Below are 144179 nucleotides of genomic sequence, written 5' to 3' on the forward strand. Positions count from 1 at the left end.
TTCATCCAAAGGTTTGTTTTTTAGCATTTGGATCCAAAATGTTTGAAATCCTGTCATTTTCATCCGGCTCGTTTACTCCACCATTTTTCTCCGTTAAATCAGGGGTATTTTCATCTTTTTTGCTAACTTAACGGGCAATTCGGTCTTTTTCAGTTTATGTAAAAAGACCGAATACCCCTGAAAAAGACCGAATTGCCCTTTAAATTAACAAAAAAGACGGAAATACCCCTGAGTTAACGAAGAAAAATGGATGGAGTTAACGAGCCGGATGAAAATAGCAATATTTCAAACCTTTTGGATCCAGATGCGAAAAAACAAACCTTTGGACGAAAGTCGCAAAAGTAGCCAAACCTCAGGGACAAAAATGGCCTTTTACTCAAAAAAAAAAGCAGTATAAGGATTGCACACCCGTTCTCCTGGTTAGGAAGGTCTGTAACATATTCTTGCTGCCAAGAACTAACATCAATGTCTTCCCCGTTCTTATCTTTGAACTCATCTACAACGTATCTGGCCTGGAGAATATTAGCCAACAGTAAGCTACACGTATCATGTATGGTACTATGGTTGGGGAATGCATACGCATATAAACAACTAACTGTAAGTAATGATCTATACTATGCAGTTATAGCGGTCCAAAATCAAATAGCGGTCAAGGTCCGCTATATGACATATAGGTTATAGCGGTGGTATAGCGGTGTTATAGCGGTACTTTTTATATCATGCATGTTTTATGTATTTATATGTATATAAATATATATATATTGAAAAATATTAATAATAATATCAAAATTTATAGTAATATTAGTAGTAATATCAAAATCCAAAACATTAAATGGGGAAGTCCAGCGATTTCGAAATTTAGGTTTAATTTTGTTGAATAAAGAACCAGCGAATGAAGACTTTTGGTCTCGATTTAGGTTTGATTTTGGGTTTGGGCCTTTACTTTTGGGTTTATTTATAAACAAAAAGTTAATTAATGTGGGCTTTACCTTATTTTTGGGCTGGAATAAGAAAAACCGCTAAAAGCAGTGCTACGACCGCTATACGGGTTCAAAATAGCGGTCCAATAGCGGGATTTAGCACCGCTAATAGCGGGACCGCTATGGGTTCGTATGTCCGCTAAGCGCTATAGCTATAGCACGCTATTGACTGCATAGGATCTATATTTATACAAATTAAAATAGATAAAATGTGTTTGTGGGTCAACCCAACCCATTTCAACCTGCACTAAATTTGCTAGGTTTCACATTGAACTGTTTTTGACCCATCAACTGACCATCTTGACACTACTTAAACCTAAAAAAGCCGGTAATTGATGTGATGACACTTATACGCATACGTGCCAAACAAGAAGTCACTGTGATACATACCAATACTCTCATTACTTGTTTATCAACTCCTCCAAGTGAGTCGAGATACTGGAACTTTTCTTCTTTTTTGTTGATGACAGCCAAACACCAATGTATTTCTTTATGAACAGGGACAAATATCTGCTTATAAGATATGATCAAGATACCGTACTTAAGCGAGATTAGTACGATAATTAAGAAATACACAAAAACAAATTAGTTAATATTACCTTGTCACATTCAAGGAGACTGTATCCCAACTTCCTCTGAGTAGTCCATCTTTTAACTGACTTGTAATCATAGCCCGTCCTTCCACTTATCAACTATAGTAGCAACAAATATATAAAATAAGAATCATGAACGATCCCAAATTTTATCTGAATTAAGTTGTATAAAGTATAAACCAAGGTGACAAAGAAACGGTAAAAAAAGGAAGGTCATTAATTAAGAAGGGAGGTATGACAAAAAACCGTTCGATTTGGATGCATGCATTTAAAATTTTAAAAACCGGACATTTAATATTTTGGACCGATTTGTAAATTTTAGAAAAAAAAATATTTACTAATCCTAGTTATCCGTTATGCAATTTTTCTACAACTAATTTTGAATTGTGCTTACCTATTCTATCAAGCATTTCCTATTACCTTGATCCTTCACTTTTTGTTCATGTTTGCAATTTATACATAAATGGTTCCAAAATCAAAGAATCCACTCATAGTAGTCAGCACTAAGCACATTTATAAAAGGCGATAACTTGCTTTCATATCCTCCATATAAACCAACATAAAAGTTGCAGACCAAAATTAACTCTCAAATTTCCCAAAGAAAGAAAAAAATCTTGAGAACGAGAATACTCCAAAATATGCGTCGATGCAAATAACGCCAACAAGGAGGCGGAAAGAGATGAATTTAACTAACCTTCTTGTAGAAAAACGTGTTGAAGAAATGGCATTTTAGAAACTTTTTCGGTTCCTTCTTTTCCCTCTCTTTCAGCAACTCAAGATAAAGATTAATAACCTATAGTATGAAAAAAACTCAACGCTAAAGATCTTGCTTAACAAGTTATGTTGCTACCAAATATTACCCGTGAAATCAATAACTACCTCGTCATTTAACCATGCACCAGGTCTTAAACACCTTAGAACTTCTCCGGAAATTGTAATATTTGAATTCTCATGAGTGACCAAAACCTTCCTTCTACAAATTTCAAGCAACATTTTATTTCCAAAAACATATAGCAAAACACACAAAGAATTCATTAATCATTAATATACGTCTAACACACACAAACTGCACACGCATACACACACTTATACTTCATACCTGCTAGAATTAGAAAATGCATTAGCCACCATTTCCAGGTCATCATCGGCAAGTGGTCGAAAGGGCTCAATCAACATGTCCTAAAACACAAATCACATTAACACGAGACAAACAACAATAACAACTAATATAAGTATAAATTTCAAAGATACATAGCATAAACAGCTCACCTCATCTTCCTTCGCCTCATCTTTCTTCGCAAGAAACAATTGTTTATAAAAATCTCTCTTTTCCTCCACTAAACTGATATCAAACTTCAACCTACTTAACTGCACGTCCCGCTCAGACGAATCATACAACAACTTTTTATAATAAGGCAAACCATCCACCTCCAACCTACGGTTCAACGATAAAGATAACGAATCCAACGGCTTCCCATCTATCAACTCTGACACCACTAATAAATCATTCGAAACCTGAAACCGACGATTTTCTTCCGCCTTCACATCTAACTCCCTGTATTTATCTCTAATAGCCTGCACCTCCACTAACTTATTAACCTCTTCTTTCTCACTCTCCACCATTGCAATCTCCTCAACACCTGAATCCCCTGAAGCATCATTGCCATTATTAACCACATCAATAACCTCTACAACATCATCCTCCATCTCAGAATCAACAAACTTACACTCTGAAACAACACAATTCCCATAAAGATCCGATCTTTTTCCACTTTTTCCACTATTTTCACTACAACTACCGTTAAATCTTTTCAAACTTGCGGTAAATCCTCTAACAACTACACAAGGAGCTTGAATTTCTCTGACAATTGGGGATACATGCTGCGGATATAAACGGAGGCGTGAGACGGCGCTTGAAGCGATGGAATTGGGTACCGGATGAGATGATTTGAGCTTTTTTGAAACGTGTGGATGATCATAATCGAAGGTAGAGGGTGATGAGGATTGAAATTGTGCGTTGCGCTTGAAGCGATTGTTCGCCATAGCGCCCATTTACGATTGGGGAACAATTTAGGGTTTTTCAAAACCCTAGAAGGTGAAATTTGGTATGAAGATTGAATGTTGGGGGAACGAATGAATCACTTGAGCATTAAATCCCTAGATTCAAAGAGGGAATTAATTACCTATGAAGGGTTCAGTGGGTCTTCAAGCAGGTATGTTTGTTTTTTTCGTTTAAGGTTGCACTCATATTATAACATATATAATCTAGGGTTGTGAATTTCTTACACGAAACTTGTGGATTTGGTTTAGTTTAAACAGGTTGAACTCACGAAACCGTATAGTTAAATTGGTCGGGTTCGGGCCAACAGGTTCAGATTCTGGTCAGGTTCAGATTCATATATATGACACGATTTTCAGGTCAGCTTTGGGTTCGTCTAAAATTTTCGGGTTGGATTAAACCTGTCAACCCACATACACGACCTGTTTAGCACTCCTAATATAATCATTGGGTTGCGTTATTACAGCCTTCTAAATTTGCAAAACGGTATAAAAACACAATAGATCGCACAATATAACACAATGCCAAACAAAATATAACATGATGCTGAAGAAAAAAAGATAATGAATCGCAAAAACACACAATAACGAAAATAGAATAAAACAATACCAAATAAAAAACACAATGATCTCAAATAAATATTCTAAAATCTACAAGCTAAAATCCAAAAGCGAAAAACTAAAATCTAATATCGTAGAGTTCGATGAGACGGTTCCAATGCCGCTATAATCAGTGGCGAAGTATTGTGGGTGCCCGGGGGTGCACCCGCCCACCCCAATGTTTTGGTTATAAGTGTATAAGTTCCGATTTTTCGTCCGAAAATTTTAAAATTATATAGGATCGCACCCCCAATTATTTTTCCTAAATTGTATATCATAAATATTTATAAACTTTGTATATAAATGATGGGTAGTTTGGTAAATATACACTTTGTTTTATTTGGAACTATTATTATTTGACTCGACTTAAATCGAATAGCCAACCCGACCTGACTCAAAACATAAGGATAGGAAAGAAAATTTTGGGTCTCATCACTTTACGCCCCCTCGAAACTTTTGGTCAAGCTCCGTCACTGGCTATAATGAGTTCAATTGGATTCCGTTTAGCACCCTTCCTACGACTTCCTAGTTTTATGAGACTATGTATTTGAGCTCAACCCATATATTGTATTATTTATATTTATATTTATATTCTCATAGTTTGGTTTAGCTACAAAGTGTGTTTTAATAATCTTCACTTTGTTATATGTGCTTTTGGGGTGTTTTATGGTGGTGTTTTACCTACTCATATTATAACTTCTCACACTTTTTATGAGTTTTGCACTTTGTAGTAGTGGTGTGCACGGTTCGGTTCGGTTATTAGCTTTAACCGAAACCGTAACCAAAGTTATCGGTTTATCGATTTGGTTCATTCGGTTAATTTGTCAGTTTTCGGTTCAGTTCAGTTCAATTAATAACCAGACCAAACTTGGGCTAAAACTTTTACGTACAAATACATGGAATGGATGTGTGTGTGTATATATATATATATATATATATAATGTAGATAAAATACATAAAAACCAAGGTATAAAAACAAGAATTTGATGTATAAATATATGAAATGGATGTATAATACATGAAATGAAGATATAAAGTTATATATATAAAAAAGATGAATGCTTTGGTTAACCGAGGGTACAAAAGATAACCGATAACCGATCTTCGAGTTTTCGTTTAATTTCGGTACAGTTTTATCAATTTTCAATTGAGTTTCGATTAACAGTTCAGTTTTTACTCACCCCTACTTTGTAGCCAATTTCTAACCGATATTTTATCTATCACATTGTGTTATATGATAGTGTGAATAGGTTTTCGAATCATGATAATTTAATTCTTACCGTTTATGGTATTATGTGGCTGATAAAAATAATGGTGCATTAATAATTTCCCTTAAAATCGTGTCTTAAATGAAATTTTAAAAACATTAAACAAATAATGTAAAAAACAAACTTATAAAAACGTACAACAAATTACCCATAACAACAAATGACATCGCAGGGAATAATGTTTCCCTACCATAAGAGGAAATGGGTGGTCAGCTGTCAGATACTTTTTCTGTTGGTCAAACCAAAATACGATTTTGCACCGTTTAAATTTACAGTTTTGTCATTGTTTTATTTTTTGTTTTTTGTTTTTTTTTTTTTTGCAAAACTACAGTAGTGTTTTGTTTTAACTGGTTGAGTCGATGTAATTTTTTTGAGATTGTGTTACAAGTAGTATGTACAAGTAACCGAAACACACACGTACATGTTATGATAGAGAAATATTCGGCTTAGTGCCCTACAACGCGAACGGGGCAAAAACCAGTGATTTAAAAAACACACTAAAGATAAAAACATACAACATTTAACACAAAAGCACACCTAAAATTAAAAATAAGAAACATGCAAAACCATAAATAATAACTATTGTAAGGCATGGCGTTTTTGATATCTTCACAAAGCTTTTCGTGCATTTAGCGTGCTACTTGATACATTGTCAAGTGGTCCAAAAATAGAATGTTGAGGTCTTGATTAAGCAGAAACAGAGGCATTTGACCCTGAATATATCAATTGTTTGCTCTCGTTTGTCCATTTATTGATGTATCTAGCTTGACGTGGTCCATCGGTGTTGGCTCTGGTGTCTCCTTCGTTTTTGGTTTCCCTCTTACCCTCGCCCTCGCCTCCTACGCCTTCTTTTGCCCGATTGGACTAGGTAATTCTTCAAACACAGTCGGAGTTTCATTGTCCACGAGATTGATATTGAAATCCCTAATCTCGTTCAGAGTATCATTGTTATCGATGCCAACGGTATCGGAAGTAGATGTGGAATACTTCTTTGACATTAATGGCACCGGGTTGTGCCATACTGGCTTGTTTTTCACAATGTGAAAAACATGATGAGACTTGAATTGTTGACCGGTTTTTTTATACTCTTTTTGTACAGGTTGATGACAAGGTCATTAGACCACCCATGTGCCAATGGGACTTCAAATGCTTGGTGCTTGTAGGTACGACTGTCACACCCCGACCCGTAGCGGAAATAGGTGATCGGGGCATGATCGGGTTAACTCGAGAGCTTATGACTTGCTATTGCATGTTTTAAATAATAATTTATTCATAACAAATGTTTCACGAAACAATTTATTCAAATAAACAATTACAAACGCGAGACATAAATAAACTACACTAATCCGTTTCTTGTTAACTAAGGCACATCCTATGTCCAATCTTCTCTTCGTTCTTGTTCACCTGTATCATGTGTATAAATGGTTTTTTGGTCAACAAAAGTTGGCGAGTAGATCTTTATTTGTTTTTATTTAACCTTAATGAAACATAATCCGTGAAACAAATGATGCGATTCAAACCCCAAGAGGCGAAAAGCGAAACCATGAAACAATGATGGTGATACCGAGTTCGCCCCATGGCCGTGGGGGAACCGGTCAACCGGTGGTGGATCCACGCGAAACAGAGAAACCGCGACACAAAGCAGTAAACACGTAATACATGTATATGAAACAGATAGCGAAACAATGCGATACCAATTATGAACATATATGACATTTAAGTTTGCATGTTGGGAAAATAATATAAAAAACTTATGAACACGTGACACATGATACACCCCAAAAAGTTAAAGTGACAAAAAGGGGAAGAAGTAAAGATCTACTCACAATTTTGCGTATAAAGATTTCTTGCAAATTAAGCGCGCGAATAGGATCAACGAAGAGTATCCTATAAAGAGAATGTGGAATTCCACTTAAAACGTAGGAACTTAATATTAATTTAGTAATTGATTTTAAAATGACTAATTTGATTGTTTTTAGATAATTAATTTTGTTATTATAAAAAAAAATAATTTAAATAAATAGGTTTTAAAAATATATATAATTTGTTTTCAAAATTAATAAATAAATAAATAAAACCTATGAACTTATATACATCCAAAGCTACTTGATTGTATTAAAACAGGTATGTATTTTTTTTTCTTATAACCAAATTTATATTGAACTTTTAAATCCACCAGATCTTAAACGAAGACCAACAATTGTTTTAGGTTGAACGTAGTGGGGCGCGAAGTGGGGCTATAGCGCCCACATACCACCGCCCACACCACCCCCCTGGGCGCTATGCTCAAAAAAAAAAAAACAAATGGCGTGATATTTTTCGCGGCGTGAGAAGGTGTTTATTTGTTCTGCATTTTCCACTTTGGTCCCTGCATTTTACACTTTGGTCCCTGCATTAAAACACTTTGGTCCCTGCATTTTACACTTTGGTCCCTGCATTTTACACTTTGGTTATGATGAGGTAGGGGCTTTATGACTACGGGCTCTAGTGACATAACGCCCCATAAAGCCCCTGACGTGGCACGACACGTGTCGCATAACGCCCACAAAAGGGCTTTATGACTACACATGGCCTTAGTGATGTATAAATAACAATATAAGAGAGGACGGGGTGGTGCGTGAAACTATCACGGCCACCATCCATCACTCGTTATATCCACCGCCGGTATAAATATTAACGCGTTAATGTTCAACGAAATCAAATTTTCGTTATTTTCTTTACGCGTGATGGTTTGATTTTGTGAGTGGATTTGTTGGTTAGGGGGAAATTGTTGGGTGTGGTGATACATGGTTCAAATTTTCAAATTTAGGTGGGGGACACATGGGTGAAGACTTCAAAATTTTGAATACTAATTAAATATGGTGGGGTTTCTGTTCCATCATCTTTGTGAAATATCAGGTCGTCGGAACAAAACTAGAGTTCGTATAAATATTTTTAAATCAAAGGATGGATCACTTTGCTAACCTGAATCAGAATTCGCATTAATCAGATGACGTGGAGCTATTGGTACGATGCAAGTAGAAACGGGTCAGGGCGGCGGCGATGAACGCTGGTTCGTGGCGCCAGACGGTGGCGCTGTAGCAGTCGGGGTGTGGCGGTGACTGGGGTCTGGTGAGTATCTCTGGTGGCGTCTGGGTACTCCGAAGATACTCCGGTGTCGTCTTCGCGTTCAGGCGACGAATTCGTGTTCCAGCAACGTACAAAAGGTTCGAAATGATTTTGTGAGTGTGTGAGGGGTATCGAACAGAAGAAAAGAGTTCCGTCGGATTTCGTACGGCTCGGGCGAGCTTCAAGTTCTTCAGGCGACGACCCGACTTTTCCGACAAGGTGCAAAGGCAATGGAAAGCGTTGTGTTTTTGCGAGAGAATGTGGTATTGAAACCGCTTTATAAGTTCACGGTTCGGAATTTGTTTTGGAAATCTATGAAAACTTCCGAATTTGATTGATGTAGTTTGCTTGGAAAACGTCTAGGTTCTTGATTTCGCATAATCGATGTCTATTACGATCAATCAGTAGAACTAGAGAAAAGGAAACAATTGTCTTTGGTCAATTTGTTTTTGGCGGCAAACTTGATAATGCACATGTTGCAGTTAGTCAAACTAAAATGAAGGAACTGTGTATATTTCTTTTTTTTTTTTTTCTGATAGATTATATTTTCAATGAAATGAACAATGGTCCTTGAAAATAGGGATGGCAGTCAAACCCGAACCCGTTGGGTAAACTCGAAACCCGACACATTTGGGACGGGTTTGGGGTCGGTTAATCGGGTTTGGGACGGGTTTGGGAATAGTCTTTTATTTTTTTCGCGGGTTTGGGACGGGTTTGGGATTTAGTGATATACCCGTTTACCCGACTCAATTACCCGATAAAGTGTACCCGTTTACCCGATATAATTTCTTTTATATTATTAAATATGTATATATATGATACATCCAGCATATAGGTATTCTATTCCGTATATATTGTAGTTATTTGATATACATTTTTATAATAATAATACAAAATGTAACCGGTTAGTAGATACCCGATAAATACCCAATGGGTTTTGAGATAAGTATAGCCAACGAGTAATCTTTTTAAATTAATGGGTTTACCCAAAACCCGCGGGTATACCCGATACCTGATGGGTATTTACCCGCTAGAAACCCGACGGGTTTTGGAACAGGTTTGGGACAAGCTTATCTAACCGGGTTTGGATTTGGGATTACCTAAACCCGTCCCAAACCCGATCCATTGTCATCCCTACTTGAAAATAACAATTCACCCTTTTTCAAAAAGAAAACCTTTGGATTTAGAGTTTCAAAGTTAAAGCCCCTTAAATTTAAAAAAAAAAAACTTACTAGGTGAACTCGGTTAAATATATAATCCTTAAAACTCATACTATAAACTAACGGAACTAATTAGATTAATAAAGGAAAAATTACAATTTTCGTCCTTTATGATTGTATCAGATTGCAATGGATAGCCTTTAAGTTCAATAATTACAGTCACAATCCTTTATTTGGAAAAATCATTACATCTTTCGTCCTTTAACACTAACCAAGTTAAAATTTTCAATTAAATATAATCAATTAAGGATAGTTTTGTAATTTTACCTATTTACTTAAAAAATATATTTAAAAAGAATAGAAGAAACAAAAAAAATATATTTTTTTATATTTATATAAATCAAACACTCACCCCCAAATGTGCACTCTCTGATCACACACTCCACCATGACCGACGGTGATACTAAATCCGTTATCGGAAGATGGGTCGACGAACCCGACGACGTTCCGGAGGAGTCCACCGCATCCTCTTCCTCCGGCGGCTACCACCACAACCACCATCTCCGCAACCACTTCACAGCCACCGCACTCCTCCACCAAAATTAGGAAACGCAAAATCACCACCACCCTCTGGAACAAAGGTAAACAGCAGCCAGTCGGTATTCCGGCGGCCTCCCCATTCATTTCCAGATCTAATCACCGTGGCGGCGGATGAGATCCAATCTGAGCACCCATCTCAAAATCATGTGGCGGACAACAAAACCCAGATCTTCTTCGCCAAAGATGGATCTGGAATGAATCTGTTGAAATAAATTGATCGGAAAACGTGAATTAGAGCGAAAGAGATGGAGGACATGGTGGTGAGATGACCGGAGAGTTGATGAACGGTGGTTAATTGGAGTTTATGATGGTGAGATCACCAGACGAGCATAAGCAATTTATTATATTTAATCACTAATGAGCTTGATTGTTGAATGATTGTTGCAAAATCTTGAGGGGAGAAGATGAGAGATGCAGAGGTTACAATCGGAGCCGATTTTTGCAGAATCTTGTGAGATTAGTTGGGGCTTGAGTGGTGGCCGTAGAGTGGCTGGGGTGGTGGCTTTAGGTTACAAGGACAGGGAGAAAGAGGGTAAGGGTTGAGATTGGGAATATTTTTTTGTTGAAAACAATTTTTAACTAAGGTGGTGAAATGACTAAATTACCCTTAACTGAATATATTTAACTAAAAAATTTAACTTGGTTAGTGTCAAAGGACCTATGGTGTAATGCTTTTAACAAAATAAGGACTGTGACTGTAATTATTGAAGTTAAAGGACGTCTATTGCAATCTGGTACATACATAAAGGATGAAAAATGTAATTTATCCATTAATAAATTTTAGACTTTTTAAATTGCGAAAGATTATTTAGTTAATTACTAAATAAAAAAAATAACCATATCGATTATTAAATTCGAAAGTAAGGAATATGTCAGCGGTTAATTAACTGGCAAAATTTTTCGAGATTTCTAAAGTGAGAATTCAAAATTCAAAGCGAGTCGGATTTTGGAAACCCATTTTGACGGATGTTACAATGACCCTGGTACTCGTCCCTTTTTTTATTCTTGCCTTTGATCAAGCAAGTTGTGACATGAATGTCAGTTCTTGTCGACAAGTCTTCACCCTAAAGAAATGGTTTAATCCTATATCCAACCATAACTATTTTTTGGTTAAAAAAACTAATTCAATTTCTTAACATCTCGTTAACATGTTAACAATTAACACACAAGTAGGGTTGGCAATAGATATCTGTATAAGACACGATTATATCTGTTTACTGAAAAAGTACACAATGTGATTTTTTACCTTTTAAAAAATAAATAAAATTATGAGGTTATGATCTATCGTTTCTTTTTCTTGGTACATAAAACATAAAACTGTGTTATAGACATGAGATATCAAGTAGTTAAACGAGTTGTATTCCTATTTAATATCAGTGTTATACGCGTCGTCAGAGATCTGTTAAACCCGATAAGACACGATTTAACAGCCCTACACACAAGTAACACAAGTAGGAGTAGGGTTGTAAACGAACCGAACGAACACGAACAAGACATTATTCATGTTCGTTCGTTAAGGAACAAGCTTGTTCATGAACTGTTCACGAACGCTTACCGAATGAGATTTCTTGTTCGTGTTCGTTCATTAAGGAAATGAACATGTTCGTGAACTGTTCACGAACACTTACCATATGCGAATGAACTCTATCAAATGTTGATGAACATAAATGAACTCAAACGACTTTTATGAACACAAATGAATACAATATTCATTTTAGAATAAAATCTTCATTTTCATCACAAACATTACGAAGAATCCACAAAAAATAAATAAACGCTTAACATAATTATCCGAACACAGTTAATAAGATTAACAGAAAATTAAGAGTTTGTCAACACAAACTAAAATTGAAATACAGTGAAATAAGGGATGTGTGAGAGACATATAAGATAAGTAGGGTTTCAAAATTTAAAAAACTAGAAATAGTAAAACAAAATACAACATATCAAAGCCTTTAAACAAATGAACACAAATAAACATTAACAAGCGGACATAAAAACTTATTACCGAACGCTCACGAACATAAACGAACACATTACTGGACGTTCACGAACATAAACGAACGAACGCAACCTCTGTTCATGTTCGTTCGTTTAACTTAACGAACAAAATTTCTTGTTCATGTTCGTTCATTTATTAAACGAATAAACATAAACGAACTTTCCGCCGAACAGTTCACAAATTGTTCGCTGAACGATCGTTTCGTTTACCGCCGGAGTGGTACAACACCTATTAAATGATATGTCATCACCCCAATCACATGATCATTAAATTAAACTCCAACTAAATCACCTGCAAATTGCAATCACACCACCACATTTCCATCACCTCCACCGCCGTATATTCTCTCCGATCCGATCAAACTCATGGCATCCGAAGACTCCATCGAAATCCCACCGGAGATCATCACCAACATCCTCCACCGTCTTCCATCAAAACCTCTAACCCGCTTCAAAACCGTTTCAAAAAACTGGCAATCTCTAATCTCCGACCCCCAATTCATCAAACACCATCAAAAAACCCTCAACCGCCGCCACCTCATCTGCGACATCTACAACACCCCACTCTACTCATTCCCCATCAACCCACACCACCAAACCCCACAAAACCTCACCCGCCATTTACCCCACACCGATAAATTCACCTTTCACGGCTCCTGCAACGGCCTCGTGTTAGCTTCCGCTGACGACTTCGATGGCGCACATTCCCTAATCGTCATCAACCCCACAACTAGAGAATGCATACAGGTACCAGAATCCGGTTATGATGTTGTAGATAAGTTGTTACAAGTTGATATCAAGTACGGATTCGGTTATGATCCGTTGACTGATGATTACAAGGTTGTTACAGTTTCCTACTTTCATAATAATTATATTATGTTTCCTCGTACAATGTCTGTGCATGTTTATAGTCTTAGGGATAATGATTGGAGGCGGGTGGGTGATTCGGTTTATAATCATTCTCGTGGGTGGAATTTGCCGGGTGTTTTTGTTAATAGCGTTCTTCATTGGGTTGTTGGTAAAGGTTTGGACGGTTTACGGGTGATTGTCGGTTTTAGTTTAGCGGATGAGACGTTTAGTGAAGTGCCATCGCCCGAGTTTGGTGATCGGGGTGATGTTTTGTCGAAGAGGGAATGTAGGCTTGTTGTTGTGGGTGAAAAGCTTGGTGTGTTTTTTGAAGATAAGGTGTGGGTGATGAATGAGTATGGGGTGAGGGAATCTTGGGTTAAGATTGTAATAAATGGGATTAATAAGATTCGGGTGGTTGATCCGGAGATTCTGTATGAAGATGGAAAGATTTTGATGCTGTGTGGTGGTTTAATGTGGGTGTATGATGTTGAAGAAAAATGTTTTCGTGAACATATTGATATTTGCGGGGGTGTTGGCGGGGTGATGGTTAGAGGTAGTTATGTCGAAAGCCTTGTATCGCCGAAATTCAGATGAAACGGTTAGAAATCATCAGTTGAAGTGAATGGGAGTAAGTTTGATGTTTGTTTTCAAACATTTTATTACTTAAAGCTTGCATTTTTATATATTTCCGGTGAAATGATTGTCGATCTTTTTCAGTATCAGTCTTAATAAGTTGTTTATGAATATTTTAGATCGTTAGTAGCAATAGCGTTGATTATGTATCTTGAATATGAGTCTTTCATGATGTTGTGTTGTGATTTATTATGCTTTTCTTGATCCCTTGTTGAGTTCTTGTACATTGTTTTGACATGATCGGGTGAGTGTTTTGAGACTTACGTAGAGAATTATATGTTCGTGTATGTGTTGATTCTCTCAAACCTATTTTTCCACGTCTTTATATAAGGTAAAGATTCTTAATCAACATAATGGGGATGCTATTGAATGTTATATGAATCTATTTCAAACAAAATGGTAACTGGCATTAGAGCGAAGTTAATGAACTTTCTGCGTATTCTTGTTGAAGTTTAAAACTTGTATGCAGCAGCAACAAGACTTGTATTTCAGTTATGGTTCTAAATAGTGTTTTTTTTTTTGTGTGTAGGATGGTGATGTTGCTTACAAAAGAAGACTGAAAGTGGTGGCAAAGTGGGCGGTTTGGATCAAGTATGATACCCGGTGGGTTGGATGGATAGGGTATCGGGTCAGAGTTGTATTCGACTTGTTGAAATTGGTTAGCCTTTTAAACGGGTCAACAGCTCAGAGTGTTGGGCGGTTGACTCATTGGGAGTACCCTTTTCTGTTTTACCTTCTGGTCACTTGCATAATAGATATGTATCGTTTATATTCAATGCTTTTAATATGGTATGTTTAAGATAAAATGCAACCGAAATTAAGACTTAAGTAGTGTTTAACATTATTGTAACCGAGTATTGAACATAGTAACCTTGCATTCAATTATAACATTTGCTTTCATATACTTTGTGAATTTGGTACAAATATAATGGAAGGAAATATACTAGACTTATGTTAAAAACACAAGCGAACTGATACCGCTTTAAATGCATATATGATTAGAATTTACAGTAACCTGCATAAATCCCAGGGTTAATATGTGTCGTCATCACCTAGAAACTCAGATTTGAACTTCGTTAGTAGTCGCCCTAAGTAATCGATGCATTCACCATCACGCTCCGTCCCCAAAAGAGATCATTAGAAGCTTCAATTAGCATACAATCTACTCTTGATAAAAGCAATGACTACATGTATGGAAAAAAATCAGTAATAACTTAGAAGTAAACATGAGCTTTAATTGTACTTATAGTACATAAACCTTTCGAAACAGATTTATACAAGATATTTCGTTATCACTTCATGTTTAAAGCACTAAATATTTATAAAATATTAATAAGTGTTTTCTGTCAATCCGACCCGTTTTAGATCCACACAAAATACTCATTTGATCCAAACCCATTTTGACATTTTATCCGATTCATTCGATCCTGCCCATAATCATAATGGGTATTTATACTTATCTTTGGTGTTGAAGTGACATTTCTAGCATTTATGATACAATTGTCATGCCACGTCATCAACTACCATTACCGTAACACGTTGTGAGACGTTTGGAGCAAGCCACATCTTAGCAAACAGTAGCAGGATGAGCTCGTACCGTATTAGTCCAAACCAAAAGTACTGATCCCCAAAAACACAAAAGTGGGGTATTGGTACCGAAAGTAGCTACTATAGTACGGTACCAAACCGACCCGAAAGTACCGAGCCGGAAAAACACAAAAAGTGGATACCAATACCGAAAGTGGCTCGTACGGTACGGTACTGGTATTCGAAAGGTAAATTAACCTAAAATACCGTACCGTACCGAACCAAAACTACCAATCCCAAAAAAATGTAAAAAGTGAGTACCCAATTGTTACCAAAAATGACTCGATACGATACACTACCGATAACCCAGATACCAAATTCTCATCCCTAAACAATAGGAACCATATCTGTAGTTTTTCAAAAGTTAAGAACCAAACTTGCAATAGAAGTATACCACAAACACCATCCACACGTGGCAGGCCTTTGGTCGCATATTGTTATAAACGGTTACACTCACACCAAACCTCTGATATCTTCAACTGTAATTTACTAATTTCTCTCAAATCAAACTTCTCGCCGGCGGCATGGAGATCCCACCGGAGATCATCACCGACATCCTCTACCGTCTTCCCGCCAAATCCCTCGGTCGCTTCAAATCCGTTTCAAAAAACTGGCAATCTCAAATCTCCGACCCCCAATTCATCAAACACCACCAAAACACCCTCAACCACCACCATCTCATCTGCAATTCCCACAACACTTCACTCTACTCACTCCCGATCAACCCAGATAACCAATCAGACCAAACCCCAGAAAACATCACCTGTCTTTCACCTCACACCGACATATTCATCTTCCATGGTTCTTGCAACGGTCTTGTTTTATGCTCTACCGATGACTGTATAAACTGTCACTCGCTCGTTGTGTTTAACCCAACAACTAGAGAGCTTGTAACAATACCGGAATCGGGTTATGATGTGATTAGTAACTTGTTAGAGATTGATATCATGTATGGGTTTGGTTATGATTCGGTTACTGATGATTATAAGGTTGTTACGGTTTCCTACTTTCATTATAATTATTTGGTTCCTCCGGGTGATATGTGTGTGTGTGTTTATAGCCTTGGAGAGGGTAATTGGAGGCGGGTGGATGATTCGGTTTATGATCATTCTCATGGGAGGAGTTTGCCTGGTGTGTTGGTTAATGGGGTGCTTCATTGGGTTGCTTGTAGAGGTTCGGATGGTTTACGGGTGATTGTTGGTTTTAGTTTAGCGGATGAGACGTTTAGTGAAGTGGCATCGCCCGAGTTTGGTGATCGGGGTGATGTTTTGTCGAAGAGGGGATGTAGGATTGTTGTTGTGGGTGAAAAGCTTGGTGTGTTTTTTGGAGATGTGGTGTGGGTGATGAATGAGTATGGGGTGAGGGAATCTTGGGTTGAGATTGTAATGTGTGGGATTAATGAGATTCCGGTGGTTGATCCGGAGATTTTTTATGAAGATGGAAGAATTCTGTTGGTGAGTGGTGGTGTAATGTGGATATATGATGTTGAAGGAAAGGCTTTTTGTGAAAGTATTGATATTTCTAGGAAGGTTAAAGGTTTGAAGGTCAAAGGTAGTTATGTCGAAAGCCTTGTATCGCCAAAATTCATTTGAGTCAGTTGGAAATCGACATGTTCGAGTGATGGTTCGTGCGTGGAAGTAAGGTTCGGATTTTTTTTTAAGCAAGTTTATTTTGCTTTTAAGTTTCTATCTTACAATTTGTTTGAGTTGCATACATAGACCATGAGATGATTGTTAGCTTTTTTCGGTATTGTTCCTAGTAAGCCGCCGCCTTAGAATATTTTAGATTGTTAGTAGCAGTGGCGTCTCTGAGAATCAGGTACCCTGTTCGAGCTTGTGAAAATGTGGCCTGCCGTAATGTTTTATCATGATTATTATTATTTGTAACAAAATGGAAATTGGCATTGAAGTGAAACTAATGAACTTTGGTTTTTAGTCTGTTTGTGGGATTATTCTCTAACGTGGGATTATTCTCTAACCTAGGATATTTTTGGCAAAAGTAGCTAGTGGCTGGTAGCTGTAAGCTGGTAGCTGTAGCTGGTAGCTAGTAGCTGTAACTTTTTAGATACATTTGGTGTTTGGTAGATTAGCTGGAGTTTTAAATAAAATGTATAAAATGACCAAAATGGACATAACTAAAAATTTAGAAAGTTGGTGCATTAAAAAGTTCCTTATTTTTAGTGGTTAAAATAGTCATTTTTCCCTAAAAGCTTGTAGCTCCTTCTAAACGCTACTAGTAGTAGCGTTCAACCAAAAGCTTCAAGCTTCTAACCTAAAAGCTTAAAGCTCCTTCAACCAAACAATACTTTTTATTGAGTAAGAGCTTTTTCTTAAAAGCTTAAAGCTAGAAGCTCCTAAAAGCTCCATGCCAAACATACCCCTAGTATGATTACGTTGCTGCTTATGTTGCAAGTTTATGATTTATGCTTTCTGTGTATTCTTGTTGAAGTTTAAAACTTGTATGCAGCAGCAGTAAGACTTGCTTAACTGGTTGGATGTGATCTTCATGATTACATTTATTATATGACGTTCTAATCGTCTTTTTTGTGCAATCAGTTCAAAGAATGGTGGCAACGCTTAAAAAGAAGACTGTATAGAGGTGGCAAAGTGGGTGGTTTGGATCAAGTATGTGTTCGACAGATAGGGTTGAAATGGACGTGTTGAACTTGGTTAGCGTTTTCGAATGGGTCAGCAGCTCAGAGTGTCGGGTGGTTGACCCGATGGGATTTCCCTTGTTTGTTTTACCTTTTAGTAACTTGCAAAATCGATATATTGAACTTTGACTATCATTTCGTTTGTCTGAACTTAAGAGGTTCATATTTTCTAATAGTTGGCGGTTCAATGCATGATGGGGTGTGGCTCGTGGTGATGGTCAACACGATCACGTCCAAAGTTGACCATCGAGTATTGAACATTGTATGCACATTATTAACTGGTACAAATATAGCGCAAGAAAATGCACTTACGTTAAAAAGACAAGCTACACCCACATTACAATTGATACACATATGATTAGGATTCACGGTAACCTGCAGAAACCTCAGCGTAATATGTGTCATCATCACCTAGAAACTCAGACCTTAACTTCATTAGTAGCCGCCCTAAATAATTTAAACCTTCACCATCGCGACCCCCGCCCCAAAAGAGATCATGAGGAGAAGCTTCAACTAGTACACAACCCGCCGTTGATAAAAGCATTGAATTCAAGTGTGGGTAAATTGAGAACTTGCATTTTAACGCTTTATACATCACCTCTGTCTTAACACTTTCCCAATCGCCCCTTACCTGCATACCAAACTTGTTCTATTAACTTGTTGACCACCTTTATTTTTCGTCAGAAACTAAAACTGTTTTGAAACGCGTACCATATCGGGGTGTTCCCTTTGTAGTTTCCTTCCCATAATTGCTGCTTCTTCAGGACTTTTTGCTGAATGTATTGCTTCAACGTAGCTTCTTGCATCCGGATTGCTTGAGCCCACAAACTTGTGTGCCTGCATTTGAATAAAATAAAAAAGGAAAAACTTTATTGGCATCATATGCATTATAATGGTTGATTCAAGTTATGTTTCAACTCGATTGGGTAAAATAAATGCAAAAAGAATAGTAATAACTTCGGAGGAAACGGTCAAATCATAGTTGTCAATAGCGGTCGCTATAGCGAATAGCGTAGCGTATAGGTCGAAGGTCGCTACAGGGGTCAGGGTATGTAGCGATTCATAGCGGGATATCAGCTTTTTTTTTTTTAAATTTAAATAGCGATTAAATATAGCTGGATTTTAAGTTTTTTGTTATATATACATGTAAACTAGCGTATATAACAGGGTATTTTGATATAATATACATATAATAAAATTTTCATTTTTCTAGTGTTATCCCTATTTATAAAATAGCGGTGCTATTTATAAAATAGTGCCCACTATCTACGCTATTCGCTATGTAGCATATAGGTACCTTATCGCTATTTGTAGCTATTCGCCATTAACAACTATGGGTCAAAAGTTGGCCAAATTATATTTCTAATTCATACACCCTATGGGTTAAAATGGGTCAAAAGTTGGCCAAATTATATTTTTTACTCATACACCCTATGGGTCAAAACTATGGATCATATACGTACCTTATCGCTATTTGTAGCTATTCGCCGTTAACAAATATGGGTCAAACGAAAAAGTGTCAAATACCAAGATTTTGAAAGTATTTTTAATTCATACACCCTTTCAAACTAATTTATTTAAGATACTAGATTATAATTGAAACAATATACAATATAAGGGTCAAGTTATTCTACAAAGGCTTCTAATTGTAAGAAGGATTTATAGAGTGACAAGTGTCCAATAACCTAAAACTAAACCCACTACATCACCACCAAAAACCTAAACACCCACCCCCACCCCATCCCCCCCCTCCCCCCCCCCCCCCCACGGCAAAAAAAAAAAAAAAAAAAAAAAAAAACTATACCTCACCAAAAAAACCTAACCCCCCCCCCCACCCCCCAAAAACCTAAAAAAACCTAAACCCCCACCCCCTCAGCAAAATATATATATATATATACATATATAGAGAAAGTATAATGTACAAAACTGCTTAACCTACATTAACCTACGCGACCCAAAACATAACGTGCGTGATTATTTTTTTGTACATTATAACGTGCGTGATTATCACCAAATAACTGCTCCCATGCGTGATTAACTGATCCATGCGTGATTATGGCCCTGATCTGATGGTTCTGCTTGTCGCGTACGTGAAGTATGATAAGGCTTTTTGTATGTTAACCTTCCTCTATATATATATATATATATATATATATATATATATATATATATATTTTGGGGTGGGTGATGTGGAGGGGGGGTGGGGGGTGGGGGTTTAGGTTTTTGGTGGTGGTGGATGTTTAAGGTTTTTTTTTTTTTTTTGTAGTGGGGTTTTTTTGGTTTTTTTTAGGTTGTTGGACACTTGTCACTCTATAAATCCTTCTTACACTTTTTACAATTAGGATCCTTTGTATTTGATCCTAATCCTACAATATAATTCTTATATTCGTATTTGACACTGTTCCACCTCTAATTATAAACGTAAGCTGCTAAAACAGGTTTAGAATATAACCTGATAATAATGCTCTACACTTGACCAAGTGACATAATGACCATTTTCATCAGGCAGTCTAATAGGATGATGTGAAAAGTTAGAAAAACTGCCGTATGAGTCCCATGTCTTATAGAAGAATATGATCGGTGAATCATAAGGAGATAAAGATGGATCAATGGCTGAGGTTTCATCAACCGAAGGAATAACAGGCCTCATATCAGGAATGGGTTGCAAATATCCACTAATAAGCATATCACGTTCTATCTGCCATTTTAGTCAACACTTAACATTTAGTGTTCAGAATTTACGGTTTATAGTTTATACTTTATACCAACCTGCTCATAAGAAACATCATTTAACTCCAAAGCTTGTGTCATTTCAACCATTCCAAGCTCCCCTACTGGCGAAGGCGCGTTCTTTCCGCCGATTATTTTAGGAGCAACAAAAGCATGCACCTGCATAAGTAATACGTGTGCATTTAGGTGGCGTTTGGTTTGCAGTCGGAAATCACAATGGGTATGGGTTTGAATTTAGGGTTGTAAACGAACCGAACGTTCAATGAACAGTTCGTGAACCGTTCGACGGGAAGTTCGTTTATGTTCGTTCGTTTAGTTAATGAATGAACACGAACAAGTTATTCCGTTCAATTAACTAAATGAACGAACACAAACAAAGGTCTCGTTCGTTCAACTGCGTTTGTGAACGTTCAGTAATATGTTCGTTTACGTTAGTTCATCATCGTTCGTTTACGTTCGTTCGTGTTCGTTTGTTTATGTTTATTAAAAGTTTTTAATTTATCATTTCATGGTTGTACTTGACTACTTGCGTCGGATGTTTAAGGTTAATGGTGTGTTTTTTTGATTTCAAGTTTAATGTTCGTTTGTGTTCGTGAGCAGTGTTCACAAACCGTTCGCGAACAATTGAAATTCCTTAACAAACGAACACGAACATAAACTTTTGTCCGACGTGTGTTCGCGAACAATTCACGAACACCTGCATTCCTTAACGAACAAACACGAACATGGCCTCGTTCGTGTTCGTATACAGCCCTAGGTTTGAAAGCAATCTGGTACTCCGGTATGAGAATCAATTCCTAAATAACATTGGGTATGGCGCCTAGGGGTGTAAACAAGCCCGGAGGCTCGAGAGCTACTCGTGATCGGCTCGGTTAAAAGCTCGAACGAGTCGAGCCTTAACGAGCCCGAGCCTAAGCTCGAGCCTGAAATAGAGCTTGTTTAGTTATCGAGCGCGAGCCCAAACGAGCCTAAACAAAATTTTAGTTTTTTTATATATAATATAATAATGATGATGATAACATTGGTGAGCCGAGCTCGAGCCGAGATTTGGCTCGCTTAACCGCTGTTGAAACGAGCTCGAGCCGAGCTTTTAGCTCATTTGAGGTTGTTCTCGAAATAGCTCGAGCCGAGTCGAGGCGAGCTCGAGCTCGCGAGCTCAGAGAAGTAGGCTCGAACCGAACCGAGCCGAGCTCGAGCTCGAGCTTTATAAAAACATAACGAGCCGAGCTCGAGCCTAGTCGGGCTCGGCTCGTTTACACCCCTCTACATAAGCAAAGCACTAAAACATGTACCTTATGTATGACACCAGAGGAAATAGCGGATGCGGATAATGTCCCGCCACATTCCCACAAAATTGACAGATAGCCACGGTCAAAAAGGTAATTCACGACATCTTTGGGATTCAAGATATCAAACTCCACTACTTCAACTCCTTTCGATGCAAGAAGCTTCTGGAAACTTCTTCTTGCACCTCTTTGAGTGGCAACTATTGTCGGTACTTCTCTGACATCCCAAAGATTTGCAACCTCGGGAAGATCAAGCGTTTGTGACATAACAATTCTCGTAGGTAAATGTCCACCCCCATGTCTTGGAGTTAAACGTGGATCTATATTTAAAAACGAAACGAGATTCAGTAAAAGAAGTCCAGATTCCAGCATCGGTAGAAATAAAAAAGTAGCTGACTATAAAGTTGCATACTATCTTTGCGTACAGTATTTCCTCCTACGATAACCGCATCACTTCTACCACGTAATTCAAAAACACGAGATCTTGACTTTTTGCTGCTTATCCATGATGCATGACCGCTACTTGCAGCAATTTTTCCTGTCGGAATATAGAGATTCAATGAATATGTTTAGTTTAAGGTCAAGTTTATATCTATACAAGTGCATGATACTAACCATCAAGGGTCATTGCGTATTTCAGAACTGAGAATGGAACTTGAGAGGCTGATCTATATAGCAAAGGAGCATTGACAACGCGACAGGCTTTCAAAGCATCCTAAATAACATAGAAATATAAATAATAGATGTATGAACGAGTCGATTTGGGTTGTGTTCTCTATTAAACGATTAAAATGGGAACAAGTTGAAAATTAGCCAAAATCACATTTTATGCATACAACATCCTAAATGATTTTCTTCAACCAGTTAGATAATCACTAGTTCACTATAACAACAATGTTTTTGTAATCCAAACTCGACCAGTCGATTTTGACCCATGCTATAATCACACACATTTCAACCATAGTTGTTAAAAGCCATCGCCTCTTGCGCCTAGGCCCATTTTTCAGGCGAGGCGAGACAAGTGCGCTTTAAGTCGAGGCAAATTCGCTTTAAATCTCTAGGTGATGGTTCAGTCGCAGATTCTGGCAAGATTCCTAGATTCCGGAGAATTTCCGCCCAAATTTTCTAATTTCCGGCAAGATTCCATCTAGATTTCTACTTTTATCTAAGGGAAACTACTTTTCTACACCATTACTAATGTTTTAGAACTTTCCGAACTAAAGATGATATTAAATGTTATATAATAGCTTTTATCTATTGTATTTGAAGAATATTATTATTTTTCTAATACATAATATATATTTAGTTTCTTTTTTTCCTCAAGCACTCAAGTTTTTTGCGCCTAGGCCCCAAGCAAGGCCTATGCACCTTGAATGCGCCTGGCGCCTTTATTTCAACCCGAACCCATCTTCACCTGTTACTCAACCTGCCCATAGTGCCACATCTAATCAAACCATACCTCGATGGAGCCGCTTCGTATATCTTCCCCAAGAACATCAACTTGCAGCCCTTCATTTTTCAAAGTATGTATAGCTTTCCCCCTAAGATGCTGTAATGGATGCCTCATCCCAATAACAACTCTACTGATTCCTGCCTAAGGATTAAACCTCAATTGCATATTAAAAAAAAATAATAATAACCGAAATAAAAATTTTAAGTAATACCTTCCATCAATTTAAGTATAATCACAGTTTCAAACCATAAGATTCTATGTAAAGTGAAAAAAATAATAAAATAAAAATAAAAATTAAACCTTTATAAGAGCAGATACAGCAGTGTAATCACCATGGCAGTCTCCAGGCTCCATGTTGACGTAAGCAGTGGCGCCACGGCAGTACTCTCCGGCGGCCTCCACCGCCTGAACCTCTGCCGGCTTTGCTCCTTCTGCATAAAGGTAGCCTTCTCCGAAAACCTTGCCGGAGGTGGTAGTTGTGGCGATCACGCAACCAAAATTAGGGTGTGGTGCGGTGAAACAGGCGGACTTATCGGATAACTCGGCGGCGCGTTGGATATAAGATGCGTCAAGCGCGTGGTGATGGTCATTGGTGGAATTGAAGATTGTAGGGGATGTGTAGCATTTGATTGGAGTAGCGAACCGCATTGGTATTGCCATTGCAGATCGGAGATAAACAGCGGTCGGAGAGATTAGCCCAGTTCTGTTCTGTTCCAGTGTTTACTTTTTACCATATGGTCCCCAATTTATTATCCTTAGGCCATGTGTAGTCATAACGCCCTTTTGGGGGCGTTATGCGACACGTGTCGTGCCACGTCACACGGGGGCTTTATGGGGCGTTATATCACTAGAGCCCGTAGTCATAAAGCCCTTACCAATCATTACCTATTTAATAATTTTCAACTTTATTAATTAATATAAAAAAAATTGCTTGTTTCTGATTGGTGGAATATTGGAAAGGAGCCAGAATAACGGCGCCATCACCATCGCGCCTCCTACAATTTTTCGATCGATCGCGCCCTCCGTGGCGGTGTGCCGGCGCTATGCCGGCGCGAAGAGGCATACCGCCCCATGCCATGCCGCCCACTACACATCCCCTTACTAACAAAAGAAAATAATAATTCCCATGTGTTCTAGAGCTACAGATTAGATTCCTGCTCGTTAGTATACTTAGTTAAAAAAATAGCGATAAAGGTGCTCCGTCCACCCTAATAAATATATGTAAAACTCGAATACCACAAACTAACTATTGACTTTTTGGTTTTAACTTTCAAAAGTTGAGTGTTTATGTGGTATGGTGATGGTTCTTTCTTGGAGGATGGTTTATCACGTAAACGTCACGTAAGATGGGCATGAGGATGGAACAAAGAGGATGAAGGTATGGAAATAAGGGGATGAACCTAATAACGTAAACGCTACGTAGGATGGGCATGAGGATGGGGCAAAGAGGATGGAGGTATGGAAATGGGGGGATGAACCTAAAAAGTATATGTATATACTGTATGTATAGGTGTGTGAGAGAGGGGGAGGGATGATTTTTGTCCTTTTGTGGACCGGCACCAACGTCTTGAGAAGGACGGCGAGGACGAAGCTGGGAGGGGGCGGCGCGGTGTTTGGCCCGGCGCCGAACCAGAACGAACCGGGGACTAACCCCATACCGTCCAGCCTAAGCGAGAACTTAGACTATGTTTTGTCCGTTGTGTGGATCTGTGCTCCACATGAGCATGCTAGACACACAACACATGACATTTTTTAACGAGAACGTCTATCACATGATGTTCAATGTGTAGGTAGGTTTGTATGACATTTTTTTGTCTTATATATACAATTCGTAATCTCGTATGATGGGATAGGAAAGTTGTAATCTCGTATGACTTGTAATCTCTAGGATGTTTGTATGACAACACATTTTCATTTATATTATACTATTCAATATTTTGAGCACATACTCTTAATCCCTTTTGGGTATGTATAATATTAATTATGTAATTGATTATAAAATTGTGTTTCATATACCTGATCTTGTACTCATTGGGTATCCATTACTTAACACCCATCAAGTACATGAGTAAAATATCTTTATAATTTTATGTGGTTAAAAAACATACCATTTGGAGCATATATTAGCTGATAAACTAATTATGGATTCTCCTCAACAACAAACTTGAAAAGTTATATACTCAACTACCTTTTTTAACACTATAATTATTTGAATAATTCTATACTAATTGTATATTTTATAATCTATATAACATTTTAATATATCCGGGACAAATATGCCCATGTCATCATAGCATAGTGACATTTTAGGATGTGATAAGATTTATGGACCAATAGATTCTGGGTTCTATTCACACAAGGGGATTTTCTCAGAATTATTGGGTTTCATTCTGAATTGGTGTATAAGCATTATTGTCTAGTGAAGATGAATATGATTGGGTGGTTCCGCTGGTGGCACGATACGCCAATGGCCCGTCAGTGATCCAAAATTGCCGTTTAAAAAAAATTCAGGACAACCATGTAATCTCAAATCTTCGTAAAAATTTCTAAAACTAATCAAATACCCCATCTCATATTCTAATACACGTTACCCCATGATGATAATTAATCATATACCCCATCTCATATTCGAATACATGTTACCCCATCATGATACTTTTAGTTTTGATTTACAATCAACATCTTAAATCTCTTTCTAATTTTAACGATGGAAACTTTAAAGTCTTAAGTTTCCTTAGTCAAATCAAATGAAAGTGATTTTCTACCTCTTTAAAAGCTGGACTGTGATTAGGCTAATGAAAAGTATTAAGTTTCCTTAGTTAAATCAAATGAAAATGATTTTCTATTTCTTTAAAAGTTGGATAGTGATTTCGCTAAACTGGCAAAATATTATGCTACTCGGTGTGGAGATCCAAGATCTTGGAGGATGCCCCTTTATGTTAGCATCACGTCAACATCTAAAAAGAATGCCCCTCCAAAAATAGACCAAGGCAAACATATATGTATTATGTATGTCTATATGTGTGAGAAGGGAGAGGCCCGACACAAACGTCCTGCCCCAAGACGTTGAGGACGACGATGGGGGTAAGGAAATGGTGTTGGAGACCGGCGCCGAGGGTCGACGGGCCAGGCCGTCCCTCACACCGACTACCCTTACATCACAAGGGGTCCTTATGCCACGTGTTCCATAATTTTGTAACTCTCAACAGCAGCCACGTACACGTTTCCGATCACACAGATTCATTCGCTTGCAAACTACTCATCCAAATCCAAACCCACCACTGATTTCTCCGCACTTTTGCAATCACTCCCTATCTATGGCGACCTCAAACCTACACATCTTCCTTCTTCTTTCCCTCTTTTTTGCCCTAATTTTCACAACAACTCAAGCTGATAGCCCCGTTGAAGAACCTGCACTTCGATCCGACAACTCAGACACTCTCCGATCCGAATTGGATAAACTCAGTTCGAAGATCCATTCACTCGGTTTGTCATATTCTTTTACATCTATAATTTCGTGTTAAGCTAGTTTACTTGTTGCGTACGTTAGTTTGTTAACCCTAGTTTCGTACTTGTGGTCACTGATACCCGAATTATGAGGAATTATGAGTTTATGACATAGTGATTAACAAATCATCGGTTAGGTTTAGCGTTTTGCGTTGCTTCATTTGTTAAAGAGGTTATGGTTATTAACTTATTAATTATAATTATTATCATTTATCAGTTTTAAAGTGATCTCGTAACGTATTTAATTTTGTAGAATTACTTGTTGAGGAGAAGAATCACGAGTTGAAAAGCAAAGATGAGACGATTGCTTGGACGGAGAAGGAAACTGCGGAGAAAGAGAAGATTATTTTAGAAAAGTCGGATAGTATTACATCGTTGAAAAACGAAGTAGCTTCACTTGAGGGTGAAGCGTCATTGCATGCTAATGAGCAGGTTAAAAAGGCGCATATGCGCGTTCATGAATTGGAGAAGGAGGTTTGTCATTTGTGTGATATATTAATCTAGTTTAGTTTGTTGAAATGAGTTTTGTTAAGGAAGTGTAAAATTATTGTAGTTGGAAAAACTTCAAACGGAGATAAAGTTGAAGAATGACTTAAGGGGGACCTTGGAAACTCGCACAAAAGAGTTGGAGAAGAAAACGGTTGATCTAAACTCAAAGCTTAACGATGTAAGTTGTTTGGTGATTTAAACTTTTGAATTTGGAGATCTGCATTAATGTTTCTGATATGGGTATTATTCGAAAACGAAAGTGTAGTCTTCTTGGACGTGAGTTTTAAACACGTGATGGCTTCTGGTTGTTAAAATCTATATGGGTATTATTTGAAAACGAAAGTATAGTCTTCTTGGACGTGAGTTTTAAACACGTGATGGCTTCTAGTTGTTAAAATCTATATACCATAATTGAAAGTCAGTTTCCAGTTTCCACTCAACTTCAAGAAGAATACAAGACTTACCAGCATATATATATGGTAGCTGCTATACCTATGCAGTTTAGAAGAATTGTAAAATCGAAACCCAATTTTTGAAAATCTTTACATAAACCGATAAACGAGCCCCGCGCAAGGCGCGGGTGAGTAAAACCACAGTTTTCAAAGGCGAGCGCTTTCTGCGCCTAGGCGCGATTTCCAAGCGAAGCGCATTAAATGCGCCTTTAGTTCCTAGGTATTTAAGGCGCTGCTTAATTAATGATAATTATCCAGCTTTTTTTATTTAATGCTAAATTCGTCATAGGCATTAAATGTTCAATTTATTACTTGCTTTTCAGGCGACCAGATTAAGTTAACGTAAAATTTCATCTTCATATGCATATCAATTAATCCAGATTTTTTTGCGCTTTGCGCCTAGGCCCCAGGCGAAGCCTTTGCGCCTAGGCCCCAGGCGAAGCCTTTGCGCCTTGAGTGCGCCTAGCGTCTTTGATAACTATGGGTAAAACCTAGTTTGGACCATCTGTGGTTGCATTGCGCATTAATTCGTTACAATTATATGCCTTAGTTTGTGGCAATTAATGCAAATTTATCATGAACAACTTATGTTTTTTTTTGTTAATTATTTCTAATGCTTAAGAATTAACTATTCAATATTGTTTGCTTAAAGCATCTTGTGATGGTCTTCTTGCCAAACCATCTTTTTTCTGTTAATGGTCCTTTTAGTCCTGAATTTGTAAACATTCTTTTTTTTTTGTGATTAAGACATAATTAGTTTGGTGGGTTGTGTTAAGTTGAAGCCTTATACATTTTTGTTTTGTTATTCTATCGTTTGTTTCAGCTTCAACAAGTCGCTGACGAACAGAAGAGAAAACTTCATAAAACTGAGCGTGCTCTAAAAATTGCTGAGGTTTGTCCACATCAATGGGATTTAATAAATTTACGTGAATATGAAAAGATGCATTATCTTTACATGTATACTCATACGCAGGAAGAACTTAAGAAGGCTAAATTTGAAGCGACATCGAAAATTAAAGAACTGACTGAGGTAAAACCTGAAACTTAGCTATACCACAATGTCATTAGCTATTTCAAATGTACATGTTCTTTTACTAAGTTTCCTAAACAGATTTAAGTGATTTTACTTGCATTTTAGAAACCTTATTCTGCGTTCTGTAAACTGTATTCAGGTCCATAGTGCATGGCTGCCACCTTGGCTTGCAGCCCGTTTGGCTGGTTTTCAGGTAGTTTTTTATTTATTTATTTATTTATTTTTTTTTAATTTGCCATTTGTGGCTAAACAATCAGGTCTGATTACATTAGTATCATGCAGTCTTATGCGGATAACCACTGGAAAGAACATGGAAAACCTGCTTTTGAGTCACTTAAGCAAAAGGTAATATTTGTATATGTAGCAGGCACTATTGCATGTGCCCGTTATTAAAACATGCTACACATATTTTGGATAACTGTTCTTATGCCTTATGAGAAACTTGTAACGTACGAACGTCTCATTTTTCTTGTGGCAGGCCTTTGAGAAAAAGGCACAAGCTGACAAATGGGCTGAACCTCATGTTCAGACAATCAAAACTGTAAGTGACTTTCAAAATATGAATATCATATTGTTCGATCAGTTAATTTTATTTATTTTTTCACTCGATTTGATTTTCTAATTCTGAATATACGCAGAAATGGATCCCAGCTGCCAGGGAACAATGGGTGTTGGTGGTAACTAACGTCGAACCGCAACTACAATCATTAACCAAGAAGACCAAAGAGGTTTATATTCAGTCTAAGGATGCTATAACTCCACATGTGATCAAAATTAAGGAAGTTGTAGACCCTCACTTTCAGGTATTTATTTATATGTTCGCATGACTGTAGATATTGTTCTAATTATTAAACTATGCGGTGACAGACTGTCAAGAAGGTCTCCAAGCCGTACATTGACCAGATTGCCACTGCAACAAAGCCTCATCTTGATAAAGCTCGGGAAACAGTGGCACCTTACACAAAGGAGGCGGTTATTGCTTATGGGAAGTTTCTTGAATCAGCTACTAAATATCATCATCAGGTATATAATACAAGGGTCTGGTATTTGCTGCTTGTTTAGTTTTTTTTTTTGTTTGAATTTTGGCAGTCTTGACCCGTTTATTTACAAATGGGTCGGTTTATGTTATGCTCTATCTCATTGGGTCAAATGAGTTGAGCTAAATTATTTATAAATAAAGGAAACGTGCTAAATGGGATGGGTGGGTCAAACGGGTGAAAACCCTTTGAAATATAACCAAATGCATAAATCCTTTTGAATCCTTTGAAATATAACCACATGCATAAATCCTTTTGTAAGTATACAATTTTTTATTATAATCAACACATTAACTTATGTATATATATCTTTAAAAGAAGTAAAGATGTTTATGCATTTTTTATATCTGTATAGTGATACATAAGTTGCTTATTGTTTTAATCCTGTTCAATATCTACTGTAATACTGAAGGTTCAAGTTGCGGTTGAAGAATCACTGAAAAAGCATGATATTAGCAGTGCTCTTGCAACTAAGGAGTTGGTTTGGTTTACTGTACGTCTCTCTCTCTCTCTCTACCTATAGAACCACACACACACACACATATATGTGTGCGTGCGCGTGGATAATAGAAAGAACTAAAGAAGTAAAAGTTGAATGACTGTATCTTTGTTGCAGGCCTCTGCATTGTTGGTGCTGCCTATTTTAATCCTATTCAAAACTTTGTCAGCAATCTTTTTGTAAGTCCCATTTTTTTAACATCCTTACTAAAAGTTGATGGAATAAAGAACTTATATTAATATCTTCCGACTTAAGAATATAAATCATTTTTCAATTCTCTTGAAACGACAGCAAAAAGGCTAAAAGACCAACTCGCAATCCCAACCAACCACGTCGCAAGGCCAAACGTGCACATCCCGACAAGTAATAGTAATACACAGAAAGACCAATGCTTTTCTTCACACGTGAATTTAAGGTATGAGCTCCTAAACTTGAAAACGAGGCTACATTGTCGGCAAATAGCACATCTGTTTTACCGGTTGATTACTGACGGACGGATTGTTGTCGAATTGGCAGATAGAAGTGATAGTTTCTGCATGGAGTGTCTGTAAAGGCTGTTGTTGTATGTTTGTAATGCATAGAGAAATCCAGAAAGTAAGGAAGAATAGCGAGTATAATAGAGGTGTGTATCATAGTCATTGTGGTTGGTGTTAGTAACTTATTAATTTGCTTCAAATGTGGGTTTAGGTAATTTATTGAGACTACTAGAATGACTTTTTATTTTATTTTTACTTGAAGCTTTATCCAGTTATAGCCCAATATTCCAATAGTACTTGTCAATCCTTCTGCTTCATCTTTAGAAAAGTTCCCAATCTTTTAACTGCATAAGAGGTTCACTGATTTTCTTCGGGTACACGTAATCTTCTATCTTCATCATCCCGAAACCAAAATCATGGCCGTCAAACTTCTTGATCTTTACTTCGGGTACCGGTACCGAACCGTACCGTACCGGGTATATTCGGTACCGGTACCGGTACCCACTTTTGAGGATTTTCGGTACCGGTACTTTCGGTTCCGGTACCGAGCTCATCCCTAGGTAGAACCAACCCATACCCGGTTCCAGTTCCAACATGATGTATAGAAGAACCGGTTCCGGGTTCAAAATACCCGGCGGTCCTTACCCGGTTCCATATTTCTTGATAATACGGGTCGTACCCGGTTCCTACCCGTACGTGGTTAGTACCCGTACCCGGTTCTTCCAGTACCCGGTAATAAGTTACCGTTAGAACCATATATTTATTTCAAACGGTTACATCATAACTAAACAAACATAACACACCAAACATAACTAGAGTAGGAGTTGGGTAGAAAGCCTTATTTTCCTAGAAAGTCTAGGAAGCAATCAGAATGTAACATGGCATTGAAGGATTTTAACTAAAAGGGCAATTATGTAATTTGACATTTTATTTTAATTTTGGAATTTATATCTCATTAACTAACTATGCACGATTTTATGGTAACTGATTCTCCATGATTTGCGAATTATTACCAGATGTAAATATCAATCAAATTCTCATTCGTTCCTTTCACAATCTTGATCAACTTTATTTGTAAATCATTTTTTACATGAGAGATAGTTATGGCTTCAAACACAATTCTTGATTGCGGATATGGCAAATACACTTCTTTTTCTGTTTACTATTATCTGGTCTGTATCGATTTTTAATTTTGTCTGGAAACCACCAGAATGTTCTTGACGCTGTGTTTTAACAACAAGCAGATTCATACAGTTGTGTTTTACCATTTAGATTCATACAGTTGTGTTTTAATAACAAGCAGATTCATACAGTTGTGTTTTAGCATTTAGATTCATACAGTTGTGTTTTAACAGCAAGCAGATTCAAATAGTTGTGTTTTAGCATTCAGATTCATACAGTTGTGTTTTACCATCAAGCAGATTCATACAGTTGTGTTTTAGCATTCAGATTCATACAATTGTGTTTTAACAGCAAACAGATTCATACAGTTGTGTTTTAACAGCAAGCAGATTCATACAGTTTTGTTTTAATAGCAAGCAGATTCATACATTTGTGTTTTAGCATTCAGATTCATATAGTTGTGTTTTAACAACAAGCAGATTCATACAATTGTGTTTTAGCATTCAGATTCATACAGTTGTGTTTTAACAACAAGCAGATTCATACGCTGTGTTTTACCATCCACGCTGGTAATGCTGGAGGATTTCTTGCCACTATGTTTTAACAGCAAGCAGATTAATACGATGTGTTTTCTTGATGTGTTTCTTCATGAAGGATAGAAGGAAGAGAGAGAGAGGGGGAGAGAGAGAGGGAGAAAGAGAGAGAAAAAAAAATCGCAAGAAATGTAGGGTGGTTATGGAATAACAATTATTTCCATATTTAAAACAAGCTAAATGACATATCTACCCCTGATTAATTAAATAATCCTATTTTTAAGAAACACATATTACCAAAATGCCACCAAGATGATCTCAACCATTAAACACACCCATTGGATGACCCAGATCGCTTCCTAAACTTTCTAGGAAAAGCACACTTTCCGTAGGATCCCCACTCTACCGGTTCTTCCAGTACCCGGTTCCATTGTACCCGGTAATAAGTTACCGTTAGAACCATATATTTATTTCAAACGGTTACATCATAACTAAACAAACATAACACACCAAACATAACTAAACACACCATATATTTATTTCAAACCGGTCCCGGATCCTTCACCCTTTTCATTTTTCGCCTTGGTCACGGGGCAATGGCGGTCGATGTGTTTCTTTAGCGTCGAGTTGGCGGCCGCTTTCATGAACTTTCCGCAACCTTTGCACCTAGCCATCTCTCATGGTTATCGGTCATCAAACACAAATCGAAATGCTTCCAAATTGACGGGTTTCATTTGGTTTCCAAAACCATAACAACCTCGTCATTGCATGCCATTGTATCTTCGAAAATATGAAATCAAATGTTGAAGTGTTGAATATTTGTAGTAGTAAGGAAATGAAATGGAGAAGATAGGGTATATATACGAAAAAACCCAATTTTTATATATATATAATCGGTTTCCAACGGTATTATATACGTTGGGACCGGTTCCAACAGTAAGTGGCAACTTTTTGGTTTGAAAAACCCGACAGAACCGGTTCCAAACAGTACCAGGTTCCGGGTCCAGAGTACCTGTAACCGGTTACATCGGTTCTAGTTTTATTGACGACTACCCGGGTTCAACCCGAAACCGGTTCTTCAGAGAACCCGGTTCCCCTTAACTAGTATCAGTACCCGGGTAAGGGTAGGAACCGGTTTCGGATATTAATAATACCCGATTATGCCCATCTCTGTTCGAGGTAACTACAAAAAAATACACCGTTATCCTTGCCACGGAGGACCCCCCGGGTAGGGGTTTCCGACCAAGCTCCGGCATGAGAATAAGAAAACTTGTCGGGTGGTAAATAGGGTTCTGACTCAATGGATCAGTCGGAGTGAATGGTGTTGATTCCTGATTAACGTATTGTCACACCCTGGCTTTGCGGAAGCGTGGGTTTATTTGGTGTGACTTCTTAATACCATAGCTTAATCACAACAAAGCTATATGAAAGTAAAACCATGCAGATCATCCATTGGTTCATGTTTTAAAATAAAAGTACCATAGTTTTAAAATGTCGACACATGCAACGGAATTATAACATAACAATATAAAAACATTGTTCAGAAGACATAACCACAAGCATGAAACAGACGTAGTTTAAGAACTGTGACTCGTCCAGGTAAAAGCCACAACCCCTAAACTTGGATGACCCCCTAACTCTTACGCAGCGTGAAAACGTAGCATACTGTGCCAGATCCTTAATTCCCTGAAATACATGTAAGTTGGAAAAATCAACAAAAATGTTGAGCGAGTTCATGTGTAAATGAGTATGTAAAACCTTTGTAATATGAAAATCCCTGGTATGTAGCAAATAAGGAAATAAAGAGATCACCAATGGTTTGCAAGGCCATTCATCGAACTCGAATCTCGAATTATGCGAACTTTGGTATTGTTATACGTGTGCGTGTGCCTTATGTGTTACCTGTGCGTGTTTACTTTATGTTGTTATGTGTGGTGAATCAATCAAATCGAATCGAAACTCGAGAAGCAATCGAACTCAATCGAAATCGAACCGAATTGGGAAATAAGGATGCTTATATGATAGATATAGTAGTTGGGATTAAAAGTAATTTGATTAGGAACTCTATCATACTCAAATCATCGTTCATCGGAATCGAAATATCAAAAACGTCGCAAAACGCTCAAAAGGTTGTGCCAATCGAACAGGACATCCTGATCGAACAGGCCAACCGATCGAACATGCTGTTCGATCGGCCAGCCCATCCGATCAGTGAGTCCTGGCCGATCGGTTACACCTTTCCTCTTTTGGAAGCCTATAAATAGGGCTGTCATTGTCTTCATTTCCACTTTTGGAAAGTTCTGACCGACCAGCTCCTATTCTTCACTATTTCTCAGATTTCTCTTCAATCCGGTAAGTTTTCACTCTAAATCTTGTACGTTCTTGTTCATTACATGATTCTACACCTTTCTATCTTTCAAAACTTGGATTCTAACCGTGAAATCACCAAGATCTAGGTGTTCTTGGGTGATGTCATCATGGTGTTCTTCAAGAACATCAAGTTTTGGCATCATTCAACCATGAATGGCTTAGATCTAGCCGATTTCCACATAAACAAACTAAAATCTGTTATAGATCTAGACATTTCACGGTGTGAAGTGTTGAAAGACGGACTTTCCGACATTCTTTCAACTCTTTTACACCCAACACACTGAAAACCGGTAGAAACGGAGCTTGAACCAGCTCACAAATCATTCTAACTATCACATGGTTCAAGGTTCGGATTCTAACCACGAGGTTCACCGATTTCGGGTTAAACGTTAAACCGACGCTCCGAACAGTTCACTGGCCGGACTTGGGTGATTCCTGCCCAAACCAGCGAACCAAGTAAGAACCCATGTTTTATGGTTTAACTCGCTGTCAAAATATCTCAAAATCATATCAAAGTAATCAAAACAGCCAAGTGTTAGACGATAGGCCAACCAGGTCAGAAATGCTGGCCGAACGGTTAGGCTGTTCGAACGAACAGCCCAACCGAACGGACTCCCCAGCCGATCGACCGGGCCAGCCGATCGGCTAGCACATGGACCCACACATTACAAATTTCATGAAGCATAGTATTGACGAGGTGATGCTCGATCGAATATGCTACTCGATTGGTAACATTACTGTTCGAATCATGAGATACTACACTTCAACACTTAGTCGTTTTCAAACTAGCCAAGCCTTAGAATGCTGTTCGATCGGATACACCGCCCGATCGAGTGACATTCCCTGAGGACTTGCAACTGAAGTTGACTAACCGATCGGTTGGGCCGACCGATCGAACTAACCGTTCGATCGATCGATCGACCTGAAAGGTAAGAACACTTCAATGTTTTCAAATGCTGCAACTAAAACTTCAAAAGTTCAAACCATCATACACAAACACATCCTTCCCTAAAGGAAGAAACAATCCACTCGAAAGGACCAGCCGATCGAGCCTACCGGCCGATCGAATTGGACTGTTCAAACGGACTTTCAAACCGAACGAACGGCCTGTTCGATCGAACCTGTTGTCCGATCGACCGGACTGATCGACCTAATATCACTCGTTTGCATTTCCGCATTACTCATCGTTATACTATCGAACTATTCAGGCTAACCTACTCTCACCGCTCCCTTCAATCCATAACCAATCACTGAGAGTATACTCGAACCCTTTTTGCTTTTAGCACTTTTGGGTGTTACATACGTTATCTATCAAATCACAATCAAACACAAACTATTTGAACGCTAACCGATTGCATGTGCTACTTGACTAAATGAATGCTGTTTATTATGTTTACACGTGGAGTGCTATCTACCTGCCTTAGCAACATAGTACTATAGTTTGGACTCAGCACCCGTTCACACGGGGGTTGTTAAGGACAATTACTTGCATGGATTACGATGGTATTCATGTATTGCGAACTGTCTCGGACAGTCAAACCGCAGTCGTTGGTACCGATGGTCCCATGTCGATAATTAACATGCATCGTTTTCCTCTGTGTACGTGCCTGGTTATGCGTAAACTATTCGAACTCTATATGCTATTATCAAACTTGTGTGCTCACCTTTACATTTTATGTATTGACTTTATTTTAACGTATGTGACAGGTGTTTAAGGTGTTAACTTGCTAGGGAAGCGAGGCAATAATAAAGCTTTAGAGCCCAGCAATTAGTTGTAGGTAGTGGTCTACCTAGGGGTCTCTAGAAGCAGATAAACAATTGCCATGGAGCCGTTGGAGTTGTCTGATCAAGTATCTATGGCATTAGCTGTCTGTAGATCTTGTCCAGATGAGTCTTAATGACTCTGGGCAGTATTTAAAAACATTCGGTTTGTAATAAATTAAATCTGAGTTGTCGAAACAGTATTATTTGTTTGGTTGTTGATCTATGATAACTTGTTTATTTATTTGGGATACGGTATGGGACGTATCATTTAACTGAATTTGTAATAATAGTTGTTGTGGAACCTTCTGGACAATCTGTTTCGCTCAGTGTCGCGCCCCGATGATTCCGCCATCGGTTGGGGTGTGACAGATTGGTATCAGAGCCATAACTATAGGGAATTAGGTTAGACATGACCTAGTCCGGGTCGCTGTCTTAGAGACCTAGACTATAGTTAGGAACCATCAGACCAAGTTTATGTGCTTATTTATGCTATTCTTCGCTATCACTGCACTCGGATTTTAAATAAGAGTCAAGTGATTTAGTCAGGATTAGGTGTGAAGGCCTCGAACTCCCGACTATGTTATTTGTCAACCCTGCAATTTATTTACAAAAGGGAGGAGATTATTCATCGAGAATAGGTGTGAAAACCGCAAACTCTCGACAGAATTTTCGTCCAAACTCCTCGATTTTCTTAAACACAAGGAAGAAATTGCTAAGCCAGGGTTGAAACCCTAACCTTGGCAACTTGTCCCGGACTTTATTTCATCTCACCAAGGCATTCGATGGACTCCAACGACCTGAACTCACAAGTATGACCTAGGGAATGTGTGGAACGCCCAAGAATCAAGGCAGGAACACGACTCCTAGAGCCGAAAGTGACGACAAGTCCACTGTGAATAGTTGAATTGCCTTGGCTAGTCGATGTCTAATAGCCGCAGACCATCTATCTCTCGATTTTATGTATTCCGACTCTTGGTGACTCGTTGGTTTTCATGTTATTTTATGTGCTTTATCTGTTTACGTGTTTATAATTTGGGATGTATTCGATTTTGCCATCATTTCAATCCACACGACTCGTAATGCTATTCTATCCTCATTTGATCCTTCGGACGATGCAATCTAAACGATATTATGCTATGTTATACGACCAAGTTAGGCTATACTATACTACGTTAACTCGATATACTATACGCGACCGCTATATAAACGACATGCGAGCTTGGAAGGATAGGTTTCTGTTTTCTGACTGCTTCTGTGCTAAGAATGTGTATGCGTCTATGTGCTTCTGTGGTTATGTGGATTCTGTGTTTTTGTGCCTATATGTTTATGTGATATGCATTCAATGTGCTCCTGAGCTTTAGTAATCTAGACGTGTGAGGTGAGAATCGATTACGTTGTGTTGAGTCCTGTGACGATGTCTATTGCAGACCATGTCGTCGTCTGGATCACGTCAACGTCTGACCCGTCAAGAGAAAAGAGACAGGCGTCTCGCTGCCATCATCTCCAAATCCGTAGCGAAAGCTGTGAGTGAGGTGTATGAGAACGCCAGCAAGTCATCAGAGGGATCTCATGCTGATACCCCTAAGGATTCCAGCAAGACTGCTTTTAGCTTCAAGCAGTTTAAAGCGTGTGGACCGAAGGAGTTCACCGGTGAGGATGGCCCTACTGCCATGTTTCATTGGTTCGACTCGGTCGAAGTCACCCTCCGACAAAGCGGATGCCCCGAAAATCTCCGCACTCTCAATGCTACTGGCGTCTTCCAGTCGCGTGCTTTAGACTGGTGGACTGCTGAACGAAACAAACGTGGGAGTGATGCAGCTTACGAGCTGACATGGGAGGAACTGAAGGCAATTATGATCGATGAATTATGCCCTCCTCATGAACGCCAGAAGCTAGAGGATGAATTTTGGGTCATTAAGCAGAAGGACGGAGACAACGCTGCTCTCACTGCTCGCTTCAAGCAGCTCAGTATCATCTGTCCCGATCAGGTTAAAACCCCAGATCAAACCATCAAGAAGTACATCCGAGCCCTGCCCGACTGTGTGGCCGATTTTGTTCAAGCCGTCAGGCCAGTAACGATTGAAGAGACTTACCTACTTGCCGCTGAGATCAACGACAAGCGGGTTAAGTCCGGTTTTTGGGATAAGCAAGCCAAGTCTCTGCATCAAGCCACAACAGCATCCACCGACACCGCCACTGCTCAAGCCTCCAAGTCTTCGAGAAGAAGGAAGAAGAACAACAGCTCCAGCAACAAGAGCTGTGCTGCCGCAACCACTGCTGCTCCTCTCCAATCCGTACCAGCTCAACAGCAGCAGCACCAGCGCTCAGCTCCAGTGATCAATGCACCGCGTGCATACACAGGCCCTCACCCCCTCTGCCCGACATGCTCTTATCATCATCTAGTGGGTCTGGCTTGTCGTTTCTGCGCTCACTGCAACCTCTACGGGCATTTCACTGTGAACTGTCGCTATGGTCCCCGTCAAGCCCCAGTTCAAGCCGTTGCCAACCAAGCTCTACTTCCTGCCCCTCAAGGTCAACCAGCAGCTCAAGCACCAGCAGTCAATGCTCGAGTCTGCTTTGCATGTGGTGATCCCAACCACTTTGCAAACAGGTGCCCGAACAGGGTGGTCAAGCAAGAGCCCCAGCAACCCCAGCAGCAGCAACAACAGCAGCCTCAGCAACAGCAGCAAGCAGCCCATGCCAGAACCTTCAACCTCAACGTCCGTCAGGCTCAAGCTGACAACAACGTGGTCAATGGTACGTTCCTTGTGAATGGTATATATGCATCATGTTTGTTTGATACTGGAGCCGATAACTGCTTTGTGTCGTTTGAATTCGAGAAGCTCCTAAGTCGTAAGCGCTCTTATCTTTCGTCGTCATTCGAAGTCGAGGTCGCTACTGGAAGAACTGTCGCCATTAATTCTATACTCCGTGATTGTACTCTCGAGCTCAACAATCATATCTTCCCAATCGACCTTATTCCAATGCAACTCGGAAGTTTTGACGTCATAGTAGGCATGGACTTTCTTCGTGAAAACCATGCTGAAGTTGTGTGCTTCGATAAGATGATTCGATTCTCGCTCGCGAATGGTGATCATCTATGTGTGTACGGTGAAACTGCTTCGAAAGGTCTCAAGCTTATGTCATGCATTCAAGCCAGCAAGTATCTCCGCAAGGAATACCGAGCCTTCTTGGCAAACATTGTAGTAGCGGAGAAGGAAAAGAAAAAGAAAGTTGAAGTCAAAGATGTTCCAGTGGTCCGTGAGTTTCCTCAGGTGTTCCCTGATGATCTTCCTGGACTACCGCCAAGTCGTGATATCGACTTTCGCATCGACCTCATTCCTGGAGCTAACCCCGTTGCCAAAGCCCCTTATCGTCTCGCTCCATCCGAAATGCGGGAACTATCGAACCAACTCCAGGAGTTACTTGAAAAAGGCTTTATTCGCCCAAGCACTTCTCCTTGGGGCGCGCCAGTCCTTTTCGTCAAAAAGAAGGATGGGTCGTTCCGGATGTGCATCGATTATCGGGAATTGAATAAGCTGACTATCAAGAACCGATACCCTTTACCCCGAATCGACGACTTATTTGATCAGCTGCAAGGTGCCCAGTGTTTCTCGAAGATCGATCTACGTTCAGGCTATCATCAATTGCGGATTCAAGAGGAAGACATCCCCAAAACCTCTTTTCGAACTCGATACGGCCACTATGAGTTCGTTGTCATGCCTTTTGGTTTAACTAACGCACCCGCGGTTTTCATGGATCTGATGAATTGCGTGTGTAAGCCCTTCTTAGACCGTTTCGTCATCGTGTTCATTGACGATGTCTTGATCTATTCCAAGTCGAAGACCGAACACGCGCAACATCTACGTTTGGTTCTCGACTTACTCCAGGGGAATCAACTCTACGCCAAGTTCTCCAAGTGTGAATTTTGGCTAGAGGAGGTTCAGTTTCTGGGTCACATTGTGAATAGTCAGGGTATACACGTCAATCCCGCGAAGATTGAAGCCGTTAAAAGTTGGATTACGCCTAAGAACCCGTCTGAAGTTCGTTCTTTTCTCAGACTAGCGGGCTATTATCGACGATTTATCGAAGGATTCTCCAAGATCGCTGTGCCGCTTACCGCTCTTACTCATAAGGACAAGCCTTTTGTGTGGGGAACCGCGCAAGAGACTGCCTTTCAAACTCTCAAGCATATGCTGTGCAATGCACCGATTCTTACGCTACCTGACAGAAGCGACGACTTCGTTGTCTATTGTGATGCTTCGAACCTTGGTCTTGGCTGTGTTCTTATGCAACGAGACAAGGTTATAGCCTACGCATCTCGACAGCTCAAAATCCACGAGAAGAACTATACAACCCATGACCTCGAGCTAGGCGCAGTTGTCTTTGCATTAAAGATTTGGCGACACTACCTGTATGGTACCAAGTGTACGATCTTCACCGATCACAGGAGTTTACAACATATCTTCGATCAAAGGGAACTCAATATGCGTCAACGCCGATGGGTAGAACTCCTCAACGATTACGACTGTGAGATTCGTTATCTCCCAGGCAAGGCGAATGTTGTTGGCGACGCACTCAGCAGAAAGAATTACGTGCTCAGTGTTCGAAACGTTCAAGCCCAGCATAATCTCGAAACCCTCATCCGCGAAGCTCAACATGCTTGCTTTAACGAGCGTACATTGAAGAAAGAGAGGATTCATCACGATGGAGCTCAGCTAGTAAGCAAATCCGATGGGATCTTCTACTATCTGGACCGAATTTGGATCCCCAAGAGAACCAAATTGCGAAAGATTATCATGAACGAAGCCCACAAATCCCGATACTGCATTCATCCCGGTGCTGACAAAATGTACCAGGATCTTCGTTATAAGTACTGGTGGCCGGGAATGAAACGGGATATCGCTCTCTATGTTGGAAGCTGTCTAACCTGTGCAAGAGTCAAGGCTGAACATCAAAGACCTTCTGGCTTACTCGAACAACCGCCGATACCTATATGGAAGTGGGAGAGCATAGCTATGGATTTCGTAACTAAGCTCCCGACCACGCCATCAGGTCACGATAGTATTTGGGTTATAGTTGATCGTCTAACCAAGTCAGCCCACTTTTTGCCGATACGAGGAGACTATAAGGTGGCCAAACTAGCCCAAATCTACACCGACGAGATCATCCGTAATCATGGTACGCCTTGCGACATCATCTCTGACCGTGATGCTCGGTTTACTTCGAGATTGTGGGAAACGTTTCAAGCGGCTCTTGGTACGTCGCTAAATCTAAGTACTGCATTCCATCCACAAACCGACGGACAGACTGAGAGAACGATCCGTACTCTTGAAGACATGCTCCGTGCGTGTGTTATTGATTTTGGGGGTAGTTGGAGCAAACACCTGCCATTGGTCGAATTCTCGTACAATAATAGTTATCATGCCAGCATCCAAATGGCACCATTCGAGGCTCTATATGGTAGAAGATGTCGTTCGCCTATTGTGTGGCACGAGATCGGTCATTCCCAATTAACCAGTCCCGAGATTCTACAAGAAATAACTAACAAAATCCACCAAATTCGAGACAACTTGGTGAAAGCTCGAAACAGACAGAAAAGTTACGCTGATAAAAGACGCAAGCCCCTTGAATTTGAAGTTGGTGACTACGTACTCCTAAAGGTATCACCTTGGAAGGGTGTAGTCCGATTCGGCAAGAGAGGGAAACTCGCGCCTCGATATGTAGGACCTTTTAGGATTCTGGAAAGGATCGGAAAAGTCGCCTACAGACTCGATTTACCGGAGGAACTTAGTAACGTCCACCCGAATTTCCATGTGTCAAACCTCCGAAAGTGCTTAGCTGATCATGATTCAATCATACCGCTCGACGATCTTTAGGTTAACGAAACGTTACACTTCGTGGAAAAGCCTGTCGAAATCATGGATCGCCAAACCAAGCAACTCAGACGCTCTCGCATCCCGATCGTGAAGGTCCGATGGAAAGGCAAACGAGGCGAAGAGTTCACTTGGGAACTCGAAAGCGACATGAAGGCCAAGTACCCGCAGTTGTTCAGATAGATCTGAAGCATCAAATTGGTAAAAATCACGGTGATGTACGGCTTTCAGCTTAATTTCGGGACGAAATTCCCTAAACAAGGGGAGGCTGTAACACCCCGTGTTCTTGAATGTCAAAGTCAAAGTCAAATGTTGACTTTATTGTAATTAACCTATTTTAAATTTTGTATTATGTGGAGTAAGTGTTGTCTAATCAAAATGAATCGAATGCTAATTGAATGCGAACCGATAATCGACCTTGAATAGTAGGAAGTAACAATACGATGAAGTTTATCAATCAATAATCAAGCTAATCAACCAATCATCGAACTCGAATCTCGAATTATGCGAACTTTGGTATTGTTATACGTGTGCGTGTGTCTTATGTGTTACCTGTGCGTGTTTACTTTATGTTGTTATGTGTGGTGAATCAATCAAATCGAATCGAAACTCGAGAAGCAATCGAACTTAATCGAAATCAAACCGAATTGGGAAATAAGGATGCTTATATGATAGATATAGTAGTTGGGATTAAAAGTAATTTGATTAGGAACTCTATCATACTCAAATCATCGTTCATCGGAATCGAAATATCAAAAATCGTCGCAAAACGCTCAAAAGGTTGTGCCAATCGAACAGGACATCCTGATCGAACAGGCCAACCGATCGAACATGCTGTTCGATCGGCCAGCCCATCCGATCAGTGAGTCCTGGCCGATCGGTTACACCTTTCCTCTTTTGGAAGCCTATAAATAGGGCTGTCATTGTCTTCATTTCCACTTTTGGAAAATTCTGACCGACCAGCTTCTATTCTTCACTATTTCTCAGATTTCTCTTCAATCCGGTAAGTTTTCACTCTAAATCTTGTACGTTCTTGTTCATTACATGATTCTACACCTTTCTATCTTTCAAAACTTGGATTCTAACCGTGAAATCACCAAGATCTAGGTGTTCTTGGGTGATGTCATCATGGTGTTCTTCAAGAACATCAAGTTTTGGCATCATTCAACCATGAATGGCTTAGATCTAGCCGATTTCCTCATAAACAAACTAAAATCTGTTATAGATCTAGACATTTCACGGTGTGAAGTGTTGAAAGAAGGATTTTCCGACATTCTTTCAACTCTTTTACACCCAACACACTGAAAACCGATAGAAACAGAGCTTGAACCAACTCACAAATCATTCTAACTATCACATGGTTCAAGGTTCGGATTCTAACCACGAGGTTCACCGATTTCGGGTTAAAAGTTAAACCGACGCTCCGAACAGTTCACTGGCCGGACTTCGGTGATTCCTGCCCGAACCAGCGAACCAAGTAATAACCCATGTTCTATGGTTTAACTCACTGTCAAAATATCTCAAAATCATATCAAAGTAATCAAAACAGCCAAGTGTTAGACGATAGGCCAACCAGGTCAGAAATGCTGGCCGAACGGTTAGGCTGTTCGAACGAACAGCCCAACCGAACGGACTCCCCAGCCGATCGACCGGGCCAGCCGATCGGCTAGCACATGGACCCACACATTACAAATTTCATGAAGCATAGTATTGACGAGGTGATGCTCGATCGAATATGCTACTCGATTGGTAACAATACTGTTCGAATCATGAGATACTACACTTCAACACTTAGTCGTTTTCAAACTAGCCAAGCCTTAGAATGCTGTTCGATCGGATACACTGCCCGATCGAGTGACATTCCCTGAGGACTTGCAACTGAAGTTGACTAACCGATCGGTTGGGCCGACCGATCGAACTACCCGTTCGATCGAACTACCCGTTCGATCGATCGACCTGAAAGGTAAGAACACTTCAATGTTTTCAAATGCTGCAACTAAAACTTCAAAAGTTCAAACCATCATACACAAACACATCCTTCCCTAAAGGAAGAAACAATCCACTCGAAAGGACCAGCCGATCGAGCCTACCGGCCGATCGAATTGGACTGTTCAAACGGACTTTCAAACCGAACGAACGGCCTGTTCGATCGAACCTGTTGTCCGATCGACCGGACTGATCGACCTAATATCACTCGTTTGCATTTCCGCATTACTCATCGTTATACTATCGAACTATTCAGGCTAACCTACTCTCAACGCTCCCTTCAATCCATAACCAATCACTGTGAGTATACTCGAACCCTTTTTGCTTTTAGCACTTTTGGGTGTTACATACGTTATCTATCAAATCACAATCAAACACAAACTATTTAAACGCTAACCGATTGCATGTGCTACTTGACTAAATGAATGCTGTTTATTATGTTTACACGTGGAGTGCTATCTACCTGCCTTAGCAACATAGTACTATAGTTTGGACTCAGCACCCGTTCACAAGGGGGTTGTTAAGGACAATTACTTGCATGGATTACGGTGGTATTCATGTATTGCGAACTATCTCGGACAGTCAAACCGCAGTCGTTGGTACCGATGGTCCCATGTCGATAATTAACATGCATGTTTTCCTCTGTGTACGTGCCTGGTTATGAGTAAACTATTCGAACTCTATATGCTATTATCAAACTTGTGTGCTCACCTTTACATTTTATGTATTGACTTTATTTTAACGTATGTGACAGGTGTTTAAGGTGTTAACTTGCTAGGGAAGCGAGACAATAATAAAGCTTTAGAGCCCAGCAATTAGTTGTAGGTAGTGGTCTACCTAGGGGTCTCTAGAAGCAGATAAACAATTGCCATGGAGCCGTTGGAGTTGTCTGATCAAGCATCTATGGCATTAGCTGTCTGTAGATCTTGTCCAGATGAGTCTTAATGACTCTGGGCAGCATTTAAAAACATTCGGTTTGTAATAAATTAAATCTGAGTTGTCGAAACAGTATTATTTGTTTGGTTGTTGATCTATGATAACTTGTTTATTTATTTGGGATACGGTATGGGACGTATCATTTAACTGAATTTGTAATAATAGTTGTTGTGGAACCTTCTGGACAATTTGTTTCGCTCAGTGCCGCGCCCCGATGATTCCGCCATCGGTTGGGGTGTGACACCCTCCTTACGCTAACCATACCATGTAAAAAGTATTCGTAATCATAGTAACATGTATTTCACCCCCGAAGTATAAAAACTGAAAACAGTTAAGAGAAAAGGGGGACATGAACTCACAGAAGTGCGTCTCGAAATAGTAATCTCCCAGTCAACCTGCTGAGTGACGACCTACACGTACTAACTTCTATTAGACGGACGGCCGCGCCTTGGCTTAAGGTTTAAGTCTTTGGGAAATAGTTAGACAACTATTTCGTATTTACACTTCTTAATTATTTAAAATTTTATTCCTTCCCAAGGATGGGGGTTTTAATACATGTGCGTTTATACAATTTCAAAATATATTATTAAGTCTCACTTAATAAAATATATTTTAATTCATTTGTCTAAAATATTCCACTTCCAAAATATACATATTTTTCCCAAAAAATATTATATTTTATTCCATACAATTTTCCAAAATAATACTTTTATCAAAATACGTATTTAAGAGTATTTTCTGAAAATACATAAGTTACATTTTTAAAGTTTGCGTGGTAATAATAATACCGGTGTAACTTAAATTTTTATTGTGAGGGCGTTAGTATTATTTTGGAGTCGTTACTGTTCAGTGTATTCCAGTAATATTATTTTTAGCCTAAAAATAATATTTATGTAGTTCACAAAATAATCATAAAATTCTCACAAGTGTTACTATGAAAAATATATATTCTTAACATATATTTAACAAGTTTCATTTATGAAAATTCCACCTCCGACACTTGGAAGTTTTGTAATAAAAATCATGGCGAATTTTATTTTGGAAAACAAGTTAAAAATATATTCACAACACTTGTTACAAAAATATTTCCAAGTGTTATATTTCTAGAAAAATTTCGCCAGAGTTTCCTCTGTAACTGGAGGTGGCCACGCTTACTAGCATATCATTTTCTTTTCAAAATTCAATCAATAATTTTCCCATCATCAACAAACAATATTCAAACATTAAACTAGTCAAAACAAGTATAAATCACAAACATATGAACTTGTAAGTTATGTGAAAATACGTAGTAACCTTCCAACATTTTTAGTAGATCTTTCTATCTTTAAAAATAAGATCGGTTTTTTGAAAACTTTATTTTCAAAGAACATGTAACTTTACAACTTCTTAGTCAAAAATTACGAAAATACTTCTTTGTTAAAACCTTTTGTCACACAAGTGTTTACACACTTGTTTGTTCACAAAATGCTTTTGTTTCAAGAAAGATCCGGCTTTTAAACATGATTTGCATCTTACACTTGGTTCTTTGGAAATACCACTTGTAGATCTTTAGATCTACTAGTTTAGAATTCCATCTTACAAGAAAAACTATTTTTACACAAGTTCATGTTTATGTATGAAAGGGTTCGTCATCTTGTATCTTTCCAACATAACATATTGCTAGTTCATGTTCTATGAACATGATCTAGCGTGGTTAGGTGACGATCCGTTCCACTACTAGCAACCAACAACATAAAATAACCATAACTAAACAAGATTCATAAGTTTTACACCATTATTTTCTCTTTAACCATCTTGTTCATCATTCTTACAAGACTTTTAGATTTGATCTTTAGTGTTCATGATTTTTATCCGTTAAATCTCTTATTAACCACTTTAAACATGAACAAGAGAGTATTTAGAAGCACTTGCAACTAGCTCAAGGCTAGGGAAGAATCAAAGCGAAAACTAGGTGGATAAAAGCGAGGTAGAGAGGTCCTTGTGATTCCGTAAGCACCGGGTCTCCTCGTATGATCTCTTGCACCTTAGATTGTATGTGGTTTAGCAAGATCAAAATTGGAAGGTGATGGTGGGTTTCGGCCGATTGCAAGGAGAGGAGAGGGAGAGTGAAATTTTTGTTAAGTGTTGATGTGAATGAAAGGATTAACCTCTATGCATTCTTATAAATCATCATCTACTAATACCCATTGTATATAATGTCTTTGAGATATTAGACATAGATTAATAAAATAATCAAAAGTGTAAGGGTGTCCCACATGGGGGAAACCGATCGGTTGGGGGGTTAAGGGGTTTATGGTTTGTTTTGAACTAGCTAGTTAGTGTTTAGTTAAGATAGTTAGGAACTTAAATAAGTTACTAGTGTGTAGTGTTTTGTAACGGGTGTTCGGGGACCCTAGCTAGCTCAGAAAAGGAAAAAACAATGTCATTGTCAATATTTTTATGTTCCGGGTAAAGTCCGGTTGTTCGGTTGGATACTGATCCGTTAAGGTGCTTAATAAGCATTTAAAGTGTCTTTAATATTATTTTTAGTGACACAATGAATCCCCGACACTTTGGAAAGTGTGTAGTATTATTTTCCCATGTTTTTGCACTTTACTAGTCATATTAAATGCTGAATTGTGCAATTAGAACATGTTTTAGGCACATCCGGTCACTATAACTATCACCTAGTGACGCAGTTCTACAATCCTCACCTCCCTACACTCACTACTAGTGTAGTAAACTATTCCCGGCTCATATTGGCCTTAGAGACAGTGTCTGTCTGGTGCTGGCTATGTCAGCACGTTTACTGGGTTATCCGTTCATTGTGCTACTGTGCTATTGTGCATCAAGTTTGTCACTATAGTTTGTATGTAAATAATGGAGTGACGGTTAATAAAGTATGATGCATGTATATGTATGTATCAGAATTCAAGTAGCAGTTTAACCACAATTGTAAGCAAGCACAGTAATTAAGCATTAATTAAATATTAATTAATTCGTACGGATACCTGATTTGGTGAGGGTTGTCACACGTATTCAATAAGTTTTCAGAAAATGTTGTGTTAAGAGTAAATGCTTGTGATGTGTATCAGGGTTTTTTGGATGCTTCCGTTTTCTTGATCTCCTTCTTGACTTATATGGAGCTCTCTGCTTATCAGGCGGGTCTAGGGTTGTTCACGAGCCGAACCGAACCGATCAGACCTTTGCTCGTGCTCGGTTCGTTTACAAACCGAACTGAACCGAGCATTTTTTAACCAAGCTGAAGTCGAGTGAGCGTCTTTCGATCCGAGCATTTTTCGAACGAACGTCGAGCGAGTATCGAGCGTCGCAGAATACTCAAGGAAAGTGACGATGGGGGTGCTAGTTATTAGAATAAAGTGCGGTTTTCGTCCCTGATGTTTCGTCCAATAGAACACAAGTAAAAATATAACAAACAATAAGGAATACAAAAACACTCAACTAGTTCTATCGAGATTAACTAAGCGGGAAGATAAATCGTCGACCGACCGAAACATACCCTTTTTTTATCGAAAGTTTGAAATTGAATGAACCGATTGAAGCAAAACCCTCACGAGTTGGCGTCTTGGCGAGTGGCGATGGAGAAATCGAATAATGATTGCCAATGGGGGGTTTTGATTAGGTTTTGTACTTCTGAATCGAATGGTGGGTTGAGACTTGAGTACTGATCGACGCTTCACATTTTAGTATTTGAAATTTTGACTCAATTACTTAAATGGTCATTTAAGTATTGAACAATGGACTACTGGTATTGGACTTCAATTCTAATTACTTAAATGAGCTCTATTTGGATTTTGAACCAAACATTGTTAATGTGTGTTTTCTAGTCATTTCATTAAAAATGATACACACACACATATATATTAAAAAATAAATCGAGCCAACCAAGCCGAACCGAACTGAGCGGACCTTTGATCATGCTCGGTTCGTTTACAAACCAAACCGATCCGAACTGAGCGTTTTTTCAATCTTGCTGAATCGAACAAGCAAATTCCAAGCATTTTTAAAGCGAGTAACGAACGAGCGTCGAGCGTCGAGCAATTTGAATAGCCCTAGTAAGGTGGAAATCAGGGATATACATAGATGGATAAGTGTCGTGTTCTATACCTTTGTTTTTCTTCTTCGATATGTATATCTTCTAGTTTTTAAGTTAACATGTTTTATTTTTTAGTGGAATTTTATGTTAAATCTTATTGTATTAAAGTCGGTTAATCTAATAAAAATAATTAAAGTCGGTTAATCTAATAAAAATACAATTAGTTATAAAAAAGATTAACATGCTAAAAAGTAATAAAAATGTTTTTACAAACTATAATAAAGATTTATAACGACAAATTTCTTTTTAATCTCTCTCGTCTGTATGACAAACCCAACACATCCACTCATATCTAGGTGTTTACCATTGGTTAAAGGTTTATGATGTAATATATGGTTTTGGAAAAGGTTCATTGTTTTTGAATGAAGCTAAGGTGTTGTGTGCGTATATTTCCTCCAAACATCAATTGATAACATAGCAAGAATCAGTAATAAAATACCAAATCCAATACGTTTATTTGGATTATTTGCTGTTATTATTTGTGAAGCACAGATTCTATCCATTGAAAAGGTGGAGTGTTGTAAGGTGGGGTGAATTGATCTGGTTATTTACAAGGTCTTTATGACCGCTACCTCCATCATCAACATCATTCTCCTCTGCTGAAGTAACCTGTAAGTCAAAGATGTACCAAATTTGGTTACTTACGTTTTCCTATTTCATTCCAGCTTCAGATTTAACCATACTTTTAACATATAAAAAGCAAGAAAATAGCAAATATATGAGCTTTTGGTAATCTTCATATAAAAAACTACAAAATACAGAAAAGGGAACTTGTAAGAAATATATAGGCAAACAAGATCAGGAAAATGATCCTACTTTTTCTATATATATATTAGAACATAGTTGAACAAGGATATTAATTCCCTGGCTTGGATATAACAAGTATATTGTTTCGGCTTAAGATCTTTTTAAAAAAATAACTTGGGAGGTGCTTACCAACGGGGTGGTAGTCCATTGGCAAAGGCAAAGCCTTTAAACACCTTGGCAGGGGAGGTCTTGGGTTCAAGTCCCACAGACGACATGAATAAAGAAATTTGCCGTTCAAAAAAAAAAAAAAAAAAAAAAAAAAACTTGGGAGGTGCTTAGGATTGCTTGTCTAATCATTTATGAGTGAAATAAGCGAATACTGATAAGCAACCTTAACAAGAATCCTCCATAGACTTGGAAGCGAAGCGCCAAGTGCAAAAGCGCACACCGCTTTTCATACCCGAGGCGCAACCAATTATATTATTTTTTCAAAATATGTCATATAGCTAGGTTTCCAGCATCATTCACCCAATATTTACACACAAATAAGCTTTATGTGTTTTCATATTGAGATTACATACTTGTACAACCTGAAAAGGATGTACGAAGCGTTGAAAATAATGAGGCGCCTCAAGAGTCAAGTTTTTGCCAAAAAGGCGCGCCTCAGCTGCGCTTCATGTAAAACTCACGCCTTGTGTAGTCCAAAGCGTTGAGGTCCGCGCTTAGGCACGCTTTTTAAAACCAAGCCTATAGATAGATGCCTAATAGCTAAATATTGTTTGCAATTTTCAAAGGGCACAGGAGTAAGAAACTTACCTGTTTTTTCAATTCTTCTATTTCTTCACTAAGCTTGTTTTCCTGTTCTCACAAATATAAAACTAGATTAGCTTCGTATGACTATACTTTGTCATGCTCTAATCGTTCTTATGCTTTCAAACAAGATAAAGGAATATGGTCTCACGTGTTGGAATAAAAAAACTTTAAAAAGAAAATTGTGGCACCAAAGTGAAATATTCTTTTAATGACCTTGCAAACTTTTTTTTTTTTTGAAGACGCTTTATTTAATAAAAAAAAGTTTTGTTCGGATGGTAATTTTGGCTTTTGATTTTTAGAAAAATAGGCATCAAAAAAGTAAGCTACTCAAACTAGCATTATATAAGCACAAAATATGAAGAGCAAAATTACTGAAATCACTCTCACAATTATCAGGTACCTAGAGCCAATCAAGAAATCCACCTGAAGGGCGGTACTGAAGGGCGAGGCCAGGCGAGTGTTTTTTATTCTAATTTTCATTTTAAATGTAACAATTGGGTAAAAACAACAAAAAAATGTAATGTTTTAATACTAAAAGAACTGATATATATATTGTTTTCTACACTGTTTAATTTCTTTCATATAGACTTTATATTATATAGATTATTTTACTGACAATAATAATAATTAATAATAAGCTAAAGCATTTTTTTATAAATGAATTGATTTGGTATTAAAAAACAAAATGATGAAAAATAGAAGTTAAAAGTAGTAATGATGTATAACAATTTGTGAGGATATTTGTAGGGTTGAAGAGAAAAAGGGTGTTGAAGAACTTGTGAAAACATGATGTGACAAATGCATTAGGAGCTTTGGGAGTGTTTTTAACCTTTTGCATTGGAGATGGTCTAATATATTTTCATGGATATGCTTTTTTTATAGGGGTAATCACGAGAATAGCCATTGAATGGTCAACTTTTAAAAAATGGCCAACTGAAACGGCTCCACGAGCCTTTTCATGAGTTCCAACACGACTTAAAAGAGCTTTCCTCAGCAACCACTCACCTTTTGACACGTGTGCAACTGCAACTGTATATGCTTCAAGAATTCAAGACACGTTTGACATGACACCTCTGTTCAGTCCCTCTCTCTCTCTTCACCTGTCTCTGCTTCCATCATCACATCATATCTTGTTTTTCTTCTTGAATTGAACCTGCAGGTCTTTCTTCTGTGTGTATGTATATACATATATACATATCTTCTTCTTCTTCCCCAAGCACCACCACCACCCTCACCGAGCACAACCACCCTGCAACCAACCACCACCCTCACCGAGCACCACCACCCTCCACCCACCACAACCACCACCGTAAACCACCACCACCCTCACCGTAAACCACCCTGCAACCAACCACCACCCTCACCGAGCACCACCACCCACCACAACCACCACCGTAAACCACCACCACCCTCATCGAGCACCACCACCCTGCAACCAACCACCACCCTCACTGAGCACCTCCACCCTCCACCCACCACAACCACCACCGTAAAAATGGCCAACTTTTCATGTGGTTTTGAAAATGAACATAATGTGAGTTTCACGATGAAGATGATCGGAGATGGTGTGCCGGCTGTGATAGAAAGGGTGCGACTCGGTGGTGGTGAAGGGTAAAAATGGAGACATTGTGAACGGAGACATTGTGATAAATGAGAAGTGAGAAATATGAACTGAGAAATGTATGTGTTGTTATTATTTTGGAGGTTTCCGGCGACAAGCGGCCATGAGAGAGATAATATAGATATAGAGAGAGAATGTATGGTTGAGAGAGAGAGAGATGAGAGTGATAAAAGACGAGAGGAGTGAGGTGTCGCCATGTGACAAAAAAGAGGAGAGAGAAAGGGTGCCGCCACGTGTCAAAAGGCGAGTGGTTGCTGAGGAAAGCTCTTTTAAGCCGTGTCAGAATTCGTGAAAAGGCTCGTGGAGCCGTTTCAGTTGGCCATTTTTGAAAAGTTGACCATTCAATGGCTATTCTCGTGATTACCCCTTTTTATATCAATCTATACTTTGCGTAACTGACAGCTGCAGCTAATTGAAGCAAGCTAATTTTGCCAGCCATTCCTCAGCCTTAACATATAGCAGGCTCGTGTGGACAACAGTCTAAAATCTAAGTCATTTATTGAGATATTAATGATTTTTTCTGCAAATGGAAATCACGTTGGAAGGTTACAGTTGAAGTGATAAGACTATCTCCAATGCTAAATGCGCCCTTAGGTGTCCTTAGCTGCCACATCAACTGCCACGTAATATCCTTACAAATCTTTAAAAACCTCAATTTCATCTCCAACCCTACAAATATCCTTACTCTTCTTAATTTTCACCTCATCACCTATTCATTACACACAATATGTCAATATTTAAATAAAACATTTCTTTTTCTTACTTTGGGCCCACCTTATCACATGAACCGAGGCAAACACATGCCCTTGTGGAAGGGCATCTCACCTAAGGGCATGCTATGATGGATGACCTCCAATGGTAAGGATCTCTAAGGGCATTCAAGGGCATGATCTCAAAGGGTCCATTGGAGATAGTCTAATAGTTTAGTAGTAAAGCCTAGGGTATCAGCACAGTGAATAACAAGCTAGGATCATAACCGTATATTGTTTTAACTTTTCATAATCTAAACTATCAACAGTCAACAATAGACATAAAATGCAGCAGTCAAAATGTTGCATTATATTGAGAGGTTGCACAGTGGATAACAAGCTAGGATCATAGCTCTATATTGTTTTCACTTTCCATAATCTAAACTATCAACAGTCAACAATAGACATAAAATGCAGTAGTCAACTTCAAAATGTTGCATTATATTGCGAGGTTTAGTATGCTATAAATTTTAAGAAGAATATAAAAACGAGCATTTCTCAAGCTTGCTTGTAGGAACTAATCGAGTTTGAGTTGGGTTAGTTTGTTTATTATATTGTTTATGTTGATGTGGATTAAGAGTTGTTATGAGGAGTTCCAGTCTAGTTGGAGTCTAACGAGTTGTCTTGGTTAGAAAGTTATTGTAGCTATAAGGAGTTAGAAGTCTAGTTGGAGTCTAATAAGTTGTCATGGTTAGCAAGTTATTGTAGTATAAGTAGAGGGTTTGGGTCATTGTAATCTGGGGTTTTTGTTCCATGCATTTCAAAAGCTACATGTTTTTTTGTAGACATATATTTTGGGAGTTGGGACGGATCACTTATCCAGGGGTCTAACATACTCATGTATACAAAATTGTGCAACGGACCTCAAGAGTATTATATAGAAAAACCGAACTAGTAGAAGCATACCTTTTCTTTAAGGGTTGATATGTACTCCATCATTAGTTGTGTCTGCATCAAAAACCAAAGTCAATTTATAAACCCTTACCAAAAACCAATTATGTCCTCCTTGTTTAATGACAAACCACCCATCCAGTGGCGGAACTTGACCAAAAGTTCCGAGGGGGCGGAAAGTCATGGGACCCAATTTATATATTGTATAAATATTCAGGCAAAATAATGGGGGGGGGGTGTGTGCACCCCCCACTTTACACTAAGCTCCGCCATTGCACCCATCTAATGTAGATGCTTTTGTAAGTTGTGAAGATAACATGGTACCAGATGGTCTTAAGTGCTTTTGTGTGTGCGTTGGAGTTTTTTGGCCTGGGTGTTGTTATAGGGGAGCATCCCTAGAGCAAAAAATAGAATATGAGCACATCACATACAGGACTTTATTCTAATCAGTCTTTATAAGAATATCGCATCTTGTCGAAACCCCAAGGAGAGTCTAGTGTTGTAACTAATCAAACTGGTCAAAGTCACTAGGTGCAAAGGGCCCTCCTTGTGCCTACCTTAAGGAACAAGACCCATTGAAAAGTGCACATCCTAGACAAAAAGTGTAATAACAGGGGAATTAAAAGATGCAAAGGTCTCGCCATGTACCCATATGTGAAAAATTCCCAATAAAAATATCCACAATAGAAAGCCAAGTTAGAAAAGATTGATGAATACATGTTGACATCCATTTTCTATAACCGATTGAAGCGACGATTCAATGGTATCTTCCATGAACGATCTTGATCCACTCAAGTATGATGGATATACCAAACACTTGGTCTGATTAACCAATGTGAAGCATTGGAAACAAAAAAGAAATATGTATGTATGATAGTAGTAAAAAATAACTAAGCATTTAGCCTGTTATCAAATGTGATACTTTGAAACCAATGAAGAATATGTAGACAGGAATAAACGAAGCATAGGCCATTATAAATTCAATCGTATCATACATAAAAAGACTAATTGGATAATAAATCTTTCCAATAACCCACTACCTTCAGTACACTAAAACAATTTCAATGAACATGTAGCACAAGCTCAACTACTAGCAGCAAAAGCGCAGAATATCCGTCAACCAAAATCCTAACTTCATATACATATTACCCCAGTGTTGCTTCGTGCAGAATACTTTTGAATCTTTTAGTGAAGCAAATTTCACGAATATACAATGAATACTTATATTAGAACTAAACTTAACCTTACAAGGAGTTTAGAATATTTCTACACCTTCAACATCCATTGACAGGTTAATAGAACCTTAAAAACTTTAAATATACCAACAAAAAGAAGACCACGATGGATGATTTCCCAACATTCTGTAAAAATTAACAGAATGACTAGATGTAACAGTTAAACACAAGTACTATAAAGATTATTAAAAACCGAGATATGCAACAATAAAATAGCTTGGGAACATAATTGAATATAATCACCTTTCTTAATCGTATTTGCGTGAGAGCAGCATCAAGTTCTTGTTCTAGTTGTGTCATGTCATTCACAGAGAGCTCTTCTGCATTACTCTCTTCAGTAAGCCTGTGAAAAGAGTTTAATTACTATTCTGTTTGATACAAACTGGTGGTCCCATTTGCATACCACTATGATCTTGCATTTCGCTATTTGTTCGAACTTGTTACTTATTTATATGTTTTGTGTGTACGAGCTCGTGTAGACTATGTTACCTGTCCACTGTCTGTAGAAGCTCTTTGCATGTTTGGAATCTATTGCACTCCAGGAGAAATTCCTGTTGCGATAATTGCCAATTAGCCCATTAAATCATTAACCCATTACACATATAACATTTTGTTTAGCATGATAACGGCAAAATAGCTCTTCAAAATATTAGTCCTTACTAGATCTTTGAGCGCTCCATTGGTGGTTGTCTCTCCTGTTCCAAGGCAGCTTCTCTGGTATCTAGAAATAATACGATCCATACTGAAACGTAGGTGGTTAGAGAGTATTATATGGTTAGATTGTGCATTAAGATACAAAGTGCACGAATTCAAATATATATCTTCAAGCTGGTCGTATGCATTGATTAGAATATTTGCAAGATTATTACACATTCTGAAATAATTGAGTGCGGGTGATAACGTAATAATGACATACCGAAAGTTTTGTATTTAACCAGACTTAAAACCGATGATATATTGAAACTAATGGAAACATCTCAAATAGATTTCCTTTTACCTTTGCATAGAAAAATGAAAATATGAATAGTGGGTTTGGGGCCCTTGATCGATATTTGACGGCATGCATCATATTGGTCCATATCCATAAAGTTAGGGAATATGACCATTGTATATCAGGTGAATGGGACTATTGCAACACTTGTTACATTCGAATGCGTATTTAAGAGGCTACGAGTTTCAAGCTTCTCTTTAATAACAAGTCGGAATAAAGAAGTATTGATGACCTAGCTAGGTAATCCAACAATATGAGCCCACCTTACATTCCTACAATCTATATCCTTCCACATTTGAATTGTTAAATGATGTCATCAAGTCTCGAGCCAGTATGCTGAATATGAATATGTAGCATCAAAGGGGGTCACTGGGTACGTATTAGCAAACCACTAAGACTCGTCTTTCTCGGGCATTCAGATGGATTCTTTATTATTTCCTCTATATCATCTATCTGCCATCTCAAAAACTAGGACAAAACGACTCCATAACAGACAAGAGTGGCTTTATGTAAAAAAATGTTCCATATGTGATTAGCCATTAAGGCAAGGTTCAGATGGATAAGTTTAATACACAACGAGCAAAGGGCTCGCATATTACCTAGGCGAAAAAAAAAGATTATTATCAAGTGATACATCTTGGAACAACAACTAGAAAATTAGTTACTAATGGGAGGGGCCCTATACAATATATATCGCTAAGTCCCTAACTCTTAGGACTATATGTATCTACTTATCCCTTTGTAATCTCTAAATACCGTGTTGGTTTATTAAATCCATCCACCATAGAAATCCATGTCACACTTCTACTAATCATTAATTTCTTATATGTTCCCATGTTGTTGACTAATGTCAAAGATTAATATGTTTCCATATTGGCATTACTAGAGAGTATGGGATTCGTCTACTGTCAGTAGATCGTGACATCTAACGAGGGCTACGTTCTTGTAAAAGCTGGAGTTAATCCTAATTTACTAAAACAAGTCGGATAATGAAGGGGTTGATCAAGTTAGTTTGAGTTCATTTAGCATTTATATATCTAGTTGTTTGAATTTTTTAAAAAAAAGGGTTTGAATAAGTATGAGTTTGTTGATTGTGTTTATAATTTGATAAAATTCGAGTCTGATAGATATTGCATACGTATTAGTATATTGTAATAGTGTAGGGGGGGTTAGTGTAACTAATACTTCTATAAATAAAGCATTAGTCATTAGTCATTATAGTAAGGGGAGGAGAGATTTTAGGAAGTTGTTAGGCTCTTGCATTAGCATGAGTAGGGCATAGCCCTGGACCACTTCGGTGGCTAGTATTTGTATTATCTTCTTCAGTTTATCAAATATAATTACAGATTTACTTTCATCATCTCCATTAAAATTCTGTTACCTATCATTGGCCCGACCTGCCACTGCTCTACTTCAATCACCTTCTGCTTCAATCAGATCTATCTTCAATTTTCGGTTCTGTGTTTCAGTCGGCTCTCAGATCCAACTTCCGCTTCAACATCGTTCAATTTCTAACTCCAATTCGTTTCAGATCCACTTCAATTTCACCATCTGCTTCAATTTCCGCGTCCACATCGTTCGATTTCTGAATACCATTCATAGATTCCTTATCGGATTTCATTTCCGATTTATTTTCAATCGCTCGTCTCAATTCTCTGTTCCTGTTCATTTCCGATTCAGATTTCTTATTCACCTTCTGATCTATTTTCTGATTCCAATTTCATTTCAATTTCCATTTCAATTATGGTGAATCATAATGCTCGTTTGGATGCTCATGAGCAATTGATTCAGAAACTTCAGGGCGATTTGACCGCTCAGTCTTCGCGTTTGGATTCCATCACGGCGACTCTGGCGACTCTAGAGGCGGATCGTTTGGAGAATTCCGAGTTCCGTAAAATGATGGCGGGTTTTGTACGACAACAGGAGAAGAAGATGGCAGATGACGGGTCATCAGGCTCTGGAATTTTCGATTCCGGTGGTGGATCTCAGGGTCCTTCGCATGGCCTTCCTTATGCGGTGAAGAAGGTGAAACTTCCAGAATTTTGTGCTTTCGATCCACAGGGTTGGATTCAGAAGGCTAATCTGTATTTTGACATCAACCAAACTCCGGACAATCTGCGTCTCCGTCTCGCTCAGTTGAGCATGATTGGGGTTGCTCAACACTGGTTTACGGTGCTTAAACAGGTACATGATTCCCTTACCTGGTCTGATTTTCAATCGGAGTTGTTACAACGTTTCAGTGGTTTGGAAATTCACAATCAGTATGAACAACTAGCCACCATTCAACAATCGGACTCGATTCATGATTATATTGAAGATTTCGAGTATTTGTTGTCCTTGATCCCTCGTTTACCGGAATCTCAGACTTTGGGATATTTTGTTGCCGGCCTGAAGGAGGATGTCAAACAGCGGGTACATTTACATCGTCCAACTTCATTCATTGATGCCATGTCTTTGGCTAAGGATGTTGAATTGATGCTTCGTCCATCGGATTCCTACTCCTTACGGTCTCGTTTTCGGTACTATTCTCATGCTGGACTGTCATGGTCGGATCCCGGGACCGGGCCTCGGCCGTTGGGTACTATGGTGTCCAAATTTATGGGGACTTCTGGTCCTACCAGTGGACATGCCAGCTCTCGCGGTGTTCGTTCTCTATCTCGTACCGAGTGGGAGGAACGCCGGAAGAAAGGACTATGTTACAAGTGTGGACAATCTTATAGCCCTGCTCATAAGAGCCCGGAGGGAAAACTTCAGGTGTTACTCCTCGGGGATGATGAATCAGACGGTATTGAGGGGTTGCATTTTCAGTTGGAGCATACGGACCTTCTTGACCAAGAGAGGATATCTTTCAAGCCTTGAGGACAAGTCTTGTCTTATGGAGGGAGTATTGATAGATATTGCATACGTATTAGTAAATTGTAATAGTGTAAGGGGGGTTAGTGTAACTAATACTTCTATAAATAAGGCATTAGTCATTATAGTAAGGGGAGGAGAGATTTTAGGAAGTTGTTAGGCTCTTGCATTAGCATGAGTAGGGCATAGCTCTGGACCACTTCGGTGGCTAGTATTTGTATTATCTCCTTCAGTTTATCAAATATAATTACAGATTTACTTTCATCATCTCCATTAAAATTCTGTTACCTATCAGAGTCCAAATAGGTTAAGGATTGTCTTTAGTAAATAAATAGATGGTTAAGTGTCAAGACTCAAATAAGAGAACTCAACTTAAAAGACCAGGCTGGTGGTTGAGAAAACCCATTTGATCTATAACCTCCACATTTGTTGCCCATACAGCCAATGTGGGACGAGTCTATTACCTTGGGGTGTTTTCAGTTCGTATGATCAATCAATCAAGGGCCTTTTTTTTCATAAGTAGATTGAGGCCCAACTTATCGCTTGTAGGGTGACCATGAAGCAAAAAGTTACCCCCACGTTTGTGTTGCGAGTTCAAATCCTTTCAAGTGCATATTTAGGTGTAAAAAATGTTTGTAAAAAAAGGTTATGATGTGAATGTAAAACAATATTGATGAGATCTTTGCCACCTTAATTCCAAAAAGTACAAAAGCACCTCCTTAAAATCATAAAACAAAAACATATGTTTCTCAAATTCCTAATAAAATGGGTGATAGGATCAAGGTGCATTCTACATCACCCTCTTATCGTTGTCTTAAATCAGTAAATCTCAATGAGTACAAATAATAGCGTACTTGTCAAGGCCAATAACCTAGAAACCCCGTACCCTTATTACATAAAAAATATAAGCTCCGTACAGAACATATATATAAATTATTCTGAAACATACATTACCAAATGTTTGTATAAAGAAATTGCGAAACGACATCAAATAACATATAAAACGCTGATGAAATTAATTCACCTGTTACTAGTAGTACTGCCGCTAGAAAACTCATAGAGCTTCCCTCTAGCGGAGAAGACGATGACGGCGACATCTGCGTCACAGAGGACGGAAAGATGGCGAGCTTTCTTAAACAACCCTGATCTCCTCTTGGAGAAAGTGACTAACCTGCTGCTCTTGTCTTCGATCCGCTTCATTTCGAGCTTTCTCCGACCCATTCTTCTTTTTCCGGCGATGTGTGTAGTTGAACTAACTTTTCAACTTCCGGTGGTGTCCTCTACCCTATCTCTCTTATCTATATCTATATCATAATATATCTTTATTGTTATTTATTATGTTACCAGTCATAATGTTGGTTAACGAAGGATGTCCACTTGTGGACTATAAGTCTATAACCCTACTTACACCGCCAACTTAAACCAATCCTTTCCACCGTCTATTTTTGACACGTGCTATATTAAAACACAACGCCACATGATGACTAGATTAAATTACATTTTTGTCCCTCTAGATATAGATATTGACACAAGTTAGGGTTTTACTCTTGGTCCCATTTTAGTTTTTTAGTTAAACTAAGATTGCGACCCGCCGTAACGCGAGAATTCTTTAGTTATAACTAAGTCAATATAGGATTCGCACGTTATGTTAAATCTGTCAAACGGGGAAAAAATAAACGATGTAAAAACGCTCACCCACACACGCACGTTGCGTCGTGTTAACTCGCAAAATTTAGAACGAAACGTAAAAACGTTAAACCAAAGACGCACGTTACGATGTGTTAAGTCACAAAATTTAGAACCCAACATAAATCTAAAAATTTGCGGAAAATAAAAACTATAAAGGAACAAAGTTGAAAGTAAAAAAAATTTACGAGAATAGATTACAAAAGATAAAAAGTTTTGGGTTAAAAGTAAAAAAAAAACAAATAGTTTTGGGTTAAAAGAAATTTATAAAATACTTTTGGGTGAGAAGTAAAAAAAAACTATTTTTTTCGGAAAACCCCCAGAGCCAACGTTACGACAACCATATGCATAACCATTTTTTCTTTGAAAACCCCCCAAAGCACACCCCGCGTTGTGGCGGGGCGTAAAACGGTGTGTCAAATAGTACTAATGTCACACAACCGTCATCGACCACCAACACTGACTCGACCTAGGATATGCGTGTTGTGACGAACCTGTCAAACAAGGAAAAATAGAGGTAAAAACGTTGAACCACACATGCACGTTGCGTCATATTAACTCGAAAAATTTAGAACTATACGTAAAACGAAAATTTGCGTAAGATGAAAAGTATAAGTGACAAAAGTTGCGAAGTTAAATTGCAAATAATGAAATTTTTTGGGTTAAAGTTAAAAAACAAATTATGCAGGGTTAAAATTGAAAAAGGTATAAACCTTTTGGTCAAAAGTAAAAAAAAAAATCAACTTTTTTTTTGAAAATCTCACAAAGCACAATGTACAAGTAGTTATGCACAAAAAAACTTGCAAACTTATATATGGAATCATTTTTTTTAATATAATTTTTTCATTCCAATCATCAGGGCAAATTACATAAGGATAGCAGATAGACGAGCAACAAACTGCGCCGCCAAAAGATTTTCACCACCTTCACTATTTTCTTCCTTAGACCATGCGTAGTCAAGCGTTTTTTGGGCGTGTTTTCAAAATCAACGCCCCATCACGCCACCACCTCCGCCCCCATGGGCATTTTTCGACCCAAAATTGCCCATAGCGTTTTAAATACAACGCCGGAGAGAAAGTTGTTTGGCCAATTAGTTGTTTCCATGTTCCATTTGTCCAATTACATTTTTTATGGTTTTTTTAGACAAAATTGCAGAAAACAACCTTTATGTTATACCCAAACTGCACTTCGTACCTTTCACTATAAAATCGGCAAAAACCAACCTTTATGTTCATGTTTTGCTAGAGATTCAACCTTTACCACAAACGTCATTTAATTTCTTCGTTTAATTACGTCACATGTGAGGATATTATGGTCTTTTCAAATCCATATTTGATGCATATTTAAAAAAGCCAACAAAACCCAGATCATCAAAATCCCCCTTTCCCTTTTTTTCCAAAACCTAGATAAACAACATGCTTCCATAAATTCAGATGATTCCACTTAACAATAATACCAAACACAGATCCACTTAACAACATAAATCAACAACAAAAATAAAAATTAACAATAACCTAAACGCCTAAAATTAAACGTTTAAACCTAATTTACCTTCCTGAACTTCTTCACCGGCGGTTCGTTCACCAAACACCTAAGAAAACTTCCACTCAAGCTCCGGTGGTAGAGCCGTCGACGAGCCCCAGTCACCATGCCCTACGTCTTTCACTCGAAAACAGACCCACCACCGTACCAATCGCCATGTTTCATTTTTAACTTTCTTCATTCCTAAAATTGGTTAAGTTACTTGATTGATTACTGAATATCTCTATCTAGTGGACATATATCCACTTGAATTGGAATTTCAGACATGACTTTGTTGGATTAATCTTGGGAACGAAACGCCTTTGAAAAGTGTCTTACCACGAAATTATATTAATCACTAAGATTTGGGATAGAACAAGTAGATGTTCACTCATGGTTTATGGTCTCTCATAGTTTTTAGGGGTGAGAGTGAACACACAGCAGATATTGGGTGTGGATTAAGGAGCCTGAAGGGTGGATTTGGGATTAGAATAGTGGGTTTTAGAAAGTTTCGTTGCCAAAAGTTTTAGTTGATCCAGTTGTGCCTGTGCGCGAACGCGTGAATGGTTATGTCAAGCACAAATATGAAACTCATGTAATTGTTTACCTTTTTTCCCTATTCCAGACTGAGCCTACATTAATTAATAAAAGTAGAGAGATGAGTAGACGGAGGACTCTGGGGAGCGGAGACGAGCATCTTGTTTATTATCTGAAGCAAAAGCACGCCGAGAATCCCAGATTTTTTTTATGCAATTGAATTCCAATCTAATGGAAACTGATAAGAGAGAGAGGGAAAGAGAGAATGGGTAGAGAGTGAGAGAGAATGAGAACTATTAATATATATGTTATTTATAACAAGGATCTGAAATGATAATAATACGCTCACATGCATAGAATGTGAGGGGTCTTTAACTGAGTTTTTAGACGACGTTAGTGGTAAAGGTTGAATCTGTAGCAAAACATGAACGTAAAGGTTGGTTTTTACCAATTTCATAGTGAAAGGTACGAAGTGCAGTTTGGGTATAACATAAAGGTTGTTTTCAAAGAGTTCAAATGTATTGCAAGTTTAAACACAAAAATATAATATATTCTCATCATTGCATCATGTGATGCGCGCATTTTAAAACCAAGATCACAAGCTTAGAAACACCAGCCCTAAGTGGAAATTATCATTTAAAATTAACATAACGAGCTTAGAATTACCCGCCCGAAATTGATTTAGAAATTAATTTCGGGTGGTCCCCGTTTTGGGACTGCTTTTTGAATACTTTATCTCGTTTAGGACGTGGATGTGTATTACAAGATTGTCTGTTTACGAAAGATTCGGTTGTCATTTCCTCTTTGCTCCTGGGGTATATATTTATATACATACTTAGAAGTTTAGGGGAAATGCTGCTGAATCTTTCGTAAACAAATAATCATGTAATACACATTCATATGTGAGATAAAGTATTCAAAAAGTGGGTTTAGCAGCCTACCCTTTAGTTGTCAATGACCATCTCAAAATGTGGATTCCGTAAACCGTAAGTTATGTTTCAGTTGCATGATCATGCCTGTTGATAAAAGTTGGCTTGTCAATCCAAACCGTATATCAAATGAGTACCAGGAAGGACTTAAGTCTTTTATCGAGAGGTGTAAAGAACATATCGACTGCAGAGGCTATGTGCGTGTGCTTCATGTCAAAATACTCTCGTAATACCCTTCATACAAATGAAAAGTCATATGAATGCATATGCCATCTGCCGGACGTACACAGAGTGGACACATCACGGTGAAAGTTTAATTCTTGCGCTATGGATGTAGATGAGATTGCGAAAATTCTTTGTAGTGAGGTTAGTGATAAAAACTACACGAGTGCAAAAATTACAACCATTGGGACTAAGTTTATAATTATTAAACCACTAAGATCAAGTCTACAATAGGGTGAGGGTATTGACACACCCCTACTTTTTGAGTGCACCCCCCCCCCCGAGGTGGCATATAGGGCAATAAGGGGAGTATATAGTGTGAAAGCAATTAATGTGCCAGAAAAAGGGTTTTGATAAGCCTCTCATTGCCCTATGAGAGGCATATAAGGTTGTGGTAGTTGGAGCATTAAACCCTATACGCCTCTCATTGAGCAATGAGAGGCTTATCGGCACGAATTTTGATGAATTTAAGGTATAATTACTGACATGAAAGGAGTTCAGTCTGAAAAAGCGTGAAAGTGACTCATATGACCCTTATCGACCTATACGACCCTTATCGACCTATACGACCCTTATCGACCAAAAATGTTTATTTACCCAAAACATACGGGATTTTTTGTTCCCATTTTTTTCAAACTCGCAAAATTCTGACTGAACTCCTAAAGATTCTTAACTAAAAAATTTGGTTGAGACCGTGAAGCATAAAGATGTCGTTTTGGGGCATTGGTAATATTTTTGGCGAAGATTCGAACCAGTCGTACGTCTCCGAAAGCGTTTGGTTATCCGACGTTGATCGAGGTGAGGAGGAGGTTGTGTCCGTGCCTCGTTGTGATGACGGGGGTGTGCAACCCACGTTACCTGACTTGAACCAGGTGTTTGTAGATGGGGGGGGGGGAACCATCTTACATTGCCCAAAGTTATCCGTGACACGAATACGGGACTTACCATTCGTATACGGAAAACAAACCCAAGTTAGAGTATGAGGAAGGTGCTAAGGAGTATGAGAAAAATGATAACGAAGTCGAAGAAGGTGCTAACGACTTTGAGGAAAATGATAACGATGTCGAGGAATGTGCTAAGGACTTTGAGGAAAATGATAACGAAATCGAGGAAGGTGTAATGCACTTTGAGGAGGATGTTGACGACGACGAACCTGCTAACGAGGAAGGTGTTCACGACGACGAGCGTGCTAACGAGGAACCTGCTAATGAGGAAGGTGCTAATGACTAGAAAAAAACAAAAAAGGTATGACATAACCGTCAATTACGTGTTATTCGTGTTACATAATGTTGATATAATTTTAGAGTGGATAAAATGATTTTGTATACGTGTGATTCGTATGTATATAATTTTTATTAGGTAGGAGAAATCTAGAAAATGTTTAACCCGAACCCGACCCGAAATTGTGTCATACATATTAACCCGATTTCGTTATCATTTTGGTGAAATATTATATATGTTCTGGTGAAATATTTTGTTAAAAATAGATTACTTAGGCTTGTAAATGAACCGAACGAACATGAACGAGGCATGTATACTGATTAAAAATAGAAAATGTATGACATGAAATTTCATACAAACCCTAAAATGTGTCATACATATTAACCCGAACCCGATGTTGAACCCGAGTTTTTTTATTGTTTTTTCGACAAATTAATATATTAATTTCATTTATGAGGATTTCTAATGAACCTTTTTTTGAGGTATTTGGGTCACTTGAAGAATTGAAGAATTGGGTATACAAAAGAGAAGTTGCGAAAGGTTACGTCATTGTCACCCAATGAACGAGGAAAAAAGGCGAAGGTGCGTCAGCAAGGACAGTGAAGATATGGTTGCAATGCGATCGTGGTGGCGAACCCAAAAGTAAAGCATTCGTTCGGCGTTCCGGTAGCAAAAAGGTTGGTTGTCCTTTTAGTCTGATAGGGAAACTAGACTCAGGTAGTGGTAGTTGGAGCCTTGTAGAGAAGAAAAACGTTCACAACCATGAGCCTGCTCAATATCTCGAGGGCCACGCGTTTGCTAGAAGGCTGACCCCGGACGAAGAATCACTGGTGGAGAGACTTTATCTGCAAAACATGGAGCCTACAAATATACATTTAACCATAAGAAATCAGTACCCACATAGCTTGTGCATTCTACAAGATGTACAAAACGTGATTAAAAAGATTAAATGAAAAATGTACGGCGATCGAACTCCAATGCAGATATTGGAGAGCATGTTGCAAGAAGAAAGGTACGTTTATTTCACCAGAGTGAATCCCTCCACAAACGCGGTCGAGGAGGTTTTTTTCGTTCATCCGGACTCCTACAACATGCGGCATGCATTCCCACATGTGTTGATGATTGATACTACCTACAAGACGAATGAGTATAAGCTTCCGTTTATTCAAGTTGTGGGTGTGACATCGACACACAAGTCTTTTTGTGTGGCTCATGCGTTTGTCTCTAAAGAAAAAAAAGATAACTTCTTATGGGTCCTGGAGAAGCTCAAAGAATTGTTGGTAGATTGCATGGAGCCACGTGTAATTATAACAGATAGGGATCAAGCTTTGATGAATGCTTGCGATAAAGTATTCCCAAAAGCTTCCAAATTGCTATGTAGGTGGCACATCTCACAGAATATTCTAAAACACTGTCGGGCAATATTTACGGATGAAGACTGGAAAATATTCAAGCTTTCTTGGTCTCGACTGTGTAATTCTCCCATTCCGACGATATACAATTATAACTTTCAGCGGCTTTTCACGTGACTGGTTAATGACGGACGATTAGGTACATATTATATTAGTTTACATACATTCATCCATACATATATACATACAAACATTACAACTCATTGTATTCAATTTTTTTTTCCAGATGTTCTGGATTATTTGTATGATGTGTGGCTGAAAGATTATAAAGAAAAGTTCGTTTCAGCTTGGACTAACACAGTCCCCAATTTTGGTCAACATATATACAACCAACAGAGTTGAAAGCCAGCATGTTGGTTCAGTTCTGTTTGTGCATGAAGGAAAACAGTAAACATACCTGTTATGGCCGACAAGGCAGTGGGGAATCCAGTGAGAGAAGACGACATGGAGTTCGACATCTTTGTCAGGGTGATCTGGTTCCTCCTTAGGGTGCTCACTGATGATGGGGACTTAGAAACCGAAAAGGGTATCGGTTAGGAGAGGAGGTCGACGTGATGATGTTATGGCTAATGGGGTGGTGTAATTGTGTAACTGAGTAACCCCTTAACCTCCACATAACTCTCCTTATATAAGCACCCAGGAGGAAACCTAATTAGTTACTAAGGGTAATATGGCCATCAACAATTACCAACTAATTATTTAATAGGTTATTATATATTTTGATCTCTATAATGTAAATGATTATGATGGCTATAGATTAAATATTAATACGTAATATATTTAATCTTACATTCTCCCACTTAGCCGGGTAATCATTTACTATGAGCATTAGATAAGCCTGATCAGGAGTTAACACTCATTTTAGCCTTAAACAAGTACTATAGCAGAAAAATACAGCCGTTGAATCATTATGCGACTCAGGGCCCCCATTAATCATACTATAGCCTTAATTTAAAACCTAATCGTCATGATCAAAATACGCGTAAGCCCTTTGTTTGATTTGTAACTTTTATTTGTCTATATGCCATTATACCGGTTGAACATATTCTAACAGACATACAAAATCAAACTTGAGGAAATTTCATTAAACATAAAACATAAGCTAGTACAATATGCTCAAATAAGGTCTTTACTAAATCCCATATTTCGAACATGTTCTTCGTAAATCTTAGGAGGGAGACCTTTAGTCATCGGATTCGCAAGCATATCCTTAGTACTAATATACTCGATACAAAGATTATTTTCCTCAACTCGTTCACGTACAAATAGATATTTCGTATCGAGATATAAACCAGCTCCAGTCGAACTGTTACTGTTCGAGAAACTAACGGCAACTGAATTATCACAGTAAAGCTTCAATGGTCTAGAAATGGAATTAACGATTTTGAGTCCAGTGACCAGGTTTCTAAGCAACATTCCATGACAGGTTGCGTTATAAACAGCAATGTACTCTGCCATCATTGTGGAAGTTGTAGTCAACTGTTGTTTATGACTCTTCCAAGAGATAGGGCCGCCTGCTAACATAAAGATATAGCCCGAAGTGGATTTCTTGTCATCTTTGCATTTGGCAAAGTCAGAATCAGAATAGCCCACCACTTCTAAATGATCACTTCTTCTATAAGTCAGTTTATAGTCTTTCGTCCCTTGCAGATATCGAAGTACCTTCTTAGCTGCTTTCCAGTGATCTAAGCCAGGATTAGTCTGATAACGGCCTAGCATTCCAGCAATATAAGCGATATCTGGACGAGTACAGACTTGAGCATACATCAAGCTCCCAACTACTGATGCGTAAGGTATCTGGCTCATTTGCTCCTTCTCAACCTCTGTTGTCGGACACTGAAACGAACCGAAAACATCTCCCTTAACTACTGGAGCGACGGAGGGTTTGCACTGTTGCATGTTGTAACGTGTAAGGACACGATCTATGTAAGCCTTCTGGGACAATCCTAAGATCCCCTTGTGTCTATCTCGGTGAATTTCGATGCCAATGACGTAAGAAGCATCTCCGAGATCCTTCATGTCGAAGTTATGCGAGAGTAAACGCTTCGACTCATGCAACATATCTAAACTATTACTTGCCAATAGAATATCATCTACGTAAAGGACAAGTATAGTAAAGTTACTCCCACTCATCTTGAGGTAGGTGCATTGATCCACTTGATTCTTCATAAAACCTTGCCTCTTCATGACTTCATCAAACTTGAGGTACAACTGACGTGATGCTTGTTTCAACCCGTAAATGGATTTCTTTAGCTTACAGACTAGATGTTCCTGACCTTCAGGTTTAAAGCCTTCAGGTTGTTTCATGTAAACATCTTCGTCCAAATCTCCGTTAAGGAAAGCGGTTTTAACGTCCATCTGATGCAGCTCTAAATCGAAATGAGCTACTAGGGCCATAACGATCCTTAATGAATCTTTACGAGAGACAGGTGAAAACGTCTCTTGATAATCAATTCCCTCTTTCTGAGTGTAGCCCTTTGCAACCAATCTCGCTTTGTAGCGTTCAACGTTCCCATTCGGATCTAGTTTTGTTTTGAACACCCATTTGCATCCTACGGGTTTGACTCCGTTAGGTAATTCTACCAAATCCCAAACGTCATTTTTCTTCATGGATTCAAGCTCATCAATCATTGCTTTATTCCATTCAGAAGACTGATCACTGCTAATGGCTTCATTGTAAGAGATAGGGTCATTGAGCTTTCCGGGATCCATTTCAGTCAGGTAGGTAACATAATCATCCCAATTAGGAGGCCTTCTTTGCCTGGATGACCTCCTGAGTGGATTATCGGGTACAGCGTTGTCTTGGTTTTGAGCGTTTGATGTGCCTTCGTCATGAGGTATAATGGGTTCTGATTGTAGAGGTGAATTTGGAGTTGGTGCAGTAGCTTCAGGTACAGTAATTGCATTGGGTACAAGAGGAGTAATCGGAGTAATGGTAAGCGATGAGTCTCTCCCCCCCCCCCCCGCGTCTTGTACTTCTTGCAATTCTTCGTAAGGGTTGGTACTGCTCCCACTGACCTTGAAATCCTCCAGGAACGCGGCACGCTTGGTTTCAACAATACGGGTGACATGGGAAGGACAATAGAAACAATAACCCTTAGAGTTCTCAGGATACCCGATAAAGAAACAGGTAACTGTTTTAGGGTCAAGTTTCCTTAGGAAAGGATTGTAAAGTTTTGCTTCAGCAATGCAGCCCCATACTTTCATATATTTAAGACTCGGTTTCCTTCATGTCCAAATTTCGTAAGGAGTTTTAGGGACAGACTTAGAAGGAACTCTATTGAGTATATGAACAGCTGCTTTTAACGCTTCAGTCCAGAGGAATAATGGTAAATTAGTGTTGGCTAACATACTGCGCACCATGTTCATAAGGGTACGGTTTCTTCTTTCAGCGACTCCGTTCTGCTGAGGTGTACCAGGCATGGTGTATTGGTTCACAATCCCCTGGCCCTTACAAAACTCATAAAATGGACCAGGAGCTTGACCCACATCAGTATGTCTTCCATAATATTCACCGCCTCTATCTGATCTCACAACTTTAATCTGACGATCTAATTGCTTTTCAGCTTCAGCCTTATAATCTTTAAAAGTTGTTAGTGATTCAGATTTCTCCTTAATAAGATACAAGTACATGTAACGAGAATAATCATCAATAAAAGTGATAAATGAAGTATGTCCTGTTATGCCAGCGATTTGGTAGGGACCACTAATGTCAGTGTGAATGAGTTCTAATAAATTAGAACTCCTAGTGGCACCTTTCTTATTCGCTAATGTCATTTTACCTTTAAGACATTTGACACATGTTCCAAAGTCAGAGAAATCGAGAGGAGGTAAGACTTCATCCTTTACGAGACGATTTAATCGCTCTTTTGAAATGTGGCCTAAACGCTGATGCCACAACATGGATGAAGTCTCTAAGTCTCGTTTCTCTTCCATCTTTGTGAGTGATTCATTAATGTTATATGACAACAAAGATTTGGAAAAATTATCTTCTAGTTCTAATCTATAGAGACCACCATCCAGAATACCAGTACCATAAAGAACAGAATCATAGAGGATAGAGAGTTTGCGATGACCATGGGAAACAATAAAACCGTCCATGTCTAACTTTGGTCCTGATACAAGGTTCCGAGTTACCTCAGGAACATATAAGGTATCATAAAGTTTAATACATAAACCAGTTTTCATAACTAATTGTAATGTTCCAATGGCCTTCACTTCTAATTCTCGATCATCCCCAACCTTAAGCGTTCTTTGGTTTCTTTCCAGCTTCCGGATTGAAAGGAATCCCTGAGTAGAATTGGTAACATGAACCATAGAACCAGAATCAAACCACCAAGAATTAGCAGGAACACTTAAATTATAGGACTCAAGTATCATAAAATAATCGTTACCTTTCTTAGCCAGCCACTCCTTAAAGTCAGGGCATTCCTTCTGCATGTGTCCTGTCTTTTTACAGAACTTGCAGCGGATACTGCCTAAGGAGTTCTTAGAGCTGGAAGGTGCACTTGTACTAGAATTAGGATTAGGCCTTTGGACTTTTGAAGCATCCTTCCTCTGATAGTTGTTCTTCCTTTTCTTAGAATTGGAGGTAGTGAAGTTTGCAACATCAGTAGTGCGATCCATCCTCATATGCTCTTCCTCCTGTACGCACATGGCGACCAGCTCACTCATCGTCCATTTTTCCTTCTGAGTGTTGTAGTTGATCTTAAATGCTTCAAAGGACGAAGGAAGCGAAGTGATGATAAAATGAACAAGGAAACCATCACTGATTTCCATTTCCAACCCCTTCAGCTTATTGGCCATGTCATTCATCATCATGATGTGCTCGCGAATGCCGCTCCTCCCATCATACTTAGTTATCACCAGCTTGAGAATAAGGGTACTAGCGTGTGCTTTAGACGTCCCCTTGAACTGCGCCTCCACAGAAGCCAGGTAGGTTTTAGCATCTTCAGAATCAGGAATAGCTCCCCTGATAGCATTGCTTATGGACTGCTTCATAAACATGAGACACATGCGGTTACACCTAGTCCATTTTTCATGAAGTATCTGCTCAGCAGCAGTACTCTGAGTGGTAAGGTCCGCTGGCTTATTCTCCCTTAGAGCATAATCGAAATCCAGCAGCCCAAGCGTAAGCATGAGAGCATCCTTCCATGCAGCAAAGTTATCACCAGTCAAAGATGGAATTCCCTGATTGGGCGCTGATAGTGGAAATAAGATGAGCAAGTTATGATACTAAGGAAGAAGTCCTAATGTGATCTATGGGCACGTTAAACTAAGGCAGGCAAAATAATGACCATTTTACATAATGAAGCTGTGATAATGTCTATTACTAACATCAAAATAATAGACTTAGTTAAAAATTCTACTTAAATGAAGACAAAACAGCTTTGGCCAGAAGTGTAATCATTTAAGCATATGTGCAAAGTGGTTGTAACAAATCAGCTTTGGCCAGAAATTGAAACAATCACTTTAGTTATGCACTTGTTAAGTATGCCATCCATGAAAGAATTAAATCAGCTTTGGCCAGATATTAAAACATTCATGCTTATGATGCACACTTAACATAGCTTTCGTAATACTTGGATGATAAGTAGATGTATCAAGTCAGCTTTGGCCAGAAATGATACATCAGAAGCTCATTCGAGTTAAGCTATTTTGGTTTTGCAAAACATTACATTATCCGATTCTGATTATTTAACTAAAAAATTACAAAACCAATTATTTAATAGCAAACTACCCGTTAGCGCGGAATAATGAGGTTTCGAGTCGCAACCACGGTCTCGAGTTATGACGTTATGGTCTCGAGTCGTAACCACGGTCTCGAGTTATGACGTTATGGTCTCGAGTCGCAACCACGGTCTCGAGTTATGACGTTATGGTCTCGAGTCGAGACCCTTGTCTCGAGTCATCACGTTATGGTCTCGAGTCGAGACCTTTGTCTCGAGTCATCACGTTATGGTCTCGAGTTGTAGATCTTTTGCTCCCTTATGATTTCGAGTCGAGACCTTATGGTCTCGAGTCGAGACCTTATGGTCTCGAGTCGAGACTGATGGTCTCTAGTCGCAATTTGATGATCTCGAAACTTCCTGTTACAGCTGTTTATTGTGATAACATAACCGAAAATTCGAAATCTAAGGGATTATGAGATATTATTTCCTGTTTTAAAATGATCTAATTTTATCAACATGTTTCGAAAATATGGTAACTGTTTATCTAATAACAGTTTCGTATAAAATTAAAAGATAAATTTAGATCAAACATGGAAAAAACACCCATTAATCCTAAATCATTCCAAAACATAATAGAATTTTCGAATTTTCTCATGAACATGATGAACCCTAATCATAAAAAAAATAAAATTCTGGAACCCGAAACCTGAAACTTCTAAACAGATTTCGGCTAAAAAACATAATCCAGTTAATTCGGTGAACATATAATTAATCTTTTCCCGAAAACAGAGATTTCAAGTCGATCTCCATGACTCGAAATCGGCTGTTAGGTTCATAAGGTTTCAAAAAATTCCGTTTTCCAAAGTTTAAATCCCAGAATTATGGATATGAAAACAGAACTGACTAATCAACATATGCTCTGATACCACATGTTGGTTCAGTTCTGTTTGTGCATGAAGGAAAACAGTAAACATACCTGTTATGGCCGACAAGGCAGTGGAGAATCCAGTGAGAGAAGACGACATGGAGTTCGACATCTTTGTCAGGGTGATCTGGTTCCTCCTTAGGGTGCTCACTGATGATGGGGACTTAGAAACCGAAAAGGGTATCGGTTAGGAGAGGAGGTCGACGTGATGATGTTATGGCTAATGGGGTGGTGTAATTGTGTAACTGAGTAACCCCTTAACCTCCACATAACTCTCCTTATATAAGCACCCAGGAGGAAACCTAATTAGTTACTAAGGGTAATATGGTCCATCAACAATTACCAACTAATTATTTAATAGGTTATTATATATTTTGATCTCTATAATGTAAATGATTATGATGGCTATAGATTAAATATTAATACGTAATATATTTAATCTTACACAGCATTCTAAGTTTAAGAGATACATTAAAGGGCCAAACAACTCGCTCCATAGACTTGTGTGTCTTGTTGGCAAAGTTGTAGAGTCACAAAAGATACAAATAAAAGTTAGTTTTGAGGAGAGTAGGTCCGTGCAAATGGGGGACCACAGATTTCCATTTTCTGACAACCTACGCGGTAATGTTTCCCAAAAAGCCTTAGAGTTATTGGTTGTCGAGAGGAAGAAGCTAAATGCGTTGAGGGCAGGAGGGGGGACTTGTGGCCGCCAGCTTTCTACGGGTTGTGGGTTGCCATGTGCTTGTTAGATGGAGTGGTGGGAAAATACAGGTAACATAACAAGTATAACATATGCTTCGATCCATAGAATATAATCATCATTATACTTTATGTTTTAACAATGATTCTTGAAAAACAGGTTGCAAAATTCCACTTGCCGCGATAGATAAATTCTGGACAAAACTTGATTTTTCGACAGAAGAACTTAATCAAGACGAGTGTAATATTCAGGCGGAAATGGATAAACTCACACAGCAACTACATACGCAGCCACCTCTAGTGTTAAAAAGTATGTTGTCGAAGATGAAAGCGGTGTTGAATCCAAGTATGACTGACCATCAACCGCCTGAGGTACAACAAGATACGCGGGGCCGCCCAACTACGAATGCAAAACAACAAAAGAATGAAGACCTTGCGAGACGTAAAGATAAACAACCCGAATCACAGAGGAACGACAACACTCAAAAGCCAAATGTGCGACATAGTCGTTTAAAGAAAAACAAAGAAGAAAAAAATACACTTCCGATTATAGATAAAGACTTTCCACTGTTGGCTGGGCACAGGTACATACGTATATACATACATATATTTAGAATTCTTTTTCAATTTTTTTTATTTTTTAATATTTTTTAGTTTTTTATTTTTTTGCCAGTTATAGGTACAAAAACGTGATCGAGCGTTTTAAGGATTGGCTTCCATCTAGCTATCGGAGATACATAACACATATCGAAGATGCCCAGCCGGACGGTAACTGTGGGTTTCGATCCATAGCTATGGGTTTGGGGTATGACCAGAAAGAGTGGAAGTGGGTCCGCCAAGAGCTACTCGATGAGATGTTCATTAACAAAAAGCGTTGGGGCCATATTGTCACACCCCCAAAATCCACACGCGGAGTACCACCGCTTGGAGGCGTGGCATGACCAGGATCAAGCCACCAATCATATTGAACATAGTATATAATAATCGAAGTAGTTCGTAAAACCCAATTCAATACAATTGATGTTCAAACCACACATAGTTTAAGTAGCGGAAGCATAGTATGAAAACCCAATGTATGTAATAAATTCAAGTGTTATAAAGTTTAACATAACATCCACGATCCATACTCCACAACGACCTGCTCCTCCCTGTGCAAGCTCCATATGTACCTAAGGTCCTGCAAGGCATGCAGCAGAGAGTCAACAACTAGTTGAGCGAGTTCACAGAAAGTAAGTTCGAAATAGCAAAATCGTATGTTCATTTAGTGGGGGCTTCCCATGTATGTATGTACTAATAGTGGGGGTTTCCCATGATTATATTTATTGCTAATGGAGGCTTCCCATGTTTATCCTTACTAGACTATTGTAACCATGAGTGTTCTTCGAGAACAGGAATACGTACAAGGTCACGTAGGTTTTACGTGAGTACCCTTCCCCAAGGATAGTGGTACGCGTGGGGTTTACGTAGGTTTTACGTAAGTGTCCTTCCGACCCGGAAGACAGTAGTAGGTATGAGTTTAAGTAGGTTTTACGTAAGTGTCCTCCCGACCCGGGAGACAGTGGTAGATACTAGTTTACGTAGGTTTTACGTAAGTGTCATGACTAACCTGAGGACGATGGTATATAGTCTAGCAATAGCGTAAGTACGAGTAATTATCCAATTCAAATCTTCCAACCCAATTCCCAACCCGGGAATCCCATGCCTTGGCTGTGTGAACTCACCTTGGTTTGCTCAGTATGCTAACTATGTGCTCGTAACAAATCAATCAATCAATCAAGGCCTAAGGTAATGCATTTACTCACAGTCAGTTCATGTTCGTAATGATTCGCATGCAAATAACATCACAGTAAAACACAGAGTGTGCTTAGCAGTTAACATCTTATATTCATGTAAATCGTAAATCAAATTCATGCAACTTCTTGTTTCACATAAGAGTTAACAGACTAAACATAGTTGGTAGTTAACATTATCAGCAAACTAGCAGATCTAACAAATTAATAAAGTAACACTTGGGCCGAATCATACATAAAGTTTGGATAAACACATCAACAAAACTCGGACCCATGTGTCTAGTGAAAAGTTCGGACCTATCCCTCAAATCAAAGGTCGGACAGGGCTATCCCCCCACAAAACTCGGACTGGGGCCTTTCCCCTTACAAATTCGGACCAACCCCTTAAAAAATTCGGACCACAATAACTTTTGACAAAAAGTCGGACCCCCATGTTTGGAACAAAAGTCGGACCCCAAGCATTATGAAAAACTCGGACCAAGTGACAACACCAACCATTCGGATCATGTGATTCAATTAAAACTCGGACATATTAAGCCCAAATAAAAGTCGGACAAAATCCACTTATAAAGTTCGGACATATGTTATATATATAAAAGTCGGACTATATTAAATATGTAAAAGTCGGATTTTGTTTAACATATAAAAGTCGGACTTTGTTACTCAATATTAAAAGTCGGACAACTTTAACCCTTTTGAATCTCAGGCATATATCATTCCTTAAACTCAGACTTTTGTGACTTCACAAAACCCTGACTGTTAACTACGAGTTTCAACATACGTGATTTCCAAAGCCAACTCACAGAATTAATGGAACAGTTACATTCATACGATCAGGAAACCCTAATTTCACATATTCACAGTGCAGTAATCTAATCAAATCAACGATTTTAACATATCATGTATCTTAATCATCAGGCAAATGATTACACAACAATCATATTCATTTCTCAATAATCAGAATAAATCAATAAGCACATAACTATCATATGAAGAACTAGGGTTTTAGCATGAATCAATCAATCAACGATTAACAACAAACAATCATTAAACAATTACCTTGGATTGATTCTAGACAAAGAGAGGAATCAAGAGTGATGAAGAGCTTGTGCCAATGATGAAGATGATGATTGCAAGAGAGGGTTAGAGGATGTGAAAGTACGTGTTTTGATTCTTGTGTGATGATTAGTGAAGGAGATTAGGGTTAAGAGTGATAAAGTTTCACTATCTACTCTACACACCCCTAAGTATCATCTTTTACATAAAACACACCCATCACACTATAATTTACAATTTCATCACCAAGTTCATGCATTTGTCAAATCTTTCATAAGTAACACATAACCATGCACAATCACAATACACTTTATTGAACCAAAACATATACAGTTACAAAGCAAATCAATTGTGCAAGTAAACACTAAACAAGCAATGAACGTGCAATAAATGCGAAAGTGGAATCTCGGAAACTCGAGTTGTCACATTATCCCCAACTTGAAAGAAATTTCGTCCCGAAATTTAGCATGCGGTTACTGAGGAAGCTAGGTAAGTTGTATCATTTACTGGTTTTCCTGGGGTGTCACATCATCCCCCTGTTGATTTGGAATTTCGTCCCGAAATTCTGCAGTAGTAGCTTCCGCCTCAGTAGTGGTTGCATTGGTTCCGAATAACTGGGGATACTTGAGTTTCATTTGATCTTCACGCTCCCAGGTGAACTCTGGGCCGCGGTGGGAGTTCCAACGAACTCGAACAAGAGGGATTCTCGTGTTCTTGAGGACCTTAATGTCCTGATCCGTGATTTCAACAGGTTCCTCGACGAACTGCAACCGCTCGTCGATAGTGAGTTCCTTCAAAGGAACTATGAGGGTCTCATCTGACAGGCACTTCTTCATATTCGACACGTGAAAAACATTGTGAACTGCACCGAGTTCAGCTGGTAAGTTTAGTCTGTAAGCCACTTTGCCTATTCTTTCTGCGATTTCGAACGGTCCGACATACCGCGGATTGAGTTTGCCCCGTTTGCCAAAACGAACCACACCCTTCCAGGGTGAAACTTTGAGTAAAACCCGGTCCCCGACCTGAAATTCCAATGGCTTCCTACGCTTATCCGCGTAGCTTTTCTGACGGTCGCGTGCTGCCGCCATGCGTTGCCTTATCTGTGCAATCTTTTCCGTGGTGTCCACTATAAGTTCTGGACCCGTGATTTGACTATCCCCCACCTCTGCCCAACAGAGAGGTGACCGGCATTTACGCCCGTACAATGCCTCGAATGGAGCGGCTTGAATGCTGGTGTGATAACTGTTATTGTATGAGAACTCCACCAAAGGGAGATGCTTTTCCCAGCTATTGCCGAAATCAATAACACATGCCCGAAGCATGTCTTCCAGAGTTTGAATCGTGCGCTCAGACTGCCCATCCGTCTGAGGGTGATAAGCGGTGCTCATGTCTAACCGAGAGCCAAAAGACTTGTGCATTGCTTGCCATAGTTCTGACGTGAATCGTGCATCGCGATCCGAAATGATAGAGGTGGGCACCCCGTGCCTTGAGACTACTTCCTTCAAATATATGTCTGCTAGTGTGGAAAACTTGTCTGTTTCTTTGATTGCCAGGAAATTAGCAGACTTGGTGAGTCGATCCACGATCACCCAAATAGTATCGTTCCCACGCTGGGATCTAGGTAGGCCTGTAACAAAATCCATGGAAATTTCCTCCCATTTCCATTGTGGTATCTTTGGTTGTTGGAGTAGGCCCGCTGGTTTCTGATACTCTGCCTTGACTCTTGCACAGGTCAAGCATTTGCTGACATAGGTAGCGATGTGGGCCTTCATGCTAGGCCACCAATACGTAGTTCTGAGATCGTGGTACATTTTATCCGACCCTGGATGTACCGAGTAGCGAGACTTGTGAGCTTCATCCATTACCAGCTCGCGTAAGTTTCCATAAAGTGGGACCCAAATACACCCCGTTACATAGTAAGCGCCGTCTTCCTTCTGTTCCAACCGCTGCCTTGAGCCACGTAAGGCTTCAGCCCTGACGTTTTCTGGTTTTAATGCTTCTACCTGAGCATCTCGGATCTGTGCAGGAAGACTAGATTGGATAGTGAGCTGCAATGCTCGTACGCGCTTAGGTATAGTATCTTTCCGACTGAGGGCGTCAGCCACAACATTGGCTTTGCCTGGATGGTACTTGATAGCGCATTCATAATCATTAAGTAGCTCGACCCATCGACGTTGCCGCATGTTCAATTCCTTTTGCTTGAAAATATGCTCGAGACTCCTGTGATCGGTGTAAATAGTGCACTTGGTACCGTACAGGTAGTGTCGCCATATCTTAAGCGCGAAAACAACAGCTCCCAGCTCTAAATCGTGCGTCGTGTAGTTCCGTTCGTGAACTTTGAGTTGCCGCGAAGCGTAGGCAATGACTTTATCCCTTTGCATCAATACACAACCAAGACCCTGAATCGACGCGTCGCAATAAACCACAAAGTCGTCCGTGCCCTCTGGCAATGAGAGAATAGGTGCGCTGCAGAGCCTATCCTTTAGATATTGAAAAGCCGTTTCTTGTGTATTACCCCAACGATAGGTAACACCTTTCTGTGTCAGCATTGTAAGCGGCTGGGCGATCTTGGAGAAATCTTTGATGAATCGTCTGTAGTAACCCGCCAAACCCAAGAATTGGCGTATTTCCGTTGGTGTACGCGGTGCAGGCCAGTTCCTGATCGAATCTACCTTGGATGGATCAACATGGATCCCATCCTTGTTTACCACATGGCCTAGAAAGTGGACTTCACGAAGCCAGAAGTCGCATTTTGATAACTTGGCGTAGAGTTGTTCCTTTCGAAGGAGTTCCAAGATAAGCCGTAGGTGCTGCTCGTGTTCCTCCTGACTCTTGGAGTAGATCAGGATGGCGTCGATGAAAACGATGACGAACTTGTCTAGATAGGGTTTGCACACCCTGTTCATAAGATCCATAAAAACTGCAGGCGCGTTCGTTAGCCCGAAGGGCATGACTAGAAACTCGTAATGGCCGTAGCGAGTTCTGAATGCCGTCTTGGAGACGTCCTCATCCCGGACTCTCAGCTGATGGTAACCTGACCTTAGATCAATCTTGGAGTAGTAGCTCGACCCTTGCAACTGGTCGAACAAGTCACCAATACGCGGCAGAGGGTAGCGGTTCTTCACTGTCACCTTGTTCAGCTCGCGGTAATCAATGCACATCCTGAAGGTACCGTCCTTCTTTTTCACAAACAATACTGGAGCTCCCCAAGGCGAAGAGCTAGGACGAATAAAGCCCTTATCCAAGAGCTCTTGTAGTTGCTTTGACAGTTCTTCCAGTTCAGTTGGAGCTAAACGATACGGTGCACGAGCTATAGGTGCTGCTCCTAGAGCTAGTTCGACTTGAAACTCGACCTGGCGATGAGGCGGTAGACCAGGTAAATCTTCAGGAAATACTTGAGGAAAATCGCGCACAACTGGGATATCCTCTATTCTTTTCTCTTCCGTTGACGCATCAGTAACTAGTGCCAAAATGGCAGTGTGACCCTTTCGCAGACATTTCTGAGCCTTCAGGAAGGAGATGATGCCAACCACAGCACCACTCTTGTCGCCTTGAACTTCGAGAGGTTCTTTACCAGAACGAGGAATACGAATGATCTTCTCCTTGCATAGGATCTCTGCTTGCTGTTTGGATAACCAATCCATACCAACGACGATATCAAAACTACCCAGAACTATAGGAATGAGGTCGATGGAGAAAGTCTGACCAGCGAGGATAAGATTACAACCCTGAACTATGTGTGTGGCCTCTAGACTTTTTCCGTTAGCTAACTCTACGACATGTTTGGTGTTTAAGGGAGTTGGTGCACGTTTTAACATTTGGCTAACTTTAAGAGACACATAACTTGTATCCGCACCCGAATCAAATAATACAGTAACATAAAAGTCGTCCAGAAGAAACTTACCCATGACTACGTTAGGATCGTTCCTTGCGTCACCTCGACCCAGCACAAAAGCAAGACCCCTAGCTTCATTGCCGTTATTGTTCCCACCGTTGTTGTTACCATTGCCTTGGTTGTTATTGTTGTTGCGATTCTGGTTCTGGTTTAACTGGGGGCAATCACGCTTGAAATGACCTTCAGCCCCACACTGAAAACATCCCCTGTTGCCCCGCTGTTGCTGCTGCTGCGGGTTTTGTGGAGCTGGTAATTGCAGTTGCTGGTTTTGATTCGCAGGCCCTGGACTCCTACAGTCTTTGGCCTCGTGCCCCATCTTGAGATACCTTTGGCAACGACCCTTGTTGCACTGGCCGCTGTGGTGTCTGTTACAGTTGTGACACTTGGGGTGAAGTCCTTGATATCTCTTCTGCCTATGACCACCAGAAGATTGCTGACTAGGACCCTGGTAGTGGTCAGTCTTCTGTTGCTGAGCCTGAGACTGAACAGTTGCTGAACCCTTGCAAGAATCCCCTTCCCACTTTCTTTTGTTGTCACTGGGGGTAGTAGGAGTAGCGGCTGATGTGGTAGCAGTAGTAGCGCTGATACGTTTGGGCAACTTGTTCTGTTCCACCGCCTGATCTGTGAGGCGATGAGCAAGACGCTGAATGTCTTGGATATTGTCGAGATTAGCCGATGTCACATGGCTCTGAATTTCTGATGCTAGACCCTTGAGGTACAACTCAATGCGCTTGATCGGAGGGTCCACCATGGTTGGACACAAGATGGCCAGTTCGTTCGACCGTTTCGTGTAAGCTTCGATTTCCGACCCCGTCATTTTCAAATGATAAAGCTCCACTTCCAACTTGTGGATGTCATCACGTGTGCAGTATTCCCTTTTTATCAATTCCTTGAAATCGTTCCAAGGGGTGGCGTTAGCAGCCGCCAGCCCTAGAATCTATACTTGCGCATTCCACCAGGTTAGCGCAATCCCTTCCAACGTGCCAGTGGCGTACTTTACCCTGCGAGCCTCAGGGCATTCACACATCTCGAATACCGACTCGAGCTTTTCGAACCAATGAGGAGTCCCACTGCTCCTTCTGTGCCACTGAATGTGCTTGGACGACAGTCCATGAAGTTCTTGAATGTGCAGACAGGTTGTGGGGCGTGTTGACCTGCTTGTGCAGCTGCAAGTGACGCAGCTACTTGTTCATTGATAAGAGCCGTCAACTGGGCTTGAGTCATGTTCACACGTCCAGACATGATCTTCATAGTAAAAGTAGAATAAGTGAGAATAGTTCGCGAGTAGTGCGATGACAGAAGAGTGTAAGCACATAGGTATTCTCAAGTAATAACGAATAGTAAGCAATGTAATCTAAGCATACTGCGAGCAAATGTGACACTCTAGGTTTTTCCGAACGTACACGTTGTAATTTTTGCGTATATATATATGATATTAAATGAAAACGTGACTTTTTGCATGATATGTGTGTCGTATGTATGTATTATATATATATATAAGTGAGTCGAGACCATGACTCGCAACCGGGCGGTTGCGAGTGGGCCTTTGGGCCGTAACCGGTTTGGGCCGAAACCCCAAGCCCAACCCGAAAACCCCCTTGTATAAATCCCCAACCTTCTCCTCACTTTCCCTCATTTGTTACACCACACATCCACACTTCTCCTATTCTCTCTCTCACTAGTAAACCTTCAACAACAACCATTCTCTTCTTCCTCTTTCGGTTCAAGCTTGGATCTCGGACAAGAGAACTCGGACAAGTTCATCACCACTAACTCGGACACTCCATCTTCTCGGTTCTTTTCCTTGTTTACGGCTCCTTCTTTTCTACCCGGTTAGTGTCCTAGTTTGTGTATAGATTTATGTGTAATGGATGCCTTGTATTCTTGCTTGAATGATATGTATATGAACTAGAAAAATGTTTGGTTAGTAGTTTTATGCATGATCATTAGGTTGTTTTGTAAAGATTGGAAATATATGATAACATGTTTAAAATGACTTGATAATGGTAGTTTACAAGTGTTCATAGCCAACTATACTATACTTTAAAGTTTCTTGCAAAAATGATATTGTTAAACATAAGTTTCGGCTACAAAATACATGTTTCTAGTTCTTGCATGACAATCTTGTTGTAATATGTGATTTTCGGTTCAAAAGGTATGGTTTTGTTTAAGCATGAAAACCCTAGAAACTATGAACATTTGATGAACTAGTTGAAGATGGTTTGAAGATTTAAAATGGCAAAGTTTGATCCAAATTTTATTATAGGCAGATTAGGAAAAGTGTTTGTAGAAACCTTATTGGTAGTTTCCTAATCTGGGTCTGATTTCATATGTACAATTTGGACTGTCATATCTGCATCATCACGTGTACATGAAAGTGACAGCATTCCGACTCGCAACTGCGTCGTTGCGACTCGCAACCAAGGCATTCCGACTCGAGACCACGCAGTTGCGACTCGCAACCAAAGCGTGACAACTCGAAACCACGAGATTACGACTCGAGACTACGACCGTTGCGACTCGCAACCACAGCGTGATGACTCGAGACCACGCGGTTGCGACTCACAACCATAACGTGACAAGCCGAAACCACCTGGTTGCGACTCGAGACCAGCTGGTTGCGACTGGGCCGTCCACTTTGGTTATTGGGCCATTTTGTGTTAACTTGGACTATCTGTTAAATAGACTATGTGTTGCTGTGTTCTGTTTGACTGTGTTACTGTTAGGGCCGGCCCAATAACCCCATGACTATTTTTCTTGTATGCATGTTACGTGCCTGTATGTGCTTTTACGTGAATGTTTGTACACCGAACCTGACCTATACCGGTAACCATGTTAGGACGTGGTGACCAACGTGATTGACAAGTGACCTAAACCTACCGAGCAACCCAAGGTGAGTTCACAACTTAAAAGCATGCGTCTCGGTGGTTTGGGACACGAGACTAAAACAACCCTATCCCCTTGTAAAGGGGATACCATTTACATACCTTCCCTAGTTATTGGGAACAAAACTTACTTTCCTTCCCTGGTATTGGGAAACCCTTTGGTTAAATACTGTTTATACGGATTGCAACTAACGGCACTAAACGAAACTCTATCACTCAAGTCCCTACTACAAATACCGATTAGTCGCCGGGATCAGGCGAACGGGTTATTAGTTGATAGCGCTATTTAGGTGTTTACCAGCCTCACACCGTGCCCTGGTTTGGGATCGGTCGTGAACTAATGTACTCAGGAATCCGTCAATGATGATAGAACATTGACATCGGGGCATCCTGCGGAAACGCAACGGTTACCTAGTGTTCGGTATTGGAAAAACAGTTTAGTCGCTAACTTTTGGGGTAGCTCCCCAGGGCATGTATAAACGGATAAATTAACCGGTGAAACAAGTTTTTGGTAATTAAAAATGGACAACTAGTGAACTCACTCAGCATTATTGTTGACCCCTTACTGCATGCTTTGCAGGTAACCCGTGACGAAGGAGCTTGCTGCTTGGGAACGTGTAGTGTCTGTTCACCCTCGTGTTGGGTGTTACCTTATTTTGAATTATGAACTTTGTTTAAACTACTTTACTTATGCTTCCGCTACTTATTAACTGTTTGAACTTAAAACCTTAAACTCTGAACTTGATATTTGCTAATCTTATGGTTAGTAAGTATTACTTTTGTTATCAACTTAATTATTCAGTGTAATTGATGGCTGGATCCTGGTCAGTCACGCCCTCGAAGCGGGTGTTATCCGCAGGTGGATTTTGGGGGTGTGACAGCAAAGTTCTATGTAATTCTAGCATGTAGGCAATAAACATAAACCTTATTACCTAGGATGTTGAGTCTTGCACGTGGAGCGACGCGTCGTTGTGGATCGTTGAGAGCACTGTTCTGGTTATAGTCTGGTTTTAATAAAAACGTTTTTCCATATTAAAACCAAGTTCTCTATAACCAATGGCTCTGATACCAATCTGTTACACCCCCAAAATCCACACGCGGAGTACCACCGCTTGGAGGCGTGGCATGACCAGGATCAAGCCACCAATCATATTGAACATAGTATATAATAATCGAAGTAGTTCGTAAAACCCAATTCAATCCAATTGATGTTCAAACCACACATAGTTTAAGTAGCGGAAGCATAGTATGAAAACCCAATGTATGTAATAAATTCAAGTGTTATAAAGTTTAACATAACATCCACGATCCATACTCCACAACGACCTGCTCCTCCCTGTGCAAGCTCCATATGTACCTAAGGTCCTGCAAGGCATGCAGCAGAGAGTCAACAACTAGTTGAGCGAGTTCACAGAAAGTAAGTTCGAAATAGCAAAACCGTATGTTCATTTAGTGGGGGCTTCCCATGTATGTATGTACTAATAGTGGGGGTTTCCCATGATTATATTTATTGCTAATGGGGGCTTCCCATGTTTATCCTTACTAGACTATTGTAACCATGAGTGTTCTTCGAGAACAGGAATACGTACAAGGTCACGTAGGTTTTACGTGAGTGCCCTTCCCTGAGGATAGTGGTACGCGTGGGGTTTACGTAGGTTTTACGTAAGTGTCCTTCCGACCCGGAAGACAGTAGTAGGTATGAGTTTAAGTAGGTTTTACGTAAGTGTCCTCCCGACCCGGGAGACAGTGGGAACAAAACTTACTTTCCTTCCCTGGTATTGGGAAACCCTTTGGTTAAATACTGTTTATACGGATTGCAACTAACGGCACTAAACGAAACTCTATCACTCAAGTCCCTACTACAAATATCGATTAGTCGCCGGGATCAGGCGAACGGGTTATTAGTTGATAGCGCTATTTAGGTGTTTACCAGCCTCACACCGTGCCCTGGTTTGGGATCGGTCGTGAACTAATGTACTCAGGAATCCGTCAATGATGATAGAACATTGACATCGGGGCATCCTGCGGAAACGCAACGGTTACCTAGTGTTCGGTATTGGAAAAACAGTTTAGTCGCTAACTTTTGGGGTAGCTCCCCAGGGCATGTATAAACGGATAAATTAACCGGTGAAACAAGTTTTTGGTAATTAAAACTGGACAACTAGTGAACTCACTCAGCATTATTGTTGACCCCTTACTGCATGCTTTGCAGGTAACCCGTGACGAAGGAGCTTGCTGCTTGGGAACGTGTAGTGTCTGTTCACCCTCGTGTTGGGTGTTACCTTATTTTGAATTATGAACTTTGTTTAAACTACTTTACTTATGCTTCCGCTACTTATTAACTGTTTGAACTTAAAACCTTAAACTCTGAACTTGATATTTGCTAATCTTATGGTTAGTAAGTATTACTTTTGTTATCAACTTAATTATTCAGTGTAATTGATGGCTGGATCCTGGTCAGTCACTATAACAACCCTCGGTAAAACCGACATCCTCATAATATTTCTGATACCCTAATATATATTGTAAATATATCAACTTGTCTTTATATGCACCCCGTATGTAAAAACCGAGCCCCAAGATAGATTATACTATATAAAATAAATAAAAACAATAAAAGTTAAGTTGAGGCGGGCCGCATGGACCTCACCTCAAACATAACGCGGGCCGCGCGAATGGGTAACCAGACCTCGCCAAAACCTTAAGCTCAAGCGGGCCGCGTACATGTTCGGTTAAAGTCGAAGCGGGCCGCGAGTGTCCGGATTTGTGGCATGACCCGGTGATGACACGTGTCCAACTCGTGTCGAAGCTATACGCTGACCGGACCAAGCTACGCGTTGACCGCCTGTTGACGCGGGCCGCGTAGACTTGGCCCAAACTTCACGCGGGCCGCGTGGAAACTCGATTTCAGCCCTATAAAAGGAGGCAACGGGCCTTCAGTTCATTTCGCTCAAAATCTTTTCTTTCTCTCTAGCTTTTAAATAGCGGGCGTTATACCCGAGTCCAATACCCCCTAAAATAGCGAGGTTCTGCTACGATGTAAGTATTATAACCCCTGGAGACGTATTAGATACGCTGCCCGATTGATCTAGGGTTCCGTAACGGCTGTCGTGGTTCTGCCCGACGTAGTCGTTGGAATGCCGTCTCGGGGAGGGTATTACTAATGTTAAAATGGGTTATTATACTAACACACGTGCATTTGTGTAATTTATAGATTATCTCCAGGAAACCCTTACGAAAAACCTAAAACAGCAATGTGAGTGATCTTTCTTTTTATATGCTCATTTTTGTGAGTAAACCTTTTGTTGAATGTTTTTACAAAACCTCACTTAATTAAATATATACAAAGCAGTTTTTGAGTATTTGTAAAGAATACAATTATAGTGGGTATGTTGGGGTTTTGTATACAAAATTGGTTACTGGCGTGGTAACATCCCATATGTTGAGTATGACCGTACCACTGATGTTAATTGTGATGTCTTGAATACAAATGTAATTGCGGATGTGCCCTCAATACTGCAAATTGGTTTTTACTCAAACTTGATTAAACTGGGATTCACTCACCAGTATTTCCCACTGACAAAATGTTTTTAAAACGCGTTTCAGGTAACAAAATGTGAAAGCCAAATAGAAGCCAGCTGGACAGCACTGAAGGCTTGGAAAAGTGGCAATAAAGTTACCTAAGAATAAAATGGATGTTTTTATTCAAATAAATAGGATGTATTCCTACGAAACGTGTGTATTGAAAACTTGGGTTTTTACCCATATGTTTAAAGTTATAAACATGGTGGTTTACTCTGATTAAAATATTTCCTAACTACGATCCTGATGAAAATTTCCGCTGCCAAATTGAATAAATAAATGTGATACCACCGAAACTGGCTCACGGCTGCCCGTTCCCGGGGGATAGGGATCGGGGGCTGTGACAGAAGGTGGTATCAGAGCTATGCCACTGATTCAGCCACAGAAGTGTTCTGCTGACATCAAAATTCAAAGTGTTAGGAAATAAATTATGGAAATACGTGTATAATTGTATTTCTTGCTATGTGTTATCTGACTATTTGTTAGTTTACAGTATGAGTGACCAAGGACCTTCTGACGCCTATCGTCAACTGTCTGGTTCGCCTAGGAGCGAAGACACCTCCTCTTCTCAGTCTACCCTCTCAGGGTATTCTGCTGACACAGAAGAAGGGATCTTTGTGTTTAAGGCTCAGTCTGAAGAGCCATTTCCTCAGAAAAAGAGGGGATGGTTCAGTAGGGGAGCGCACGAGCGTAGGAAAAGAATGAAAAAGTTGCAGGAACAGCGAGTGTTAGCCGCAGCAAAAAGAGAAACTGATGCTTATAATCAGGATATGCTCAATAGGGGTATCGCTAATATCCACATTTTAGCAACCACTGCTGCTGATCCAAACCTGGAACAAATGCTAGCACCCCAACCACAAAATCCTGATCAACCCATGGAAATAGAAAACCAGATAGAAATGCCTGATTTCAACCCGGAGGAGATACCTAGGGTACCTGCACCTGATCCTTTAGACCCAAACAACTACGACCCCTGGTGGGACGATGTTAGGGACTACGTGCAACAAAACCCAATACAGGAAAATGTGCCAATGCCCAACTTAGGAGCTTATCCAGGGTTAGATCCTCAAGATCCCTACAACATTAGTGATGCATATGTTAGGGAAATTTTAGAAAATCCATACCCGTACCAAGCCCCTATGCCTCCGTATCAGGAACCCGTACCTCAGTTTCCAAACCCAGTCCTAGAACCTGCACCCCCAATGAGTGCAGAAAATGTCCAGGAACTTAGGACTTTTGGGGAAGAAATTTTAGAAAGCAGTGATCGTATGCGACAGGTGGGAGAACGCCTCGTATGGAAATACGATGAGCGTAATATGGATTTTTGGATGAATCCATATCAGTGAAGGTGATGGTAAAAACAGTAATAATAATAATAAAATAATATATGTGTGTATGTGTTAGAAAAAAAAAAAAAAAACTACGGATGCATATTATTAGTATTGTAGCTTTATATTTCAGTCGGTACTGTAATTTTTATTTCTGTATTGGTATGTACTGATGCATACTATATAAAAAGAGTAAAAGTCGCAATGCTCGACGCTTTTGGTTAAAAAGAGCGTGTCATGTGATTGGCTATATATAAATATTAATTGTGATATTAATATTTGGTAAATGTTTAAAAATTCAGATGGCCGACGCAGGAAATCAAGAAAATCTGAATAACGATAACCAGAGTAACATTAACGTGGTTAATGAGAATTCGGACAATAATAACAACGGAAACCAAATGGATAATAGTGCCGTTCAGCATATTGTGGCACAAGGAATTATAGATGCGATGCCATTTATTATTCAAACAGTTCAGGAAGCGAATAATAAAAGTAAGCATAGCAGTAAGCGACCAACTGAACCAGAAAACAGCGTGAACAATGGACCCATACTTCAAGCGCCCGTTCCCAAAAGAAGAAGAACCATGCCACATGGTTGTTCTTACAAGGAATTCTGGTCCTGTAAACCAATAGAATTCTCGGGCAATGAAGGACCCATTGCAGCTTTACGCTGGATAGAGAAAACTGAGGCAGTTCTGAAAATAAGCAAGTGTGCTGAAGAAGATAAAATACTGTTTGCTTCAAATCTGTTTAAAAATGCAGCCTTAGAGTGGTGGAACACTATCCTCCAATCCAGAGGAAGTGATAGGATTTATAATATGGAATGGGAAGAATTCAAAAACATGGTCGAAAGGAAATTCTGCCCTCCCAATGAAAAAGAACAGATAGCAAATAAGTTTCTGAATCTAAGAATGACCGGGGTAGACAGTAAGGGTTACACTACCACATTCTTTGAATATGCTAGGATAGTACCTACCCTTGCATCACCTGAACCAGTGTTAATCTCCCGTTACATCTGGGGATTAATTGGAGAAATTAGACATGTAGTCAAGGCAGCTAGACCCCAAACCATAGAGGAAGCTGTAGAACTAGCTAATACCTTGACAGATGAGTTAATCCGTACTAGAGAAGAAGACCAGAGGAGAAACCTAACCCAAAGGCTTACTCAAGAATTCCGTTCTGGGAATTCCAATCGTAGGAATGTAGGTTCTACCTCTGCACCCTACTGCAAAGCCTGCAGAAAGAAGCATTCTGGAAGATGCTCTACTTACTGTAATTTTTGCAAGGCCCCGGGACACAAGGAAGAGAATTGTAAGAAGAAATCCAGTAATGGAATGTGTTTCAATTGTGGGGAAAAAGGTCACATTAGAACAAACTGTCCGAAATTGGCTCCAGCTGCAACCAACAAAAATCCTAAAAATGCCAGAGCATTCGTGCTAACTACAGAGGAAGCCAGGATGATTCCAGACGTCATTGCTGGTACGTTTTTAGTTAATGATATTTTTGCTAAAGTATTATTTGACTCTGGTGCAAACCAAAGTTTTATTAATACTTCGTTTTGCAAACTCCTAAATCAATCATTAACTAAACTACCACAAGAATGTCTAGTGGAAACCGCAAATGGAGAAACTGTTAAGATTTCTGAAATCTTGCAGGGAGCAAGAATAGAAATTTTTAATCAAAAATTTATGGCAAACCTTTACCCAATGAATCTGGTAGGATTTGATGTGGTGTTAGGAATGGATTGGTTAATAGCCAATAAAGCCAGTATTTTATGTGATCAAAAGACAATTCAATTAAAATCACCAAGAGGTGAAAAGATCTCAATTAAAGGAGATAAACCTTTTAGATCCACTAAATTCATCTCTGTGATGAAAACTGCAAGTTGTATAAGAAAAGGATCTATAGTGTATTTGATTTCTATAATCACTAACACTAAAGGAAAAGAAGTAAAAGATATCCCAGTGGTATCCCAATTTTCAGATGTTTTTCCAGAAGAATTGCCAGGACTACCGCCAGACAGGGAAGTTGAATTCAGAATTCAGCTGTTACCCGGAACCGCACCGATTGCTAAAGCACCTTACCGTTTAGCACCCGCTGAAATGCAAGAACTGAAGAAACAACTAGACGAGTTGTTGGAAAAGGGATTCATACAGCCAAGCTCATCGCCATGGGGAGCGCCGATTTTATTTGTTAAAAAGAAGGACGGATCAATGCGTATGTGCATTGACTACCGGGAATTGAACAAAGTCACGATTAAGAATCGGTACCCATTACCAAGGATTGATGATTTGTTTGATCAACTTCAAGGAGCTCGATTTTTCTCTAAAATCGATTTAAGATCAGGATATCATCAATTAAAGGTACAGGAAGAGGATATTCCTAAAACCGCATTCAGAACAAGGTATGGTCATTATGAATTTACTGTCATGCCATTTGGTTTAACCAATGCCCCAGCCGCATTTATGGACATGATGAACCGAATATGTAAGCCATATTTGGATAAATTCATAATTGTCTTCATAGATGATATTCTAATTTACTCTAAAAGTAAAGACGAGCATGCAAAGCACTTGCACTTACTTTTAAGTTTATTGAGAAAAGAGAAGCTTTATGCTAAATTTTCAAAGTGTGAATTTTGGTTAGAACAAGTGCAATTTCTCGGACATTTGGTGAATCATGAAGGAATTCATGTAGATCCAACGAAAATCGAGGCAATTACCAAATGGAAAACCCCAGAGTCACCAACGGAAGTTAGAAGTTTCTTAGGATTGGCCGGTTATTATAGAAGATTTATTCGAGATTTTTCTAGAATAGCCATTCCTTTAACTAAACTAACCTGTAAATCTGTTAAGTTTGAATGGGGACCAAAACAAGAAGAAGCCTTTAGAATTCTTAAGCAAAGATTAACCCATGCACCTATATTAGCATTACCAGAAGGAAATGAAGACTTTGTAATTTATTGTGATGCTTTTAAATTAGGTTATGGATGCGTATTGATGCAACGTCAAAAGGTTATAGCTTATGCCTCTAGACAACTTAAGAATCATGAAGAAAATTATTCAACCCATGATTTGGAATTAGGAGCTATAATTTTTGCCCTTAAGATTTGGAGACATTATCTTTATGGTAGTAAGTTTACCATATTCACAGATCATAAGAGTTTAAGATATGTCTTCGGGCAAAAAGAGTTGAATATGAGACAGAGACGCTGGATGGAATTGCTTAGTGATTATGATTGTGATATCCAGTATCATGCAGGAAAAGCAAATGTGGTGGCTGATGCTTTAAGTCGAAAATATCACGAAAAACCAAAAAGGGTACGTTCTCTTAAATTAAATCTACAAGTAGATTTAAACAATCAAATTAGAAAAGCACAAGAATCAGTAATCAAGGAAGATACTGAGAAGTTAAAGGGAATGATTAAGGAATTAGAACAAGGAACAGATGGAATTTGGAGATTCCATAAAAAGAGAATGTGGATACCTAAATTAGGAAACTTACGTCACCGTATATTAGAAGAAGCCCATAAGTCTAAATATACGATGCATCCAGGAAGTGATAAAATGTACCAGGATTTAAGGAAAAATTTCTGGTGGATAGGGATGAAAAAGGATGTAGCAGCTTATGTTTCTAAATGTTTAACTTGCTTACAAGTTAAAGCTGAACATCAGAAACCCTCAGGTTTATTACAACAATTAGAGATACCAGTTTGGAAATGGGAATTAATAACAATGGATTTTGTTACCAAATTGCCTAAAACAAGGAAAGGTAATGATATAATCTGGGTGATTGTAGATAGGTTAACCAAGTCAGCTCATTTCTTACCAATGAAGGAAACCTTTAGTATGGAACAATTAGCCAAATTATATGTAAATAAAATTGTTTCATTACATGGCATTCCTTTATCAATTGTTTCTGATAGAGATAGCCGTTTTACTTCTCATTTTTGGTCAAGTTTCCAAAGAGCAATGGGAACCAGGCTAAATCTAAGCACCGCGTATCATCCTCAAACAGACGGACAAAGTGAAAGGACAATTCAGACAATGGAGGACATGCTTAGAGCTTGTGTAATTGATTTTGGAGGTAATTGGAACGAACACTTACCTTTGATAGAATTTTCGTATAATAACAGTTATCACACAAGTATCAATGCTGCACCATTCGAAGCACTTTATGGAAGAAAGTGCAGAACCCCAGTCTGTTGGGCAGAAATTGGGGAAAAACAATTATCTGGACCTGAAATAGTACAAGAAACAACTGATAAAATCATTCAAGTCAAGGAACGACTGAAAACAGCACGTGATCGCCAAAAGAGCTATGCTGATAACAGACGCAAACCATTAGAATTTCAAGTGGGAGATAAAGTGTTATTGAAAGTCTCTCCCTGGAAAGGAGTGGTAAGATTTATCAAAAGAGGAAAGCTTAATCCCAGGTATATTGGACCTTTTGAAATTATCCGAAGAATAGGACCTGTAGCTTATCAGCTACGACTGCCAGAGGAAATGGCAGGAATACATGATGTGTTTCATGTATCCAATTTTAAAAAGTGTCTAGCTGACGAATCACTCATAGTACCTCTTAAGGATATAGAGGTTAATGAGCAACTCAAGTTTGTGGAGAAGCCTCTACAAATTGAAGATAGGAAAGTTAAAAATCTCAAGCATAAGAGATTGGTTCTGGTCAAAGTGAAGTGGGACTCCAAAAGAGGACCCGAGTATACGTGGGAGCTTGAGTCAGAAATGAAAAAGAAATATCCACACTTGTTCCAGTAGATCTCGAGGACGAGCTCTAAAACAAGGTGGGGAGGATATAACAACCCTCGGTAAAACCGACATCCTCATAATATTTCTGATACCCTAATATATATTGTAAATATATCAACTTGTCTTTATATGCACCCCGTATGTAAAAACCGAGCCCCGAGATAGATTATACTATATAAAATAAATAAAAACAATAAAAGTTAAGTTGAGGCGGGCCGCATGGACCTCACCTCAAACATAACGCGGGCCGCGCGAATGGGTAACCAGACCTCGCCAAAACCTTAAGCTCAAGCGGGCCGCGTACATGTTCGGTTAAAGTCGAAGCGGGCCGCGAGTGTCCGGATTTGTGGCATGACCCGGTGATGACACGTGTCCAACTCGTGTCGAAGCTATACGCTGACCGGACCAAGCTACGCGTTGACCGCCTGTTGACGCGGGCCGCGTAGACTTGGCCCAAACTTCACGCGGGCCGCGTGGAAACTCGATTTCAGCCCTATAAAAGGAGGCAACGGGCCTTCAGTTCATTTCGCTCAAAATCTTTTCTTTCTCTCTAGCTTTTAAATAGCGGGCGTTATACCCGAGTCCAATACCCCCTAAAATAGCGAGGTTCTGCTACGATGTAAGTATTATAACCCCTGGAGACGTATTAGATACGCTGCCCGATTGATCTAGGGTTCCGTAACGGCTGTCGTGGTTCTGCCCGACGTAGTCGTTGGAATGCCGTCTCGGGGAGGGTATTACTAATGTTAAAATGGGTTATTATACTAACACACGTGCATTTGTGTAATTTATAGATTATCTCCAGGAAACCCTTACGAAAAACCTAAAACAGCAATGTGAGTGATCTTTCTTTTTATATGCTCATTTTTGTGAGTACACCTTTTGTTGAATGTTTTTACAAAACCTCACTTAATTAAATATATACAAAGCAGTTTTTGAGTATTTGTAAAGAATACAATTATAGTGGGTATGTTGGGGTTTTGTATACAAAATTGGTTACTGGCGTGGTAACATCCCATATGTTGAGTATGACCGTACCACTGATGTTAATTGTGATGTCTTGAATACAAATGTAATTGCGGATGTGCCCTCAATACTGCAAATTGGTTTTTACTCAAACTTGATTAAACTGGGATTCACTCACCAGTATTTCCCACTGACAAAATGTTTTTAAAACGCGTTTCAGGTAACAAAATGTGAAAGCCAAATAGAAGCCAGCTGGACAGCACTGAAGGCTTGGAAAAGTGGCAATAAAGTTACCTAAGAATAAAATGGATGTTTTTATTCAAATAAATAGGATGTATTCCTACGAAACGTGTGTATTGAAAACTTGGGTTTTTACCCATATGTTTAAAGTTATAAACATGGTGGTTTACTCTGATTAAAATATTTCCTAACTACGATCCTGATGAAAATTTCCGCTGCCAAATTGAATAAATAAATGTGATACCACCGAAACTGGCTCACGGCTGCCCGTTCCCGGGGGATAGGGATCGGGGGCTGTGACAGTCACGCCCTCGAAGCGGGTGTTATCCGCAGGTGGATTTTGGGGGTGTGACAGATTGGTATCAGAGCCATTGGTTATAGTGAACTTGGTTTTAAAAAGGGAAAAATCTTTTTGGAGAAAACCAGACTATAACCCGTGACTCGCGACGACACTACACTCCAAGTGCAAGGCTCGACACTTTTGACCTCATAGCTCGGACCAGTGTTTACTTGTTTGCTTATGTTTCCTGATTTGCTATACGTACTAGTATGCCTAAATCAGATAGATACACCTCTCTCTTCTATCTCATTCTCGCTACACTACGACATCACACTCATACTGTGTTTTCTGGTTATGAAGACAATGAGTGGACGTGGAAGGGGAAACATCAACATGACTCAGGCTCAGTTCACTAACCTGCTCAACACAGTGGCTGCAGCTTTCGCAGCTCACCCTTTAGGTCAGCATGCACCTGCGCAACCACCCGTGTGTACTTTCAAAACTTTCATGGATTGCAAGCCTCTCCCTTTCAACGGCACTGAGGGTGCCATAGGTCTTCTGCATTGGATTGAGAAAATTGAAGCTGTTTTTGCTGTTTGCGAGTGTCCCCCTGCAAATTGGGTGAAATTTGCTACTGCTACGCTTGAAGGAAATGCGCTTTCTTGGTGGAAGGCGCAAATTCAGATGTTTGGATTGGAAACTGCTAATGCTACTGCGTGGGAGGATTTCAAGGACATGATTAAGGAGGAATACTGTCACCGGGATGATATCCACAAGCTTGAGAACGAGTACTATGAGCTCAAGATGGTTGGGTCGGAAATTGAAACTTACACCAAGCTGTCTAATGACTATGCTGCTCTTTGCCCAAACATGTCTCGACCCATGTATCGAAGAATCGAACTGTACATCAAGGGTTTGGCTCCAGAAATTCGAAGCCATGTCACTTCAGCCAACCACACTACCATTCAGCCGATTGTTCGACTTGCTCACAAACTTACTGATCAGGCCGTAGAAGAGGGCAGGTTGCCCAAAAGGATCAGTGCTACCGTCGGAACTTCTAGTGACAGCAAGCGTAAGTGGGAAGGAAGTCAAAGCAAGGATGCTAACCCCACTCAGGCCCCAGCGCAGCAAAGGAAAACTGAAAACAACAAAGGCACTCAGCAACAGGGTGGCTACCGGGGAAGCTACCCTAAGTGCAACAAGTGTAACAGACACCACAATGGGGCATGTAACAAGGGCCAGTGTCAGCGATGCCACAAGATGGGGCACGAAGCCAAGGACTGTAGGAGCCAGTTCCCAGCAAGACAGAATCAGCAACAACCTCAACAGCAACAGCAGCAAGGAAACGACCGAGCATGTTTTAAATGTGGGGCAACAGGGCACTTTAAGAAGGATTGCCCTGAACTGAATCAGAACCGCAACAATAATCAGGGAGCTGGGAACAACAATCAGAACAACAATGCTGGGAATGGTGCTAGAGGAAGGGCTTTCGTGATTGGAGCTGGTGAAGCAAGGAATGACCCCAATGTCGTGGCGGGTAAGTTCCTACTCGATGATCGTTATGTTTCTGTGTTATTTGATTCCGGTGCCGATGCTAGTTATGTATCCCTACGTATTAGTAAGAAGCTTAAGCGTCCGCTTTCGTTACTAAGTTCTCCTCATATCGTCGAGTTAGCTAATGGTAGAAACATCGAGGCCTCACATGTTATCAAAGGCTGCAAATTAGAATTGTCTGGTCAGACATTTAGTATCGACCTTTTCCCTGTTACTCTTGGAAGCTTCGACGTCGTTATTGGTATGGATTGGCTATCCAAGCATCGCGCTGAGATCCTCTGTCAAGAGAAAGCAGTTCGTATTCCTCGCCGTTCTGGCAAACCCCTCATGGTACAAGGTGGCAAAGGTGGAGAAATCTCCGGCGTTATCTCGTTCTTGAAAGCCCAGAAGTGTTTACGAAAAGGGCACACCGCTATCTTAGCACTTGTTACCAACACGCAGGAAAAGGAAAAGAGGATTGAAGACTTTCCAGTAGTGCGTGACTACCCCGAGGTATTTCCTGAGGAATTACCTGGACTCCCTCCCCATCGTCAGGTCGAATTCCAAATCGAGCTAGCTCCCGGAGCAGCACCAATAGCTCGTGCACCTTATCGACTAGCCCCCGCAGAATTGAAGGAACTCTCTACTCAACTACAGGAACTTTTGGATAAAGGGTTTATTCGCCCTAGTTCATCACCCTGGGGAGCACCGGTACTCTTTGTTAAGAAGAAGGATGGCACGTTCCGAATGTGCATTGATTATCGTGAGTTGAACAAGGTTACCATCAAGAATCGTTACCCTCTCCCGCGAATCGACGATTTGTTTGATCAACTGCAAGGATCGAGTTACTATTCTAAGATTGACCTGCGATCAGGCTACCATCAGTCAAGGGTCCGTAATGAAGACATCTCCAAAACTGCATTCAGAACTCGTTATGGTCATTATGAATTCCTCGTTATGCCCTTTGGAATGACCAACGCGCCTGCAGTGTTCATGGATCTCATGAACCGAGTATGCAAACCCTACCTCGACAAGTTTGTGATCGTGTTTATAGACGACATCCTGATCTACTCGAAAAGTCAAGAAGAGCATGAACAGCACCTACGCCTTATCCTCGAACTCCTTCGCAATGAGCAACTGTACGCCAAGTTCTCGAAATGCGACTTCTGGCTTCGGGAAGTCCATTTCCTTGGGCACGTGGTTAACAAAGATGGAATCCACGTCGACCCGGCTAAGATCGACTCTATAAAGAATTGGCCTACCCCTAAGACTCCCACTGAAGTTCGCCAATTCTTGGGATTGGCAGGTTACTACCGCAGATTTATTCAGGGATTCTCAAAGATTGCACAACCCCTCACTACGCTCACTCAGAAAGGCGTCACCTACAAGTGGAATGAAGCACAGGAATCTGCTTTTCAGAGGCTTAAGGATAACCTCTGTAGTGCTCCTATTCTCTCGTTGCCTGAAGGCACTGACGACTTCGTAGTTTATTGCGATGCATCTATTCATGGGCTCGGTTGCGTGTTGATGCAACGCGAGAAAGTTATTGCTTACGCCTCTCGACAACTTAAGACGCACGAAAGGAACTACACAACGCACGATCTGGAGCTGGGAGCAGTGATCTTTGCGCTTAAGATATGGAGACACTACCTGTACGGTACCAAGTGCACCATTTACACCGATCACAGGAGTCTCGAGCATATCTTCAAGCAAAAGGAATTAAACATGCGACAACGTAGATGGGTCGAACTTTTGAATGATTATGAATGCGCCATCAAGTACCATCCGGGCAAGGCCAATGTCGTGGCAGACGCCCTCAGCCGAAAGGACACTATACCAAAGCGCGTGCGAGCATTACAACTTACCATCCAGTCTAGTCTCCCTACCCAGATTCGAAATGCTCAGATTGAAGCTCTGAAACCGGAAAACATCAGGGCTGAGTCCCTGCGAGGATCGAGGCAGCAACTAGAACAGAAGGAAGACGGCGCCTACTATGTGGCAGGGCGCATTTGGGTCCCACTTTACGGAGATCTACGAGAGCTTGTGATGGACGAAGCCCATAAGTCCCGTTATTCAGTACATCCTGGTTCAGATAAGATGTACCACGACTTAAGAACCACATACTGGTGGCCTGGCATGAAAGCCCACATAGCAGCCTATGTTGGCAAATGTTTGACCTGCGCAAGAGTCAAGATCGAGTATCAGAAACCAGCAGGCCTACTACAGCAACCGGAAATCCCGAAGTGGAAATGGGAGCAAATTTCCATGAATTTTGTTACAGGGCTACCTAGATCCCAACGCGGGAATGATACTATTTGGGTGATAGTAGATCGATTGACTAAGTCTGCACACTTTCTGGCTATTAAGGAAACAGACAAGTTTTCTACCTTAGCGGAAATCTATTTAAAGGAAGTAGTCTCCAGGCACGGGGTGCCAACTTCTATTATTTCCGACAGAGACGCTCGTTTTACTTCCGAGTTGTGGCAAGCTATGCACAAATCCTTTGGCTCACGTTTGGACATGAGCACCGCTTATCACCCGCAAACGGATGGGCAGTCTGAACGCACCATCCAAACCCTGGAAGACATGCTTAGAGCGTGCGTGATCGATTTTGGCAAGAACTGGGAGAAGCATCTACCGCTGGTGGAATTCTCCTACAATAACAGCTACCACACTAGCATTCAGGCGGCGCCTTTTGAGGCATTGTACGGTCGTAAATGCCGATCACCTCTTTGCTGGGCGGAAGTAGGTGACAGTCAACTCACAGGCCCAGAACTAGTGGTAGATACAACCGAAAAGATTTCACAGATCAGGCAACGCATGGCGGCAGCTCGTGACCGTCAGAAAAGCTACGCTGACAAGCGTAGGAAACCGTTAGAATTCCAGGTCGGGGACCGGGTTCTACTTAAAGTCTCACCCTGGAAGGGTGTGGTTCGTTTCGGTAAACGAGGCAAGCTGAATCCACGATATGTTGGACCATTCGAGATTACCGAGAAAATCGGTAAGGTTGCTTATAGATTGAACCTGCCTGCAGAGCTGAGCGCGGTACACAACGTATTTCACGTATCTAACCTGAAGAAGTGTTTGTCGGATGAAACACTTGTAATTCCTTTTAAGGAACTGACGATTGATGAACAGCTACACTTTACTGAGGAACCGATTGAGATCATGGATCGAGAGATCAAAACCCTCAAACGTAGCCAGATACCCCTTGTGCGAGTTCGTTGGAACTCACGGCGCGGCCCAGAGTTTACCTGGGAGCGGGAGGACCAGATGAAGTCCAAGTATCCCCAGTTGTTCCCAAACGAAAACCCCAGCACTGAAGCTACAACCGAATTTCGGGACGAAATTCCAAACTAACGGGGGGATGATGTGACACCCCGTTAAAATACGCTAGCTTGGCAGTGGCTGCTTCAACTTTCGGGACGAAAGTTCTTAAAACTTGGGGATAATGTGACACTCTAGGTTTTTCCGAACGTACACGTTGTAATTTTTGCGTGTATATATATGATATTAAATGAAAACGTGACTTTTTGCATGATATGTGTGTCGTATGTATGTATTATATATATTTATAAGTGAGTCGAGACCATGACTCGCAACCGGGCGGTTGCGAGTGGGCCTTTGGGCCGTAACCGGTTTGGGCCGAAACCCCAAGCCCAACCCGAAAACCCCCTTGTATAAATCCCCAACCTTCTCCTCACTTTCCCTCATTTGTTACACCACACATCCACACTTCTCCTATTCTCTCTCTCACTAGTAAACCTTCAACAACAACCATTCTCTTCTTCCTCTTTCGGTTCAAGCTTGGATCTCGGACAAGAGAACTCGGACAAGTTCATCACCACTAACTCGGACACTCCATCTTCTCGGTTCTTTTCCTTGTTTACGGCTCCTTCTTTTCTACCCGGTTAGTGTCCTAGTTTGTGTATAGATTTATGTGTAATGGATGCCTTGTATTCTTGCTTGAATGATATGTATATGAACTAGAAAAATGTTTGGTTAGTAGTTTTATGCATGATCATTAGGTTGTTTTGTAAAGATTGGAAATATATGATAACATGTTTAAAATGACTTGATAATGGTAGTTTACAAGTGTTCATAGCCAACTATACTATACTTTAAAGTTTCTTGCAAAAATGATATTGTTAAACATAAGTTTCGGCTACAAAATACATGTTTCTAGTTCTTGCATGACAATCTTGTTGTAATATGTGATTTTCGGTTCAAAAGGTATGGTTTTGTTTAAGCATGAAAACCCTAGAAACTATGAACATTTGATGAACTAGTTGAAGATGGTTTGAAGATTTAAAATGGCAAAGTTTGATCCAAATTTTATTATAGGCAGATTAGGAAAAGTGTTTGTAGAAACCTTATTGGTAGTTTCCTAATCTGGGTCTGATTTCATATGTACAATTTGGACTGTCATATCTGCATCATCACGTGTACATGAAAGTGACAGCATTCCGACTCGCAACTGCGTCGTTGCGACTCGCAACCAAGGCATTCCGACTCGAGACCACGCAGTTGCGACTCGCAACCAAAGCGTGACAACTCGAAACCACGAGATTACGACTCGAGACTACGACCGTTGCGACTCGCAACCACAGCGTGATGACTCGAGACCACGCGGTTGCGACTCGCAACCATAACGTGACAAGCCGAAACCACCTGGTTGCGACTCGAGACCAGCTGGTTGCGACTGGGCCGTCCACTTTGGTTATTGGGCCATTTTGTGTTAACTTGGACTATCTGTTAAATAGACTATGTGTTGCTGTGTTCTGTTTGACTGTGTTACTGTTAGGGCCGGCCCAATAACCCCATGACTATTTTTCTTGTATGCATGTTACGTGCCTGTATGTGCTTTTACGTGAATGTTTGTACACCGAACCTGACCTATACCGGTAACCATGTTAGGACGTGGTGACCAACGTGATTGACAAGTGACCTAAACCTACCGAGCAACCCAAGGTGAGTTCACAACTTAAAAGCATGCGTCTCGGTGGTTTGGGACACGAGACTAAAACAACCCTATCCCCTTGTAAAGGGGATACCATTTACATACCTTCCCTAGTTATTGGGAACAAAACTTACTTTCCTTCCCTGGTATTGGGAAACCCTTTGGTTAAATACTGTTTATACGGATTGCAACTAACGGCACTAAACGAAACTCTATCACTCAAGTCCCTACTACAAATACCGATTAGTCGCCGGGATCAGGCGAACGGGTTATTAGTTGATAGCGCTATTTAGGTGTTTACCAGCCTCACACCGTGCCCTGGTTTGGGATCGGTCGTGAACTAATGTACTCAGGAATCCGTCAATGATGATAGAACATTGACATCGGGGCATCCTGCGGAAACGCAACGGTTACCTAGTGTTCGGTATTGGAAAAACAGTTTAGTCGCTAACTTTTGGGGTAGCTCCCCAGGGCATGTATAAACGGATAAATTAACCGGTGAAACAAGTTTTTGGTAATTAAAAATGGACAACTAGTGAACTCACTCAGCATTATTGTTGACCCCTTACTGCATGCTTTGCAGGTAACCCGTGACGAAGGAGCTTGCTGCTTGGGAACGTGTAGTGTCTGTTCACCCTCGTGTTGGGTGTTACCTTATTTTGAATTATGAACTTTGTTTAAACTACTTTACTTATGCTTCCGCTACTTATTAACTGTTTGAACTTAAAACCTTAAACTCTGAACTTGATATTTGCTAATCTTATGGTTAGTAAGTATTACTTTTGTTATCAACTTAATTATTCAGTGTAATTGATGGCTGGATCCTGGTCAGTCACGCCCTCGAAGCGGGTGTTATCCGCAGGTGGATTTTGGGGGTGTGACAGCAAAGTTCTATGTAATTCTAGCATGTAGGCAATAAACATAAACCTTATTACCTAGGATGTTGAGTCTTGCACGTGGAGCGACGCGTCGTTGTGGATCGTTGAGAGCACTGTTCTGGTTATAGTCTGGTTTTAATAAAAACGTTTTTCCATATTAAAACCAAGTTCTCTATAACCAATGGCTCTGATACCAATCTGTTACACCCCCAAAATCCACACGCGGAGTACCACCGCTTGGAGGCGTGGCATGACCAGGATCAAGCCACCAATCATATTGAACATAGTATATAATAATCGAAGTAGTTCGTAAAACCCAATTCAATCCAATTGATGTTCAAACCACACATAGTTTAAGTAGCGGAAGCATAGTATGAAAACCCAATGTATGTAATAAATTCAAGTGTTATAAAGTTTAACATAACATCCACGATCCATACTCCACAACGACCTGCTCCTCCCTGTGCAAGCTCCATATGTACCTAAGGTCCTGCAAGGCATGCAGCAGAGAGTCAACAACTAGTTGAGCGAGTTCACAGAAAGTAAGTTCGAAATAGCAAAACCGTATGTTCATTTAGTGGGGGCTTCCCATGTATGTATGTACTAATAGTGGGGGTTTCCCATGATTATATTTATTGCTAATGGGGGCTTCCCATGTTTATCCTTACTAGACTATTGTAACCATGAGTGTTCTTCGAGAACAGGAATACGTACAAGGTCACGTAGGTTTTACGTGAGTGCCCTTCCCTGAGGATAGTGGTACGCGTGGGGTTTACGTAGGTTTTACGTAAGTGTCCTTCCGACCCGGAAGACAGTAGTAGGTATGAGTTTAAGTAGGTTTTACGTAAGTGTCCTCCCGACCCGGGAGACAGTGGTAGATACTAGTTTACGTAGGTTTTAGGTAAGTGTCCTGACTAACCTGAGGACGATGGTATATAGTCTAGCAATAGCGTAAGTACGAGTAATTATCCAATTCAAATCTTCCAACCCAATTCCTAACCCGGGAATCCCATGCCTTGGCTGCGTGAACTCACCTTGGTTTGCTCGGTATGCTAACTATGTGCTCGTAACAAATCAATCAATCAATCAAGGCCTAAGGTAATGCATTTACTCACAGTCAGTTCATGTTCGTAATGATTCGCATGCAAATAACATCACAGTAAAACACAGAGTGTGCTTAGCAGTTAGCATCTTATATTCATGTAAACCGTAAATCAAATTCATGCAACTTCTTGTTTCACATAAGAGTTAACAGACTAAACATAGTTGGTAGTTAACATTATCAGCAAACTAGCAGATTTAACAAATTAATAGAGTTAACACTTGGGCCGAATCATACATAAAGTTCGGATAAACACATCAACAAAACTCGGACCCATGTGTCTAGTGAAAAGTTCGGACCTATCCCTCAAATCAAAGGTCGGACAGGGGCTATCCCCCCACAAAACTCGGACTGGGGCCTTTCCCCTTACAAATTCGGACCAACCCCTTAAAAAATTCGGACCACACTAACTTTTGACAAAAAGTCGGACCCCAAGCATTATGAAAAACTCGGACCAAGTGACAACACCAACCATTCGGATCATGTGATTCAATTAAAACTCGGACATATTAAGCCCAAATAAAAGTCGGACAAAATCCACTTATAAAGTTCGGACATATGTTATATATATAAAAGTCGGACTATATTAAATATGTAAAAGTCGGATTTTGTTTAACATATAAAAGTCGGACTTTGTTACTCAATATTAAAAGTCGGACAACTTTAACCCTTTTGAATCTCAGATATATATCATTCCTTAAACTCAGACTTTTGTGACTTCACAAAACCCTAACTGTTAACTACGAGTTTCAACATACGTGATTTCCAAAGCCAACTCACAGAATCAATGGAATAGTTACATTCATACGATCAGGAAACCCTAATTTCACATATTCACAGTGCAGTAATCTAATCAAATCAACGATTTTAACATATCATGTATCTTAATCATCAGGCAAATGATTACACAACAATCATATTCATTTCTCAATAATCAGAATAAATCAATAAGCACAGAACTATCATATGAAGAACTAGGGTTTTAACATGAATCAATCAATCAACGATTAACAACAAACAATCATTAAACAATTACCTTGGATTGATTCTAGACAAAGAGAGGAATCAAGAATGATGAAGAGCTTGTGCCAATGATGAAGATGATGATTGCAAGAGAGGGTTAGAGGATGTGAAAGTACGTGTTTGATTCTTGTGTGATGATTAGTGAAGGAGATTAGGGTTAAGAGTGATTAAAGTTTCACTATCTACTCTACACACCCCTAAGTATCATCTTTTACATAAAACACACCCATCACACTATAATTTACAATTTCATCACCAAGTTCATGCATTTGTCAAATCTTTCATAAGTAACACATAACCATGCACAATCACAATACACTTTATTGAACCAGAACATATACAGTTACAAAGCAAACCAATTGTGCAAGTAAACACTAAACAAGCAATGAACGTGCAATAAATGCGAAAGTGGAATCTCGGAAACTCGAGTTGTCACATTATCCCCAACTTGAAAGAAATTTCGTCCCGAAATTTAGCATGCGGTTACTGAGGAAGCTAGGTAAGTTGTAACGTTTACTGGTTTTCCTGGGGTGTCACATCATCCCCCCCGTTGATTTGGAATTTCGTCCCGAAATTCTGCAGTAGTAGCTTCCGCCTCAGTAGTGGTTGCATTGGTTCCGAATAACTGGGGATACTTGAGTTTCATTTGATCTTCACGCTCCCAGGTGAACTCTGGGCCGCGACGGGAGTTCCAATTTTTTTAAAAAATATTAATTATTGTGTTTTATAAGTGGAAACTACCAGGGGAGACTTTTTGGTCAATGAGACACTCATAAGGTGTCAACCAGGGGAGGCTTGTTGATCAATGAGCATCTTACAGGAGTTGTATATGGGTCTCATTGCCCTATACGACCCATATGAAATTAAATTTTTTAACAGTTTTATGTGGTAACTAAGGGTTTTTAACGTTATAAAACACAATAATTAAATTTTTTTTAAAATTATTGCATACACTATATTTCACAAATGTTACACATTTGCCAAGTTAACGAATTCTTTTTCGTGAAGTTTTATTACTATCTACTAACGCTCTACCCTGTGTAATACGATACATCTACTAACACTTTTGGCAAGTTAACAAATTCTTTTTCGTGAAATTCTTTTTTATTGTTATTGTTGTTAGTTATTATTGTTATTATTTATTATTGTTATTATTATTATTGTTTATTATTTATTATTGTTATTATTATTATTGTTTATTATTATTATTGTTGTTGTTGTTGTTTATTATTTATTATTGTTATTATTATTATTATAATTATTATTGTTTATTATTATTATTGTTATTATTATTATTGTTGTTGTTATTGTTATTGTTATTATTATTATTATTATTGTTTATTATTATTATTATTATTGTTATTATTATTGTTGTTATTTATTATTGTTATTATTATTATTATTGTTTATTATTTATTATTGTTATTATTATTATTGTTTATTATTATTATTATTATTATTATTATTATTATTTATTATTGTTATTATTATTGTTTATTATTATTATTATTGTTATTGTTATTATTATTATTATTGTTATTATTATTATTATTGTTTATTATAATTATTATTATTATTATTATTTATTGTTATTATTATTATTGTTATTATTTATTTATTATTATTATTGTTATTATTATTATTATTGTTATTATTTATTTATTATTATTATTATTGTTATTATTATTTATTATTATTATTATTGTTTATTATTTATTATTGTTATTATTATTATTATTGTTTATTATTATTATTATTGTTATTGTTATTGTTATTATTTTTATTATTATTGTTATTATTATTGTTTATTATTATGATTATTTATTATTGTTATTATTATTTTTATTATTTATTATTGTTATTATTATTTATTATTATTAATTTTAATATAAATAAATGAATAATAAAAAATGTCAAATAAAAAGGGAGGGGTCCTTCTGTATCGGACCGGCCTCCCCCAGGATTCGAACTCGCATAGAACACACAAGCCTTAACCAGTTTATCCTTCTATACAGGAGCTGATAAATTGGTTATAGTATTCCCTTTATACACTTCATACGAGCGTATGGTGAGCACGGATCCTGACAACTTTTCAGCCCATATGCTTCGTATAGCCCAATGAGACCCGTATCCACCTACCTTTTCTGAAAAGTTGACAGGACATTTATGACACCCCACTTGCATATGCCTCTCATCGACCCATACGGGTCTCATTAAAGTTCAGTTTCACTTCCTTTTATGGTTTAACCGAGAACAAGTACATATAAAATACAAAAGTTTTTTTTGAACGAGTTCTGGACCACACGATGATAATCCGGAAGGGGACCACACGCGTCTCTCGCATAGTTTTTGCTCTCGTATCGGTCTATATGGTCAGAATATTCAAGGTTTGTTTACCCTTGTTTTTTGTGGTTTTATTTTGGCGGTTTGTGGTGGTGTTGGTGTTGTGGTGGGTAGGTTGTGGTGGTGGTGGTGGTGGTGTGATAGAAGGGTAAATAACCGTGTTTTAACATGTGTAAATATAAGGTTTTAAGTGTTTATCATCATAAAACATGGTTACTTTGAGTGTGTTTCTATTTGTAGGTACCCAAAGCTTAACGGATGGATATTGAAGCTAAGCGGGAGGTTTTCGGGAAGATTTATGAAGGTTAGAAGCTTACACACAAGTTGGGAGTTGAAAAATGCAAAAAATGGTGAGAAACCAGTACTTGGCGCAAGAAGAAACCAGTTTGGCGCAACCTGGTGTCAATTTGGGCGCAATACAGATGCCAGTCAGTCAGGGGCGCAACCTTGTGCCAGGGGGGCGCAACCTTGCGCTGACAGCAGATAGTCACGCGAAAATTAAGGATTTCACTTTATTTTAAGATATCTTCAACCCCAAAACGAGATATTCCCTAACCCTAGCCGTTTTCCACTTCCTAAGGACGAATTTTGGAGTTCCCAACCTCAATTTTCATCAATCTTTCATGCAACCAAACATCCAAGACAACCAAGAAGATCAAATCATGACTATGATTGGCTAGATTCTTTTGTGATCACCTCCGGGTGGATGGTTCATGTATGTGAAACTCAAACCTTGTTTATTTAGTTTTTTTTGGATTGTTTTTCATAACTTGAGGAATACTTATGGTTTAGTTTTGTTTAAAAGAATTGTGAGTGTTGCAATTACTCATCTTTTACCATTCGCATTCGGTTTTCTTGCATCGTGAGTAGTTTGGTTATTGGGTGGGTTCTTGGCACTTATGATTTGGTAATTAGATTGCATAAGTTATTATTAAAAACTTGTCTTTGATTATCAATCAAACTAAACCGTTAACAAGACGTTTCGGTATCTATCTAATTAAACAGGTTTGGGTGAATCATTGAACCGGAAATCCGGAGGGGGTTGCTTTTCTTTAAAATTGATAACTTTCTTAATTCTTCTCGATCAAAAATCTCAAAATGCAATCAAAGCAATAGTTTTTCTTAGTTTTAGTTAATCTAGGTTTCTACAATCAACACTAACCACATATTCCCTGTGGAGACGACCCTACTTACCCTTGCTCGTAAAGGTACTTAGGACCAAATTTTAAACTTGTTTTTAACCGACCTTTCGACATCGATCAAAATGGCACCGTTGCCGGGGAATTAGTGCGCTTAGTGTTAGTTAGTTAGTTAGTTAGTTAGTTAGTTAGTTGTTCTTGTTTTTTTTTAAAAAAAAATCTAAAAAAAAACCCAAAAATATTTTTTTTGTGTGTATTTTATTTGTTTGTTCCGTATTACGCTTGGTTTCTTGTTTGTCTGTGTGCAGGTGATTCTCATGTTGCATGCATACCAGGTTTTCAAAGAAATCCTCACCGCTCTTATTTGATCTAGAAATTGAGAAGACTGCTCGACAGAATCTCGTTCTTCTCCGTTCAGCAGTGAAAACTAAAGCTCAGTCATCAACAGTTGCTCAAGATCTTGAACAAGCAGCTCACGAAATGGCTGATCAAGAGCCACAAAACCAAGCCCAAAACGATCCAATCCCTCCCATTCCAGATCCACCAATCCCTCAAAATCAAAACCAAAACCAAAACCAAAACCAAAATCAAAATCAAAACCAGCCCAATAACCAAAACCAGAATCAACCACCACCACAACCATTTCCACAATTTAACCCAGGTCCACAAAACCAACCAGCAAATCTAAATCTCCGACATGGGGACATCATTCGTCTTAACCAACCACAACATCAACACGGGTATGATGAGGGTTTCCAACACAGAGAAGGCAACGTGCATACTTGGGAATCCGGTTGGGAAGATGATGATTATCAAAATCAGTATGACGGGAGATACGCAGATTACAGATACGACGAAGGGTATAATGTTAATCAAGAACACCCAGTACAACAGCATGTCAACCAAAGAAATCACATCCAGCGACCGATTCCACAAAATCAAGTTTATAATGGAGTCCCGCAGTTTAATGCGGGAAAAGCTAATAATCGGTTTAGGGGTGATCAGATTCAGTTTGTGGATGGTGTCCCACAAGTCGTTCAAGGGGCACCAATTCAAGGCGTTGAAGGTCATTGTCGACCCGTTGTTGTACCCAACTCATCAGCTATAGTTACACCGGTTGGGAACAATAATCGACCTTTCGAGGTGAGGCCTCAATACTTAGGCCATTTGCCAGAGTTTTATGGAAAGAGGACCGAAGAGCCATACTTACATATAGCAAGTTTTGATTCAATTTGTCAAACTATAGGAGGTTCGGGGTTTACAAAGGATGAGGTGAAGCTGATGCTGTTTCAGTTCACCTTGAAGGACAAAACTCGACAATGGTTCGCGACACTACCTCCAGGTAGTATATACACTTGGCAAGAGATGCAGCAGGTGTTTTTGGAGGAATACTACACTATGAATAGAACCAGTGAAGCTCGGGATGCAATCAGAGCATTCCAACAACATTCAGGGGAAGCGTTCTATGAGGCATTCACAAGATTTAAGGAGTTGCTTAGGAAATGCCCACATCATGAAATTCAGACATGGGAATTAATTAAGGCGTTTTATGATGGGCTACTTCCTGATGATGTAAGAGATCTCATCGCTATCAGTAATGGTACGTTTCTCACCAATACAGAAGCTGCAGATTGGGCATATTTGGAGAGACAGAGTGCTACTTCTAAGAGACAGGCACAATCTAGCAGGAGGGCAAGATCGAGTTCAGCGAAGTCGGTTGATTATGAAGCTGAGGAACGGGTCGAGAAGCTGAGGCATCAAAACTTGTTGCTTGAGCATCAGTTAGCTCAAATGAACCTTGGAAAAGGGGGTGAAGTTAAAACCACCAATACGTTTTCAGTGTGCACTGAATGTGGAGAGTTAGGGCATCAAGTCGGAGAATGTGCTGTGTTGGGTGGTCAGACCGATGAAGTGAATCAAATCTATGGTGAACGAAAGCAATATGATACGAAATCGAATACATATCATCCAGGTTTGCAAAACCACCCCAATTTTAGTTATGGTAATTCTGCTAATCAGTTGAACCCCAATTTTCAGGTACCTAACCAAGGAGGTCAGCAGTATCAGAATCAGCAAGGAAATTACCAACAAAGAGGTTACCAGAATCGAGGCCAATACAATCAAGGGCCTCAAGCCAACAACCAACAACAAAATCAAAGCAATTATCAAGGGAGTTGGAGGAATCAAGGCAACCAGCAAGGTAATTCTTCAGGTGGTAGAGGCGACTCGAGTGATTCGAAGCTAGATGCAATCATGTCATTTATGAAGGATATTCAGAAGGATAATGAGGTTAGAGACAAAACTTCGGAAGCAATGAAGAAACAATTGGGGCAGCTAGCAGAAGATCTAGCTCAGCTGAGAAGAGATCCAGGTAAGTTGCCAAGCACTACCACAGTTAATCCAGCACATCAGTCATCTAGCTTAAAGAATGGAAGAAATGTGCACATCAATGCGGTAAGTGTTCGTCCAACTTTTGACACTGGTAGCGTTGAGGCAGCTCCACCATCACAAGTAGTTGAGGAGGTGGTGGAGTATGTTAATATTGAATCGGGTTCTCAACATGATCGGGACCCACCAAGGGATGAAAGGTGGGAAAGCTTTAAACAAGCTAAAATTAATCTACCCTTACTTGATGCGATTAAAGAGAGTCCCGATCATGTGGAGTGTTTGATAATGCAAAAAGGAGGTTAAAGTTATTCGGTCCAATGTGGAAGACAGTGGACGACTTACTAGAGCATTGGCGGGGTGCCTACGTAGAGGCCATGGGACGCAAGCATTCCACTCAACCACCATGAGAGTATACCAGGTACGGTCTGGCTGAAGACCTATAAACTTAGCGCTCTCGGGAGACAGCCCGAGGTTGTAGAGTAGTGTATATTTGTTTTGTTTTTGCATGAGTACTGTTGCAGGTTATCAGGTTATTAATCTCTACAGATGCAATGGTCCAAGTGTAGGGATGTTTGGGGAAGTCCCAATACGTTCTAGTTGCAGTGGTGGACAATGCACGGATTAGAGTTCAGTCAGAACCGTCCATACTCAATCTCCATTTGGACGGGGATGATTTGCACACTAATTATAGAGATTGACCTGAGTACTTTTTGGACACGGCCGCGAATGAAATGCTATACAGTCGTGGTGGAACATGACGCATGACACTTCTACGCTTTAAACCAGGGGAGTCTGTTCCACTTCTATTATTGCATTTTTATCCGTGTTATTGGTGGTGTGAACAAGTTATGTGTTAGGGAATGTGTTTTTGCTAATTGTGTTAGGCACGGTCGCTCATGAGGTTTGTTAGTTGGTATTCCCGGGTTTCGTTTTTAAAACACTATACATTGGGGACAATGTCGCCCAAGTGTGGGGATATGGCAACCCGGGAAGGCAAAGGCTTGGGACATAGTTTAAAAGAAGTTGAAAGTGATTGAAAACGATGAAAACTGAAAAAATTGAAAATTTTGAAAATTTTAAAGAATTTCATCGCCTTAGGTAAACTAAATGGATATGAAAACCAAATGTTTCAATCACTAATGGGTTCCTTGCCGGTAGTCAACTAACATAGTCCCTTGTCATGGTCGTTCCTTTAAGTTTCATGAGAGTAGGTCCGACAGGTGTTTTTAGGATAAAAGAATTGAGAAGAGATGTCTATTTAGGGGTAACATGCTTTAGATTGCATATGCTTCATGTCGGCAACCCTTTTACCCTTTCTTGGTGAGATTTTGAGCCTGTAGAATGATAGAATGATTTACTTTATGACTTCATTTGTTGAGAGCAGGCCGCATGTTATTCTGTGTTAGAACTTGTATGATTTGATGCATGCTGAGACTGTGGTTTGACATACGTACGTGAATGATAAAGGCATTAGGATATCCCGTACACCCGTTGTGTTTGTTTTATGTTTACCGAACCATCACCCTTAGTAGCCCTGTTGAGCCTATTTACCCTTTCGTTTGTCCACCTAACATGAATTGTTTGATAGCGACCGTGGATGACGGTTTTGAATAATTGAGAAAATAAGAAAAAAAAGAAAAAAAGAAGAAAAAAGAAAAAGACAAAAAGAAAGTGTTGTGAATATTGTCTATGTTCTTGGGTAGAAACCAACCCAAAAGTATGTTACGTTTTGCAAATAAGTTGTCACGGTTTGGTCGTTTGTTTGCCACATAAAAATCTATAAATATAAGCCAAAAATTTCCTACCTTTAGCCTAAGCCCAAAACCGAAAGTCCTTTTGATGCGTGTCGTGTTATATGATACAGTGGAGGTATGATTGTTATACAAGCCTATGATTACAGGATTTCATGTTTGGTTTTGAGTGATATAAATGCTAGCACATTACACGCTAGTTCAGATATTAAACCGAGAGGAGAGTTTATTGTGAGAGGCGTGTAGCATGTGTTGTAATCCTAAGCATGTTAGTTTTGAATAGACAAGTCTTAAGTTTTATAAATTGCATCACTTGCTTGTCGGACTGTCAATCTCGATTGTGTTAGTCTATGGGATGGGTATGACTTGGGACTTAAACGGTTGCATCGGTATAGGGGTTTAGAGGTATTGTTACGATGGTGAGTAATTCCGTGACGGTTTGCTTGAGGGCAAGCAAAGGTGAAGTGTGGGGATGTGATAGAAGGGTAAATAACCGTGTTTTAACATGTGTAAATATAAGGTTTTAAGTGTTTATCATCATAAAACATGGCTAGATTCTTTTGTGATCACCTCCGAGTGGATGGTTCATGTATGTGAAACTCAAACCTTGTTTATTTAGTTTTTTTTTGGATTGTTTTTCATAACTTGAAGAATACTTGTGGTTTAGTTTTGTTTAAAAGAATTGTGAATGTTGCAATTACTCATATTTTACCATTCGCATTCGGTTTTCTTGCATCGTGAGTAGTTTGGTTATTGGGTGGGTTATTGGCACTTATGATTTGGTAATTAGATTGCATAAGTTATTATTAAAACTTGTCTTTGATTATCAATCAAACTAAACAGTTAACAAGACCTTTCGGTATCTATCTAATTAAACAGGTTTGGGTGAATCATTGAACCAGAAATCCGGAGGGGGTTGCTTTTCTTTAAAATTGATAACTTTCTTAATTCTTCTCGATCAAAAATCTCAAAATGCAATCAAAGCAATAGTTTTTCTTAGTTTTAGTTAATCTAGGTTTCTACAATCAACACTAACCACATATTCCCTGTGGAGACGACCCTACTTACCCTTGCTAGTAAAGGTACTTAGGACCAAATTTTAAACTTGTTTTTGACCGACCTTTCGACATCGATCATGGTGGTGGTGTTGGTTGATGTAACAACTGTCACTAAAATCCATAATTAGGATGGTAATTAGCTATTAAGGAAACCCTAATTAAGAAACCCAAGTAATTCTGCACTAACCCTAAGTACTACATCTCATTTCTGGACAAGTTTTCAGAAAGCAATGGGAACTCGACTAAATCTAAGTACTGCATATCATCCACAAACAGACGGACAGAGTGAAAGGACAATACAAACTCTAGAGGACATGCTCCGAGCATGTGTAATTGACTTTGGTGGTAATTGGGATAGCCAATTACCATTAATTGAATTCTCCTACAACAATAGTTATCATTCAAGCATCGAAGCTGCACCATTTGAAGCACTATACGGACGTAAGTGCAGAACTCCAGTATGTTGGGCAGAAATCGGAGAAAGTCAATTATCAGGTCCTGAAATTGTACAAGAAACTACTGACAAGATAACTCAGATTAAGGAAAGATTGAAAACGGCTCAAGATCGTCAAAAGAGCTATGCAGACAATCGTCGTAAGCCGTTAGAATTTCAAGTAGGAGATAAAGTACTTTTAAAAGTTTCTCCTTGGAAAGGAGTAGTACGATTCGGAAAGAAAGGAAAGCTAAGTCCAAGATACGTTGGACCATTCCCAGTGATTCAACGAATCGGACCAGTTGCTTATCGTTTACAACTACCAGAAGAATTGGCTGGAGTACATGATGTATTTCATGTATCCAATCTCAAGAAATGTTTAGCAGATGAATCCCTGGTAGTACCTCTTCAAGATGTAGAGGTGAACGAAAAGTTGAAGTTTATAGAGAAACCACTACAGATCGAAGATAGAAAAGTCAAGTTTCTCAAACACAAACGACTGGTGTTGGTCAAAGTCAAATGGAATTCAAGAAGAGGACCAGAATACACTTGGGAACTGGAATCGGAAATGAAGCGAAAGTACCCTCATCTATTCCAGTAAATCTCGAGGACGAGATTTTTCTTAAGGTGGGGAGGATGTAACAACTGTCACTAAAATCCATAATTAGGATGGTAATTAGCTATTAAGGAAACCCTAATTAAGAAACCCAAGTAATTCTGCACTAACCCTAAAATTTCCAGAACAATCGGAATCAGGATCAGGGCCCCTAAAACTCAGGGGGGGATAAACCCTAGCCAACGATTATCTTCATAACTTTCAATCAAAATCGAATTTGATAAAACTGTCAACACAGCAAGCCTAGTTACACACGTAGCTAACCTATGAACATAGGTTACCACTCGCGTAGCGCGACGCCTATAGGGGGTACCCCTCGCGCTACGCGACGGTGTCAAATTTCGGGTATAAATAGAGGGGGTTGGGACTTGAATTCTGTCTTTGGAACGACGTAAATCCGAGTTACGTAGATTAAGTTATCACAGAAACAGTCCAACACACACACACAATTATCGAAACGCTGCCGCAATCAGGGTAATAACTCGATCGCTATTACGATTCAACGTCCGATCGATTATAACTATCCAACGATAGTCCGGGTGCTGCTCAATTGAGCTTGTACTTTGATTATTCGTCGTGATTTCGACTTGAATATTAGAGTGTTGTTCGAATTCGGACTATGCTCTGTTATTCGTTGTGAATCCGATTGAATTATCGAGTATTGCACTGATTAATCGTTGTGAAGGTTTAGTCTCGTGAATTGACGTAATTGTTGTATTAGTTACTAACCTGTTTGTGTGTGCATTGTGTTAAAACTAGGTGTAATCAAGGCTAATCAGTAGGCTTATATCTATTGGTCGTTAATCTGCAATGTGAGTCATTCTTCTTTTTAAATTGTTTTCTCACCGTTTGTGAGTAAGTATTACAATACCTCAAATTATTTTCAAGGTTATAATTACAGGGATTAAGTCTTTGTAATCACCAAATTACAGCTGGTATGTGGGGTATTGTGCACATTACTGTTATTATCACTCTATGTGAGTGAATATTACTCTATGTGAGTTATTATTACTCTGTGTGAGTACACCGTCACTATTAGGGCAACGGGACCCAATAGTGGTATGACCACAGTCACAGAAATGAATCGAGTGACAAATACCCATTCTTGATAATTGGTTGATAGAAACATTGTAATCGCTCTTAATACTGTAAATTATAACTAACGGGTCGTTTTAGAAAACAGAATGATTCACTCAGTATTTCCCCGCTGACAAAACCTTTTTCAAACATGTTTCAGGTGATCTGTGTGATCCAGGAAAAGTGCAGTAAAGCACTATCAAGCTCAGAGAAGTGGCTCAGTGTAAATAAACCAATAAAACGTGTTTTGAAAAATAAAGATTTCTGTGTGAAATCAACTTATTGTAAATTATGGAATTTATCCCTTAAACTTGGTGTAATATATTAAACGAGCATTTTACGGTGAAAAGATCCTGTTGTAAAAAGACTTCCGCTGCCGCATAAATTAAATACCACGGGAACTGCCTCGCGGGCCCCGACTCCGTCCAGGGTGGGTCGGGGAGCCGTGACTGTTGTGGTTGTGGTGGTGGTGGTGGTGGTGGTGGTGGGGGTGGTGGTGGTGGTGGGTAGGCTGTGGTGGTGGTGGTGGGGTTGTGGTTGTGGTTGTGGTGGTGGGTGGTGTGGGGTGGGTCGGCTGTGGTGGTGGTGGTGGTGGTGGGTCGGCTGGGGTGGTGATGGTAGTGGTGGTGGTGGGGTTGTGGTTGTGGTTGTGGTGGTGGTGGTGGTGGGGGGGGTGGGTCGGCTGTGGTGGTGGTGGTGGGTCAGCTGGGGTGGTGGTGGGTAGGTTGTGGTGGTGGTGGTGGGTCCGCTGTGTTGATGGTGGTTGTGGTGGTGGTGGTGGTGGTGGGTAGGCTGTGGTGGTGGTGGGTCGGCTGGGGTGGTGGTGGGGGTGGGTCGGCTGGGGTGGTGGTGGTGGTGGGTCGGCTGTGGTGGTGGCGGTGGTGGGTCGGCTGTGGTGGTGGCGGTGGTGGGTCGGCTGTGGGGAGAAGTGCACTGCGTTCATATTTCGAATGTCGAGTCTAATGCTAAATTGTATTTTTTATTAACAGGATATCGAAAGTCGGTGTTTTGACGGTGGTGGTAGCGTAATCCTTATGGAGAAGTGCACTGCGTTCATATTTCAGATTCATGCGCCGGGACGTCAGTCTAGGGTGAGGTGCTTGGCGGTGGGGGATGCATCATCCAACATTAACTGCCAAGTCACCCGGAACTCCGACATTGTCAGATGTTACCGTGAAAATAGCACGGAACTCTCGTATTGTCGATTCCGGGTGCACTCTTTATAGCATCAACTGACGCGCGATAGTTCCATCACCGGCATCTACCGACGCCCGGTAGTTCCGTGACTACCATAAACCATCACGCGTCTGAACTGGCTTTTAAACCGGACGGAATCTACGAAAAAACTGTTCGATTTCACGGTTTGTTTGAGAACCTGATTCAGATACACAACGGTCTCTTTGCTTCGTCCACTAGAACTATTTGTGTATGCATTCTTTTGGTAGTTAAACATACACAAATAGTTCTAGTGGACGAAACAAAGAGACCATTGTGTATCTGAAAGATGTTCTCAAACAAACCGTGAAATCGAACAGTTTCTTCGTAGATTCCGCGGTGTTTAAAAGCCGGTTCAGACACGTCATGGTATATGGTGGTCACAGAACTACCGGGCATCGGTAGATGCTGGTGACATTGCCTTGTATTTAAAATCTCAATTGATGAAGGTTTTGTCATAAGAACAGGTTTATCAAATCGAGAATCAACTTCTTCATCATATTTTTCATGCATTTCCATTAGACACAGTTGTACGAAGAAACTGTTCGATTTCACGGTTTGTTTGAGAAGCTGATTCAGATACACAACGGGTTCGTGTGAATCTAAGTAATAATATGTAATAGTTAGCGATTTAGTGTGTAGGGTTTAGGGTTTAGGGTTTAGGGTTTCGGCTATGTATTGTATTACATTTTGTATGAAAGGGTTGTGTTTTGTGTTATTTTATCAAAGAATGTTCACTTACATTTGCGTTATGGATTATAGAGAATTTGACGTTTTATAATAACACTTGATAAAAAATGTAGAAGTTTTATAATACTAATTAAAAAAAATGTTGACGTTTTATACTAACACTTGATAAAAAAAATGTAGAAGTTTTATAATACTAATTAAAAAAAATGTTGACGTTTTATACTAACACTTGATAAAAAAGTGTAGAAGTTTTATAATACTAATTAAAAAAATGTTGACGTTTTATAATACTAATTAAAAAAAATGTTGACGTTTTATACTAACACTTGATAAAAAATGTAGAAGTTTTATAATACTAATTAAAAAAATGTTGACGTTTTATAATACTTATAAAAAATTGGCATTTAATAATATTTATAAAAAATTGGCATTTAATAATATACACAATTCATTTCATAAAAAATTTAATTTAATTTTCTTAATATTTCACAACTTCCCCATACAAAATTCTCTATCAAAACAAAGTTTCACACACCCCAATCATTGGTAATCATTGGCTGACACCCAATGATTGACATTAATTAAATGGTAGGGACCAGTTTGAGGTGTATTGGGCAATGAGTGGCGTATGGGTGGGGCCAGTTTGAGGCGTATTGGGCAATGAGAGTTATTTAGGGTTAGGGGATGTGTCGATACTTTTGGGGGTGTGCGGATAGCTCCTCCGCTACAATATTTGTAAACCACATGAACCAACTAGACATTTAACTCTAAAAAATGCTCAAATTTATGATGGAATTATCTTTAAAAAAAATATATTGCCTAAGAAATTATGAACGATTAAAAAACTCAACATTAGTGTTTTGATAAATCACGTGCGAAAATACGTGTCAAAATTGTATGGTGGGGAGAATTCTATGAGTAGGAGGTGGCGTTGAAAGTACCCTGATGGTTGTTTTTACAAGACAGGACCATCTGCTTCCCTCGTTAACCACTATGAGACCGGTGGCGGTGACCCAAAGATAGAGATAGGGTACGGTTTTTACCGGAAGTTGAAGAGTTAGATCGTCTGAAAACGGGGCATCTTTCCGTTCTTTCCAACGTCGTCGTTTCGTTTTCTCCGCCCGGTGGAAACCCTAGCTAGAATTTTGCAGCAGGTGAATTAATTTCATCGTCCTTTTATATATATGTTATTCAATTTCTCTATCTGCTCATATACGTTATTCCTGATGAATCATTCTAGACTTGTACTGCTTATATACTCACTCTTCTGTAGAGACCTTAATGTTTTACATACACTGGAAGTTTCATCGATGAAAATCAAATTGTAGCTTGTTATGTGTTTTGATGAAGATGCATGCATAGTAGTGGCAACTAGTGGCACAATAGTCCCATTCACCCAATATCCGGTGGTACTACTCCTTAATTATACAACAATGACAACCGTACCTAGTAAATCCCGCCTATAACAAAACTATTGGTATTTGGTAGAGTCAAGGTAGGGTGAGATGCAGTGAAGTTTTCCCCATCCTTGGGGTTGGGGATAGAGAGACTTTTTCCAGTGATACCAACAACAAGCAAACACACAACATTAAAAAATAAATAATAAAAAATAGGAGTGTAGGTCCCTTTTGTCGGAGGATGACGAACCTCAAACCTTGTTATACTAACCCACTAGCGAGTGCGGAATCCAAGCTAGTAGGCAAACCGAGATTAAGCAAGTACAAACACAACACACACGGGTTCACCGATTAACACAACTTGTATTAATGCAAATGAAGGTTTCGGTTACAAGCACAATGTTTACAAACCTAACTTGTAAACTCTCAAAGTGTGTGTGTGAGTTCCGGACAGAAAGCTCTCAAGAAGTCTCTCTCTCTTTCGGTGTGTGCACCTATGTAAACCCTCAGAACTGTCTAACACAACACACTGCATGGGTATTTATACCCAGCTCATGATGTGCAGTCCGAAGGATCCGATAGATGGTCCGAAGGATCATCTATCGAAGACAAGTCACTCGAAAGATCAGCAGGGACCTCGAAAGATCACCTTTCGAGGTCTAACCATTCGAAGCATATCTTTCGATGAGATCGAAGGATCCACATCATCCTTCGATCCCTTATCCTTCGAGACAGTACATCTTTCAACTTTTACCAACTGTTGTCCAAGTCAAACCGGAGGATGGTTGACTTGGTCAACTTACAACACAAGAACAGGACATCGTTTACATCGTGACCGAATACAGACAAAGTACAGACACAAGTGCACCAACAAACTCCCCCTTGGCTGTAGCTTTGTCTTTATCTTCTATAGTTGTAGACTCGTCTCGAACTTCGACGGTCTTGGGTCTTCGAGTTCTCAAAACTCTGATGTCCTTTCAAGTCTTCAAAGTCGGAGGATCTTCAAAGTCTTCACGTCTTGAAAGCAGAGAGTGTATCAACAAACTACCCGTATCATGTAGGAAGTGTGTTGACAAACTCCCCCTTAACATAAGCTCCCCCTTGAGTTATGCTCGTGAAAAGACTTTATCTTTATGAAGTGAGATCCTTGTGGTGTTGATGATGGCCAGCGGCAACTCGATCATCTTCATCTTTTGAGCGCCTTCTCGTCATGTCTTCATTCCAATGCTTGTCATCGACCATGTTCTCCTAGCCTTTAGAATCTGCACATGCAAGAAATCTAAACGCGTAATGAGAACAACTGCTTGGAATAGTGTAAACAAATGACACACGAGTGACCATGTCAAAATCAAACACCGTCCGACAGTTTGAAAGTTTAATAGATTTATCAATTTTAAATTCTAACTTTCAAAATCTGCAAATTTTGACCGTTTATGAAGATTTAGTCAGTTCGGTTTTCAGTCAGGTTTCAGGTAACGAAGACTCGAGCTCCAACATCGTACGATCGAAAATAAAGCAGAAATAAAATCTTTTTGGCTTTTATAAAGTTTATATTAAAACACGCCTAAAATCTTTTTGGTATTTTTGAAATTAAAAGACAACAATTTAAAATCCTTTGAGTGTTATCAAACGACATCACCGCTAATGTCGTGCTGATATGCACCAAACGACGAAACTGTTTAAAAGAGATAATAAAAGTTAAGCAGTAAATAAATAAATATATACAAACATTCTTTTTGCGAGTTTCGAGGGTAAGAGAATCATATCAGTGTACGGTCATGCCAAAACACTCTTGTTGTTCAGTTAGTTAACATTAAGATAAGCATCCTATAACAATTATCGGTATTGTTGTCCACTTAAGCTCAACTTATCAGATGTAATCATGGCGAGGGGATACGTTAAGGTATGATTTATACTTACCGACCGGTGTTCATCCACATCACGACACATTCCCGTATCAAGGTATGCACGAGAGTTCATCTTACCGGTGAGTATACCGATTATCATCTGTTTGACCGTATAAATTGTGAGATACTCACTTATTTTGATTTGAAAACAAGTCCTATGTGATATAATCACTTATTGATGAGGAACTTGATTTTCGTATGCATGAGGGCACAGGTGCAAGTCCGTGAACAGGTCAGTACTTCCGTACAGCAGAGAGACGAACTTGACACCCGGATAAATGTGATACTTTATCACTTATTTGATTTGGACATGTGATTGTTTATCACTTATTGAGGTCGAATGCAGTATGTAATATGTACACGTATGTATAGTATCATGGAAGATCTAGACTTGCGTCCCCGTTATTTTTCGGTAAAAGATACAACCATGATACCCAGATGATAAGCAGCATAAAGACCGAATATCTCAGAACCTCGGCAATCTATCAAACGAAATTTCGGTACTAAGACCATATGCCAATGAATGGTTCCCACCTGGTCTTCAGTCGATTAAGATTTATATCACCCTGCACACTTTAAAATGATTGTGAGCCTACCGATACATCTTATATAGAGCTGCTTATCGTTTTTCATTTAAGGTTTAAAGAGGTTTGGATAAATCACTGATGTACTATCATTTTCTCTTTTGCTCACCAGGAAAACTCATTTTTGTTTTTCTATTGTTTTTGTGTTTTTGAAATTTTTCGATGTTTTTGGATTTTCAGATTTTTGGATTTACTCCCCCTAAAATCAATAAACTAAGACAAATTTAAAACACACAAAGATATTTTCAAAAATGATTTTCCGATGTTGGTTTACTCTTGTGCTTGACCTTAATGCCGTTTACCAAAATTAAGTTTTATCAGAAAAGATTTAACAGATTTTGGAAAAGTGAGTTGGCATGTCGGTAAGCGGTGCGGACCATGACAACATTGATGAGTTTCACATTGAAACAATCACGTGTGAGGTGATATCCGAGATCAACGTGTCAGGTCAAATAGTGCTGTTCGAGATAATAATAATTCACAAAGTAGCTTAAATATCGACAAGTATAGGAGAGATTAAGAATTTAAAGGCGTATCCTGCAACTGTTCCGTGCATTGCAAGGAATCTAAGCACTCTCCCAACTGGATATCCACCCGGTGTGGACTTCAAAGTCGAATTTGCAACTACTGAAAAGTCTCTTGACAGCAATAAAATCATAAACCTCTGGGTCCGGCTGGTCTTCCACATTGTACCAGCGAAGGTCTTTGACTTTCTCTTTCAAAAATGGTGTGCGGATGTTCAATCCATGCAAAGGCATCGGCACACATTTCACTTCATTCGTTCCTGAGGACCCGATCAAAAACCATAATGACCAACTTTTGGCACGTTCTTCATTTGGTCGAAGTTTGCAACTTCATTCATCCAAATTTTCTTTTTCTTTTCTCTCTCTCCATCTAAGGCAACAATTTCTTCTGTCGCCTATCTTGTGCAAGGACATTCCACTATCAACAATCCTAAGACTATCAATAGTTCCTCCTGGAACTTCCTGCACACTCATTTAGAGATTAGTTGGAGAGTGGGACCCAAGCCTTCACAGACTTGGGTCGTCCGTCATCATCGAGAATTGTAACATCCATTTCCCGATGATTCGGAATTGATGTAGCTCCCCCTGAAACAGTTACCGGTTTTGGTATCCAAATCTCTTTCTGTTTTTCATGTTTAACATCCAATTTAACAGATTTTGTTTGGATAATCTCCGGTTTTAAAATCTTTTCAACTTCTTTTCTTTGTTTCTTTTTCTGTTTCTTTGCTCGCTGTTTAACAAGACGAGGGTCCTGTTTTGATGAAACAGATCTTTTATGGTAATTGTTACCATGGGGGACATCAATTTTTGTCTTTCTCTTGGTGAGATATGGACAATTCTTAATGATGTGCCCATACTCACAGCATTCAAAGCATGATCTCCGCTCAACAAACCTCGGAGTATCATAACTGCAATAGCCGGATGACGAACTTCGTGATCTTGAGGTACTTGGTCCTACATCACAACCGTTTGTGTGTTGTGTATAGTTGTTTTGACTGTTTCTTTTCAAAATTTTACTTTGTTTAACAAAATCCTTATTGGATTTGTTTTTGAAAGTATCAATTTTATCAGTTCCTCTTGATTTCACGAGGTTTATCTTCCGAACCTTTTTCTTGTTTTCGCCCTGTTTGCCTTTACTATTCTCTTGGGCGGCATGATTTTGTTCACGGGGATCATCAACCTTTGCTTTCAACTTATGAAGATATGGACAATTTCGAATGATATGTCCAATTGTTCCACACTCAAAACAATATCTTCGTTCAACAATCCCCGAAGCATCATGTGCTCGTCTTGACGATGATGATGAACTTTGTGATCCCGAGGTACTAGGTTTTGAACAGTTTGGATCATTTCTTTTCAAAACTGTTGCTTGTTTAACAAAATCTAAGTTAGATTTGTTCTCATAAGTTTCGATTTTGTCCGTTCCCTTAGATTTCACAAAGTTCACATTCTTGTTTTTCTTTTGGGTCTGTTTCTTCTGACCCTGAGTCGGTGCCTTTCCTTTAGGTTTGGCATGATTTTGCTGTTTTTGTACTGTTGGTAATTTCTTATTCCCAAATTGTTTTCGAATTTCAGCCTTTGGAATAGGAGGACACTGTGTAACTGTAACACGTGGTCCTGTCTTTCCCAAAAACTTACTTGTCGAATCTTCAAAGACTTTACTTATTAAAGATTGATTAACATTTTTAATAGGAAAATCTTTGTCAGAGTAGATTTTATCATCACCAACGAGAGTGTACAGCAAGTTCACACCCTCTGACTCTTTTGCAGACGAGGACTCGATTGCAACAGTCTTAGCGGGTTTTGCAGGAGGATCACATAGAATGTAATTCTCGAGAGGTATGTCCCCATCTTTGACTTCCGGATCAGACTTTGCTGGGATGGTATCATCAGATTCATCATCAGAAGAATCAGCATCCTCAATGATGACTGGAGGATCCTGATTCAGTTCAGCAGAAGACACACATGCATCCGCTGAAGTATCTGAGTCTGGTGATACATCTTTCTTGTATCCGAGTCCTGCTGCAAACTCCTTTACATCTAGAGGAACAGATGGTTCAAAGAACACTCTATCCTCCTCGTCAGGCATCACATCATAATTGTGTCTCACAGGTGGTGGACATTTCTTATATCCTATGCATGTGACATCCCGTTTTTCTTTCTGAACGTCAATGATGTGATCCAACACATAGCTAGAACTCAAATAGCTATCTAGCTTGAGTTGGATTGCCTCACTTTCCGTTTTTACACAGACCATTTCTTTTTGCATTGTCTCAAGACGTGAGATATACAAATTAATGTCCGTTTGTTTTCTGGAAACCATTTTAGTCAATTCAGTTTTATCTTTCTTTAATGTCTCAATCATTGACTTAAATTCTTTTTCATGGTTTTCATAAAACATATTGGCTTCTGTGCATTTTGAAAGATCCACGGTCAACTTCTGGTTGTGGATAAATGTCACATCATATTTCTCTTGCAAAGCTTCGTGTTTGCTTTGCAATTCACACCACTTGGCATTCAATGAAACATGTTTGTCTTGCAAGTCAAACAAACTAGCTTGTAAAGCATCATGTTTGCCTTGCAACTCAGACATGTTTGCCTTTAATCTAGCACAATTATCACAATCTACAGCAGTTGGTTCATCAACACATACCTGACTGGAATTACTCTCAGGTGTTGGCCTTTCTGCATCAGAATCAACAATCTCCCTTGATGATTCACGTTCAGATCCATCCTCACTTGAACTTGAAGTTGTATCACCCTCAACTGAAGTTGAAACATCTTCATCTGAACTTCTAACATGTTCAGAACTGTTATCATTCCCCGAGGATCCACCATTGCTGACATCTTTGACAATTTCAGCATACAACGCCGTTTTTGTCTGACTACTGTTCTTGGGATTAAGAAATGACGATTCTACAGTAGAATAATGGTGTTGTACGGCAACTGGGGGTAATGGATTTCCATACATGTCTGTGGTGGGAGCTGGCTTTACAGGAACTAGTTTTGGATTGCCAAAACAATCTGTGATTGTGACGTACTCCGTTTTTAATGGAGCGTGTGGAACGGGTCTTGCAAACGAAGTACTGGAAGTTCCAAAATACATATCAGAATTGCATGGCACACTGGATCTTGCAGAAAACGTATTGCTCTCTGCAATTGACGGATTACCCCATGCTGGATTCATTTTTGATCAGAAAAATGAATACTATATCAATGTCTCGAAGGATAATAGCCACCCGAAAGATCACACACAGCCAAAGGATCCTGATTCGAAAGATCCACTAGTTCGAACGATCTGTAAAACAGAAACCTGTTAACAATAACCTGACCACAATCGAAAGATCAACTATTGTTCGAAGGATCGACAGTACTCGAAAGATTACTGTTGAGTCTTGAACAATAATTTCGAAAGATTCAAGAACTCGAAGGATTCTCCTTTGAAAGATCCTTATCTTTCGAGTTAAATATCCTTATCTTTCGTATAGCTGACTTTCGAAAGATCACCCTTGTTCGAATGATCAACAGTGTTCGAAAGATCACTGTTGACTTTCGAGCAAAGGCTTCGAAAGATTCAAAATCTCGAAAGATTCACACTTGAAAGATCCTTATCTTTCAAGATAAATCCTTATCTTTCGAACAACTATCTTTCGAACAACTATCTTTCGAAAAGATTCCCTTATCGAAAGATATGTTTCAGACTTCGAAGGATGGGTCGAAGGATGATGATCTTTCGAGCCTTCCTTGATCGAAAGATGGTCTTTCGATGTCGAAAGATATCTTTCGAGAGATTCTGACACAACTGACGCAGATGTGACGGGTTGGTGAAAAGGTGATGGGTTGGTGAAGGTCAACTTTCGGCAAAAAGGTATGGTCAGACTGTACTACCTTACCAACCTTGATTTTGAAATAAGATATACCCAAAATAGAAGACCCTTATCCAGAACCAGTCACCGGAATAACAACCGGAGATATGACCGGAAATTACAAAGTCACTTAAAACAAATTTTCAAGTTACCCAACCCACTTATGAACACTCCCGGTAAGTTTAAAACACGTTTTCCAGTTTAAAAGTGTAGAAAAACCAACAAAAACGGGTGTTAAACCAAGTGTTCAAACACACACCAAGAACTTGAAAAACCCGGTTTTAAACAAGGTAAAGAGCCAAGCTCTGATACCAATTGTAGGTCCCTGTTTCGGGATCCAATCCGTGATTTTCATGATTATGTTCAAAGATGGAAGAGATAAGAGAGGATAAACAAACAAACTTTGTATTAATCCGGCAGAAAAACATTACAAGTCGGCCCGATTACATGGAAACCGAACTAATACCAAAGAAGTATACATCCAGGGAGAAATCAAGTGGTGATTTCTCCCGGTGAGGTCTCAAACCTCCACTCACTCTCTTGCACACACTTGTGCTCTCACTCTTGTGTTGCAAATGACAAGGTGTTGGTATTTATACCAAACACAGGTTGCACGGTCGAAGGATCAGACAGTCTGATCGAAACATCATCTATCGATCAGACAGTCTTCGAAAGATACACATATACCTCGAAGGATGCCATATCCTTCGAGGTCCATCTTCAACCTTCGATGGATATCTTTCGAGCTCATCGAAGGATACACAATCCTTCGATGCCTTATCCTTCGACACCAACATTAAACAACCATAATTTGTCTTGCAACCACACACGGTCAAACGAATAACCCTCTCGTTTGACCACTTCAAACGAGCGGGTCTATACACGTTCGATAGACCGTTTCACTAACTATTACAAATTCAGCGTAAAATAATAACTAATCTATTCGACAAGCATCGGACACAAAATCTGCATCAACAAATTCCCCCTTGTCCGTTGCTGTCGAATGCTGAAAATGCAACTGCAATCAATCTTCAGTCAAGTATTCATCTTCTCTGTGTTGACAAATTCCCCCTTGACCGATGATCCAGGTAGGTAGTATCTTGATGCTCATTGTATAAGATTTCCCCCTCAGAGTACGCGCATCCGTGTTGAGTGTTGTGCAATTTCCTCAAAAGGCTCAATTGACCGATCTTCCGCTGATCTTCCAATACTCCAACCGGCATTTGATAAGGGTTCCATTCTTTTACAACTGCATCAAGTCTTGATCTTCAAGCGTCTGTGCAAAACATTCCACGCTGAACCGTTTGTATCACCAGAAAATCACAAACTCTACCACATGTGATTGCGTTTAGAAATTTACCGAAGAAATTCAACATTTGAAAATTTTTATCCCCCCGTTTCTTTGGTAAAATCTCTAAACCTTAACAGATTCTTTCCACTTCAAAGAAACTGTCGTCAATGTTCACCAATTCCCTCCACTGAGCGGAACTGTCGTCAATCTTCATTGAATGACGAGCGGAAGCGAACATACCGTGTTGTTTTGGCCCATAATAGTCGCGTTACCATTTTTGTCATTGCATCGGTAACCGTGACTACCCCACATTTTCAAAATTCAAGTTTCCACCATCTCTTGTTTTCATCATTCCGAATCATCCCGCGCGCTCCCAAAATCCATACAAATTTTGACCTTGATATTAGGAGCGCGATTCAGATCAACTCCGCAAATACCCGATCCCACTTTTAATTCATGTAGGCCCAATCAATGAGCAGTTTGCCTAAAACCATTAAACATTAAAATGCAAATCAATTATCTAAACAAACTGTCCACCACCCAAATTCCATGCGGCCCAATTGAATTCTTTGTACAAAAGGTCCAATAGTTAACAACCTCAACTCCAAGATTCAGACGACAATTTCAGGTTGTCTTATCAATTCCACTTTCCTCGATAAACAAAGCAACAAAACAATAGCAGCCACCATCGCCTTTCACAGTGTCTCTCTCCTCAAAAGTCAACAACCCCCCCCCCCCCTTTTTTTTTATTTATTTAAACATCACAGCCGACATCTTTGTCTGCGATGAACAAAACAACAAAAACAACCTCCTGTGACAGATGTTTCCACAGCCGAAAGATGTATCCTTCGAAGTTGTTGGGGGGTTTCGAGCACAGATCTTTCGGTCTCGAAAGATGATTCACAGATCAGTTTCTATCTTTCGAACAGATTTGATCTTTCGAGGTTGTTGGGGATTGTGATAATCCTTCGCTTTCGAGAAACAAAATGATCTTTCGAAGATGTTTAGTTGACTTTTCGGGCACATGTCAGATCTGGTTCTGACAAACATCAGTTGCTATCATATCAGAAAGTTGACATGACCCTTCGAACAGAAAGTTGACATGACCCTTCGAAGCCAAAGCAATGAACAGGGGTAATCTTTCACGAATATCAAGATGATCTTTCGAAAATAGTTGGGTTGACCCTTCGAGAAGCTACTTTGACCTTTCGAAGTTTTTGATCTGACCCTTCGAAAATGAAAAATGACCTTTCGAGAAAGTGTTTTGACCTTTCGAAGTTGTTGTGGGTGGAAGTTGACCTTTCGAATTGAATGGCTGACCTTTCGAAACAGAAACCTGATCTTTCGAAGTTCTTCACATCTTTCAACACATGAAGATGTGAAGAACATCAAGAACACAGACATCTGGGTAAATTTGCAGATTCATGAAAACACTTTGTAGACGATTTTTGATGAAGGAAACTTGAAGATTTAGGAGAAAAACATAAAACCCAACACTCGTTTTATCACAGATCTGAATATTCGGGTCCAGATCTGAGTTTTTCTCATTTTCACCTTTTTTACATCTTGAACAAAAACCCACAAAAATCACAGATCTAGAGCACATGTGACTTAGTAAACGGTTAGTTTTACTAAATCGGGCACCATGGCTCTGATACCAATTGTAGGTCCCTTTTGTCGGAGGATGACGAACCTCAAACCTTGTTATACTAACCCACTAGCGAGTGCGGAATCCAAGCTAGTAGGCAAACCGAGATTAAGCAAGTACAAACACAACACACACGGGTTCACCGATTAACACAACTTGTATTAATGCAAATGAAGGTTTCGGTTACAAGCACAATGTTTACAAACCTAACTTGTAAACTCTCAAAGTGTGTGTGTGAGTTCCGGACAGAAAGCTCTCAAGAAGTCTCTCTCTCTTTCGGTGTGTGCACCTATGTAAACCCTCAGAACTGTCTAACACAACACACTGCATGGGTATTTATACCCAGCTCATGATGTGCAGTCCGAAGGATCCGATAGATGGTCCGAAGGATCATCTATCGAAGACAAGTCACTCGAAAGATCAGCAGGGACCTCGAAAGATCACCTTTCGAGGTCTAACCATTCGAAGCATATCTTTCGATGAGATCGAAGGATCCACATCATCCTTCGATCCCTTATCCTTCGAGACAGTACATCTTTCAACTTTTACCAACTGTTGTCCAAGTCAAACCGGAGGATGGTTGACTTGGTCAACTTACAACACAAGAACAGGACATCGTTTACATCGTGACCGAATATAGACAAAGTACAGACACAAGTGCACCAACAAGGAGACTACCAATAACCGAAAAAAAGTTGTGAAGGAACAAAATAAAAACATATGGACAAAAATATAGGTATGGGATAAACCTAAGACCAATCCAAGACACAACTATACCCTCTTCTAAAAGTCGTTTGTCTTAATTCTACGTCTCCACGATATCATATCCTAAATCATGTCATTATAGAGGTGCAACTTTATCAGATTATGCTTAATTCGCTCGTCCGAAGACAATTTAGGCATGCCTCTACTCCTCCCCTCAACTGTGAGGGCTTTCACTGCTCTAACTAGCGCCATTGTCTTCATCCTCTTCACATACCTTGTGTGCCCACACATCGATCTCAACATCCTCTATCTATGCTACTTTCATCTTGCTTGCTTGTGTCTTCTTGATGACCCAACAATCTGTTTCATATAACATAGATTGTCTAATTGCAACTCGATAAAATCCCCCCTTCAATCTAATTGGGAAGTTCTTGTCACACAGTACTCTTGAGGCCGCCCTCCTGCTTGAACTCTGTGTATCACGTCAATGTTTATGTTCCCATCACTATGTACAAACCATCCTACTCCTTAACCAAACGGAACAATATGAAAGATGATGTCCAAATTCACGAGGCAAAATACCACTATGGCATTATCCACGTCTCGTTAAGGTAAAAGCAAATCTATTTGCAGACGTGTTCTTGTAGCCACAATTTACTTTCTTGTCTTAAAAGAAAGGATACTTCATATCAACAAGTCAAGAAAAGAGAACAATAAAATTTAGCTATGTTAACATCAAGAAATCGGCTCTCTCCCCAAAAACCGAAATCACCCTACTTTCGGTTTCATCACCATCATAACTTACACCCTAAGGAGGAACCAGATCATCCTGACAATCATGTCGAACTCAGTGTCTGCATCTCTGACTGGATTCTCTGCTGGCCTGTCTGCTGTAACAGGTATTATTCATGTTTTCCATTACATTTAAACAGAACTGATACAACAAATGTGGTTAAAATTGAAGTGGAATGAAATAGGAAAGCAAAACTGAGTAGATCTTGACTTACAGTTTGCATATGAAGAGGAAAATGTTGTTAGTGATGGTCTTAACAACCTTGCAACTAACCAGATCAATTCACCTCAACTTACAACACTCACTCTTTTCTAAAGGCAAAGATCTGTTGTACTTAGCCAATCAAAAGAGACAATAACCCAAATAAAAATATGGATTATTATTATTGATTTTTGTCAACTGCTTCATGCTTCTACACCAACTGTTGTGTTATCTGTTGGTTGTGAAAGAAGCCTCAAGAAATCGGCTCTCTCCCCAAAAACCGAAATCACCCTACTTTCGGTTTCATCACCATCATAACTTACACCCTAAGGAGGAACCAGATCATCCTGACAATCATGTCGAACTCAGTGTCTGCATCTCTGACTGGATTCTCTGCTGGCCTGTCTGCTGTAACAGGTATTATTCATGTTTTCCATTACATTTAAACAGAACTGATACAACATGTGGTATCAGAGCATATGTTGATAAACCAGTTCTGTTTTCGTATCCATTATTCTTGGATCAAAATCTGGAAAACGGAAGTTTTTTAAGCCTTAAAATCAAAAACTGTTTTCGGGTTGTTTGTGACCGAAATCCCTGTTTTCGGAAACTGTTAATTGATAAACCGACTCGAAATTATAAAGATTAAACTTATTATCACGAAATCCCTTACAAAACCATTAAAATCAGGTTTCGGATTTCCAGATTGTGTTCTTATTTTTGTTAGGGTTCATCATAATGTTCTAAGAAAACTTGAAAATTCCCTAAGATTTGGAATATAATTTAGATTAGTGGGTGTTTTTCCTGTTTTTGATCTTTATTTTATCTATTAAAATTTCGAAAACTGTTAAAAGATAATCAGTTATTATTTTCGAAATATTTTGATAAGTTTAGATCAGCATTAAAACAGGAAACATTATCCCACAATCCCTTAAATTTCGAGTTTTCAGTTATTATCACAAAACAGCTGTTAAGGAGGTTGCTACTCGCAACCATGAGGTTGCTACTCGCAACCATGAGGTTGCTACTCGCAACCATGAGGTTGCTACTCGCAACCATAAGGTTGCGACTCGCAACCATAACGTGATTTATCGCAACCATGAGGTTGCTACTCGCAACCATGAGGTTGCGACTCGCAACCATAACGTGATTAGTCGAAACTAAGGTTGCGACTCGCAACCATAACGTGATTAGTCGAAACTAAGGTTGCGACTCGCAACCATAACGTGATTAGTCGAGACTAAGGTTGCGACTCGAAACCATAACAGCACAACTCGAGACTAAGGTTGCGACTCGAGACTAAGGTTGCGACTCGAGACCATGACTCGAAATCTCAAAATTTAAGCTGTTTAAATGTGAACTAAAATAACGTGATTAGTTCGATCCGCGCTAACAGGTGGTTTGCTATTAAATACTTGGTTTTGTCAATAATTAATTCATTAATCAGAATCAGATAACTTTTTACAAAACCAAAATAGCTTAACTTGGATGAGCTTCTGATGTATTAATTCTGGCCAAAGCTGATTTAATACATCTATTTATTGTTCAAGTATTATAAAAGGCTATGTTAAGTATGCATTACAAACCTGAAATGTCTTAATTCTGGCCAAAGCTGATTTAATTCATTTATGTTTAGCATGCTTGACAAGTGCATAACTAAAGTGATTGTCTCATTTCTGGCCAAAGCTGATTTGTCACGATTGCTTTGCACACATACTTAAATGATTACACTTCTGGCCAAAGCTGATTTGTCTTCGTTTAAGTAGAATTTTTACTAAGTCTATTATTTTGATGTTAGTAATAGACATTATCACAGCTTCATAATTAAAATGGTCATTATTTATGCCTGCCTTAGTGTAACAAGCCCATTAGATCACATTAGGATTTCTTCTTTTGTATCATAACTTGCTCATCTTATTTCCATTATCAGCACCCAATTGCGGGATTCCACCTTTGACTGGTGATAACTTTGCTGAATGGAAGGATGCCCTCATGCTTACTCTAGGATTGCTGGACTTTGATTATGCCCTAAGAGAGAATAAGCCAGCGGACCTTACCGCCACCAGTACTGCTGCTGAGCAGATAGTCCATGATAAATGGACTAGGTGTAACCGCATGTCTCTCATGTTCATGAAGCAATCCATTCATAACTCAATCAGAGGGGCCATTCCTGATTCTGAAAATGCTAAAACCTATCTGGCTTCTGTGGAGGATCAATTCAAGGGAACGTCAAAAGCACACGCTAGCACTCTTATCCTCAAGCTGGTGACAACTAAGTATGATGGGAGGAGCGGCATTCGCGAACACATCATGATGATGCATGATATGGCCAATAAGCTGAAGGGCCTAGAGATGGAAATCAGTGATGGTTTTCTCGTTCACTTCATCATCACTTCGCTTCCTTCGTCCTATGAAGCTTTCAAGATCAATTACAACACTCAGAAGGACAAATGGACGATGAGTGAGCTGATCGCTATGTGCGTGCAGGAGGAAGAGCGTATGAAGATGGATCGCACTACTGATGTTGCTAACTTCACCACTTCCAGCTCAAAGAAAAGGAAGAACTCTTATCATAGAAAGGATGCTTCTAAGGTTCAAAAGCCAAATCCAAATCCTAATACAAGTACACCTTCCAGCTCTAAGAACTCCTTAGGCAAACCCTATTGCAAGTTCTGTAAGAAAACAGGACATAAGCAAAAGGAATGCCCTGACTTTAAGGAGTGGCTGGCTAAGAAAGGTAACGATTTTTTCATGATACTTGAGTCCTTTAATTTAAATGTTCCTGCTAATTCTTGGTGGTTTGATTCTGGTTCTATGGTTCATGTAACCAATTCACTTCAGGGATTCCTTACAATCCGGAAGCTGGGAAGAAACCAAAGAACACTTAAAGTTGGGGATGATCGGGAATTAGAAGTGAAGGCCATAGGAACATTACAATTATTTTTGAAAACTGGTTTATGTATTAAACTTTATGATACCTTATATGTTCCTGAGGTAACTCGGAACCTTGTATCAGGACCAAAGTTAGACATGGACGGTTTTGTCGTTTCTCATGGTCATCGCAAACTCTCTATTCTCTATGATTCCGTTGTTTATGGTACTGGCATTCTGGATGGTGGTCTCTATAGATTAGAACTAGATGATAATTTTTCCAAATCTTTGTTGTCATATAATATTAATGAATCACTCACAAAGATGGAAAAGAAACAAATTCGAGACTTAGAGACTTCATCTATGTTGTGGCATCAACGTTTAGGCCACATCTCAAGAGAACGATTAAGTCGTCTCGTAAAGGATGAAGTCTTACCTCCTCTCGATTTCACTGATTTTGGAACATGTGTCAAATGTCTTAAAGGCAAAATGACATCAGCGAATAAGAAAGGTGCCACTAGGAGCTCTAATTTATTAGAACTCATTCACACTGACATTAGTGGTCCCTATCAAATCGCTGGCATCACAGGACATACTTCATTTATCACTTTCATTGATGATTATTCTCGTTACATGTACTTGTATCTTATAAAGGAAAAGTCTGAATCTCTTACAACTTTTAAAGATTATAAAGCTGAAGTTGAAAAGCAATTAGATCGTCAGATTAAAGTTGTGAGATCAGACAGAGGCGGTGAATATTATGGAAGACATACTGATGTGGGTCAAGCTCCTGGTCCATTTTATGAGTTTTGTAAGGGCCAGGGGATTGTGAACCAATACACCATGCCTGGTACACCTCAGCAGAATGGTGTCGCTGAACGAAGAAATCGTACCCTTATGAACATGGTGCGCAGTATGTTAGCCAACACTAATTTACCATTATTCCTCTGGACTGAAGCGTTAAAAGCAGCTGTTCATATACTCAATAGAGTTCCTTCTAAGTCTGTCCCTAAAACTCCTTATGAACTTTGGACAGGAAGGAAACCGAGTCTTAAATATATGAAAGTATGGGGCTGCATTGCTGAAGCAAAATTATATAATCCTTTCCTAAGGAAACTTGACCCTAAAACAGTTACCTGCTTCTTTATCGGGTATCCTGATCATTCAAAGGGTTATCGTTTCTATTGTCCTTCCCATGTCACCCGTATTGTTGAAACCAAGCGTGCTGCGTTCCTGGAGGATTTCAAGGTCAGTGGGAGCAGTACTAACCCTTACGAAGAATTGCAAGAAGTACAAGACGCGGGGGGGAGAGACTCGTCGCTTACCATTACTCCGTTTACTCCTCTTGTACCACATGCAACTGCACCTGAAGCCACTGCACAAACTCCAACTCCACAATCAGAACCCATTATACCTCATAACGAAGGCACATCAAACGCTCAAAACCAAGACAACGCTCAACCCGAAAATCAGCTCAGGAGGTCATCTAGGCAAAAACGGCCTACTAATTGGGATGATTATATTACCTACCTGACTGAAATGGATGCTGGAAAGCTCAATGATCCTATCTCTTATAATGAGGCCATTAGCAGTGATCAGTCTTCTGAATGGAACAAAGCAATGATTGATGAGCTTGAATCCATGAAGAAAAATGACGTTTGGGATTTGGTAGAATTACCCAACGGTGTCAAACCTGTAGGTTGTAAATGGGTGTTCAAAACAAAACTAGATCCGAATGGGAACGTTGAACGCTATAAAGCGAGATTGGTTGCAAAGGGCTACACTCAGAAAGAGGGAATTGATTATCAAGAGACGTTTTCACCTGTCTCTCGTAAAGATTCATTAAGGATCGTCATGGCCCTAGTAGCTCATTTTGATTTAGAGCTGCATCAGATGGACGTCAAAACTGCTTTCCTTAACGGAGACTTAGACGAAGATGTTTACATGAAACAACCTGAAGGCTTTAAACCTGAAGGTCAGGAGCATCTAGTCTGTAAGTTGAAGAAATCCATTTATGGGTTAAAACAAGCATCACGTCAATGGTATCTCAAGTTTGATGAAGTCATGAAGAGGCAAGGTTTTATGAAGAATCAAGTGGATCAATGCACCTACCTCAAGATGAGTGGGAGTAACTTTACTATACTTGTCCTTTACGTAGATGACATTCTATTGGCAAGTAATAGTTTAGACATGTTGCATGAGTCGAAGCGGTTACTCTCGCATAACTTCGACATGAAGGATCTCGGAGATGCTTCTTACGTCATTGGCATCGAAATTCACCGAGATAGACACAAAGGGATCTTAGGATTGTCTCAAAAGACTTACATAGATCGTGTCCTTACACGTTACAACATGCAACAGTGCAAACCCTCCGTCGCTCCAGTAGTTAAGGGAGATGTTTTCGGTTCATTCCAGTGTCCGACAACAGAGGTTGAAAAGGAGCAAATGAGCCAGATACCTTACGCGTCAGTAGTCGGGAGCCTGATGTATGCTCAAGTCTGTACTCGCCCAGATATCGCTTATATTGCTGGAATGCTAGGCCGTTATCAGACTAATCCTGGCCTAGATCACTGGAAAGCAGCTAAGAAGGTCCTCAGATATCTGCAAGGGACGAAAGACTATAAACTGACTTATAGAAGAAGTGATCACTTAGAAGTGGTAGGTTATTCTGATTCTGACTTTGCCAAATGCAAAGATGACAAGAAATCCACTTCGGGCTACATCTTTATGTTAGCAGGCGGACCTATCTCATGGAAGAGTCATAAACAACAGTTAACTACAACTTCCACAATGATGGCAGAATACATTGCTGTTTACAACGCAACCTGTCATGGAATGTTGCTTAGAAATCTGATCACTGGACTCAAAATTGTTAATTCCATTTCTAGACCATTGAAGCTTTACTGTGATAACTCAGCTGCCGTTAGTTTCTCGAACAGTAACAGTTCGACTGGAGCTGGTTTATATCTCGATACAAAGTACTTGTTCGTACGTGAACGTGTTGAGGAAAATAATCTTTGTATAGAGTATATTAGTACTAAAGATATGCTAGCGGATCCGATGACTAAAGGTCTCCCACCTAAAGTTTTCGAAGAACATGTATCGAATATGGGACTTATTAAAGACCTTGTTTAATGGCATATTGTACTAGCTTATGTTTTAATTAATAAAATTTCCTCAGTTTGATTTTGTATGTCTCTAACATATGTTCTGCCGGTGTAATGACATATAGACAAACATAAATACAAATCAGACGCTAAAGGGCTTATACATATTTTGATCGTAACTATTAGGTTTTAAATTGAGGCTATAGTATGACTAATGGGGGTCCTGAGTCGAATGATGATTCAACGGCTGTATTTCTCTGCTATAGTTCTTGGTTTAAAGCTAAAATGAGTGTTAACTCCTGGCCAGGCTTACCTAATACTCATGATAAATGATTACTTGGCTAAGTGGGAGAATGTGAGATTAAATATATAAAATATAATATTTAATCTTGTAGCCTATATAATCATTTATATTATATTAGATCAAAATATATTTATTAACCTATTAATAATTAGTTGGTAATTGTTGATGGACCATATTACCCTTATTAACTAATTGGGTTTCCTCTTGGGTGTATAAATAAGGGGCTTATTAGAGAGTTAAAGGGTTACACAGTTACACACATTACACAATCACAACCCTCATAACATCAAGAAATCGGCTCTCTCCCCAAAAACCGAAATCACCCTACTTTCGGTTTCATCACCATCATAACTTACACCCTAAGGAGGAACCAGATCATCCTGACAATCATGTCGAACTCAGTGTCTGCATCTCTGACTGGATTCTCTGCTGGCCTGTCTGCTGTAACAGGTATTATTCATGTTTTCCATTACATTTAAACAGAACTGATACAACAAATGTGGTTAAAATTGAAGTGGAATGAAATAGGAAAGCAAAACTGAGTAGATCTTGACTTACAGTTTGCATATGAAGAGGAAAATGTTGTTAGTGATGGTCTTAACAACCTTGCAACTAACCAGATCAATTCACCTCAACTTACAACACTCACTCTTTTCTAAAGGCAAAGATCTGTTGTACTTAGCCAATCAAAAGAGACAATAACCCAAATAAAAATATGGATTATTATTATTGATTTTTGTCAACTGCTTCATGCTTCTACACCAACTGTTGTGTTATCTGTTGGTTGTGAAAGAAGCCTCATCTGCTGTTTTGTTTATGTAAATGTAATCCTCCTTTTGTGTATTTATGTGTGGTTTTGTGGGTGAATGGGTGATACAGAGATGTGGTACGGTGGCACCATTACAATCAAGAGCTTCACCAACAGGAAAGCTTTATTTTTATTTTTTTATTTTTAGTTATTAACCATTCATAACAAGCAACGTGGCCGTGACATTTTATTCTCCTTCCCTGCTTAGTCTATGATATGTATGTTTACATAATAAACATTTGTTGCTAATGAGCTGGTGTTGGAACGGTGGAATGGTAAATGAGAGATCTGGTATTCCAAGTGACTTAAGTTCAATTTCTACCATTGTAATTTAGTTTTGGCGGCGTCTGATGATGATGGAAGACTAGGCGAGTAGGCGGAGATCCGCAGTTCGATTATTGAACCGAGCGGGTTTTGCCTTACTGTATTGTCGTGCCTTTAGGCGATTGTTCATGGGCTTCAGCTCTAGGTGAGGGTTTTCCTTGATTCGGAGGCGAGTGTATCCCAATGTAGTGAATTTCGTTAGTCGCTCGCTTGGAGGATTTGTTGTAAAAAAAACATAAACATTTGTTAAAAATATTTGTTAGATTTCCAGCAATGAGATGTCATGTCAAGTGATGAATAAAAACGTGCCATCTTTCATGAATATCTATTTCCTTTTCAAAAATGACGTCACTCAAAGACTTTTTTAAATCGTCATATATCAGTCTTGCATTTAGGCTATACGGTATTGGGATCGGCTTTGGACCGTCTCCATCCGTCGCCGACCATCCAGCCATGCCGCCCCTCCAACGTCGCGTCGTCTCCGTCGGTATTCCGACCTCCAGGACGGAGCAAAACAGTGGGCCCCATTTCTTTTGTTTGTTTGTTTGTGGGATTTGTACATTATGCTTTAATACTTGTACATAGTTTTGTGGGGTAGGATCATCTAGCACCATCCTCTCATGCCCTCTAGTTTTGGAGGATGGACTATCTATGGGAGGACTATGACGTGGCGCCTATGTGGCGGATCATCCTCCAAGGATGGACCATCACTATACCCAGTAGCCTTATTTTACAATTTACACCATCTGTAGTGGGATGGGGAAGATTAGGCATTATCCGTCGACGGTTCACTTAGCTTAGGAGCATTATAAGAGATTTATTTAAAATGAGTGTAGTGGTATAATGTTCCATCTAATGATTATATAATTACTATTTTTTTTAATTAAAACTATTAAATAAATAAAAATTACATTCAATATATTCTCTTGGTAAAATTTCACGTTGAGGTCGGCTACAATGCTTCATATATCACGCACGAGCTCGCACACACTTGTAACCGCATCTTGCTCGACCTCCTCATCAGTCGAGTCACCCTCATCCGCAACGGACGACGAAGACGTGAGGAATCCATTTTTTATAGAAATGGTTTGTAGTGTGAGTTTATATGTATAGGTTTTGGTTTTTGGTTTGTATAAAATGGAGTGTAAGGTAAGTATATATAAAAAGTGAAAAATAATAATAATAATAATAATAATAATAATAATAACAATAATAATAATAATAATAATAATAATAATAATAATAATAATAATCTATCTGTTAATTTGACCGTTGGCAACGGTCCTATTGGCCAAAAAAATATCACCATCAGGCGTTTAAAAAAGGACACCTCAAGTAATTTTTCAAAAAAAGGCCCCCCCCGGGGGCGGTCAATGGGCGTGTTTGGGCGTTTTTTTTTTGGGAAAAAACGCCAAAAAACTCCACTACGGGTGGTCTTAGGGAGTTAATATTCAAACACTCCTCCCCTCTATCTCTCTCTATACATAACGCATCATCAATTTGATATATAGCACCATAACTTGTTCGTACACTCTACTATTAGGGTGAAAGAGGTGCACTCCTCATGAGATGAGATAAACTTTCCACTCACTCAATCATGAGGTGTTATGTCAATTCCTCTTTCTTACACCCCTCTTGCCAAAAAAAAAGATAAGGGGTGCTTACCACCAATGTCATGGGGCAAACTATTTTTTTTAAACTACTTAATTAATAATTTCAAAATAATACAAACTAGACCAAACCAAACCAAACCGACTTTGCACACCTGAAGCCGGTGCAAGCATGATTAAGACAACATAGTTTGGCCGAAGTGAGACAACGGGACTCTTCAATCTGAGAAGATTTGACTTTTATGAATTTATATGATTTATCATTACCGTTTTAGTATTTATCTACTTTCCTTTTCCTTGTATTACACCACTAGGTTAGAACCCCGTGTATTACACGGGTTGAATAAATGTAATTTTATATATTAAATAATAAAAAGTTATATCTTTATGAAACTCGCATATTGTACAGGTTAAATAAATGTAATTTTATATATCAAATAATAAAAAAATTATATATTTAAAAACCATGTGTATTACACAGATTAAATAAATGTAATTTTGTATACTAAATACTAAAAACGCCGTATCTTTAAAAAACTCGTGTATAATCGGGTTGAATAAATCTACCAAATGATGAAAAAATTACATAGTTAAAAACCCCGTATATTACACGTGTTGAATAGATCTAAAAAAAGTTATATCTTTAAAAAACATGTGTATTACACATATTAAATAAATGTAATTTTGTATATTAAATACTAAAAACGTTGTATCTTTATAAAACACGTGTATAGCCGGGTTGAAAAATCTACCAAATAATAATAAAAATTATATCCTTAAAAACCCTGTGTATTACATGTGTTGAATAAATTTAATTTTATATTGCAAATGATAAAAAAAGTTATATCTTTAAAAACTTCGTGTATTACATGGTGTAACAACTCTTATTAAAATCAATAATTAGAATGATAATTAGTCAATAAGGAAACCCTAATTGAGACACCCAAGTAATTCCGCACTAACCCTAAAATTTTCGAAATAATCAGAATCAGGATCAGGGCCCCTAAAACTTAGGGGGGTAAACCCTAGTTGATAATTATCTTGAAATTTCGTTGTCTAAGCTGAGAATTTTCGAAATAGTTGATTCATCAGGCCTATGCCACTGACTAGGCTACTCTACAAATTAGACCGAACCCTTACGGACCGTAAGGGTTATGGCTTACGGTCCGTAAGCGAGGCTATTTTCTGGCTATAAATAGCCGACCTTGGGACTTGAATTTGGAAGTTAAAACGGCGGCTAAACGCTTTCTGTACGTCGAGTTATCACACTTATATTACAATTAAACACACACTGCACTCGAATCGCTGCCGCAAAACAGGGTAATTACTCGATCGCTATTACGATTCATTTTCCGAGATCAATATATCCAAAGAATGTTTAAGTGCCGCCCACATTGGGTTATACTTTGTCGTTCGTCGTTAAATCGATGAATGTTTAAGTATTGCACTTTGTCGTTCATTGTGAGAATTTGATTTCGTGAGTTATCGTGACTGCTGTATTGATCACTAACCCAGTTTTGTGTGCATTATTATTATTATTAGGTTAACCAGGCTAAATCATATTCTATCCGTATTAAATCTGCAATGTGAGTCATTCTCTTTTTATCAAATGTTTTACAATACTCCAAATTATTTTCAGAATTATAATTACAGTGATTAAGTTGATGTAATCACCAAATTACAGCCAGTATGTGGGGTATTGTGCACATTACTACTGTTTTTATCACAATTAGGTGGGCGAACCTAAAATTAAGTGATACGTCATTCATTGGGGCAGCCAATAGTGATATGACCACTGTCACAGATCCGGTCGAGTGACAAATACTGTGGGTAGTTGGTTGATATCAGAAACATGTGTAAAAGATCTTAACACTGTGAATTATAACAACTGTGTCGTTTTCAGTAAAATGAATGATTCACTCAGTATTTCCCCGCTGACAAAACCTTTTTCAAACATGTTTCAGGTGATCTACTGTAATTCAGGAAAAGTGCCGGGGAGCATTTCAAGCTTAAGATACTGGCTCAGTATAAAATAAAGAAATATGTTTTGAAATAAAGATTTATCAGAAAAATCTTATTATTGTAAATTATCGGGGTTTTAGCCCGAATTGTGAAATAAAATAATCGGGAAAAGTTTTTTAGCTTTATAACGATCCTGATGTTAAAGAATTCCGCTGCTAAAATCACATAAACATATATCACGGGATTTCTGTCCCGCGGCTCCTGAAACGGGTCAAACCGGGTCGGGGGCCGTGACAGAAATAAGGTGGTATCAGAGCCACTGAGTTAAGCTAATTAAGTATTTAACAGATACTTAATTTTTCCTGATTACTATTATGTGATTATGTGTTTTATTAAACTGACTATTTGTTAGTTACAGTTTGGGTAAGCAAAAGTTGCAGGATATCTATCTTAAATTAGATAGGTCAGTCTATGAAGAGGGAAGTTCATCCAAAACTAAATTTTCAAAGCTCCCTACAATTCCTGAAGAAGGAATATTTGTGCGAAAAGCACAATATGAGAAACCGCTTTCTCCTAGAAAAAGGAGTATGATTATTAAGAAAAGTAAGGAGCAAATCCGGGAAAAGAGAATTAAAAAGGAAACCCAAGAGTTAATTAATAAATCACCTTGGGAAGACAAGCTAGATGAGAAATGGGCAAATTTGTATATGCTAGCCACTGTAGCAGAACATGCAAATCTTTAAATACCCTAAGTCTAGTAATAACACTTCTTAGTAAATAAATAAATAAATAAATCTAAGTGTGTTCTTTTCTGTTATTTTGTACAAATAGTGTGCAATAAAACTTCGATGTTTATTTGTTAAACTTTGTTCCAAAGTTTTAACTTAGCATTTCTGTGCATTTTGCATATATGCTACACAGCATGAGCGAGATATCTGAAGCTTTTCAGAACCTCAATCTGTACCCAGTGAATATAGAAGTTTCCCAAGAGTTTACTGGATACTTTGCTGATGTGGACCAACCTGTAGAATTCCATGCTCCACCTTTGACAAAGCCAAAACGAAAGAAAAAGAAGAATTACATGTGGGGACATCGTATCCGTAGGAAAAAGCCAGTTCCGAAACTTCCTAAAATAAACAATCCTTTAGAAATAGCAAAAGAAACTGGTAAACAGCCGGAGATGGAAATTGAAGATAAGAAAGATTCTAGGCAAATGGAAATACAGTTTGAGGAATATTCTAAAGATATAGAAATGGAAGTAGGACAAGGTTCTAGACCAACTCAGATAGAAATCGGAGAGAGCTCCAATCAAAACCAGAACCAGGAAATAACTTTTCAGGATTAAATAGATTTTCTATTGGCAAACTGTGAAACTATTCAACCTGTCAATACGAATGTTTTTACCTATCCTAGTGAAAATCCAATCCCTATGAATTTTGCACCAGCAATCCCAGAACCAATAGTCCACGCTCAACCTATAGAAATGGAAGAATGGTGGACGAATGATTGGCAATTTCAAAATATTGTCAACGACCCTTATTCCTTCCTTCCGCAATTTGATCCAGAACCCCTACCTAATCCACCAATGAGCACTGAGAATATGGCTGAACTTCGCCATTTCGGTGAAGAGTTGATGGATGCAGGGAATAGAATCAGGGAGATAGGGGGACAGATTGCCTGGAAATATGATGAAAGGGAAATGCGTTTTTAGAACAACAAATGGTGAGGGATAGGAGGATGGTAAAACTATAGTTGTGTAATAGTATAGTAAATAGTGAAATCAGTTTGTAACATAACTCCAAATAAAACTTTGTAAAATATCTGTGTGTAGTGATGCATACTATAACGGATATGAAATGGAATCGAGAAATCGATAATTTTGACTATACGTGTATTGTAAATTGTCTGATTGTTTATGTATGATTACTATTTATCAAATACTAATAAAAATTATTATATATTATCAGATGGCAAATAGTGGTAATGAACCAGTAAATGAGGTTAATCAGTCAGAACAACATCCAGGGGATCAATATATGACTAGACAAGATATTGAAAATATTGTTGCTCAAGGGATAGCCAATGCCATTCCAGCATTTGTTGCTGCTGTAAAAAGTCCAATCGAACCGCAACATATCATTCCTAGTAAACGTACTACTGAAGATAACTTCAGTAATAGTATAAACGGTGGCCATAATCATGTTAATCATGATAATGAATCCCAGCACACGCCGCTCCCTAAGAAACAGAAGGCTGCAACACCTGGCTGCACTTTCAAAGAATTCCTTGCTTGTAAACCCACTGAATTTGCAGGCAATGAAGGGGCGACTGCATCACTGCGTTGGTTAGAGAAAACCGAAGCAGTAATTGCAATAAGTAAGTGTGCCAAAGATGATCAGGTCATGTACGCATCAAATCTGTTTAAAGAAGGAGCACTCGAATGGTGGAACACTGTGTTACAAGCTAAAGGAAGAGATAGGGCTTATGCTATGACTTGGGAAGAATTTAAGAATCTCGTAGAAAGAAAATTCTGTCCTGAGTATGAAAAGGAACAAATGGCAAATAAGTTCCTAACTCATCGGATGTTAGGTGTGGATTGTCGTGGTTATACTTCGACATTCTTCGAATATGCTAGAGTGGTACCTAACCTGGCTTCGCCAGAACCGGTACTCATTTCTCGCTATATTTGGGGATTAATTAGCGAAATTCGCAATATCGTTAAGGCTGCGAGACCTCGCACTATTGACGATGCAGTAGAATTAGCTAACACTCTAACTGATGAACTGATACGTACAAGAGATGAAGATAGGAAGAAGGAACT

At 39.3% G+C, this 144179-nt stretch overlaps 6 protein-coding genes across 10 annotated transcripts in view; 3 read left to right on the plus strand and 3 right to left on the minus strand.

The window, feature by feature from the left end:
• Positions 1-3808, minus strand: part of LOC110921463 (putative ubiquitin-like-specific protease 1B) — a 5006-nt gene extending 1198 nt beyond the window's left edge. The window contains exons 1-7 of one of the 2 annotated variants that reach the window (XM_035986705.1): positions 2843-3808; positions 2673-2752; positions 2453-2543; positions 2268-2366; positions 1580-1672; positions 1371-1490; positions 409-512 (exon numbers count right to left, since the gene is read on the minus strand). In XM_035986705.1, the coding sequence (XP_035842598.1) occupies positions 409-512; positions 1371-1490; positions 1580-1672; positions 2268-2366; positions 2453-2543; positions 2673-2752; positions 2843-3625 (1370 nt within the window). In that variant the 5' untranslated portion in view covers positions 3626-3808. Of the gene's footprint in view, positions 1-408; positions 513-1370; positions 1491-1579; positions 1673-2267; positions 2367-2452; positions 2547-2672; positions 2753-2842 lie in introns of both variants that reach the window. The other variant, XM_022165788.2, reaches the window with a different exon arrangement.
• An 8818-nt stretch (positions 3809-12626) lies between these two features.
• Positions 12627-14694, plus strand: LOC110922888 (F-box/kelch-repeat protein At3g06240). 2 transcript variants are annotated; one of them, XM_022167083.2, is made up of 2 exons: positions 12627-13208; positions 14380-14694. In XM_022167083.2, the coding sequence occupies exons 1-2, from the start codon at positions 12735-12737 to the stop codon at positions 14647-14649; spliced, it is 744 nt and encodes a 247-aa protein (XP_022022775.1). In that variant the 5' UTR covers positions 12627-12734; the 3' UTR covers positions 14650-14694. The 2 variants fall into 2 exon arrangements, with proteins under 2 accessions (XP_022022775.1, XP_022022773.1); XM_022167081.2 differs by having other exon boundaries at positions 12628-13845; positions 14380-14516.
• A 1176-nt stretch (positions 14695-15870) lies between these two features.
• LOC110926219 (F-box/kelch-repeat protein At3g06240-like) lies at positions 15871-18280 on the plus strand. 2 transcript variants are annotated; one of them, XM_022169975.2, is made up of 2 exons: positions 15871-17074; positions 17993-18265. In XM_022169975.2, exon 1 carries the CDS (start codon positions 15962-15964, stop codon positions 17027-17029), a length of 1068 nt encoding a protein of 355 aa, XP_022025667.1. In that variant the 5' UTR covers positions 15871-15961; the 3' UTR covers positions 17030-17074; positions 17993-18265. The 2 variants fall into 2 exon arrangements, 1 of the variants encoding a protein (XP_022025667.1); XR_002585065.2 differs by having other exon boundaries at positions 15877-17079; positions 17993-18280.
• A 59-nt stretch (positions 18281-18339) lies between these two features.
• Positions 18340-24288, minus strand: LOC110926218 (riboflavin biosynthesis protein PYRR, chloroplastic). Of its 2 annotated transcripts, XM_022169973.2 has the most exons (9): positions 23860-24288; positions 23566-23700; positions 22722-22821; positions 22519-22644; positions 22113-22426; positions 20860-20979; positions 20543-20788; positions 18802-18927; positions 18340-18721 (listed from the first exon to the last, which is right to left on the minus strand). In XM_022169973.2, the coding sequence occupies exons 1-9, from the start codon at positions 24217-24219 to the stop codon at positions 18449-18451; spliced, it is 1800 nt and encodes a 599-aa protein (XP_022025665.1). In that variant the 5' UTR covers positions 24220-24288; the 3' UTR covers positions 18340-18448. The 2 variants fall into 2 exon arrangements, with proteins under 2 accessions (XP_022025665.1, XP_022025666.1); XM_022169974.2 differs by lacking the exon at positions 20543-20788.
• Positions 24289-26748: 2460 nt separating this feature from the next.
• LOC110920622 (coiled-coil domain-containing protein 18) lies at positions 26749-31337 on the plus strand. The gene is made up of 14 exons (XM_035986706.1): positions 26749-27045; positions 27320-27540; positions 27620-27733; positions 28831-28899; positions 28981-29037; positions 29180-29233; positions 29323-29385; positions 29519-29581; positions 29679-29843; positions 29908-30063; positions 30490-30570; positions 30694-30755; positions 30868-30991; positions 31093-31337. The coding sequence occupies exons 1-13, from the start codon at positions 26877-26879 to the stop codon at positions 30941-30943; spliced, it is 1350 nt and encodes a 449-aa protein (XP_035842599.1). The 5' UTR covers positions 26749-26876; the 3' UTR covers positions 30944-30991; positions 31093-31337.
• An 18761-nt stretch (positions 31338-50098) lies between these two features.
• Positions 50099-60930, minus strand: LOC110922036 (agamous-like MADS-box protein AGL27). Its single transcript, XM_022166364.2, has 7 exons — positions 60660-60930; positions 56452-56533; positions 56281-56342; positions 56035-56134; positions 54572-54613; positions 51299-51340; positions 50099-50344 (listed from the first exon to the last, which is right to left on the minus strand). Exons 1-7 carry the CDS (start codon positions 60854-60856, stop codon positions 50231-50233), a joined length of 639 nt encoding a protein of 212 aa, XP_022022056.1. The 5' UTR covers positions 60857-60930; the 3' UTR covers positions 50099-50230.
• Positions 60931-144179: the final 83249 nt, after the last annotated feature.

This window comes from Helianthus annuus, chromosome 17 (genome assembly GCF_002127325.2).
Source record: "Helianthus annuus cultivar XRQ/B chromosome 17, HanXRQr2.0-SUNRISE, whole genome shotgun sequence".
Classification (NCBI taxonomy): Eukaryota; Viridiplantae; Streptophyta; class Magnoliopsida; order Asterales; family Asteraceae; genus Helianthus; species Helianthus annuus.

Excerpts from the sequence above, each read along its gene's own strand:
- LOC110922888 (XM_022167081.2), top strand. The coding sequence starts at position 12,735 with ATGGCATCCGAAGACTCCATCGAAATCCCACCGGAGATCATCACCAAC.
- LOC110926219 (XM_022169975.2), top strand. The coding sequence starts at position 15,962 with ATGGAGATCCCACCGGAGATCATCACCGACATCCTCTACCGTCTTCCC.
- LOC110926218 (XM_022169973.2), bottom strand. The coding sequence starts at position 24,219 with ATGGCAATACCAATGCGGTTCGCTACTCCAATCAAATGCTACACATCC. Across the intron at positions 23,701-23,859 it reads CTGTATCTGCTCTTATAAAG|GCAGGAATCAGTAGAGTTGT; the intron begins GTTTAATTTTTA and ends TTTAATCCTTAG. Across the intron at positions 18,928-20,542 it reads GTGTAGAGCATTATTATCAG|GCACACAAGTTTGTGGGCTC; the intron begins GTTATATTCTAA and ends ATTCAAATGCAG.
- LOC110920622 (XM_035986706.1), top strand. The coding sequence starts at position 26,877 with ATGGCGACCTCAAACCTACACATCTTCCTTCTTCTTTCCCTCTTTTTT. Across the intron at positions 29,386-29,518 it reads TTGAGTCACTTAAGCAAAAG|GCCTTTGAGAAAAAGGCACA; the intron begins GTAATATTTGTA and ends TTCTTGTGGCAG. Across the intron at positions 30,064-30,489 it reads CTACTAAATATCATCATCAG|GTTCAAGTTGCGGTTGAAGA; the intron begins GTATATAATACA and ends GTAATACTGAAG.
- LOC110922036 (XM_022166364.2), bottom strand. The coding sequence starts at position 60,856 with ATGGGTCGGAGAAAGCTCGAAATGAAGCGGATCGAAGACAAGAGCAGC. Across the intron at positions 56,343-56,451 it reads ATGGAGCGCTCAAAGATCTA|GAATTTCTCCTGGAGTGCAA; the intron begins GTAAGGACTAAT and ends TTATCGCAACAG. Across the intron at positions 51,341-54,571 it reads TATCAACCCTTAAAGAAAAG|GAAAACAAGCTTAGTGAAGA; the intron begins GTATGCTTCTAC and ends TTGTGAGAACAG.